We start from the raw sequence: 144,179 nt of genomic DNA on the forward strand, positions 1-144,179 counted from the left end.
CCATGTAAATCTTTGGTTGTGCTAAATTAATGCAGCATTTTTGTATATACAGACATTTTTATGTCTATGCTTTTCCAGTAGTGTGTATATAACCACAGGAGGAGGTTATTTACATCATAATATCTGAAAATAAACACTTAACCAAAGCAAATTAACTTATAAACACGACTTTAACATTTCTCTATTTTTTTTCCCCTAGCCACCCCACGGCATTTGGATTTCCCTGGCCAGGGATCAGATCTAAGATGCAGTTGCAACTGCGTGGCAAAGCTGCAGGATCCTTATTAACCCGCTGAGCCAGCTGAAGATCAAACCCGAGTCCTGGTACTGCAGAGGCGTCGCCAATCCCTCTGTGCCACAAAGGGAACTCCAACTTTAACATTTCTTAGTCAACAAGTTTCCTAGAGTTCCCTCTATGGAGGCTCGTATGTATGTGTACATTTTTTGCCCAATGTAGAACTTTACTGATATTTAATAATACTGTTTCTTAGCAAAGGTAGTGAAGTGAAATGGGCTTCAACTCATGTCAGTCAGCACCCCAACCCCCGCATTGTTCAAGGGTCTATGGTGCCTATGTACACATGCACAAACATTTATTCAAAATTGGATTTCAATAATTTTATTGTGGCGTTCACGTCGTGGCTCATCAGTTAATGAACCCGACTAGTATCCATGAGGATACAGGTTCCATCCCTGGCCTTGCTCGGTGGGTTAAGGATCCAGCATTGCCACGAGCTGTGGTGTAGGTCGCAGACGGGGTTAGGATCCTGCATTGCTGTGGCTTTGGTGTAGGCTGTGGCTACAGCTCTGACTGGATCCCTAGCCTGGGAACCTCCATATGCCTCAGGTGCAACCCTAAAAAGACAAATAATATTAATTTTATTGTGTATAACAAATGATCATAATTTTATTGTGTATATTAATAACTCACTTTTTGGTTATGTTGATTGCAAAAAAGTAAGACAATGGGACTTCTGAGGAAGGACTGCAGGAAGTTCCTAATAGGTAATTAAGCCTTCTATTTCCAGATAAATTAGTTTAAAGGCAAGGGGAGAAGAGTATGAACTGGCCTAGTATATAAGTCAGTTTCCAGGTAATGAACTCAGCTGATTAGAGCACAATGCACACACGGCTAACCCAACAGCGTGGGTTCACACTCAGGGCTGTAACCCACACAGAATGTGGAGAACTTGGTCGTGTAAGTGACTGCTATTGTTGTTAACAGGTGGAATGAGTTAGTGTTTGAGAACTAAGTGACAGGTATCATGTTAAGAACGGTTACAGTGAGAGCATGCCACCAGCTAGCTGCTTCCTCAATAAATTCAAGCTCCAAATCTTCTAAATGAAGCTACAGAGGGAAAAAAAAAAAAAAATATCCCTTGGGAGTAGTAATGCCATTTGTCACTCAGTTCCACCACTGAATTCATGGTTGAGGCCAGTGGAGAGGTAAACATTATGAAGAAAAGTAAACATTCACAGGCTATGTTATCCATACTCTGGTTGAAGCAGCCTTAAGGGAGTCACCTCATGTCAGATTATTGGGTGATCACCAAACCAAAGACCAACTCTCCCTGGAAACACCTGCATCACTTGGATTACTGATAATGACTAAAACCATAGGGCTCATGCTTGTTTATGATCTTACAAGGTTGGCAACACAAACATACCAGTTTTTGTCAACCAGATCTCACCAAATTGATACATAACCAGTGGTTCTTACAGGTGTAAAAATCCAAATCGGTTCAGTAAGTACTGACTTTTTCCTAAGAATCACTCTCTTCTTTTGCCATCTAAACTCATACTAATGGGATAGAGGTCACTGGGCTTTTAACACTGGGTTTCTAAATTCAGTCTCTCTCAGCGGAAACGCTTAAGTAAAACTCTGAAGACCACAGGTTGTCCTTTGACTATGTGGACGCTATTCCTGATTCACCCCCACGCCCTGTCACTAGTGCAGGATCCACTAATGACAACTGCTTGGTTGTGATTAATAACTGATTTGTGAACTTGAGTAGCTTGAAATTAACTGGTCCAAGTTGGTAATCAACGCTCTCACCTTTACCAACATGTTACCATAACCAGCTGAGGCTTAGTAAGTGCACCTAAGATGTGTAAGAAAATCTCACAACTTGCATACCGTATCAAATGAATGTTCTCTTCTAATTAGCAAAACTGGGCGCTTACATACTGTATTGTAACACACATAAGCTAAAGCAATGGTTCCCCAAATTCAGGTGCACCAAAGAAATCACCTCAGACCTACTAAATTATAATCTACAAGAGACAGGTTTTTTTTTTTGGGGGGGGGTTGTTTATTCTGCTGCTTTTCACCATAATTTTATTTCAGGTGTATGAATGATGAAATAGTAAATCAATATCCCTCACTTTTTTTCTATTATTGTCTTCATGCACCATACTTTATTACTCAATGAATTTATTACATTTATAGTTGTACAATGATCATCACAATCCAGTTATATAGGATTTCCATCCAAGAGTTTTTGTTTTGTTTTAAAGCTTCCCTGGGAAATTCTGGTGTGCTGTTAAGTTTCAAAGCACCAAAGCACTTGACACCTCTCTTTTAGAATAACTTTTAAAAGCTACTGCACACTTTCGCTTCTTTGAGAATGGATTGCATTATTATTATTATTATTTTGTCTTTTTTGCCTTTTCTAGGGCCGCTTCTGCGGCATATGGAGATTCCCAGGCTAGGGGTCTAATTGGAGCCGTAGCCACTGGCCTACACCACAGCCACGGCAACACCGGATCCTTAACCCACTGAGCAAGGCCAGGGATCGAACCCGCAACCTCATGGTTCCTAGTCAGATTCGTCAACCACTGCGCCACGACGGGAACTCCCTGCATTATTTTTTTAATCAGCTAAAGTCAGTTTGGTGAACATAGATGGCTTATTACAAATTTGGATAATTGTAATAATTCAATTATTACAATTATGACTGTGGCTGTGGCTGGCAGCTGCAGCTCCAATTAACCCCATAGCCTGGGAACCTCCATACGCTGCAGATGCAGCCCTAAAAAAAAAAAAAAAAATTGTACTCTTAGGAGTACTGCAAAACCCCTTTACAGGCAAACCCAAGAGGGAAATTTTTCTAAATTTTATATTATATAAACATAGTATGTATACAGACTTCCTTTCAGCATTCCCCTCCACCTCCCCCTTCATTAAGATGTAGAAGCTGCAAAAGGTTTTTGACAGTCTATTTTATAGTTACATACAAACACTGGTTACCTACTGCTAGAGCTACAAGGGAACACATCAAAGATTTTATCCTTTTCCTTATTTGATTCCATGCCCTTTTAGGTACATTATCTGTCTTTTTCTCCCTATAATTTATTCCATTTTAAGATTTTTATTTTTATTTATGATTTTTATTTTCTTCTCTATTCCATTTAAAAAAAATCTAGTGGTCTAGTGGTTATTCATTTTTTTTTTAATACAGAGGATACCATCACGTAGGAAATAAGAGATTAAGTCTACAGATATTGACATGTGACATCAGTTCTATAATCTATTACAATCACATGTACCACATACACCAATATGCACAGCTAATATTGCCAATTTGTCTTATGCAGGATCTATACAAGTTTCACAATATCAAATTCTCCATACTTTGTAAAAAAAAAAAAATCAACACAAACTTTCACCAAAATACCCAGAGAAAATCACCTTTCAGATCTAAATTCAGTTCATAAAGTCCTGTTGATTGCCAAAACAACTGGGGACACACGAACACTTATTAGGAGTACAGGTCTTGGAGTTACACAGAACTTGGGCTCAAATCCCTGCACCCCATTAACTCTAAGTGGGCTTATGAGCTTTTATATCACTAGTCTGAGTCTTCTCATGTTGTGAGGCAAGAGGGCTTTAAAATCAGCATTTAATACCATCTGGAACAACCAGCTGTTGGTTGACATTTTCCAACTTTTTATCTGGTTAAAAACCAAAGATCAAGACATTTCCAATTATAAAAGTAAAAAACATAATCCTTACACCATGAATACTGTCATATCCCCCATAATGCGGTACACATTTTAATTTATAAATTCTTTTAAAGCTTTCTTCAGAGTCCCTTAGTAACCATAGGCACATTCATCTGAGGTTTGCCGAGTGCCTACACCCACCACATGCCAGACATTGTGCTGAGGCGTTTATTCAAGAATCACAACTGCAGAAAGAATTTTAAGACTTAGAATTTTACTTTTCCCACACTGCAGAAACTGCTACTTTTATGCACTATTTGAACTGTACTTTACCCGAATATTGAAATCTGGCAAAATTACTTCCAACTCCCAACATACAGAGTTCCTTTGGCATGACTTACTGGAGGTTCAACAACTTAGACCTAATACTGAAGATCAAATCATTTAAATGGCCCATTTACACACAAAGTTGTTATTTCTAAAATCGTTAAATGAATGGGCTTTCAAGCTTTGCCAGCTGTTCATGTTCCCCTGAGTTCGCTTCATGACCAATCTCTGTATCATTACCTGTTAAATCCACTGTTATTCTTAAGTCTCCTTTTACTTCCAGCTAAATGAATGACTTGGTATAGCAAAGGCATGCAGTAAGTAAGTTTTTTAAATCTAAGATTTGAATATAAATAAAGCATCTATTCATGTTACCCACTAGAGTATGTAAGACATTCACGAAGATTCCAGAATAGTGGCTATTACCTTCCTGTTTTCCTTCCTACCAAAAAACTTGGGCAGCACGTACAAAGAAAATAAAAACCTTTTCCATTCTGGGATGCTTCATGTAGTATCTTTAACCTTAGCTTGCTATGTAACTTCAGGTACAGAGGAAAGGACACATTTATAAGCAGGAAACGACATAAATCTTTAATACGGAAAATGAACTTGGGAGCTAGACATAGGATCAAACATTAACTCCATCCAGGCTCTGCCATTTCCTAATAGTAACCTTGGGCAATGCTGGTATGATACTGATTCTCATCTCGTGGAGCCCATGTGATGACTACATGAAATTATACACATAAAGCTTCAGAATACTGTCTGGGACGTGGTAATAAGCATTTATGTTGTTACTGTTTATAACGTTTCTAGTTGTTTCTGCTTCTGGGAATGACTTACAAATATTTTGCTAACCTGAAACGTTTTTTTTTTTTTTTTTTGTCTTTTTAGGGCCGCACCTGCAGCATATGGAGGTTCCCAGGCTAGGGGTTGAACCGGAGCTATAAATGCCGGCCTTCGCCACAGCCAATGCAGGATCCACGCCGCATCTGCAACCTACACCACAGCTCATGGCAACGCTGGACCCTTAACCCACGGAGCGCAGCCAGGGATGCTAGCCGGGTTCGTTAACCATGGAGCAGCCATGAGAGGAACTCCATGTTTTAACATTCTTATCAATAGAGTACAAAATACTCACCAACTGACTGCATGCACCATATAGAATTTTGATATGTAACGGCTTTCCTCCACAGACTAAGACAGTCTAATACTATACATCATGTGAAAAATAAGGCTATAAAAATTGAGTCCTAAGTTACAGTAGGCAGGCAAAGATAAAACCCTGTAATACTTTTTTTCAACATGACTACTTAGTAAACGAAGAACAGCATTTTATCTGGATTTAACATACGAAAATTATTACTTTCCAAATTGAGGTGTAAACATTTAGAGAGGCCTGAGATGATGCCAATGTTTGTCTCCTGTAGATATTCGCATAATCTTAAGGTCAGTAGTTGCCACCTAGGCCTTTCTTGCTACGCAACATACACACTGGGGGAATGGGAAAGCAAAAGTGCTTCTCTATGACAAGATTTTTATCAAGAAAGTATACCAGCATCTCGGGGTTTGGGAGTGGTACATGTCTATGTCCACAATGCTACACAAGTGACTCTAGTAGATCCTTCAGAGAGACATGCACCCCTTACCCATCCCATTTTAGAATTCACTGACATAAAGAACCTTACAATCACAACCAGTTTATTTCGTGAGGCTGTGTGTTCCCTAATTGCAATGAATTTTCATCTTTAAATAATATAACTATGTAACAACTCAAAATAAACACTGTCCTGAATTCAAAAATGATAGCAGAGATTTACAATTTAACAGGTGAACAAAGAGTACAGCATTTTTTGCAGTTGGAAAACTACGTATCCATCCTCCTCAAAATTCAAGTAAGTCATCAAAATCTATTCACATCAACAGGATTCAACGAATAGGATGCCTTATTCTTTGAAATTAAGACATTAAAGAACTAAGAAAAACAGTATGAATGACCTCTTGCTGAAGAGAAAGAAAAGTCAAAATATATTGTTATGAGCCTTATGAGCTAAAATACTAATGCACTAAAACACATAAACGTGTTAGGTTATCCAATTTTTCAATGCATCATTTTCTGACCATTCAACTCAACTGCAATGGACTGAAATGCAACTGGCTGCATTTGCCAACTGTTCAACTGAACTGTTTCAATATTATTTATAAGCATTTAGAAGCATGTATATCAAACTTGTACTCCAAAACTGACAATTATGTCTCTAAATTCTAGATGTGATTTGTACATCCACACTTGCGACAATGACATAAATTTACCAATTTTTAGTAGTTCAAACCAGCACTTAAATTTCTACTTTAATGTCTCATTTAGATTCCAAATGAAAGTTTTACATCTTTCAGTATTTATTAACTTGACAATCTGAGTGTTCTATTTCTCAATAGTGTATAGCACTTTATTGGGAACTGAGACCAATAAAAAAAATTCTGAAACCTGAAATACTAATATTGTCCTGTATATACATGCCTTATCATTACAGAAATTCCAATTGTGTAAAAATGAGGAAGGGAAATTGTTCAGCTTTCCATGTTATGTATGACCTACTATCGCTCAAATACGGTGAAAGTATCCAGAGAATAATGTCTGTGATGGTTTTATCTGTATCTCAATTGCATCATGTAAAAATGGAAGCATGTAGAGATTAAGAGCATAAGGCTTATAATTCTACAGTACAAATGGAGACAAAATTAAATGCAGTAAGAGCATATTTGCAAGTCTTAAAGGAAAATTATAACCCAAGACGCATGGGGAAAAATATTTATGTGGAGTTTTTAATCCATATTAGAATTCAGTTGTAACTTGACCATAAATTTAAACATACCATCTTCTGAGACATACATTCTAATAAGTGTATCAACAGTATCATAGCCAACCAAGGGTCAGTTGGTTACTTGAACTTATTAGTAACATTTCATTTTTCTCTCAACAGAAATCTATAGTGGTTTGCCCCAATTACACATCTGAAACATTGTCTTACGAAAACAAAATGAAACAAAATTAAATAAGATGGAAGATTAAAAATACTCTGAAGTTAAAATAAAGTGAACTATAATCCTTGGCAGATCAATCAGGTAAAAAATATTGGTGAAAGTTGGAAGCACAGGATAACCAACATAAATCTTCAGCAGAAAGAACATCTCTGAAAACATGAAACGATGACTCTGGAGGACAACAGCTAAATATCCAAGAATCATCAGGTTTGAAAAATATTGCTTAATTACTTTCTAAAACACAGCTGTAAGAACTGAAGACCTTGTTAAAAATATTAAGGTAATCATATTTATTGCATCTTTAGAATGCATTTGGAAACAGAAAATTAAGTGTTACCCCAGCTTCACCAAAATATATATTTAAGAAAGGGGGAACCTAATATTTAGAAACAAAGTGTAGACTGTATGTGCTTTTCAAAGGGGCTGAATTAAACACAACCAGCTGCCAACTTTGTGCTCTGACATATTTGAATTAGTGAGTATGTGTATACTAAATTCATTTATTTTTGTCTACAATAAATGAAATAAAAAACACTGCCCTATACAATCCACTATTAGCAGTGAGTACAATAGCAAAAAAAAAAAAATATATTGTACAATTTATACATACTAAAATATTTTCTTTCTCTAGAGATAATGCAGAACAAAATCTAACCATTGTAAGACTTTGGGAAATCTCAACTTACAGTAGGGAGAAGTCAAATCCAGGTGTGCACTGAGCCCAAAACAAAGGTTCCTGGTCATAAGGCTATTAGATTAGTAAGTGCAAGTGGTAGAATAAAGCATGCTCAAATTTTATGCTTGGGTCTCCGTATATTTATCGAACCTTTAAATTAAACAAGACGAGCTAAAGAAATGCCTGAAGCAGAGCAAGGTAACTGGGAACTGTGTCATTTCTTTTACCATTTCTGTTACCCAACTTATACAATGCGCAAAGTGCTAAGTAAGCAACACTACAAAAACACGTTTACATGAACACTGAAGACCTGGGGAAATGAAATCCAACAATTTTATTTTAATGAGCTGTATTTTCTAAATTTCTGTTTTATTTTTTCCTGTTTTCATACAGTATTGAAAACAAAACGCAGCACATTCACATTTTCCCGAGGAACTGTAAAGATGATCTCTACAGGGATAAACGTTGCAAAGCCTGAAGCTCAATCAACTGGTGTTGAAAACTCTCAACGGGAGTAAAGGCTTGATCTGAATGGTCTAGAACAGGTACTGTAATTTAATAGAAGAGATGGTCTTCTTAATATTTAATGATTTAAAAGAACTTCCCAGTCCATGCGAAGAGTACAGTCCAATAACAAATCAAATTTCTGAACGCATTTTATGCTACATATGTGTATACTTTGCGATCCTCAGGTGTTCGTGCCAAATATTCTCTCTCAATAAGTCCTTCAATACGTTTCTTAATAACCACTGGACTTGGTAAGAATCGAGCCTTCAACTGCTGAGTTACCTAAAAGAGAAAGTTTTTTTTTTTTTTTTTTTTAAAAAAACTAATTCCTACCAGAAAATTAAAAAACAAAACCCATTTCAACAGAAACACACAAAAATTCTTATTTTTAAATAGAACTGTCATTTCAAACTTCACTAATTTGGTTATGAAAATTTAAAGTACAGAAAATTAAAAAGAATTTTATTTGAAAACGTATGCTGGAACATACCTCCTCACATCAGAATGTGAATGCTACAATGGATCAGCAGAAGAACTAGTTGGAACATACTAACTAGTACGAAGGTGCACCACCCTACAGTTAAATCATTTTGATGTTAGAATCCAATGACTTCTGGGTCAGTCTCCCAATGGACAGAATTTGGGCAGCAGCAAGAGTTTAAGAAGCACAAACTCTGGACATGACTTGCTTGGATTCAAATCCCAGCTCTCCCTCTTAACTAACTCTGGGCTTGGGAAAGTTACTTAACCTTGTGAAGTTGTGTATATTAAGTGAGTTAACAGATGTGATGCTTTAGAATAATGCCCAGTCCTTACTTAGGGGTTACTGTTGGTATTCTTTTCTCCAACAACTGTCAGGATTCTAGGTATTGCAAACATCAGTAATAAAAAAAGGCAGTAGCCAAAACCTGACTATATACACTATGCATCAGTCAGCTTTGTATGTATTTATTTAATGCTCTTAACCCTGCAAAGTAGGTTATCTCATTTTACAAACGAGGAAAAACAAACCAGCGAGGAAAACTCTATGAACAAGTAGTAAACGAAGCCAGAGGAGATGAGAATCTAAATCTTTCTGCCCTAAAGCTCATGCTTTTCCCACTAATCCATGCTGCCTCCTTGCAGATCACCCATCCAAGCATAAGCCAGCTTTTCTGTTACTCCCACTGGATCAGTTAATTCCCAAGACCACGAATTATAACTCTCGGAAATCTGAAACTTCACCACTCCACTCCCCAACTAAAATCTGTTACCCTTCTAGTATTATCACTCCAACATCAACAAATTTGTTCTCAACCCACCTGAGACCTTGACTCCTCTGACCCTTTCTACTAAGCTATTAATAACTTCCTCTGGGGAGTTCCCATTGTGGCTCAGTGGAAATAAACCCTTGATTAGAATCCATGAGGAAACGGGTTGTATCCCTGGCCTTGCTCAGTGGGTTAAGGATCCTGCGTTGCCATGAGCTTGGTATAGTTCGAAGACGCAGCTCGGTCTCCATGTGGCTGCGGCTGTGGTGTTGGCTGGCAGCTACAACTCTGATTTGACCCCTAGCCTGGGAATTTCCATACGCCACAAGGCCACAAATGTGGCCCTCCAAAAAAAAAAAGAAAAAGAAAAAGCCCAAAACAAACAAAACCCCAAAACTTCTTTTGGCCTTACCTCCTTCCTGCATATAAGATCACTTCAGGTACCCTCCCAAGAGTATCTTCAACTCCCTGATTCTTTCGATTCTATTCGCTAAACACCCATTCTACATTTACTGTATCATTCAAAAATCCACTACTCACTTTCTTGCTGAGTAAAGTTGTAGTCTTTACACCTTTTGTATAGACCTGGAGTCAACAAATTATAGCCTGCTGCCTGTCATAAATTCTTACTGGAACAGAGCCACAGATACTTGTTATCTATAGGTGCTTTCATGCTACAGTTGACCAGTAAAAAAAAGGCTGCCAATCTGGTATAGACTGATAACACAAATTTATAGTACTAAGGTCAACAAGTTCTTGAATGCCATAACCTCACATTCTGTTTTGCATAAGGAAGAGGCCATTTCAGTTTGAAATCCCTCAGACTCCCACACCTTAAAAACACACATTTATCCACCTTTCACAAGCACCATCCCTGCGCCTGCCTTGCCCTGGGTTCTCGGGAAGAGGCATATTCGGTAGCACCCCTGTTAATACATCTACCACCCACCTGTGTTCTCCATACAATCCTCTCGCCTTTCCTTTTCTGGTCTTTAGTACATTGATTATCCCCTCATCCTATTTTTTCCCTTTTGGTTTTTCAGCATTCTTTCTTTATCCTTATGAGAAAAACATAACTATCTTTCCATCAAGAAACACAAAATCCAGAGGCCCTCAACTCAACACTCAGTCCTCTGGTAATGGTCTCTGAGCCCTTGCCCACAAGGCAACACCTCAAAGGCAAAGCCACTTGGAAGTTTCACCTCCATTTACTTCTCAAGGCACTGCTATCAAATGTCCACTCTTACCAGTCCAATGAAAACTGGAAAACTAACCAGTCACCCAATCGTGAACACGTTTTAAATATGTGTTGATTTGGTTTTTTAATAATTTTTGAAATCACTGACCACTCAATCATAATCCTCTTCTGTTTCCACATAATATAAAGTCAATTTATACAAAACAAAATTCACTGCCCTGTGGGCACAGCAGCACATCACCCCTTCCTCTTCAGCTGACAGGACTAACCTCTAGCCACTCCACCCTCTCATTTCTCACCGTGAGTCAATAAATCCTGTCATTTCCCATTGTCCCCAGTGAGCCTTCTATCCTCAACCAATACTTTATCCAACCTGTATCATCTCTTTCTTCACTATTTCAATGGCTTTGCAGTGGTCCTCCCATCCTTGGCTTCCTAATTTATAATATGTATGCACTCAAAAAATGTTACTAATTTTAGAAGGTACTCTATTTTACACAAAAGTATTAAACAGCAATGAAAGTTTTTTCTTTATTCTTCATGTTCACAATAATCTATTATTATTTTCATTCCAAACATATTCATTCTTAATGTGTACACATATTTCGATTCATTGCTGTTTAACTATTAAGTAAGTGCCATGCTTTTGTGTGTTACTTGACTACGGTTTCCTAATTTTAAGATTCAATTTTACATCAGCTGAATATAGTACTTTCCTAGATTTAAACTGTTAAATTAATTTTGCCTTTTCTATATTAATCCAGTCTTGAAGTGTCCTCACCTCTGCCACTAACACATTGTGCTGCATCTTCTTTCTAGATTTCATTATCCGCACTATAGCAGCTTCTATCTCATGTTTTCTGTCGTCATCTACTTTCTGCCTTGTTTCTTTCCTTTCTGGGTCAGATTCACCTTGTTTGGCAGCAACTAAAAGAGAAATAAGGACATTTACCATGTGATTATCATGTAAATTTCAAATGTGATTGAAAAAAAGTTAATAACGAACCCAATACAATTTATTATTATCCAGGGGAAAAACTAATTTCAACCTCTGAATAAATACATATACTTATCTGTCAAAGAAAACATTCAGAAAGTGCCTAAATCAATGTTTAATAAATATTTAATTAACAATCCAATGACATAAAAATTCTTCAATTCTAAATTATTCTTTTTAAATACTAAGAGTTTAATTTCACAGAGTTATTAACACCAATTTTTATTTTTATAGTATACAACGTTTCCTTTCCTGGAGGAAAAATGGTAGCTGAATATATTCAGTGGTAAGACTATCAGTAAGTGTTTTTCATTGCTTGTGACTTCCAGAGACCAAGCAGTATTTTACCATCATGACTTCAAGTTGAACCACACCAAAAGCATCTCAAATAGGAGAAATGTGGGGACTTTAAGAGGAGAGAGCATGTAGGGCCAAGATTTAGTTAGCTAAATCAAAATTAAAAGTACCACTAGACTGTCACTTAACGAAACTCCGTAACGAGTAATTTGTTTTACCTCTCACCAATTGTTCCACAACTGTCATATATCTTAGTAATTCTTTTTATGTCACAATCTCATTTACCACTAATGCAAATGATATTCCACTCTTAAGGGGAAGTCTTACTATGCTATTCCCTATAGTCTTTAAGGTAACTGCTGAATAATTAAGTATAATTATTAACAGAAGGCCCTTTCTGTTATAACTTTGCTCTACTTGAAGTAGCAGAGAAAGAAAAGTGCTAAGTTTTTTGTTTATTTGCTCAATAGGAGACAGATGTGAGGTTTCCAGAGGTAGAAATCGGAAAATTACAAAGAACCACATGGAACACTGCTGACTGAGGCTTGGGCACACCAAAGGACAGGAGACGGCACAATTTAGACCGTTCTGGTGTGCATACCCACTCAGCTGTTTCTAACTGGAATCCCTTGGTTAATAATTCTGTTTTCAGTGTCTTCTCCCTAACTAATCAATATCTTAACACAAAAGAGTAAAATCAGATTAAAATAGTCAACTGAAAAAGAAAAATGCTTTCTTCAAATAATTCAATGTCATAAGAAGAAACAAAAAGACAGAGGCATTAGTTTAGATTAAATATAACTAAAGAGACCTTAAATCAATGTTAATGTAGAACCTGTGATTGAATCCTGGATCCAAAACATAAGCTATGACATATTTTTGAGACAACTGCAGACATGTAAATATGAGTGGAATATAGATGTCAGGAATTATTAATTTCATGGGATGTGATAAAACAATTACGTGGTAAAACCTTATTCTGAGAAAGGTATATATGCTCACGTCTTTAAGGGGGAAGTATTATGATGTTTAAAAATTAATTTAAAATGCTGTAGGAGATCTTTTTTCTTTTCTTTTGTCTTTTTAGGGCCATACCTCATACCCATGGAAATTCCCAGGCTAAGGGCTGAATTGGAGCTGTATCTGCCAACTTACACCACAGCCACAGCAACGCCATATGAAAGCTGCATCTGTGACCTACACCACAACTCACGGCAATGCCAGATCCTCAACCCACTGAGCAAGGCCAGGGATCGAATCCACATCCTCATGGGTACTAGCTGGGTTTGTTAACATTGAGCCATGACAGGAATTCCGGAAATTTTATATATAAATGAAGGGAGAGGGAGAGCAGAAGTGTTTTTCATTTGTTCTGCAGATGTGAAAACATATAAAACAATCTACGCAGTTCATCTAAGTCAAGTCACCTAAATAATGATAAACACTGAATTACAGTGTCTTTACAAATGTGAGGGCGGGAGATCACTTCCAGAGCCTAGCACAATACTCTGAGTGCACTTAAGATTAACAGCGTAACAAGGGGATCTGCTTGTCTAAGTGGCTTCTTAAGTATCTAGATGCGTCAGGAGAAAAGGGACAAAGAAGGTGAGTGGTGGTGGGGAAAGCTGCTAACTATGGAAATTACTGTAAAATACAGCAAATGTATTTCTTATCAAAGGCTGTGTGAACCTGAGTAAATGCTTTCCAATTTTTGCTTGAACTTCTACTACTGACTATAGCAGAAAGCAGCCTAAGTAGGTAAGATCAGAATCTGAATATTTTACTATGAGCCTGAGTACTTTCCTAAGAAGGCAAAAACGTACTTTGATCATTTAAGAAAACCCATATGGTCATAAAGCTTAACACCAGAAAGAAAATTTGAACTTCCACAAAATATCAGTAAGAGCCAAGATAATCTACATACCATTTCAAAACAGAAAACATTACTTTTTCTTTATAGAATTTTACAGCTAAAAAGAACTTTAAAAGGTTATCCAGTCAAATTCTTCATCATATACAACTATATTCCTATTTTAATCAGATCTAAAATACTATATACAGTTAATATCAAAAATTAAAAATCTATGAAGATCTTTTTTTAAATAATCATAGTAATATCTGACAATATATGCTGGGCATAATGGAATCTAGGATTACAAAAGTAATTATTTGTTATTTATTTAGGATAAAGCAGGTTGAGGCTAAGCAATTCAGGTACATATCACCATATATTCTTCAAATTTGGGATACCAGTTAAGTCCTGAAATTCAAAACCTCTGTCCTAAACTATACAGTCATATGTCTTGCACTAGGGAGAAAACAGATATTTTATTCCGTGACAATCAGAAACACAATTCTGTTTACTTTTAATATGCATCTGTGTCCCAAAGACATGGATCACTTTTCACGATGAGGCTAAGATACAATGATGTGGTTTGCAACCATTGGACAAAAGAAGTCAAGGCTATAAAGAAAAACTATCCTGCTTTTGAAAAGCATTAATATCCAATTAGGGTCAAGAAGAAAAATAAAAGGATATATATACAATGTACTTGAAACAATGTATTCTGGCAATCCAGTGTATATTTAATATTAAAATAATTTTTAAAATATGTTTATTAATATATAATTTAAAACAATTTTTAAATCAGAAAATTTTAGTCACTTCAAAAGCACCTTATTTTAAAATACTGTTTTATTACACAGATATATTAGCTGTAATGGATAAATTACACTGGGGAGCTTATCTAATACTAGCTTTGAAACCAGGTAGTGAACTGAATTAGTTTTAAAAATCAGCAAAGGTGAATTGCCTTTTTCCTTATACAACTTACACTGTTAAATATACAACACACAGGATGTTACCATCAAAATAGAGAGGAGGCTGTTCCAAAAACTGTTTATGGCAGGGACATCTTTAAGTTAGATAAATAATACAGGTTTTTAAGATTTTGAAACAAATATTTATCAAAACATAAAAAGTTGCATTTAAAGACCAAATTTTAAATAGGCAAATCCCCAATTTTCAGAAATCTGTAAACTGGTTTTAAAAACAGACATTGTTGATTAACCAGTTAAAAACAATTATTTTATAATTACTAATATGTTCACAAAATTTTATTTCATTTGTAGAAAACTACATGGAAGTAAATACTTGTGTACACTATGAATCACTTTTTTGGGGGGGTGGGTCTTTTTTTGTCTTTTTAGGGCCGTACCCGCAGCATATGGAGGTTCCCAGGCTAGGGGTCAAATCAGAGCTACAGCTGCCGGCCTACACCACAGCCACAGCAACTAGGGATCTGAGGCACATCTGTGACCTACACCACAGCTCACAGCACTGCTGGATCCTTAACCCACTGAGCAAGGCCAGGGATTGAACTTTTGTCCTCATGGATGCTAGTCAGATTAGCTTCCACCGAGCCACGACAGGAACTTCGCTATGAATCATTTTTAAAAATGTGTACTGTATTTGGATTTAACTGCATTTTGACAGGAATGTATATCAATAAAAGCTGCTTTATTTCTTAAACCTATGTGTCATGCAGCACAAGAAAAGTATTACTATAAAAAAAATTCAACAAATAAGAATTTTTTTAGGAAAAAGAAATATATATATATATAAATGTTTTTAGAGAAAAATATAATTCCAGATACCTGTTTGAATCTTGACTCTATGTAGTTTGGATGTGAACTGATCATTAACTGTAAATATATGGCCATTTTCTATTTCCTTTGACTTGGGTTCCTTCGTGAGAACCCGCTGTGTTGGTTTACCACAGGCGAGGGACTGCAGGGCTCTAACAAGCTCTCTTTCAGGGATATCTGTCTCTTGTTGAATTTCCTGAAATTTCATCAGATTAACATAATTAGATATTCTGAAAGATTAGATTAGTTAATTAGTAAGTTAAATTGACCAAGCAGTAGAGACATAATTCCATTAAAGAAATAATTTAAAACAAAAAATTTCCTATTATGACACTTGACTAAAATCTCACTTATTTGAACAAACTAAATAAAAAGATGGTTCAAGTTACAAAATACTGACAAGACATGTACTGTTTCAGGGATATACGGCCTAGTCTAAAAATGTCATCCAGCAGAGATTATAGGGCCCTGCTTTGATGTATTAGGTACAAATAAAGTGTTAATCAAGATCTAACTGCTAATTTTACAAATACTCTACATTCTTCCTGCCAAGTATATCCATGCAACTCTTTTGTTTAGCAACATCTTTCATAGAAAGAAGCAAAGTAAGCCTGAGCCAAGGCCTTTTATTGTCCTGTCAAATTTATGATCCAAGATGACCATACTTACACCTGTATAACCAAATTTTTAAAAATGCAAATACTTGTTAATTAATACTAAACACGAAAAGCAATACGAAATCTGTTTGTGAAGTTCAGGTGATAATTTTTGCTACATGTTATGGTGTGATTAAAACGTAATACTAAAAAAACAGTTCAGGAAAAAATAAATGTGTAACTTAAATTCACTATTTCCCTTTTATGTCAATGGGACAGTAAGAGATTTGTACATGTACACGATTTAGTCCCTTCACATCCAAGGACTGTATGGGCCAGCAAGTCTTCACATTAGGATATATCACTTTGATTCACTGTAGAAAGCTTTCTTCTCAAAAGCAGCTGAGGAAGGGTGGGCAAAACGATGGTCATATTCAGAGTATGAAGCTGATCTGAAGAGAGTCAGTCTCCCTTTCACGAATCTCTGAGCAACAATTTAGGCTTTTTGTAAGGGCTGTCAGGTAAGTGAGGATTGAAGAAATGTGAATTTTAGCATTTGTTTCAAATGATCTTGGTATTTCTACATACTTTTAGACATAAAAATGTTAATCCTAGCTAATTAAATATGTGCCATTAATAATTAGAATGTTGATTGTAATCATCATATACATATTAAGTGACTTATTTACAATTATTTCACCAAAGCCAAAGAACTGGAAATACCTTCTGTGGTATTTTACAACTACACATCCTTCCTAGAGGAAGCTACAGATCTTCCTCAAATTATGATGGGGGTTCTACGTTCTAATGAACCCACAGTTAGTTGAAAACGCATTTAATACACTAAACCTACTGAACATCATACCTTAGCCTGGCCTACCTTAAACGTGCCCAGAACACTTACATTAGCCTACAGTTGGGCACTCATCTAACACAAAGCCTATTTTATGAGTGCTGAATATCTCTTGTAATTACTCAATACTGAACTGAATGTAAAAAGCAGAACTATTTTCTGAGTACAGAATGGTTCTAAGTGTATCAGCTGTTTACTCTTGTGATCACCTAGCTAGCTGGGAGCTGCAGCTTGCTGATGTTAGCCTCCGAGAAGGTCCAAATTCAAAGTATGGTCTCTACCAAATGCGTATTGCTTCACACCACTGTAAAACCAAAAGTCAAAGTACCAGAAATCAGGGACTATCTGTACCGCAATCCAATATGCACCTTTCTATGCCTTTAAAAAATACATTACTGTTGAGCCATGATAGGGACTCCTGTAGAAAACTTTTTCAAAGAAACTCTCCTCAAAAAAGAGTAATTTCTGGAGTTCCCATAATGGCTCAGCGGTTAACAAACCCAACTTCTTCCATGAGGATGCGGGTTTGATCCCTGGTCTCTCTCAGTGGGTTAAGGATTTGGCGTTGTCGTGAGCTGTGGTGTAGGTCGCAGATGTGGCTCTGATGCCGCACTGCTGTGGCGTAGACCGGCAGCTACAGCTCCGACTAGACCCCTAGCCTGGGAACCTCCACATGACGCGGGTGCAGCCCTAAAAAGACAAAAACAACAACAACAACAAAGTAATTTCTCAGTTGATTACATTTGACAATCGTGCTGTCTACAAATTTTATCAACTCCTGATTTTTATAAATTTCACTTCTTTTTCTTGTCTAGTTCGTTAATTAAGACCTGCAGAATGAGGCCGAGTGGTAGTAACAAAGGCCGACATCCTAACTTGTTCCTAAGCCTTATCAGGAAGGTGTCTAATATTTTACTACTATTGCTTGCTTAGGTCTCTCATCAGATATACCCTTTATGCCACTAAGGACATTTCATTCTATTCTTAGGTAGCTAAGAGTCTGCCATCTGGAAATAAGAAATGTGGACTGACTTTTCGTACATCTGTAGAAACCATGGTTTTTCTCCTTGAAATGTTGTCTGCCAATAGAGCACATGCTCTATTAATTACGGTACTATTATAAAATCTCAATAACTGTTAACAAATTCCTTCTCTGTATCCTAGGAATAAACCCTATTTGGACAGGATGATTTATTATTTCAATATACTTGCTAATAGTATTTTAAGATTTGTGCATTTATTCTGAATAACTGACAGAACTTTTTCTCTTTTGTATTTTCCTTGTTCAGTTTTAGTAATAAGGTTATGCCAGTCTCAGATATTTCCCAAGAACAATTAGTGTAATTTGCTTTCTCAGTTCAAAGTTCCCTGTACAGCCTTCATTTTTAATTTGCTAATTGTGTTATTCAAATCTTATTCTTGTTTTTTAATGGAAGTATCACTGATTTACAATCATGTGTTAATTTCTGCTGTACGACAAAGTGATTCAGTTATTAACATATATACGTTTTAAAAATATTCTTTCTCATTATGATTTATCACAGGACACCGAATATAGTTCTCTACGCTATAGAGCGGGTTCTTGTTGGTTATCCCTTCCATGTATTACAGCTTACAGACGCTAACCCTCCCACTCCATCCCTTCCCCTGGACCCCTCCCACTGGCAACGACAAGTCTGCTCTATATGTACGTGAGTCTGTTTCTGTTTGGTAAATAGATTCACTTGTGCCATATTTTAGATTCCATAATAAGTGATATCATATGGTATTTGTCTTTTTCCTGCTGTATCTTCCCCTTCTTTATTGTCTAGTCAGTACACTTGTGAGGGATTTCTATAATTGCAGAATTGTCTATTTCTCCTTGGACTTTCAACCATTTTCCTTTATATATTGTTGTCACATTAGTCAATGAAATAACAATTGTTACTGTTCAATCATTTCATTTAAATTCTACAGTCTGACATTAATTTTACTTTGGTCTACAATTAGCTTTTATTTATTTATTTTTCTATTTTCTAGGGCCGCTCCCACGGCAAATGGAGGTTCCCAGGCTAGGGGTCTAATCAGAGCTGTATCCAGAGCCACAGCAGCACGGCATCCGAGCCACGTCTGCGACCTACACCACAGCTCACGGCAATGCTGATTCTTAACCAAATCAGCAAGGTCAGGGACTGAACCCACAACCTCAATGTTCCTAATCGGATTCGTTAACCACTGCACCACGACTCTTACAATTAGCTTTTATATCTCACTTATTTTCAGAAATTTTTAAAAAGTCTAACAATGAACACTCAGAAAAATATATATTAATACTGATATTTTTTCAAAAATTACATTAGATTACTAAAATCCAAGCTCTAGACTACCATTACATATAGCTCCTACATATAGTTCCTTATATTAACTGTTCTAAATCATGATACAGACTTTATTAAATATATATGGGGGGAATAAAGCCCTAGCAACCAACTATAGATTAAATGTGATACTACAATAAATGCCACCTTTTATAAGCAGTTTCCAAGATGGCCTGCAATGATTCTGGTAGGTTTTAAACTTGTGTGGACCCCTCACTATATCAGGGATGACTTGGGTGACCAACAAAATAACAGAAGTAACAATACATGACTTCCTGGCTGGGTCATAAAGGCAATGCAGGTTCTGCCTGGGTCTCCTGGATTGTTTGCTCTAGGGAAAGTTAGCCACCAGGATGCAAAAACAGTCATGTAAGCCCAGGTGGAGGGAAACTAGGACCTTTCACCAATGGCCAAAATAAACTTGCAGCCACATGGAAGAAGGTGCATATCAATAGTGAGTTCCAGCCCCAGACAAATGTTAGATGACTGAAGCCCCACCTCACACCTTAATATAGCCTCATGAGAGAGTCCAAACCAGAACCATCCAACCAACGCCTCTTGAATCCCTAACCCACAAAACCCACAAAAGATAACAAATTGTTAGTGGTCATTATAAAATACAAAGTTTCGAGATTTGTTATGCAGTATTAAATAACAAATATACCATCTTACTGAATTCACAAAGAAAGAATATTCAAAGATTAGAGACCAGCTTCTTTTAACAATTATCATAGTTAAATACTTTCAATGGTCTCCTCTAATTTGTGGAGCTTTCTGTAAAGCTATCTGATAAAACTTATGTAGCAGACTACGGGCACATGGTGTAAGTAAGGACAAACAACATTTCCTATGACTTTTTCTTTCTTTTTTAAAATTTTATTTATTTATTTTGTCTTTTGTCCTTTTAGGGCTGCACTGGTGGCACATGGAGGTTCCCAGGCTAGGGGTCTAATCGGAGCTGTTGCCACCGGCCTACGCCAGAGCCACAGCAATGCCAGATCCAAGCGGAGTCTGCAACCTACACCACAGCTCACGGCAACGCCAGATCCATAACCCACTGAGCAAGGTCAGGGATTGAACCCGCAACCTCATGCTTCCTAGTCGGATTCGTTTCCACTGCGCCACGACAGGAACTCCTCCTGTGCCTTTTTCATCACGCCTGGGATAGATGCAAGAAGCCAGAAGGCTTTGGAGTCACAGGAATGGCATTTTACATATGCTCAGGCTCCTGGTTTGTGACTTAGCTAAAATTTAAAATACTGGATGAATTTTCTACTTAATTTTACCTTCTACCTAATTACTGTTCATTAGCCTCACTGATACCAAGCCAACTGGGAAGGAGAAAAGCAAGCATGAACCACTAAAATTATTACTGGCAATTCCAGTAATGGCTTATGAAAATAAATGTATGTTTTTATTATTTTTGACAACTCTTATAAACTAGGACTCTGAATATCTATTCTAACATTCATCAAGTAGCTTATGTTGTCTAAAATACATCATCCATGACAGCAGAAGAGCTAAACATCTAAGCTATTAAGAGATAATTCAATTCCTCCTGTTTGAAAAGGCTTACTACAATGTTTAAGGTACTCAATATCAATAGCTGCTTAACCAATATTCTTAGGACTCAATCACACAGAACTTGTGCTTGAAAAGTTATTCCTTAGGTAAAACTCATCTGGAAATTTTGTTTGTTTTTTTGTTTTGCTATTTCTTGGGCCACTCTCGCGGCACATGGAGGTTCCTAGGCTAGGGGTCAAATCAGAGCTGTAGCCGCCGGCCTACGCCAGAGCCACAGCAACACGGGATCCGAGCTGCATCTGCAACTTACACCACAGCTCATGGCAATGCTGGATCCTTAACCCACTGAGCAAGGCCAGGGATCGAACCCTCAACCTCATGGTCCCTAGTCAGATTCGTTAACCACTGCACCACGACGGGAACTCCCTTCATCTGGAAATTTTATAAGAGCAAAATCTTTCAACTTAGTCACTGACCTAAAACACTTAGGTTTCAAAGCATTTCCTTGAAGTATATTACCTAAAAACAGTCATCGCTTTATATTTATCACCACATAAAAAGAATATGAAGATGAGTACTGAAACAGACCTAGAATCTATCTCTTCATTTCAAACTTAAATTTATTTCTTCCTATGTTCACCTATACCGGAAAAGTGACTTTTAAATAAGCGTAAGTATGGCAGTAATTCTAAAGCTTTTTAAAAGTCATTCTTTAATTTAAACTTAGCAAAAAAAAAAAAACCAAAAAAACAAAACCACATGATCTTCATTTCCATTCCCACCTGCTCATAAAAAAGATGGATACAAAGTAAAGTAACAGCACCCAAGTAGTATAAAAAGTGAAGTGAACACCACCAAAGTAGTATAAAATTGGCATAAGGATAGACACAGAAGTCAATGAAACAGATCAGAGAATGAAAGAACAGACCCACATCTATATGTTCAACTGATTTTTTTTTTTTTTTTTAAATAAAGGGGTCAATACCTCGGGGTATTCAAAGGGAAAAGAACAGTCCTTTTGACAAATGAATACCTATGTGTGGGGAGAAAGTAATTCTTAATCTTTACCCATACAAAAGACTTAACTGAAAGTGATCACAGATAAGACCTAAATGCAAAAGCTAAAACTATAAATCAGAATAAAACGTAGAAGAAAAATTTTGCAACCTTGGGATAGCAAATAATTTCTTAAATAGGATATCAAAAGTATGAGCCATAAAAGTAAAAAAGCAGCCACTGGACTTTGTCAATATCAAAAAGTTAATTAAGCTCTTCAAAAGATAACATTAAGAAAATGAAAAGGTCATTGATAGACTATAAGAAAATATTCACAGCACAGAGATTTGACAAAGGATTTGCCTCCAGAATTTATAAAGAACTTCTAAAAACCTGATACAGAACAAAGAACTCACCAAACAAGACATGTATGTGGCATACGAACACATGAAAAAAATGATTATTAGCAGTCAAGGAAAGAAATTAAAGCCAAAAATGTATATAGATATACTTACACACCAGCTAAAACTTAAAAGACTGACTACTAAATTTTGGAGAGGATTTGGGGCAACTAGAACTCTCCTACACTTATGGCAGGCATGTAAAATATAAAATCACTTTAGGATGCAGTTTAGCATATTTTTTAAAAAGTTAAACATAACGTAACAGTCAAAACCTGATAACAACCCAAAATGCTTATGAAGAGGTGAATGGATATACAAAAGGTATAATAGAATACCATTCAGCAACAAAAAGGATTAACTATTGAAACTACGCACTCAACATGGGTGAATCTAAAAGAACCTGGACAAAAGTGATTACATATTAAGTGCTTCCATTTACATAAAATTTATACAAAATTCTAGAAAGGCAAAACTAACCTGCAGTGATACAAAACAAGGAAGTAGTGGAGTTAATACTCTATACCTTGTTTTTAGTCACGTAATGTCTGTTATACAGGTGCATATCTGTTAAAACTCATCAAATCGTGCACTTGGGGTATTTTTTATTATGCAAAATTTATATTTCAATAAAGTTGATTTAAAAAACCAAGTAAGCAATTCCTATTGCGGCTCAATAGCAACGAACCCCACCAGTATCCATGAGGACGCGGGTTCCATCCCTGGCATCACTCAGTAGGTTAAGGATCCAGCTCAAGTGCCGTGAGCTGCAGTGTAGGTCACAGATGCGACTCAGATCTGGCATTGCTGTGGCTATGGTGCGGGCTGATCCCATGTCCTGGGAACTTCCAAATGCCATGGGTGTGGTCCTAAAAATGATAACCCACCCCCTGCCCACCAAAAAAACCCCGCCAAATAAAATGTGACCTAATAAGTGTATGACATTCATATAGTTCCACAGCCCAATTTTATGGTGTGTATTTTTCTCTAATGATACCTGAAATCTTACTACTCAAATCCTCCTCCTTCTCCTCAAAAATAACTCTAAAGGCTACTCAAGCAAGATTCAAGTAACAAGTGAGAATTAAAAACAATACAGTAGGTTAAAATTCAAATAAGTAACCCATACCTCAAATGTATATTTTTCTCTATTATTGAAGAGCATTAATATGGTCATCTGGAAAGTGGATACTTGCAATATATGCTTCCGCGTATTAGAGCCAGTTACTTGTGCCCCTCCAACACCAACTTCAGAGCCATCTTCCTGTTTAATTTTTTAAATATAAAAACAGAAAAAGATATAATTACTTCCTGGTGGCTTTAACAGTAGGTTTGAGAAATAAAGCTCTGTAATGTCCAAACACCTGCCCCTTCACCAAAATGACATAACTTATTCCTATATAAAAAGGAAATGTTATTTAAAAAGTATACATACACAGAAATACACAAAGTCTTTATTTAGGACTATCCCATTAAGAACATTTTAATATATTTGAGCAAGTAATGAATCAGTAAGTCCTTATATTTACAGCTAAAATTATGTTAATAGTACATAATGGGATAATAATGGACTTATAAGATATCACTGCCATTATATCATTACCAAAAGCAGTAGGGTTAGGTTTCTTTATGCGTGGTCTCATCATGGCAAGGAATCAAAATAGCACAGAGGAAGAAAAAAAACTCTGCCATCCTAAAGCCTGTTCCTGCTCTATGATTTAAAAGTACAAAGTAGAAATTTAAGTCCCCAATATAACATATAAATTATGTTTTTTAAACCTACTGCTCTGTTTGTAAAACTTCAAAAGATAACATGATTACTCAAGGGAAAAAAAAATCTCTCCTTTATAACAGAAATAAGCAAGCACTAATTAAAAGCTGAATTCTTTAGTATTCTTGATCTTCCTACTTTCAGTTAAAATATATAAAAGTGTCAAATACTATTCAAAGAAATAAAATGTAAGGAATGTTTCCCATTTCAATTTAATATAAAAATTAGAATCTGTATTCAGGTATTTTTAACAATATTTTAAAAAAGCTTTGGTGTTATAGTAACTTATATTAAAGTTGTAAGATTTTAATTAAAATAGTGAATGAAATTATTATTTGCTACCTAGATGACAGGTGTTTTCAAGTTTTCTTAAGAAGCTTTTCAGGAGTTCCCGTCGTGGCACAGTGGTTAACGAATCCAGCTAGGAACCATGAGGTTGTGGATTTGATCCCTGGCTTTGCTCAGTGGGTTAAGGATCTGGTATTGCTGTGAGCTGTGGTGTGGGTCGCAGATGCGGCTCGGATCCTGCGTTGCTGTGTGGCTCTGGTGTAGGCCGGTGGCTACAGCTCCAATTAGACCCCTAGCCTGGGAACCTCCATATGCCGCAGGAGAGGCTCAAGAAAAGGCAAAAAAAAAAAAAAGAAGCTTTTTATTATTTTGCCCTTTTAAGGTAAATGACCCTGATTTGATTTACACCAAGTAATAGGAAAGTACATCATTACCCTAAACCTTACAATTTTATATATAAGAAAGTAATTACCTTTTCTCCATGGTTACACCCTTAGCATATGGAAGTTCCTGTATGGGAAGTGAATCCAAGCTGCAGCTGTGACCTATGCCTCAGCAACAGTGGGCCCACTGCACTGGGCTGAGGATTGTCCTGAACTGCTGCAGTCGGATTCTTGGACACTAAAAATATACTTTTTTTTTTTTTTTTTTTTTTTTTAAGGGCTGTACCCATGGCATATGGAAGTTCCCAGGCTAGGGGCTGAATCAGGGCTGCAGCTGCCAGCCTATACCACAGCAGCGCCAGATCCAAGCCATGTCTGCTACCTGTATCACAGCTCATGGCAACGCTGGATCCTTAATCCACCAAGCAGGGCCAGGAATTGAACCCGCATCCTCATGGATACTAGTTGGGTTTGTTACTGCTGAGTCACACAGGAACTCCTGCAGTTGGATTCTTAATCCACTGTGCCACAGCAGGAACTCCAGTAATTACTTTTTAAAATGAAGACAATTCACTAGTATATTGCTAATTTTTAAATAATCACTTTAGTAATATTTTATCTATCTCACAAATCAAGTGTTAACTTCTCACTTTTGGTTTACTGGGAATAAGGATAATAGGAGACTGAGAATTTTGAAAAGGGACTCATTCATGGCCTTGTATTTCCTTAAATCAACTTGCACTTTATTATTTTATGCAATACTATCTTAAGACTAAACTTATAAATAATACATGTAATTATATTATTTATTCCTTAAGGAATGTTACTGGTATTGTCTTCATACTGCTAAATCAAGTTAGCAACTGAAGGAAAAGAGGTAAATAAATTAAAGCTAAAGTCCCCCTCTTTCCTGAAACAGGTAGGGAAATAAGAGAAAGAAATAATTTATCCAATGAACAAAACACAAATCAGTTTTACAGGCTAATTTTAAGTTACTTAATAAAAATATGTTCAAACTATTAATATTTACCTTTTTAACTGGTCCATAAAAGGTGGCATTGAGATCCGCAGAACCCATATGATGCTGGAGTGTAAGCTGTCGACCACTGTGTTTGGCTAAGTAAAACCTTCAGCAAATCAAACCAGGTTTTAGGGATCACATGGTTTATAAACACGAAATTATAAACTACCAACCATTAATAAATATATATGTAAGGGAGACTTTAAAAGCTAAAGGAAACCTTAGGAATCAAGTTCAGTTCCAATTTGTTAACAGAAAAGGAACCATAATTAAGGGAGTGGGGAGAAAAGGATAGGCCCAAGAAACTCAGCTAGATAGTAAATGGTAATGGCAGCACACTGAATAACTTCTATTGGTACATTTGTTTGCCCCTTGCTGCTGCTCAACCAATGCTGTTCATAACATCACCTTTCTCCACAGCTAACTCAAGCAATTCACACTTTAGCGGCAAACATCAACAATACAAAATATATTCCTAACCATGCACTACTGCTGAAGAGTTTACACAGTGCGTCCTTACATATTAGAAGCATTAAGGATAATTTCTCCTTTTGAACATGAGATAAAAAAAGGAGAATATTCCGAAGTTCCCGTTGTGGCTCAGCAGAAACGAATCTGACTAGCATCCATGAGGACACAAGTTTCATCCCTGGCTTCGCTCAGTGGGTTAAGGATCCGACATTGCTGTGAGCTGTGATGTAGGTTGTAGATGTGGCTCAGATCCCACGAAGCTGTGGCTGTGGCAGAGGCCAGCAGCTACTACAGCTCTGATTCGACCCTAGCCTGGGAACCTCCATATACCACAGGTGTGGCCCTAAAAAGACACCCAGCGCCCCCCCAAAAAGATTAAAAAAATGGAGAATATTCATCTTTAACCAGGGACACTACTAATGCTCAAACTTACCTCAATTCTAAACACTTACTTAAAAATACAAAGTTTGATCTACATTTACCTTCTGAATATCTCAAAAGCATGTCTTGGTGCTGGCGGGATGTTGCACTTTGGTGTGGCTGACTGAGTGGGCCAATATCCTGTTGTGAGCACCCGGACTGTGAGATCAACCCCACCTAAAGATACCTGTGTAAAAGAGAAGAAGATGTTCCCCCCAATTAGCTGGGATATGTTATCTCTTCCATGTTCATACAGGTACTACGTTAGAGTTACCAAAGTATTCATCTCCATGTCCAGTATCTAGCAAATAAAACATGCCTTCTTAAAAGTTAAATCCATCCAATGCTTTTAGAAAATTAACTATCCTGGCAAATATTTATAATTGTTGCTTAAGATGTTGACCTTACAATACTAATCAAAGTTCTTAGCATATGAATAAAGTCTTACTGGTGTCATTGAAAAGTGCGAAGTTTTGGTTAAGATTTCTTCAGACAAAAAAACCATCAAAGGGCCACGTCAGCATAATTTTAGAGAAAATCTTGGGATAATACCCTTCTCAGCTTTTAAATATTTTTATCATCTTAACACAGAAACAACATATTTCTAACATCCCATTCACTTTTTTTTTTTTAATCTTTTTAGGGCTGCACCCATGGCATATGGAGGTTCCCAGGCTAGGGGTCAATTCAGAGCTGTTGCTGCCGGCCTTTGCCAGAGCCACACCACCACCAGATCCAAGCCGCGTCTGTGACCTACACCACAGCTCATGGCAACGCCGGATCCTTCACCCACTGAGCCACACCAGGGAGCAAACCCGAAACCTCACGGTTCCTATAGTCGGATTCGTTTCCACTGCGCCACGACAGGAAATCCCCATTCACATTTCAACATTAACTTTCATATTTTCACACATAGCTCATATTCAAACAGCCTTTGCATAGGAAACTAAGATCCAGTTCTACACAGTGGGGGACCTATAAACATTTGTATAAAGGCTGACTACCTCTACAAAATATATGACAGCATTACCATCACAGTTAAATATTTTTTATTTTTAAACAAAATATATTTTTTAGAAAACAATAAAGAGACTTTCTTAAGGAGAAATTCTTAAGGGGAAACATTAACTTTATTATTAATATTCATGGCTCATTCTCAACCATTATTTTAGATTTATCTAACCTGCATGATTTCGCAATATAAATTTTAAAAGAGAAGAATGAGTGGTATTCCACACTCAGATTTCTTCATAAAAAGTGGCTAAACGATTACTCCATTTTAGAGAAACTGAAACTAGAAAACACAGATGACAAAAGAGATGATCAAGTAGACTCTTAGATGATGAATGGAGGACAGCTGAGAACTGAACATTTTCAAATGGGGAAGGAGGTCACAACTTCCTTCAATCCTCCCAGGAATAAAGTCTTTTTTCTCTTTCTCCATATCCCCACACATCTTGCTCCCTAATCTTCAAGCCTCTCCCCAAAATGTTAGTTTTTAAGGAGGCCTTCCTGACCACTCTTCCCTATTAGAGATTTCCTCTGTATTTCCTATCATCAGCTAAGGTGCTATGGGATTACTTCTCTTGTTATCATCTGTCTCCAGATTAGAAAGTAAAGCTCCATCATGGCAGAGATTTTTGTCTAGTCTCTGCTGTATACCTAGTGCCTAGCTTGGCACAAAAAAATAGTTGTTTAAGTTAGAAAAAGAAAGGCGTTCTTGTGGTGCAGTGGATTAAGAACCTGACTGCAGTGGCTTGGGTCACTGTGGAGGCGTGGGTTAGATCCTCCGCCCAGGGCAGTGGGGTAAAGAATCCGGTGTTGCTACAGCTGCAGCTTGGATTCAATCCCTGGCCTTCAAACTTCCATATGCTGCTAGTGAGGCCCTTTGGGAAAAAAAAAAAAAAAAGAACGAACCTCTAGGAACTGGTTTGGACCTTTTTTTCCTAGCTATCTTAGTAGTATTTTTAAGCCATTCGGCTTATATTCAAAGTTAGCACATGACAGGAACAAGTACACAGAGACAGAGGTACCAGAAAAATCTGTTCACATATGATATGATTTGCTGATATAAGTAAATGGAAATACGATAGTAAGGTGGTTTTCCTGCCCCTATTCACCTTAAAACAAAGTAAAGCACAGGAAAAAAATGGACAAATACTTAAATTTCCTTCAGCATAATAAATATATATTGCTTAAATAAAATATACCACAAGTATTGAGAATTTTAAGAATGAACTTGTTATTTAACTTCTAAAAGGAAATAAAAGAGCCACTCTTAGTATATTTCAACAGGCAAAGTTACAAAGAACTTCCCTCGGATTGGTGATTTTTAAAAGGGCTCAAAGATTTCAGAAGGCTCAAGATTTTTTTTTTAAGGGCTGCACCTGCAGGCATATGGGTCCCAGGCTAGGGGCCAAATCAGCTGAAGCTGCTGGCCTATGCCAATACTACAGCAACAAGGAAGCCAAGCCACATCTGCAACCTACACCGCATAACATGGCAATGGCAGATCCTTAACCCATTGAGTGGGGCCAGGGACTGAACCCTTGTCCTCGTGGATACTAGTCAGGTTCATTACCGTTGAGCCACAATGGGAACACCTCAAGATTTGTCTCATTTGTTCTTATTTTCATAATATCTTTCAAATTAAGATTAATGCTTAGGAGACTTAAAGCTTAAGATCCTTCATGTAAGCAAGTACAAAATAGCCATAACTGCATGCAAATAATGGCCTTACAAAGCAGAAGCTGCAACTGGATTAGCAGATATATAACTTTGAGTATCCTGATTAAGTACTCTACTTATGGGCTTAACAAATTATGAAATAAATATTCCACAAAGTACAGGATATATCTGAACAATCAAAATGAGAGAATGGAAAACCCACAAATTTTATAAGAACAAAAGCAAACAGACTCTGATTATCATGCTGAACAATCATCCCCTCTTTTAAAAATAAAATGAGTGCAATAGAGTGGTCAAGAGTAAAGATGGCAATTTTCTTATTCAAAGGCTCTCAACAATCACAGCTACGGTAAATAGACACAAAAAATAGTAAGGGAACATTCCTTTAGATGGTTTCGACAGACCATTCATTTATTCAGACCAAGTTACCTCCCTCTAGTCCTCAATATGTGTGACATTAGTGGAAGAAAAAAACAGAAAAAACCATGTATCCTATGAAAATATGATTTCATCAATGCATTAGACAGAATGAAGTACAAATCCCTAAACAATCTAAAAAAGAAAAACATCCAGGGTAATCATGTTATTCAGTTCCCATCCATTTAAATTTCTATTTATCACAGACATATTATCTTTCCTGTTCTCAGCCCTTTCCACTGTAAACATGTGAGGCAAATCATACAACTATTTACAATAGAGAGGGAACGGAAGTCCCTCTGAGCACAAACTGAATGCCCTCAATATGTATAAATGTTCATTTCTACAGAATTATTTTTTCACATATTGTTTCTGATGAGAGTGCAGGACCAGTACAAGTAATGATTTTATATTTAAATATCAATAGAAAGACCTCCCAGTTTTGTTTTTTGGTTTTTTTTTTTTTAAATGGTTGTGATGTCCTAATTATAACGTTGTACATGGTTACTTCAGAGAAAAAAACTAAAGAAAAAATACAGCATTCTCTAAGCTTAAGTTGAAAAACAGTTTAAAAAAAAAAAAGAAGAGAAAAGGGCAAATTCTGAACTTCATTAAACCCACTGAATTGTCACAAAAACTCCACTGGACTTCAAAGCCAGATAAGTTGTAGCTAACTGCCTTCTAGGAGTCACAACACAAAACCACATTTATATCACACTAGCATCAGCCTTTTTTACTCAGTTCACCCCCAGTCAATGAGGCCCATTTATTCTGATTTTTCAGATGAGAATAAGAATACTGAGGTACAGGAAGGTCAGGTAACAATTCTAAGACAGCACGATCCTGGGGTAGGAGTAAAGTAAGAATATTAAAACTCAGTAAGCTTGCCTAAGCCTGGTATTTTCCCCACAATCTGTAATGGTTCTAACAGCAGAATCACCCTATTTATTAAATTTTAAACACATGCCTTCAAGTAGGGAGATAAACTAAGTTTTAGAGGAATAAAAAAAATATTTTAAGATTAACTGTTAGAAAAAAAGGTTATATGAGGGAAATAATTTTTAAAGCACTTATAGACAATACCTATACTATCACTGATGACATTTAAAGAAATGACACCAGCAATTCAGTTACCTGATACATGGATGAAAATGCCCATTATAAAAGACTTTACATAAACATATTTCCATAAATAAGTAGAAACAAATGAAGAATCCTACCCCAGTTGCCTGTAGATGCTGCCTGAACTCATCCATAGTTGTGTTTGAGATGCTCATATCCCTAAACATTCCTTCCAGTTTTGATGTGAATTGACATCCACATTCAGTCTGTGGAGAAAAACAAATAGACACAAATAAATGATGGATTTTCCTATGAGAAAATGTACAAAGAAACTCTTCCACATTATTGCCATCATTTCTAAATCTTTTCAGTAGTTGTGCTATGTCTGTGGGTACCAACTTAAGTGTGGTTAAGAATAATTCAAGGATTTTTTTTTTTTGGTCTTTTTGTCTCTTTAGGGCCGCACCCACAGCACATGGAGGTTCCCAGGCGAGGGGTCCAATTGGAGCTGTAGCCACCGGCTGACACCACAGATCCGAGCTGCGTCTGCCTCCCATACCACAGCTCATGTCCAGACCGATCCTTGACCCACTGAGTGAAGTCAGGGATCGAAGCCACAACCTCATGGTTACTAGCTGGATTCGTTTCTGCTGTGCAATGTGAAATCCATTTTTTTTGTTTCTTGGAGATTTTAAATCAAATACATATTTCCCAGCCACATATTATTCAATCACATGATAAACACTAAGTACACGCAGTCCATCTTACATATTCCTTACCTTTAATTTAGAAATCATATTTTTTTCAGAGTCATCAGAAACACTTTTATTTGTGAGAAGTCTCCTTGCCAAGTGTTGTTTATAATAACGTTCAAATACATCTTTTTCTTGCATAAACCTAAAAAGGACCATTGCCTTATCCAATATTGTTTCTACTTCTTGTTCTGTTAGCTGAAAAATCAATCAAAAGACGATTTAACAATTAAACAATTTTAGTTTACAAAAACAGCATCATAGTTCATTAACTGATAAACATAAATATCTGGGTGAGGTATGTCAGGAGGGACCTAGTGTGAGAAAGTGCCTCCTACTTCATAGAGCTTGACTCTCACACTCTGTCCAGCGCAGCATCTATCAAGGGCTGGAATGGAGTGCACTCCTCAGTGGGCTACACTGAAATGGAGGCGGGAAGTGATACATGGATGCATTAAAGGATGACTGAGAAGAGATGAAATGCCATTTTAAACACACAAAAAGAATCTTAAAATGCCTTGACATAACATCTAGGCAAAAACTTATACGGCCAAGATATATGAATTCATATAGGCTCATTCAAAATCTATATTTTGCAAACATAAGGGAGATAACTTGTTATAATTCCAGAAGTAAAAAGACCTCTTGCCCCCAATTTTTAAAATAAGGTGGCAGGTTGTAGTAAGCTTATATTAAAAATTATGGTATGGGGGATGTGGGGATACACTGAGGGTTTGGGATGGACATGCTCTAAAATTTGGTTGCGATGATTGTTGTACACCCTATAAATGTAATAAAATTCATTAAGTAATAAAAATAAAATAATAGAAATTATGGTAGACTACTCAGATGTGTCTTTTCTACTCAGTATCTCTGTGAGCTTTCTCTTGCTTGTTACAGCTACCTATAAAACCTGTGGCTGTGTGTTGCTCTTCCCTTTTGCTGCATAAATTCCAAGATGAATCAAAAAGATCAATTTATGAGTGATCACAATCTGCTTATTTTCATTTTCTGTGCTGTAGTTAGCTTCCAAGGTCCTAGATATATTATAAAGGCTTGAGACTGAGCTTCAGTACATGTTTCCAGCCTATGTGCTGATACTTATTCTAGTCTACGCCTTCAGATTCTTGGCTCCCAAGGATTGTCTGATACACACCACCAGAACCAGATGACGGCAAGCAAGATTCTAGGTGCCACGGACAGTTGTTTTCTAGCTCCTTATTATCTCTAGCATATCTAACTTCAGCGTCTGCAGATATGGCTGTGTAGTTGGTTTTGATGCCAATTACACATTAAGTGAAATGTCAAAGTACCTTTGAGCATTTCAAAAACTTGAAGCAATCCTTTCAAATATCACAGTGCATATTTAAGCACAGCAAAGGATTATGTTTAATTTTATAGCTACGGTATTTCAAAGTTTTCAATTTTACTTCCTAATTTTATATATTTACAAATACAATTTAATATATTTTCAAATGCATTAATACTTACCCCTTTGACTCCCTTTTTCAGCTTATCATCAATAAATAATGAGAGGTATTCAGGGGACCTAGAGTTGAGGTTGAGAAAATACTCAAAGTCACCCGCGATAGTTTGTTTAAAGAGCCGGTCGTTATTGAACGATTCCTGGAGGAAGCGATCAAACCTACTCTTCAGATCCAATAAGCCCTTCCAAATAAAAATAAAGAAATTTAGGATACATTATAATATTTTTTCTATAAACAATACACTACACGTGTAACTAGAAGTTTATCTTCAACTTTGCTGGTGATAAATACATGCATTAAGTGCTAAACTTACAGATTCTATACTGTTATTTTCCCCCTCCCTCTCTGCTTTTTAGGGCTGCACCCGAGGAACATGGAAGTTCACAGGCTAGGGGTCGAATCAGAGCTACAGCTGCTGGCCTACACCACAGCCACAGCTACGCGGGATCTGAGCCGCACGTGCGATCTACATCACAAGCTCACTGCAGCACCAGATCCCTGACCAACTGAGCGACGCCAGGATCAAACCCACATCCTCATGGATACTAGCTGGATTCGTTTCCACTGCGCCATGACAGGAACTCCCTCTATATCGTTATTTTCAAGCCTGCATCTAAGCCTGTATTTAAAATGTCAGTGGTAAGAGAAGTATTCTCACTTCCATTTAAAGAGGAACCAAAGATCCTTCTCACTGTTTCTCCCCACCTTCCACTACCTTGACTGAATGGGCGAGTCTAACAAAACTAGTTTTAAAAACACACAAAGGGACCTGATTATTCATATTAAAACATGAAAAACAGAATTGGTTGAAAACAAAGTATTCTGAAACAAAAAGTACTTCACTAAAACAGTTAATTTTTGTTCTAACACATTAAGGTACATGAAGAACACTAAAAGCATACAAAAAAGAACTTTCATTCTTGAGACTATTTAAAGGTCTTCATCAGGCAAGCTAATAAAAGAAAAGACATCAGCTGAATTTGGCTCCCTAAATGTACATGCTTTACGAAATTCTAAAACATTTAGGATAGTTACACATGTTAATTTGCCATGGAACAATAAAGCCAGAACTATGTACTACATAGCTCTTAAAAGGGACCTTTTAAACACTTGCCAAAATTACTTTATGATAAAGAGCATCTTCTATACTTACTTACCTGGATATAGTCAACGGGATTCTTTCCTTCTCCTTCTTCAGAAACAAGGGCTTTACCTTGTTCCCTCAAATAGGAACTCATACACTCACACATCGTTTTCAAACCATTTGGCACACGACTAAATAACTTGTACATGCAAGCAAGGTCTGCAATCAGAGCAAACACATAAATTTGACTATATTAAAGATTAAGAAAAAAATTCACATCTCTGTTCATGCTGATCTGTGACGCTTAAAAGATATTTCTAAAAACAAAAAAATTCTCCATTACAACCATTTGCTGACCACATAGAAAATTACTAAAAAATCTCCTAGGCAGAATTTTAAAAAAAGGAAAAAAAAAGCTAGTTAATGGTTATTATTGCAACTTATAAAAAATAAAGCTTAAAGATATTTCAAAGGCATCAATAAAACACTGCAACAAATTTTAGTTTACATGAAGAGAAGATGTCCAAACAGCGTAATAAACAAAATCACAAAAAAACGAAAACTGTGAAGTTTTCAGTTTCTACATAATTCTATACAATTCTAATCTAGAATCTACTAATACTACAAAACAACTATCAAAATGATAACCTTAATTGTGGTGTAACTGGTAGTCAATGTAATAAGGAAATTTAAACAGACATTTTCAGCATGTCTATCTCATAAGTTCAAATGACAACAAACAAAATTAAATACGCTAGGATTTATTTCATTACCTATCATGGTAAAATTCATGTGTACTTACAGCACAAATTCCTATTCTTTACTGTTTTCCTCAGAGTAATCCCTACTATTTCCCAGGTGATGACCTAAGCCAATATCTGTATTTTAAAATTTGGTTTACCTCACTACATTGTTTTAGAATGAAAACTCTGGACTCTGGCCACTTTTTGCAAGATTAAAATGTGGTGTTAAGATACTGCTTTTCAATATGTCTAGTGTTTCTTTGAAATAAGAAGTTACTGAGAGACTATAGCGTCAAAACTTTACAATGATACAGTTTAAACTTGTGATCCCTATGGTCTCCGCTGCAACCAATTTTGCCATCGTGGCCAGAAAGAAGTCTCAAATACATAAATGAATGGGCATGGCTGTGCTCCAATAAAACTTGGTTTACTGGCACTGAAATCTAAAATTTATATAATTTTCATGTGCAATGAAATACTATTCTTTTGATTTTTTTTTTTTAACCAAACTGGTGGTAGGTCAGATTTGGCAGACAAGCTATAATTTACCTATGCTAGTCTATATTTATAAGAGCAATTTAAATCCTAAAACTAAAGTTGCATGTATTTTAAAAATACTTGGATCCAAGTTTTACAAAAAGGGCTTCAGAATTTGTTTCAGTGACTTTTAAAGGAATATTTTATTTAAAAATGTTTTCAATAATATATGTCCAAAATAATCTGCGCACTACAAATCTTATAGTTTCTCATGTTTGCTACAAATCACAATTTAGTTTCCTATGTTAAGAACAAATATTATAAATGCCACAGGAATTTATGGACATACAATAAACTTGGCATATCAAATACTTCTGGCAAAAGAGTTCCCAACTTGTCTACTTTGTTTCTATGTCGTTACGATTTTGCTTAATTATATGTTGTACATTTAACTGTATGTAAATTAATAAAATTTCACTGTATGTAATTCACTGTATATAAATGTATGATGTTGTGGAGAATGTAAAAGAGAAAATGAAAAATACGTGGCATTTAAAAATTAAATACCATTATTTCTGTGCATACTTAATAAACAATAAAATGATACCATTTGAACTTATTAACTTAATTTCATAGTGCTTTTTGAATTTAATAATCAATCCAACTCGTCCTCCATTCATGATGGGAAAAAACCTGTTTTTCACTTTCTGATTGTGAGACATGTGGCTTCATAATTGTGAAGTTGTGCCTCTGACATATTCCTGACATACTGCTCAAGAGCAGGGCCAAGCATAATTAAGATATTCTGCAATTTTCTAGTGGAAAGCCAGAAAAACTGGAGCCAGGATTTTAAAATTTAATTTGGAATCACAGAAAGCAGCTAATTGTGGGGAACATTAAGTACAAAACAGAGAACTGTGGCAAGTAGCTATTCTGCTACCCCTCTTTTACAAACATATTAAGCACTTGCCATGTGTTAGGTATACTTAATGCTTTTTTTTTTTCCCCCTGTCTTTTTGCTTTTTCTAGGGCCACTCCCACAGCATATGGAGATTCCCAGGCTAGGGGTCCAATCGGAACCGTAGCCACCAGCCTACGACAGAGCCACAGAAACTCGGGATCCGAGCCGCGTCTGCAACCTACACCACAGCTCACGGCAACGCCAGATCTTCAACCCACTGAGCAAGGCCAGGGATGGAACATGCAACCTCATGGTTCCTAGTCAGATTCGTTAACCACTGCGCCACGAAGGGAATTCCCTTAATGCCTTTAATACAAATATCCATGCAGGTAAGGACCAGAGAGCTGTGGGAATTAACAGTCTAAACTCCCTAGCATAATACAAAGTATAGGAATAGGTGAGGAGCTCATTGGCCTCACTGATAATATTACACTTATCTTCTGGGTTAAGAAATACACAAAGTGGACTTCCCGTCGTGGCGCAGTGGTTAACGACCCTGACTAGGAACCATGAGGTTGCAGGTTCGATCCCTGGCCTTGCTCAGAGGGTTAAGGATTCTGCATTGTTGAGAGCTGTGGTGTAGGTCGCAGACACGGCTCGGATCCCGTGTTGCTGTGGCTGTGGCGTAGGCCAGAAGCTACAGCTCTGGTTGGACCCCTAACCTGGGAACCCCCAAATGCTGAAGGAAGCAGCCCTAGAAAGGGCAAAAAAAAGACAAAAAAAAAGGAAGAAAGAAAACACAAAGTGAGGAGATTTACGATGAAAGTAAAAAAAGCCACTCAATCCACTAGGAGTATCTAAAATCTTTATTAACGAGTGTAAATCTTTACTGTAACCTATCAAAGTAACAACAGTGATAAATGATACATACCACAACGTCTTGGAAACTGTCATTCATAATCTACAACAAGAAACAAAAATACCAAGAACCTGGTAAAAACTATAAGGATTTAATAATTTTTCAAGTGCTAACACTTACCTTCTGTCTTCCCATTTTTCAACATGTGTACTAGTCCAGAATTCTCCATTTCTACTATAGTTTTCATGTGCTTGGAAATGAGTTCCCTCTCAACCACCTTTACAATTGGCTCTTCAGTTGATTTGTCAAGGCAGTGCATCACCCGTTCTATTTCTTCATTAATTCTAGCTTCTACTTTCTTTATATATACCGAAGCACTGTTTTCTGCTAAAAATTTCTGGCTTTCCATCTGCAAATAAGAAGCATAATTTAAAAAAAAAAAATCGTGGAAGCAAAATGTGCTTCTGCTTTTAACTGGGTTTCTACAGTGTTTCTCATGAACAAACTAGATATCCCAAGTACTGTTAACAGTTTATATTCATATAGCATTACTTACATAAGACTAAATTAATGCATTATCCTTAGGGAGTGTTTTTCAAACTTTGTCAGTGTATTCCAAATAGTGGGAAAAGTAAGCACATGCCAGTGAAGGTGAAAAGTACAGAATGAAGCATATGACCCCAAGTGGGAGTGGGAAATTCTTCTTTATTTGTTTCATTGTAAAATTATGCCTAAAGATTCATCATATTTATCATACAGTTTTGCTGGCATACTGCTAGTTACTAAAGTCCTGCTGCCACCCCACTCCCACTCTCAAAGGAATATATATGAAGTTTGAGAAATAGAGATAAGTATTAACCCTGTCTGCTAAAACCAGCCTTACAGAAGTTCCAGTAAATTATAAATATTAATCCAATTGATTTTAACATGGGAGTAAAAGTAACAAATATATCTAAGAATTATATAAGAGAAGATGTGTTAATATATATAATGTACGATATTTAGTAATACTTCCCATTCTCTTAATAAAAAGTAGTTGAAAATAAGTTTCTCAGAAGAGATATTAACACACCAATCTTGGTAAGATCATTACTCCACTCACTACTAAAAATTACGCTTATATAGATATACACACATGTATACATACATCACAGCAACACATTTTGGAATTAACCTTCTACTGTTATTTCTATACTGAAATGAAAGAAATTAAAACAAATGCAAATATCAAAATGTTGTTATAAATATCTAGAACTAGTTGCTATGTTATTATAAAAATAATAATTCATAAAACATGGTCTAGGCTCACCAGTAGAGACCACAAAAATCTTCCCAATAGCTTTTTACCAATTAAAGAAAGGGGGAGGGGAGTCCATTCTTTGTTTCTTTATTGTTAAATGACACCCAAATTCACTGAGTTTGACTTTTAAATACATCCATGGCGCTTATGAATCACCTACTGAGAGGTTTAACTTTCCAGTTATTTTTTTTTTAAGTTTATTATTAAAGTAAAACTTTAGTATTCAACCAAGTCTACTTCAGCAACACTACAAAGCTCCTATTAGAAACTGCTAAACAGCTGATGCTCTCAGGAAGAGTGCCTGATTATCATGACCTCATTATCAAAACGGCCTTATCATTTGTCATGGTACTCAGTCACCGTTATTATCATTTCACTACAAATTAGTATTAGTTTAGCTTCACTTTTGGCAATTTAGTTGGTCTGAAGTTATATATACTGCTGCAAATTTTGATCAACTGTACTTACTGAACTATAATTTCCTAATCAACAGCTTTTTAGGACATATATGTGTACTATGGGATCATGCATATATCTATATTTAGTTTACCAGTAACTTATATTATCAAAAGCCTGAAGAGTGAGACTTTGTTGGTAATGTAGTGCCTGTGAATTTACATAAAATAATTAGTAACATATAAATATAATACAATTTAAGGTTATTTCGAAGTTTATATGTTTCATACACTAAAAAAAAAAACAAAAAAAAAACACAAAAAACCACATGTATAAGTCCAAACTCTTCATTTTGTTTTCAGTAAGTTTCTTCATTGGAATGTGAGCAATGTTGAGGTAGCTGTGCTAAAGGAAGTAAGTTGCACCCTCTTCCCCAAAGGGGCTCAGTACAAAAAGGTCAAAATGTTCAAACTAGTAACTACATTCAATAATTTAAAGAACATCTTAAAAGAGCATTTATTTATATCTTCACTGATTACCTGAAAAAACTCTGCAGACATTTCCAAAAAAGGAGCCTCAAAATCTTCTTCATAGACTGATCGTCCTTCGAGACCTAAAATCATTAACATCTGGCAAGCATTTCTTATTGCGCCTCTGTCAAAAGAAGTTAGATCACTTGATAATAAAAACATATTAAAAATTCATGTAAAAAATGCAACAGTAGTAGCTATAAAGACTTTGAGAACTTTTTTTTAACCAAAGTGACCAATCTTCTATAAGCAATTAATTTATAATATAAAGATTTAGAGTAATTTTAATTGGAAGGCATATTTTGACTATAGAGCTATTTATCTCAAGTAGTTCTCATGCTGCTAACTTAGAATTTTATATAAAAGAAGTTTAGAATGTCTAAATATTTCTGTGTATTTAAAAACACAGACAGAATTAAAAGGCTATTTATGAAGAAGTAGGAAGGATGGAGTTCCCATCGTGGTGCAGCAGAAACAAATCTGACTAGGAACCATGAGGTTGCAGGTTCGATCCCTGGCATGGCTCAGTGGGTTAAGGATCCGGCATTGCCGTGAGCTGTGGTGTAGGTCGCAGATGTGGCTCGGATCTGGCATTGCTGTGGCTGTGGTGTAGGCTGGCAGCTGTAGCTCTGATGAGACCCCGTAGCCTGGGAACCTCCATATGCCTCAGGTGTGACCCTAAAAAGACAAAAGACAAAAAAAAAAAGAAGTAGGGAAGAGAGAGGTTATAGTGCTTAATATGGGTACAACATACAGTTACTCTAAGCAATATAATTTTTTTTGTACCAAATGGCTTTTGGGCAATCCTGACCATGTACCAAAGCTGAAATAAAAAGAACTGGACAAATCTTCATCTAATAGCTGCTATGAATACAAAGAAGCAGAGAAAGCAGTCTTGCATATTTCAAGCCACTCTGGTTGCAAAGTCACAAAAATGGCAAGGCAACAATGTTAGGAGAGGGTGAGGAGAATATCACAACACAAGGGGTACAACCGTTCTTAGTCATTTTAGACTATGCTGTTTTCCTTCAAATATGTTCAGAGTAAATGCCAGCCAAAAGCCCTTAAGGAAGAACTCAAAGAAACAAAAATGCTATCGAGTCACCAAAAAAAAAAAAAAAAGTGATGGCTGATTTGTTTTTTGAAAGTATATTAAGCAAAAGCTTAGAATGGTTTCTAAAAATAAATGTGTACTTTTAAGTTAAAATCTACCTAACTTTGTTAATTGTGATATAAGGTTTTTGAAGATTTCCGTAGTGTGCTGGACAAACTTTAATTTATTTTTTGGTTTGTTGTCTCCAGGCTGTATCTGTGGCATATGGAAGTTCCTGGGCTAAGGGTCAAATCAGAGTTGCAGCTGCTGGCCTACACCATGGCCACAGCAACACCAGATCCAACCTACATCTGTGACTTATGCCACAGCCTGCAGGAATACTGGATCCTTAACCCACTGAGTTGGGCCAGGGAACAAACGCACATTCTCACGGAGACCAGGTCAGGTTCTTAGCCCACTAAGCCACAACAGGAAGTCCCTAGTTTATTTTAATAAAATTATGACAATGAATCAGTTCTCAAGATACAACCACTAAAAACCAAAACCCAAAGAGTAAAAAGATTATTATACCGGTCTACAACTTCTCCTTTCCGCTCTCTTGCAATCATGTCCAATAGCGTTTGTCGTAGGTGATCCCTAATACACCCATAACGTACAACTTGATCTCGAAAAATAATTAATCCCAAATTGTAGACATTCTCCACATTATTTTGTTGTACATATACACGGTCCTGCAGTTAAAGCAAAATCATAATATAAACATGAGTACAACTCTTAGGAACATAAAAATAATCACTTTGAGTTACAATAATAAAGAAAATTATTCAGGTAAGAAACACTTCAAGCAACATGGAATCTTCTAGTACCTCCCAGGTTATATAAATGACGTAAGTCTTTAAAATTTACAATTGTTACTGAAGCAAACAAGGGCTACAGGTGGTCACCTGCTTACCCTAACAAAAGGGGAGGAAAAAAGCAAGCACCCCATCCAGGGAGAGGCAAGTCAGCTTAAAGCAGAAGAGAAAGGCAGACAGCGAGGCAGGCAAGTCTTCCTTTCTCCCCAACGCCATACCATGCCCAAATACAGTTCTGACTTTCTTAAATATTGTACTCGAAGATTATATTCTTTAAGTAAAATTGAGAGCAGAATATAATACAGATGCATGCAACTAAGCTGGCTACTAACCTGTACATTTTAAAAGTCTCTCATGTTTATAATAGAGCAGCATTACATATTCTGTAATTAAAACATCCTCAGCTACTGTTATTTACTGGGAGTCATCTTACTTTCAAGTTCTCACCAACATGATTATAGGTTTGTCATTGGTGATCCCTACAATACCCATAACATATAACTTTATAGAGCACAGATAATCCACTTTGTAGAGTACAGATAATTGAGAATTACTGACTATAAGTCCTACTTTGTGCAGCGTTTTAAAATCTGTATTTATACCAAAATACATTGAAATAAAACTACTGTTTTTAATTCACAGAAGAACTGGTACCAGAATTCCTTTCTATCCTTAACCAAGATCTCTCTGGGCTTTGGTGGGTCTGTGAACTTCCCCAAAATTTAAATTATTGCATGTTTGTTTGCACATAAGTACTTTGAACATAGACCATAGCTTTCACTAGACTCTTAAAGGCATTTGTAAAGCAAAACCAAATAAAACCCACAGTAAAATGTGATCTCTGAACTTTTAAAGGAATACTGTAACTACAAGTAACACCAAAAAAGATACAAGGTGAACAGCAAGTTCTACTACAGTAGCATAAAATGGTACTGATCAAACTTCTGACCAGTTTTTACTAAATTCTCCATGAGTAGCACTGTCATCATAGACATTATTCCTCCAAACTTCTTTTACTCATCTTACACAATGGTACACACCTAATGGCTACAAGGAAAGCTGCTTCCGTTAGCATCTCTGGTGCTTTCTATATCCTGCAGCAAATTTTTCAAATCCCAACAGCAACTTTATTTAAGTTCAAAATTTTCATGACTTCTCCAATAAATTCTTAAACTTCACACTTCTTTCCTCAAGATCTTAAATTCTGAGTTTTGCCCCAAACGCATCTATCCTTTTTAATGGCTCTAACTGTTTTAAATATACTAAAGCTACTCTTGACTCTCATGACCTTCAGGCCTAACACTTCCCCCCACCCCACCATCTTGATTCTGCCTTATTTTTTAGCATAAAACAAAAAGAATTCAATAAAAATTGTTATGAGTCTAATAATTTATAAAGCAGTGAGAGTTTTTATTATGAAAATAATCTCTCCAAGGAGTTCCCTTCGTGGCTCTGTGGTTAACGAACCCAACTACGAATCATGACGATGTGGGTTCGATCCCTGGCCTCGCTCAGTGGGTTAAGGACCTGGCATTGCTGTTGAGCTCTGGTGTAGGTTACAGATGCAGCTTGGATCCCGCATTGCTGTGGCTGTGGCATAGGCTGGCAAGTGCAGCTCTGATTTGACCCCTAGCCTGGGAACTTCCATGTGCCATGAGTGCAGCCCTGGAAAGCAAAAAAAAAAAAGAAGAAGAAGAAAATAATCATTCCAATTATTGCGTAAATTATTTACACATCTGATTTTTACAGTTCTGAATATAAATTTCTGTGGTACAGACAGGTACTATTAACAGAATCACTCTTAACCAATGCCATCAAAATCGGCAACTAGTTGGTTAAAGTGGCAAAAGAGGAAAACTGTTAAAACATATACAAACACACACATATACACACCTCTGCACCTAAAATACTTTAATTTAAAACATATAAGCATTCATGGAGATAAAGACTTTTTTCTTTGAACACGAGTCCTGTGATGAGAGTTCAACATTTCATGCATCAAAAATTGTCCAGCACTTCTACTTTGTTTCATTATGACGGATCATGACCAGGACAAACTGTGAAGCAATCTAAATGTAAAAGCCTTCTAGATTGTTTACAGTATTTACTCTAGTCTTTTAAATTACAAATCACCCACTATTTCGTGATTTGCCTTTGTCAAGTCTTTCCAAAACATTCAATCTAGCTTGCCAAAGAACAAAATGTACTGTTTTTCACACTATTTTATTTACACAACATGAAGTTATGTAATAACAAGGTGTACAACTCACATAAACAGGCTTGAAAACAAACACATCTGATTCTCTGTAAGCAAAGCTCAACTTACAGGAGCAAAATAAAGATATACTGAAAAGCAGTGGAATAGCTTTGAGACAACTTTGTATCAGGCTGTTTCACAGCAAGAATTTGAAAAGTACTGGTATCGCTCACAGGTACTGTTAAGTTTCGATTAACATGCTGACATCCAGCACGTCTTGTAGTGGGATTTATAACATTATACATACATGATACATGATATTAACAAGTTTATCATATGCCTACTAAGATACTAACTTCTTTCTTAAGAAACCAAATGTTCGGAGTTCCCGTTGTGGCTCAGTGGAAATGAACCCAACTAGTATCTATGAGGATGAGGGTTTGATTGCTGGCCCTGCTCAATGGGTTAAGGATCCAGAGTTGCTGTGGCTATGGCGTAGGCCAGTAGCTACAGCTCCTACTCAACCCCTAGCCTAGGAACTTCCATTTGCCACATGCACAGCCCTGAAAAGCAAAAAAAAAAAAAAAAAAAGGAAGAAATAAAAGAAAAGAAACCAAATATTCTTAATTTAGGCTAAGAGAAATGTCAAAAAATTAGGTTAGACTGTATTGTTTTTGGTAAAGGCATCTACCTTCAAGAATTACAGAACAAAAGACACAAGCAATGTAAATTTCAGAGTGTTGAAGTGTGGTGGTGCCCCTCTTCCGGCTTTATTGCAGTATAATTTATATGCCATAAAATTCACTCATTTTAAAGAGCATGATTCAATAATTTACAGTAAATTTCTATATTGTGTAATCCCTGCCACAATCCCTCCACAGTATATATTTCCATCAATCAATCGAAAAAAAAAAAAAGATCCCCTGAGTCCGTCTGCAGTCAATCCTCACTTCCAGCATGTCTGCTTTCTTTTTTCTATTAATTTCCTTTCCTGGACATTTCAAGTGGAATCATATAACATTAACCTTTTGTGTCTGATTTTTCACTAAGTGTAAAGTTGTTAGTTAATGTTGTTATTAATGTAACATATATTAGTAATATCAATCCTTTTCAGTGCTGAATAGTATTCCATTGTATGGATATGCCACAGCTAGTTTATTTATCAACTGGTAGATATTTAGGGCTGTTTCCAGTCTACTATGAGTAATACTGCTATGAACATTTGGGCACAATCTTTTTGTTGGACGTAGGCTTTCATTTTTCTTGGATGTATTTCTAGTTGAAGTATTGGGCCATATGGAAATCATCAAATTGTTTTCTAAAGTAGATGTGTCAGTTATGGCAAATTTTTGAATATAAAAATACTGGATGTGAAGTTAGGAATTCTTTGTGTGACTGGTGGTGTGACCCTGAGTAAGCCATTTTTCTACTCTGGTCCTGGGTAACAAAAAGAGCTGGCAATATGGTCTCTGAAACTCTAATAATTTCCTTTGAAAGCTTGACCCTTTGACTAAAAATTAACATATATCAAGGATCAAGATACATTTCACTATTACTGCTTCTATTACTATTACTGTTATTAGTCTCCCCTGGTGTCTGGGTTCCTCTCTCCTCAATTCTAAACACAGTGATGCTATCACTATGGAAGTAGATGAGTCTGTAACTATATGGCCTATAATATCTGCTATTTTAAGCCCTATGGCAAAAAGGCAGAAAGGGAGCCAGGTGCAGCTGATGAGTTTTTCGGGTATATTGCATTTGGTTGGTGGGGGAGGGTGGTGAGGAATGAAAATGCTTCAGAGTAAAGGAAGCCAGGTCTGAACAAAGCATAGAAAATTTACATCCATGGAGGATGACTGGGAACAAGGGAAATACAGTTGCTATAGTCTAAGAGCTTAACCCTTGTCTTTTAATGTGAGACTGCCAAGGTATTTATAATGATTATAATTAAATGACACAGTATTAAGAAAGGCTGTTAACCATGAAATTTGATTATAGATACCAGAGAGCTAATAAAGAAAAGAAGACAAAACCCACACTCTCTAGTGTGGCTACTTGATTTAGTAATACCAAAGAGTCACTTATAATAAATGTTTGGTATATATGATTAATTATCATCAAGCAAAAAAAAAGCTATAGATGTATACACCTGGGTGTTTATGTGTTCATATATTAAACAGTAATGCAGGCACACATTCACAATAAACTTGTGATATGCACATGAAATATATTAAAATATTAGCTGAACAAACATGCTAAACCTTCTGTTTATTGCTTGTTAGCCCTCTCAGAAGGAATTCAGCCTGTGGGTACACAACAGCATTTTCATAATAGATTCTAACAGAAATTTCTCTTTGTTAAAAGTGGCTTATTTTATCTAATATCAATTTAGTTCTAGCCATTTAAATTACTGTAGGACTTTTTATTCTGTGTATGTTTCTATGTGGGTATTTAATTCGACCCCCAAATGTAGTCTGTATGGGTCCAACATTAGTCATTTATCTATTGAAGAGAGCTCAGCAGAGATAGTAGTTACCTCTCTTTGCCTTTTGAAAGCCAAAATACAGGCATTTTAAGTATGAAATGATCTGAAAAATTCATCTGAAAGCCTACTGTCTGAATCAAACATTAGACTTACTAAAGAGATATGAGTTTCATCACAGATATAAACTACACTTAAAATCTCTATTTATGGTTCTCTCTCAGGAGCTGCCATTCCTACACTAAGCAAACATAGAGTGGACAAGAACCTTTACAAACCAGATGGACCAGGGGGTGAGAGGGCAGAACCAATGATAGGACCATCACGCCATCCCTATTTTCACAGAGCTGGGAAGAAGTCAGACTACTTCTGCATCTGACTTCATCTATACTTTAAGCACTTTCCCCTTTAAAACAACACACACCTCCAAGCTATTACACTTGTTTCCACTTGCAGTCTTGAAAGAAGAGTTTTTGTAAGACCAACTTTCCTCCCCAAAACAACTATTAAAGCTGATGACTTTTAAAAGCACCACCTATTTAAAGCATCAACTAGGATAGGTAGGTCTATAGGAGATGAGGTAGAGATGGATTCCTTTCTTCCTCTGTGCTAAGGAAAAGGAACTTTCACCAGCTGATGCCGAGTAAAACTTCTTCTGCAAATGGCTACTCATGACTGAGGGCTCTTCACATGCCCAGTAGACAAGAGGACATCCAGCCTACACGTGCTCAGCCTACAAGGCCACAGATATTACTACTCTCAGCATCTGAGGGCAAAGAGGGAAAATATTTGCCCTATCTTCTTAACTGACACCTTCACCAAGACACCCCATCCACCAAGATACCTACGTATTTAAGTGCATATACGAGATTAAACTCAGCCTGCAAAAGTAATTCTTAGAGGTGTCAAGACACATTATGCAAAAATATGTATCTTATGAAAGCTAAACCTGTACAAAGTCAAGGAATGACTTTCTAGTAGGTTAAACAGCTTCGTTACTCAGGGAGTGATATTTAAATCAAAATAAAATAACAACAAAAATTGATAATGAAGTTCAAAAAATAACAACTCTTACTAGTTTTAAACCCACAGGAATGGTTCAGGAAAGTTGGTTTACCAAGCAAGCTATTAAGTATATTAATCAAACAAATTAATTCTTACTTTAGTTTCTTGTCCTCCCAGGAAGAAGCCCTACAACTATTTTCATTTTTTTAAATAGGAAAAAAAAAAAAGAATGTAAACAAGGTTAAAAGTCTTTATAAACATTAAATATCCCGCTCATAAAAGAGATAAATCCCCCAAAATTAAACTCATTAAAAAAAAGAATTCTGTAACTCTGTCTTTTAGAACATGTTTAAAGCTGCTTTTCCAAGCTTAATCACTAGGCAATCGTCTATTAACAAGCAATCAATTTAGGTGTTTTCAAACAGGGTTCATTTTCAAACCATGAAATACATACAAGATGGCCAAACACAATAAAGATAAAAAAGACAATTAAAAGAAAAACCAACAAACAGAAAACAACAAAACGTTTCTACTCCAGAGTGAGAGTAGGGGAAAAAGAAAAAAAAAGCCTAATCACCTCAAAGTTTAAAGAACTGTCCCAATATTTTCCAGAATGCTAGTGCCCAACTACACTGCTGAAAACGCATCTGTAAGATATGAAATAGAAAAGGGCACATATTAACACTTCTGGATTTAACAATATTACTGGTAAAGTGAGTGGAAAAGCACAGAATATGCTGTCCAAAAACATGGCTTGAAAACTTAACTCCACAACTAAAGCTCAAAGTCACAGTTTCCACCACTATAAAATGGGCCTCAAATTTCTCTCCTGGGGCTAAGATAACTTTTAAAAAAGCACAGTTGTAAGAAATTCCATTTTAAAATAATTTCAGGAGTTCCCGTCGTGGCACAGTGGTTAACGAATCCGACTAGGAACCATGCGGTTGCGGGTTTGGTCCCTGCCCTTGCTCAGTGGGTTAACGATCCGGCGTTGCCGTGAGCTGTGGTGTAGGTTGCAGACACGGCTCGGATCCTGCGTTGCTGTGGCTCTGGCGTAGGCCGGTGGCTACAGCTCCGATTAGACCCCTAGCCTGGGAACCTCCATATGCTGCAGGAGCGGCCCAAGAAATAGCAAAAAGACAAAAATAAAATAAAATAAAATAAAAAATAAATAAAATAATTTCAATTTATTTTAAGAATCGTATCTTAACATCCGACAAATCAAAACCCTAGTTGTGTTTCTTTAAACCTATGTAAATTATATCAAATCATAAAAGAAAATCACCGTTCCCCATTCCAAAATTTAAACAATGTAATGGTGGGGGAAAAACTAATACTAACATATAGTCCCTTTTAGACCCGTAAGAGTTCTAATTATAAGAATCTAAGACTTTTGGAAAAGAAGACCTATATTAGAGAGGTGACAGGATTCAGTGGTTAAGAGCACCGATTTAAGAGCCAGACGGATTGTTTCAATTCTACTGCTGCTGTTTACTTGATGTGACCTTAAACATCTGTGCCTGTTTCTTCATCTGTAAAATAACATCTACTTCAACATGCTATTGCACATACTCCCATTTTTAGTCTTAAAAGAACAGCTTTTTTAAAGACCAACTCCCCTGGCAAGAACTAGACAAACAAGATGAAACAAAAAAGCCACTACCTCATAGCAATCAAGATCGCTACGAAAGAAAGGAAAAGAGAGAGAGGGAGAGAGAGAGGGAGGGAGGAAGGAAGGAAACGAAAGAAGGGCAGGGGAAGGGAAGGGGAAAGGGAAGGGAAAGGAAAAGAACAAGTGTTGGCGAGAATATGGAGAAACTGGAACTCTTGAGTATTGCTGGTGGGAATGTAAAATGGTGCAGCTGCTATGGAAAATAATATGGTAGTTACTCCAAAATTAAAAACAGAATTACCATATGATCTAGCAATTCCACCATCTGGGTTTATACTCAAGAGTCAAAAGAAGTGTCTTAAGGAAGTATCTGTACAACCCAGGTTCACAGCAGCGTTACTCAAAACAGCCAGGGTGGGAACAATCCAAGTGACCACTGACCGGTGAATGGGTAAGATAATGCGGAATATTCTCACAACTGAGTATTATTCAGCCTTAAAAAGAAAGGGTATTTTTTAAATTGATGTAACATGATATATAAGTTTCATGTGTTTATAACATGCTAACACTACAATTTGCTCACTACCAAAAGTTTAGTTTCTGTCACCACAGAGCTGCCTCCCTTTACCCATCCACTGGCCTTTCCCTCTGGCGACCACTAATCTATTAAGGAAGGGAATTTGGACTCATGCTACACTGTGGATGAACTCTGTGTTGCAAAAGGACAAATACCTTACGACTACGTTTATATGACATAGCTAGAGTAGTCAGATTCACACAGACTCAAAGTACAACAGTAGTAGTGACCTGGTCTGAGAGAGAGATGGGGGAATGGGGACTTACCGTTTGATGGGTATCAGGTTTTAGTATTTCTAGATGAAAACTGTGGAGCTGAATGAAGATCATGGCTGTACAAGATGAATGTACTTAATATCAAACTGTACACTTTAAAATGATTAAGATAATAAGTGCTATGTGTATTTTACAACAATTAAAACAAACACTGTTTAAAAGCATCAAGAGCAACAAAAGCAACCTGGACTCGTGGGGCCAGGATTCTGGAGAGAAAAGCCAAGTGTACTGGAAGGAGCCCTACGTTTGCTTTCACTTGTTCTCTCAGGTCATTTCTTGTATTTGGAGGACTGGAAACAAGAGGTCAAGCAGAAAGTCACAGGTGGGCTGGCTATCAAGCAGTTAAGACTATGAGGCAAAGGGGTGAAGAGAAATGCAAAGAAGAACCAGAAATTCTGCAAGCAATTTTCACCAAGATATTCACTGACATATCAGCTAAGCATGGGAGGGACACTGAAACACAAAACTGAAAGCGGCAGTCGCAGGCTAAAGAGCTCAACAGAGACTGCTGGCAGATTTGCAGTGGAGAGGAGAAAAAAGTTGGGATGTGAAGAACAAACTGGTAAACAACTCAGACTTTCAGCTGAGACCCCAAAGGGGTATTTCCTGTGAGTAAAAATATGTCCTAGAAATAAAGACAAACTAAAAACAGACCAAGCTTAACACAGTCTAAAGTCAGCTTCGACTAAATCATGGTGATCTGCCCATACTGTGCCTGCCTACCAAAAGAAAATTACATTTCTTTGAAGGAAAATATCATCACTCAGGGCCTCCACAATTTCTTTTTTTTTTTTTTGTCTTTTGTCTTTTTGTTGTTGTTGTTGTTGCTATTTCTTGGGCCGCTCCCGCGGCATATGGAGGTTCCCAGGCTAGGGGTTGAATTGGAGCTGTAGCCACCGGCCTACACCAGAGCCACAGCAACACGGGATCCGAGCCGCGTGTGAAACCTACACCACCGCTCACGGCAACGCCGGATCATTAACCCACTGAGCAAGGGCAGGGACTGAACCCGCAACCTCATGGTTCCTAGTCGGATTCGTTAACCACTGCGCCACGACGGGAACTCCACAATTTCTAATACACAATACTGGAAAAATTACTAGGCCTGTTCCCCATCAAAACAAAACACCCCGGGACAAATGTCTGAAAACCAAGAGGAAAAAAAAAAAAAACCAGAAAGTCAAAGTATTCTAAGATTCATACTATCCAAAAATGGTTTTAAAAAAAAAAAAAAAAAAAAAACCTAGGAGTTCCTGTCAGGCTCAGCAGAAACGAATCTAACTAATATCCATGAGGACGCAAGTTTGATCCCCAGCCTCACTCAGTGGGGATCAAACTGGGGATCCTCACTCAGTTAAGGATCTGGCATTGACGCGAGCAGTGGTGCAGGTCACAGACATAGCTTGGATCTGATGTTGCTGTGGCTGTGGTGTAGGCCAGTGGCTGCAGCTGTGATTTGACCCCTAGCCTGGGAACCTCCATGTGCCACAGGCGCAGCCCTAAAAAGACAAACAAAACAAAACCAAAAAACTAATATAAAGTACATTATAAGTTAAGGATCCATGTTGTACTCTCTAAGGTAATCCCTAAAATAATGATAAAAGCATACATAAATAACAGCTAACAGGAGGAAGGGGATAGGATAATAAAACATACTTGAGTCACCTAAAGAAGGAAAGAAAGCTGGAAAAATCCACAAAGGACAGGGAAAAAAGCACAAGGGACAGCAAATATAAACTCAAATGTTTCAACAATTATATTAAATGGAAAGGAACAATTATATTAAATGGAAAGGACATCGATGCTTCAATTTTAAAACAAAGATTATCAGATGGGATTAAAAAGGGTATTACTACATGGTTCTTACAACTAACTCCTCTTAAATATAAGGACACAGAAAAGGTGGAAAGGAAAGACTGGGATAAAGTTTGCCATTAAAAATTAACTGTAAGAAAGCTCATATATGAATACTAGACAAAGAAGTCTTTAAGTAAGAGGTACTACTAGAGATAAAGAAGGATATTTCACATAAATATGAATTTATAATGGCTTTCATAAAAAGTCAATAGGAAGAGAGAACCTTAAATTTATACTCACTTTCTAACAAGCCTCAAAATACACAAACTAAAAGGAGAGATAAATCCCAAATCATATCTTAAGATTTTAATATTTCTCAGTAGTTGACAGGACAAGCAGACAAAATAAATTTAGTAAAGATCTGAACCTGATTAGTAAATCTGATCAACTGATACAACACTTTTTCCAATAATTGCAAATTGAAAAACTGAAATTAACTGAAATCGAAAACTTCTTTTCAAAGACACCGTTAAAAGGCAAGCCTAGAATGGAAGACAGTATTTTACAATACATGTATTATTTGAAAAAGAACTTTTATTCAGAAGATAAAAAGAACTCCCACAAATTACTAAAAAATCAAATCCCAGAAAATCCACACGGTGGGGGGGGGGGGGGCCGCAAAAAAAAAAAAGACATGTAGTTTTATGTTTATATCAACAAAAGTGTTGGAGTTCCCGTCGTGGCTCAGTGGTTAACGAATCTGATTAGGAATCAGGAGGTTGTGGGTTCTATCCCTGGCCTCGCTCAGTGGGTTAAGGATCCGGTGTTGCCATGAGCTATGGTGTAGGTTTCAGATGTGGCTCAGATCCCGCGTTCCTGTGGCTATGGTGTAGACTAGCAGCTACAGCTCCGATTAGACCCCTGGCCTGGGAACCTCCATATGCCGTGGGTGTGGCCCTAAAAGACAAAAACAAATAAAGGGTGGGTTTTTTTTTTGCTTATTTGTTTTTTTTTTTTATCTTTTTAGGGCCACACCTGCAGCATATGAAAGTTCCTAGGCCAGGGGTCAAATCTGAGCTGCAGCTGCTGGCCTACACCAAAGCTCTTGGCAATGCCAGATCCTTAACCCACTGAATGGGGCCAGGAATCAAACCTGCATCCGCATGGATACCAGCTGGGTTCATTACTGCTTAGATACAACAAGTACTCCCAACGAAAGTGTTTTTGTTTTTGTTTTTTTTTTAAATTAGAAGACGACTTTCAAATTAGTGTAAGGGTAGTGTGCTATCAAGTGGTTAGAATAACTGCTATGGTATCTAATATTTTTATCAAGTTTCTAAAAATTCCAATAAAGATGGTTTTAAGTAATTTCTGATGACAGTTATCTAAAGTCTTAGAAAGTTACTTCTTCAATGAGAATTTTATCAGATTCAAAATAAAAAATGAGAAAAGAAGCAATACTAAAGACTTCTAATAGGCTTTGATAGCTTACACTTGGATCACTGATAAAGCCACTGTTCTTAAAGTGATGTCTACATCATAAAACTGCCTAATGATAGTAGAAACTGGAAAAGGGAACCCAGTTGTTTAGAACAGTGTTTGATGCATAATACACACTCATTGTTGAATGAATGAATTTATCCTCATAAGCACAAAGGAAAATTAATGTTCACTCAACTCTGGGTAAATTATCATAAATTCTGTACATAATTCTCTTGCACTGAGGTGGTACAGCAAAGTGGTGAAGACCATGGACCTTTGAATCAAAAAAAGACTTGGATTCATCTCATTACTCATTAATGTAGTAACTGTGTGATCCTGGCAGGTTAGTTAATTTCTCTGTTCTTAGCTCCTAATACAACCTGCTTGTTCATTTGCAAAATGGGGAGTTACATACTCACCTGGAAGGTCAGGTATTTAAAACATTTAGCACAGGAATACAGCCATATAATAAATGATATCTGCTGTTACACATTCAGTAAACTATTTTTACTGTTTCAGAGAAATGAAAAAATTTAAATAAAAAGCGAACATACTGCTTTCCCAAAATAACAACAATGCAAAGATATCATGAGGGTTAAATGGACTAACACACTTAAGGTGCTTAAAACAGTGCCTGGCACACCATAAGAGCTATGAAAGTGTTATCTGCTGTAAAGTAGACTCAGTCAACCAAAGCTCTATCGACCCACTTTAAAAGTTATTAAAGAAACTGTCACCAACTTGACATTAATCTGCTCACACCTCCTGTTTTATCCTTCATTACCATTCCCCAGATACCACAGGAAGCAGCTCACTTTCAGTTTTTAAATGGTATAAATGGTATGTTAATAAAAGATGTTTATGGTTCTATTAACTTGTTGGAAATGAACTGAAATGGAAGGTAAGGAAGAAATTCTAATTATCAAGCACAATGCTTCTAACCTTTACAGTATTTATGATGTTGCCCTGATTTTATTTTACATAAAGGCCTAGTACTTGGCTTTTGACCTAACCATAGAAAGATGCCAAGGGTAGTATTCTGTCAGTCAGAAATGCAAAAACGAGAACACATAGGGGGAATGTGTCTTGCAAAGATCCTTCTTGCTAAGGCAGTCAATAAAAACACTGAAGAAATGTGAAGCTTAACAGCCCAAAAGCCACTGGATCCTATTTTCTTCTAAGAAAGTACCAAGAAGACTCTTAAGCAACCTATCTGCCTATCTATGCTCTTCCAGAATACAGCTGTTTTCAAACTTCTCTAATGTGCAATATAGAATACAGTAAAGAAGTATTTTTTTGGACCAAAAAGCAGCAAAATCTAGAAGAGAAAATACAGGCTCAAATTCTGCCATCCCCATGTTCTCATCCTATCCTTCTGAACTCCAAGGACATACAAATCCTTGGTAGCTTCAGCAAACAGCTTACATTATTTTTCTGAACTCTGCTCCTTAACATCTACTACTTTTGGTAACTGCAGCAATCATAAGTATGACCAATCTGACCCACTCCTTACACAGGCTGCAATTTTCATCTCCCATCTCACAAGATTCCCCTTCATCCACATACTAATATCAAACCTTGGATTTCACCATTAGAAGACATCGAATCTCTCTGGTACTAAAGAGCCTCTTTTCCTCCTACCTCTCCTTTGTTACAGTTCAACTGCTCCTCACTATAACTGGACCTACAGGTCTACTGATCCCTAACACCTAATACTTCTGTTTCTTGGGAATCTGTGATTCAACTGCCTGCTTACTAAACAGATGAGATTTCACGATGAACAATTTAACAATGCTACTGTTTCAGAATTCTTCCCCATACCCAACCCAATAAAGCAAATGCGGATTTCCCTTTTATTTTGAACACTCTTCTCTGAGATTGCTAAGCCTAGAAAAAGTACACATGCTGCTTGCTGACTGCCTCCACTACACAAATTTGTGCCAACTCACCTAAATTATCCCCTCACAACTACAGATGATATACTTATTTATAGATAGTTGACGCCAGCACAGGGGATATTTCAAACTTTCCCCTCGTGTTAGTTTCTTATTGCCGCTGAACAAATCACCACAAGTTTAGTCCCTTCTTTATTCTCTAATAGTTCTAGAGTTCAGAAGACTGGAGCCAGTTTCACTAGGCTAAATTCAAGGTGTTGGCAGGGCTGGTTCTTTCTGGAGGTTCTGAGGAGGGAATACCCTTCCTTGTCTTTTTCAGCTTCTAGTGGTATCTATATTTCCTGGCTATAACCCCTTTTCATCTTCAAAGTGTATCAATTCAGTCTTTGCCTCTGTCATTATTTGTCTTCTCTTACTCAGACCCTCCTGCAACCCTCTTATAAGGACCCTGTAGGTTCGGTGGGCCTGCCAGGATAACCTAAGACAATCTCACCTCAAGATCCTTAACCTAATCACATCTGCGAAGTTTCTTTTGTCATATACAGTAATAACTCTCAGGTTCCAGAGATCAGTCATGGGCGTATGTGGGGGTCTACTGCTCAAGTCGACGACATTCCTCAACACCTCACATGCCTCTGTCACCCACTACTGATGGTCTCATCTTCTAGTTTAGCAAGGAGACCAAGAGCATCAGACCAGTTTCTCAGCTTTTCTCCTCTTCCCAAAGTAAACTGAATGCTAATACACTTGTGGGTTATTGTGGTAATTAAAGCTATTGTATAACCTGTAACAAATTTTCAACATAAAAAATTCAGATCTTTCCCCAATCATTAAACTTTTAAACAATTCAAATGAAAAGGAAACTTATACCAAGTAGCCCCAAAGCAATCTTCTAAGTTTTAACATGTTAACTTTTTGTGAAGAATGAATGAAAAATAAACAAATAAGGCAATGGCTTCAGGGGCAAAACAGGTAAGGCAAGTCTCAAATGTTAGAAAGGGGTACAGTGGCAGAAACTGAAGCTCATGTTCTATCTAGAGACATGCACACTTTTCTTTCTGGAACACTGAGCCTGCCAACAGCAAAGTATGTGGGGCAAATTCTGACCAATGGCTGCCTCCACGTAACCCATGATTCCATTTTCACTTTCCCATGGTACTATAAACTGAAGCTCATGCAGGGCAGTTCAGACAGACACCTCCCTGTTAAGAGCAGAAGTCAGCCAGCTGAGTAGGTGGTAGGTGGGTCGACAGTGAAGCATCTTCTCTTCTCCCTCTCTGAGTCCGAGTAAAATTCCAACAGTTAGAGCCAGTACTCACAGGAAGAAGAAATCTGTCTAGAAACCCGTATGTCTCAGGCATATGTCTTATCTAGCAGGTAAAGTAATCTGATAAGTCTGGAATGAGGGTAAAAATCTTCACAGAAAATAATGTCAGTGGGAACGTTTTTTGATTTCTAGAAAACTAAAAGCATTTATCTATCTAGACTAAAGTACTGGTTACACAGGTGCATACACGTGTCAAAAATAATTTTAGACACTTTAGTTATACACTTTCAATGTACATAAATTTTACTTTAATTTTCTTTTTCCTTTTTTTTTCTTTTTAGGGTTGCACCTACGGCATATGGAAGTTCCCAGCCTCGGGGTCAAATCGGAGCTGCAGCTGCCAGCCTACACCGCAGCTTGCAGCAATGCTGGATCCTTTAACCCACAGAATGAGGCCAGGGCTTGAAGCCACATCTTAACCCACTGAGCCACGATGGGAACTCCTTACCTTAATTTTAAAAAGCACTTATTTAATTAATCCCAGAATACTACAAATAAAAAGGTAAAACAGAATGAAGGATAAAAGAATTCTACTTATGGAATGTGAAGATACCTTATCAAAACTTTAATTTCTTTCTGAATTTGAAACTGCATATTTTTAAATAAGCATTTTGAAAAAAAGCATGATTTAATTCAAAGGTATATGTAAGTGCTTAGTTTGTTCAGGGAACTGTTCTAGGTGCTGGAGAAACACAGTGACAAAGACACTAGCTCCTCCCCCTTCCAATAAAATCCAGTCTAGTAAACAATGCACCGAAACATTTGTTAGTAACAATAAATGCTACAAAGGAAGTAGTACTGGGTACAATGACAGCAGCTGTGGCCAATGGGCAGTACACAGCACAGGTCAGGGAAGTTTACCGGAAAGATAAGATAAAACTTAAAGGAGAAGTAGGAACAAATCACATAAAGGAAGGAAACATTTCCAGAGAATATGTGTGAAGATTCCAAGATGAGAGAGAAGGATTTCAGCAGGGCAGTAACATGTTCATATACTTTGATGTAATAATGCTACAAGCAATATGAAAAAGAGGATGGAGGGGAGCACAGTGAGTTATATGATAAGTTACTGAGAATGAAGGTGCTTTGGCTGCAGGTGGTAGATCTGCAAACAGAGAAAACTGTAGATTCTAGAAATACATGATGCTAGGAGAGGGAGAAAAAACTGACAAGAATAATTCCCAGGTCTCCATCATGATCAAAAAGAATGACACTGATTATGAACTCATTTGGAAATGCCAAGTTTGAAGTACCTCTCAGCCAATGAAGGGAGCCATCAACTAGACAAATTCTGAATCTCAGAGAATGAGGCTGGAGACATAATATGGGAATCGTCTGCACAGAGGCAGTACCTAGAGCTAAGGTAAGCATATAACATGTATTGTGAAAATGACATTTTGGACTAAGTCCCAAGAATGCCTGTCTTTAGGGGTCAGAGGAGAAAGAAGAGTGCTGAGAAGAAACAGAAAAGTAGGAGGCAAACCAAGGGACTGCTGGTCACAGAAATTAAGGACCCAACATGTTTGAAAAAGGAGAGTAGGCAACTGTGCCAATGCTGCTGGAAAAGTCAAGGAGGATGAGGATTAGCAGGGAGCTTTGCCTTCAGAGATACGTATGCAGACAGGGTGACCCAAGTATCAGGAAGACTGAATAGAAGAGTTGAGGTAGAAGCATGACTGAAACATATTTAAAGTGAATAAAAGGTAAGAAAAAAGAAACAGCAAGTGTTGACATTTCCTATGACATATTTAGCTGTGAATGGCAGTGAGAGACCCTGGAAGGGAGTGCAGGGGTCCAACAGAAAATTTGGTGGAATTTTATTTTGAGTAAGTGAGTGGCCTGGGTGTGTCTAAGCCTGACGAATGCAGAGCCTGAAAGTAATTCAGGTTTTTGACAAAGAAGAAAAGAGATGTGATCCTTACACAAGTGAAGAACAGGCCTTTGTTCGGAGAGGAGACACTGTCCTCCATTAAAATAGGTGGGGAAAAGAGCAACTCAAAAGGGGAGGATATGTAGATCAAATTGTAGATGCAGAGACAAGAAATGAATAAAGCTTCCACCTGATGCTTTCTCTTTCTTTCTGAGGGGTAGAAGACAAGACTGTTTACTCAGAGTAAGGGAACCAGCAGCACAGCTGGAGGTTGAAAGAGAAATGATTGTTTCAAAGTGATGAAATAAGCTGACCAGAAAAAGAGTGAGACTGCTGGGCAGTGTGGGGGGTGGGCTGGAGGTTTGTGACAATGGACAAACAGTGTCACTGAGCTACCCTGTGAGAGGGTTTCACATGAAGTTTCTACCAGCAGAAGCCCAGGAAAGGGAAACTGCTGGGTTTACCTAGGGTTATGGTCCTTCCAGATGGGTTTGACAAAAAGATGAAGGGAAATACTAATACTAGTTAATTTTTACCGAGCATATTACCATGGTTCAGACCCTAGAAGTGCTTTACATGAAAGCTACCTTTAAGCCTCTTCTCATGCCTATTCTACACAAGTGGCACAATATTATTTTCATTTTATAAATGAGGAAGCTGAGGAATGAACTCAATTATTAGGTTCTTGACTATTGGTCATGTAACAGCCAGGGTTCAAAGTCTGAGATTTCACCTGCCCATCAACCAACATTTTTGGGGGAGAGGAAGGCTGAAATAAAACAAATTTTAAAAAGAGTATAAGAGTAAGCATATATGCAATTTAAAAATACTCACTTTATCAACAGAGTAATGAAACATGAAATTACAAGTGATTTTTCTATCTCAGTGTTTGTTTTGGAACTTAAAGACTCAACAAATCCAGAACTTAATGAGAACACTAAGCTAACTTATTTCTCGTTTAAATTCCAGACATTATGTTTTCACATGCTGTCTCATTCACCTCAAAATGTCAACATGAGATAAATCAGTATCCTGAAGAGGAAAACGAGGCTTAGAAAGGCTAATCTGTTAACAAACCTTTTACCAACCTCCTGAAAAATAAAGTAGTGTCTCCCTGACCACTTGCCCTACAAAACCTGAAGTAATAGGTCTGACTGAATTCACTCAGTAGAACAAAAACATTAGAGCTGTTTGCTCTCTCTGGATATTCTTTTCACACACTGCTTTATTCCATCAACTAAAAAAAAAAAAAAAAAAAAACTAGGATATGCTCTCACCACAACTAATAATCAAAAATAAAGAAACTGAAAATAAAAACTCAAAAAGCAGAGAGTAAAATCTTAGAAGGAAACTATTACGTCCAATTCCCACATGTCAACACTGAAGTAACAAGTTATTGGGCTTGATGATTTTGCAGACACAAAATTAAGTTTGATGAATTTTAATAATCATACAAAAGTTAAAAAAAAAAAACAACCTGATAGTTTAATCTCTTTGAAAGCTATTAAACAGCATAGCTCAAGTCAGTATTTTCCAAATTGTCTTGAACAAGATATTTTTCTTGACTGATAAAAACAAAAAACAGTAATAATAGGTGAAAAATGGAATACATACACATATAACAAAGATTTACTATCAGGGAAGATTTACTATCAGGAGAAATAGATGGCAGCTATTAGAGTATAATTATTACAAAAACATTTGTATTAGTATGACAACCCCTGTAACTGAGGATAGACGACATTAGGGTTTAAAACCTTGCAAGAGAATATTCACCCTTCATCTTCCATGTCGTCACTCAACCACCCTTACTGTTAATATGGTTCCGTTTTGCATTCTAATCACTGTGTATGAACAACTAAGATTTTACTCATATAAGTTAAGGTTGGACTTTGCAAAGGAAATAATATTTTTTTTAAAAAAGGCATCTTTCCACACTGAGTTGTAACCGTCTAACTAAATCTGACAGAAAAAAGACTTTGTGTTTTGAGATGCTTAACTTCTTAAAACAACAACGAAGCTGTACTTACCATATACATTAATATGTCTCTAATCATCACCATAGCTGTCTGATGATCATTCCAAGCTTGATTTAGCGTTTGAAGAAAGTTGTTATTCAATGAATTTAGTACATCTTCTCGCACCTATTAACAGAAGAGTTCATTACAGTTTGTTTACACACATGCGCACGCAAGCATACGTACACATGCACATATCTGTTCAACAAGATAATGAAGTGGAATCTTCGATTTTAAATCAAAGAAACATGTCATAGGTCATGTTTTAAGCTGCATTTTAAGCTGTAAAGTAAGCACCTATGTACGGATAACTAACAAGTGTGTTTCATATAGTCCAGACCTGACTCTTGATCTCCAGAATCATAAAGCAGCCTCCTGGGCATTTCTTAATCCTTTCATGACTTAACCTCACTGTCAGCATAAAATCATAAATACTTATAAAAGAACTACAAGGCTCCACAGAACTGGCCTCAGGCTACTGCTCCAATTAAACTTCCTATACACTTCCCTTCCTCTATCTTTGAAGAACGATTGAAAACCAATTTTGGAGTCAAACTACCTGTGAATCAAAATCCCTGGTCCCTGACTAGCCATGTGACCTTGGGTAAATTATTTAATCCCTGTGCTTCAGTCTCCTTATATCTGAAATAGTATCCACTTTGTAGGATTGTTTTAAGGATTGAATTAACACCGGTAACATTTGTAGAACAGTGCCTGGCACTCAGTAAACACTCAATGAGTATATTAATACACTCCAGCTACCATGGAGCTACATCCAACAAACGTGCTCTGCCATCTCTTCTGCCTTGATTCACATAGCTCACTCCAGACTCCCCTCTGCTCAAGCTGCACCCCCACAAAGAGATCTTCCCTGACTACCCTGACTCAAACAACAACCTCTACCTCTACTCTTTCACCCCACACTTTATTCTTCCTCACAGTACTCACCACTACCTAATTTCTAGTATACTGCATATTTATCTTTATTATTTCTCCTACTAAAACATAAGCTCCACTGCAGCAGGGATTCTGTCTTTCCCACATGTACCTCTCACATGTAGAACAGTATAAAAGACCCTTTATTTCATCCCCAGCCTCCAATACCATGATCCACCTCCAACAAGTAATTTCTTTCAGGGTATCTGCCTTTACACTTAAAAGTTCCTTTCAGTCTGAAATGCGTTCCTAATGCAATCCTGGTAATTCAGGAATTCCTTTCCCTTGCCCACAAGCATACTGCCACCTTCTTGAATAAGAGGTTACTGGCTACTACTTCTTCCTGATATGCTATCAGTCCAATGGAAAGATTATTTGACTAGGAAACAGAAACTAGACTGTGGTTCTAACTTTGTCATAAAGAAGTAGCATGTTTGTCCTCTAAGTTCCTACAACACTTTGGAACTATACCGCCAAGCTATCCAGTTATTCAAATTAAACCAATCCTCCATGGTCTAGCTCAACTCTCGATAACTCCAGCCTACATAGACATCTATCTCTTAACATTCTTTACTACAGATAATCTGCAGTAGTGGTTAAACTTTTTCAGGTTGGGGAGAATATGAAGTCATGGTGCTTTTTGAGAAAAAATTATTTAATATGTGTTGAGATATACAGACATCTATAAACTTGAATTATAAACACATTTAAATAAAACATCATTACATATTAGAATTAGAATAAACAAGTGGCTGGAAGTGCCAAAGATGAAAAGAAAATACATATAACACATCATTCACAACACACGAGAGTAAGCTGAAATTGAGAAAACTATACCTAATTTATTTTTTTATCTATAGAGAAAAAGAAGTCAGTAAGAGATTTTAATGATGAGACAATGTATCTATTCTACTGAACCTACAGTATGAAAACCATTAGCCTACACTACATAATTTTAAATTGTATTATAATCTTTTGTTCGCAAGACTAAGCTCCTTAACTTCAAATACATCACCCAGAAATTACCCCATAAATATGCTGACTACGTCAAAAGTGAAAAACATCCGTGTTGGTTAGTTGACAATACTCTGTTAAACAAACACTTTCATGCAAAGTGATAATATCATTTAATCATGACAAAACTGGAGAAACTGTACCATGTAACAAAAATCATGTATTCCAAACATCAGAATATCTAGAAATTATGTGCAAAAGCTTAAGTGAACTTCTACGTTATAAAATCAAGTTATATGTTATAAAATCAAGTTATATGTTAACTGTACTAAAGTCACTGTGATTTTAGAACATAAAAATGTGGCTGGTGTATTTGTTAGATGAATAAAGTATTGACCAATGAAAATTTAAAAAGTTATAAGGCATATTTTCTAAAATCATTGATTTATACACTAAAATAGAATATATCGACAAGTACTTATGTTATATCTATACTTATACATGCTTTCCAACAAAATAAAAATGTGATCAACTAGCACAATGTATCATACATAATAAAACCGCTTTATGTACATCATACTTCAAAAAATTATCCTGACAAATCAGTAGCAGTGAATTTTACCTAACAGAAAACAGCTGCTAATAAGAGTTAATTCTATTATATTTATTTTTGAAGGATTATGCATATACACACAGACATGACTAAAAGATGTAAAATAAAGGCCCTTAGGTACACTTGCAGCAACTGCCTCTTAATTACTCAGATCACTCTATGAGCAAAAAATTGTTCCTCTAAAACTGCCCTGGAAAAATATCTTTGTACTCTGATACATGAAAAGTGAATGCACATTTGTTCAAACACATACAACAAAATGGTAGGTATGAGACGAAAATTCAATCTTTATGAAGATTAAAACAGGTTTTTCGAAAGAAGCTAAGTTGACATCTAAGTTCAAACACATACAACAAAATGGTAGGTATGAGACGAAAATTCAATCTTTATGAAGATTAAAACAGGTTTTTCGAAAGAAGCTAAGTTGACATCTAAAGGAAAATACACATTAAGTGAAAAAAGATTTAATATTCATTTTACAAACTATTAACAATACAGAAACCTAAGAATAAAGTGGGGCTGTATGTAATGTTACTAATTTCACCGTTAGTTTTTGTATCAGCAAAGGCAAAGGGGAGGAACCCTATGTAGAGGCTGTACCAGAACCAAAGGGATCTGCAGACCAAGTATGAGCAGTATCATTACTTAAGAAAATTTACATGAAGATCACACAAATAAAGAGTTGGAATTTGAAGGATGAGATGATGAACACATAACAAAACTATGGAAGTTGAGAGCAGGATGGACCAGCTGTGACAAAGTGGCTAAATAAAGTAGTTGAAAACTGATTCCTATGCATGGCATCTAGCATGGACAGTACTTGAAACAGTAGATCACAAACCTGGCAAAGAATTAGAATCATATGGAGACCCACAGATTTCAATCAAGAGAATGAGAAGATTAAGATACAGACTGGGAGAAAATATTTATAAAAGACACACATATCTGACAAAGGACTGTTATCCAAAATACATAAAGAATTCATAAAAGTCAACAATAAGACAAGAAATAACCCAATTTTAAAAGCAAACCCTCACCAAAAGGATATCCAGATGGCAGATAAGCATATAAAGACATTCCACATCTGACTGGTAAGGAATCACAACTTAAATTAACAATGTAATACCACTACACATTTATAAGAATAGCCAAAATCCAAAACAATGGCAATACCAAATGCACAGGCACTCTCAATCACTGCTGGTAGCAATGTAAAAATGATACAGCCACTTTGGAAGACTAGCAGTTTCTAACAAACCTAGTCATACTTACTATATGACCTAGCAAATTATGCTCCTTGGTATAAATACCAAAGGTGTTGACAACTATGTCCACATAAAACCCCACACACTGACGTTTGCAGCAGCTTTATTCATAATTGCCAAAACCTTGGAAGCAACCAAGATATCCTTAAGTAGGTGAATAAATAAACTGTGGGATATCCAGACAATGGAGTATCATTCAGAACTAGAAAGAAATGAGATATCAAGCTATGAAAAGACATGGAGGACCCTTAAGTACACATTACAAAGTGAAAGAAGACAATCTGAAAAGGCTACAGATCCTATTATTCCAACCATGCAACATTTTGGAAAAGGCAAAACTAAAGAGTTTGTATAAAAAAAAAAAATTAGTGATTGCCAAGAGTTAAGAGTGTTAGGAGAGTGGAACAGGCAGAGCACAGAGGATTTTTCAGGGCAGTGAAAATATGGTATGGTACTATAATGGTATTTCATTACACATCTGTCAAAACCCATAGAACAAACACTAAAAATGACCCTAATGTGAACTATGGACTTGGGTGATAATGATATGTCAATGTAGGTTCATTATTATGACAAATGCACCACTCTGGTATGGGATGGTTATGGGGGGGGGAGGCTGTACTTGTGTTAGGGGGCATATGAGAAATCTCCATACCTTCTCAATTTTGCTGTGTATCTAAAACTGCTCTAAATAATGAAGTCTATTAAAAAAAAATTGGGGGGCCCCACACAAGATCTAATAAAGAGAATCTGAGTGTTTTTCTTTCTAAAGCTACCCAGGTGATTCTGATACAACAGCCAGGATTAGGAAACCACTGACTAAAGAGCCACACTAGCCATTTCTTTTCCTTTCCCTTGCAGAAGTTCTTCAATATGATTATGTTTTTATGTGGCTATAATAATAATACTGATGCAGTTCTAAGTCCTGGTTTTTTAAGCCATCACTCAACATTCAACATTAACGTTTACTTTAGGAGAAAAATTTCCAGTTACATAATTTCATTTCTAAAAATAATTCAAAGAAAAGGGGTATTTTAGAAAGAATCTAAGAAGAAAACATGACCTGAGATTTAAGCAATTTCCAACCTAACACCAAACACAATATCTATATAAGAAAAAATAACAAACTGGACCCTTTATCAAAAATTAAAACATTCTGTTCTGCAGGTACTGTTAAAACAATAAAAAGACAAACTACAGACTGGAGAAAATATCAAAAGACTTGTACTCAGAATAAAAACAAAAACCGAAACAACGATCCCTCAAAAACTCTTTGTACACAATATTCAGTTAACTCTATTCATAATCACAAGAAACTGTATGCAACCCAAATATCTTTCAACAAGTAAATACGTAAATGGATAAGCAAACTGCTGTACACTGAGACAACAGAATTATCACTCAGCAATAAAAAGGAACAAACTATTGACACATACAACAGATCCAATCAATCACAAAATAATTGTGTTGAATTGAAGAAGCTAGTCTCAAAGAGTACAAGCTATATGATTTCATTTATGTGATATTCTTGAGAAAACAAAACTACAATGACAGAGAGTAGATCAGCGGTTGCCAGGTATAAGGGGGGTGGAAGAAGGGTTGTGTGACAAAGAGAAAGTAAGTTTTCTGGGGTGAAGGATGTACTATATTGACTGTGACATCAAACACATGAGTCTACACATGGGCTAAATTTATAAGACTGTACGTGAAAATAAAAGGCTAATTTTATTGTATATTGATTTTTTTAAACTTGTAGCAATTATGATTCTCAAGTTGGGTCCTGTTTTATTATTATTATATTAAAGGTAAGCTATGATGCCACAATCGTTATTCATAAAAGCAACTTAAATACCAAACAATGAAGAATTGTTCATTATTTTCAGTGTATCATCCTTACAGAGCCTCTGCAATCACTCAACTGGCATACTATATTCTCCATTTTTGCTGACTACAGCTTTCCCTGTCCTTTACATTACATCCTTAGCAAAGACTGATGTGGATTACTAAATCAAAAGAAAACCTTTATTTTCCAATGTTGTAATAACAACTGTTCACTGATAAATTAATGTCCAAGTTGCAAAAAATACATCCTCATACCAGTCAAATTACTGGCAAAGGGAAGAGGTAGATGGAAAGGGAATGACAGGAGAGCCAGCACGCATGAGCATGACAAGGAAGTGGACCTTGAGGCAGCAGCTCTTGGCTGGTTGGAGAGTTAAAGGATTTTAATAAACTACATAGAATCCCGCCCACCTTCTAACACACATACTTTTTTATTATAGTTGATTTACAATGTTCTGTCAATTTCTGCCGTATAGCTAAAGTGACCCAGTCTTACATATATATATACACATACATTCTTTCTTCTCACATTATCCTCCATCATGTTCCATCACAATGTGACTACAGTTTCCTGTGCTATACAGCAGCACATACATTTATTTTAATCATCAATTAAAAATTTTAACCCTCTAAATTTAAATGGCTACAGTACTGTCCCAGGCAGCTAATCCTAATTAAATATCTAGGTAAAAACAAAGAAATTTATCAGCTAAAACTAATTATAAGTTTTAATTCTAAGTTCACTGAAACCAAAACTGCACCATATAATTATGATGCTATAGACTTCTTAAAAAGTCTTAATACTCAGGATAGTATTTAATTGCTATAGGTCAAGCTCTGAAAATACAGGTATTTGTATTTAGCATTACTTTGCACTGAAATACACATCATGTATTAAAAACATAAATGAGGCAGGAATAATATGGTGTTCATGCTAATAAAAGAATATTTAGAAGTATCACAGAGATACTATATGTTTAAGAGGTGGTGGACTTCTTAGAATCTGTAGTATTTTAATGCTCATCCAGGAGCTAAATATATCAAACTACTATTGCATACAGTTACCCAGGGCAGCTACTCATTAGGACTTGGTTTAACCAAGTTACTTAACCTATAAGGTCTGCAGCTCCTCCTTCTATAACTTGACTGGGGTGATTAGATCCACGGCAATCATGCAATGCTCCACTAACATTCTTTAGTCCTTAGGGTGGGCTCCAATTCTCCTGATTAAATATGGTTTAGATTGGTTTTGTATGATTTTAAAAAGAGGGGTTTTCTACTGTTTTAAAATAGAGGCATACCTTGAAGATACTGTGGGTTCAGTCCAAACCACTGCAACGAAGCAAATAATTGCAATAAAAACGAGTCACATGAATTTTTTTGGCTTCCCAGAGCACATCAAAGTTATAAACATTTACATTGTACTGCAGTCTATCAAGTGTGCAAACAGCATTATGTCTAAATAAACAATGTGCATATCTTAACTTAAAAATATCTAAGATGCAACCAACATCTGAACCTTTAGCAAGTCAACTTTTTGCTGGTGGAAAATCTTGCTTAGATGTGCTGGCTGCTGACGCATCAGGGTAGTGGCCACTGAAGGCTGAATGGCTGTGGGGAATTTCTTCAAATAAGATGACAATGAAGTTTACTCCATCAGTTGACTCTTTTTTTGAGAACAATTTCTGTAGCTTGCAATGCTGTTTCACAGCATTTTACCAACACAACTTCTTTCAAAAGAGGGGTCGGCCCTTTCAAAAATGCTGCTACTTTATCAACTACGTTTATGTAATATTCTAAATCCTTTGTCGCCATTTCAACAACTTTCATAGCATCTTCATGAGGAGTAGCATCCATCCTCAGAAACCACTTTCTTTGCTCATGCAGAAGAACCAACTCCTCATCCATTAATGCTGTATTTAGAGATTAGCAATTCAGTCACATCTTCAGGCTCCACTTCTAATTCTAGTTCTTCTGCTACTTCCACCACATCTGAGTTACTTCTTTCACCTTTTGAGCCCCTCAAAGTCATCCATGAAGGTTGGAATCAACCTTTTCCAAACTACTGTTAATACTGTTATTTTGATTTCTTTCCACAAAAAAATCACATATCTTGCTAATGATATCTAGAACAGTGAATCCTTTAGGAGGGTTTCAACTGACCTTGCCCAGATCCATCAGAAAAATCACTGCCTATGGCAGTTACAGTCTTATGAAGTATAATAAGACTTGAAAGTTGGAATTACTCCTTGATCCACGAGCTGCAGAATGGATGTTGTGTTAGCAAGCACGAAAACACGAATCTTCTGCACATCTCCATCAGAACTCCTAGATGACCAGGTGCATTATAAAAGAGCAATATTTGAAAGGAAGTCTTTTTTTCCTGAGCAGTAGGGCTCAAGAGTAGGTTTAAAATATTCAGTAAAGCAGGTGGCAGACAGATATGCTGACGTCTATGCTATGTTGGGTTCCACTAATAGAGCACAGGAAGAGTAGGTTCAGCAAAACCTTAAGGGCCCTAGGATTTTCAGAATGGTAAATGAGCACTGGCTTCAACTTAAAGTTACCAGCATTAGACCTTAACAAGAGAGTCAGCCTATTCTTTGAAACTTTGAAGGCTGGTCACTAACTTCTCCTCTCTAGCTATGGAAGTCCTAGATAGCATCTTCTTGAAAAAGAAAGCTGTTTTGTCTACACTAAAAAAATTGCTGTTTACTATGGCTACCTTCATCAATTAGCTAGATTTTCTGGGTTACCTGATATAGTTTCTACATCAGCACTTGCTGTTCCACCTTACCCCTTTATGGAAAGAGGTTCTTTCCTTAAACCTCTGAACCAACCTCTGCTAGCTTCGAACTTTCTTCCTACAGCTTCCTCACCTCTCTCAGCCTTCAAAAATTGAAGAGAGTTAGGGCCTTGCTTGGGATTAGTCTGTGGTTTACGGGAATGCTGTTCCTTGTTTGATCTCTGATCCAGACCACCCAAACATTCCTCATCAGCAATAAGGCTACTTTATTTCCTCACCATTCATGTGTTTACAGGAGAAGCACTTTTAATTTCCTTTAAGAACTTTTCCTTTGCATCCACAACTTACCTAAGTAGTTTAAGAGGTCTAGTGTTCAGCCTATTTCAACTTTCAACATGTCTTCCTCACCAAAGCTTAGTCATTTCTAGCTTCTGATTTAAAGTGAGAGGTGTGCCATTCTCTCTTTCCCTTGAATACATAAGAGGCTACTTAATTGCGTATTAATTGGCCTAATTTCAATATTCTTATGTTTCAGAGGAAAGGGAAGCACTAGCCGGTGGAGCCATTAGAACACACACAATATTTATGAAATTCAGTCTTTTTTAGGCACAGTTTGTGGCCCCCAAAACAATTACAATAGCAGCATAAAAAAAAATCACCGATCACAGATCATAACAAAGACAATAATTAAAAAGTCTGATGAGTTCCCTGGCTTATCCCAGTGGTTAAGGATACGGTGTTTTTACTGTTGTGGCTTGGGTTCAATCCCTGGCACAGGAACTTACGAATGCCACAAGAAAAAAGAAGAAAACAAAAAGTTTGAAATACTATGAGAATTACCAAACTGCTACTGACACGTGAAGTTAACAAATGCTGTTGAAAAAAATGGCACCTGACAGATTTGCTCAACAGAGGAGTGCCACAAACCTTCAATTTGTTTATAAAAAAGAAAAAAAAAAAGGCAGTATCTGTAAAGTGCAGTAAAAGCACAAGAAACAAGGTGTGCCTGTATCTGAGAGAGCCACTGAATACCTACCAAATTCCTTTCTTGGTTCCAAATTCTAAAACACACTGCTTGTTTCACCTGATGAAACCAGAGTACTTACCTAAACATGCAACATTTACCATGATTAAAAATAGCATTTAAGTTCCCACTTACAACATTTGAGTTTTCCAGGGCCCTGCATATGTAATTTGAAGGCTTGTCACTTCACAAATTTTACTAGTTATAGAAATGTTACCTTCCCAAGGAATGTCATTAAAGAATTATTCCTGAAGATCTCAAAATATCTTTCACTGCATCATACCAAAGTAATGTGCTATAAACCTATCAATAAAAGTGGCTTACTACGTAAGTGAATCTCAACAGGAGCCAAGCCATGGACTGTAAAGGATATCTCTCCTAATCTGACACATATCCTTTGAAAAAAGCTCCACAGCTCTTCCTCTTATGCTGAGGATTCTTGTTTTAAAAGATTATATGGTGAATAATGGCAGCACAGGAATATAAACGCTGAAAAGGCCATTTGCCTGATTCAAATCACAGACCCAACGTTTAGTAGATGTGTGACCTTCAGCAATTTAATTTCTTTGTGTATTCATTTTTGTGAAATACGAATAGTTTATTGGTTTTTATAAAGCAGGAATAGTACCTACTTGAAGTAGCTGTTGTGTGGATAAAATGAGTTAATGTATAAAAAATACTTAGTGAGTGCCTAGCCTATAGTAAATGCTATATAAGCACTTGCTTCCTGTATTACATATTCAAAATATTGTTCATCTATGTATCTGAATCTTGTTACTCAAATGACATATACAAAGCAGAACTCATGGTCAATATCATCATCATCTGCGAACTTGCCCACTGAACCAAGCTGCATTTCGACAAGATGCTCAGAAAATTCTTAACTATCTTAGATTTTCTGAAACAAGCAACATAAAACACATATACATATACATGTTCACATATTTTATGTAGTATTTTTTTTTAATCTTTTATCTTTTTAGGGCCATGCTCGCTCGCAGCATATGGAGGTTCCCAGGCTAGGGGTCGAACTGGAGCTGTAGCCTCCAGCCTATGCCACAGCTCACAGCAATCCTGGATCTGAGCCATGTCTGCAACCTACACCACAGCTTAGGGCAACACTGGCTGGATCCTTAACCCACTGAGCGAGGCCAGGGATCAAACATGCATCCTCATGGATACTAGTCAGATTCGTTTCTGCTGAGCCATGACAGGAACTCCCTATGCAGTATTTTCTAAACTCTCAATTCCCACTTGATTTCCTTTCCTCTAAAGAAAAGAAATTTCTCCCTAACTAGATGAAATTCTTATCTCATACTTTGAGGAGTTTGTAATGGGGCTAGCCTCCATATAAATTTGGTGAATAGATGTTGCTATCTCATAATACATACAAGAACCTTAAGATTTTTCTATTTCAAAGCAAGTTTCTACTAAGGTTAGAAGAATTAATCTTAACTTTTGTAGATACTGCAAACTTTCCAAGAATGCCCTTATGACAAGAGACACCTAAATGAAATATACTGCCCTCTTGATTTTCTAGATTCTCTCATTATCTTCACTAATTTTTACAATAAAGGTGACCACCCTGATCAAAGGAATCATACCAGCATCATTAGCAAAACTTAAGATAGCTACTGCAGGGAAAACATTTTTCTTGACTGCTGATATAAGATTCTTCTGTTAGTATGTTTTACTAATGGGTAAACAATAATATAAATTTAAGCATCTCATAAAGAGCACACAAGAGTTGTTATTTCAAAATAAAATTGATCTGTAGTGGCAATATTCCCCATTCACTCTTTCAGTGTCCAAAATGAAGCTCTTAATTCAAAAGGATACATAAAATCTTTCCCTCAAGTGACAATTCAAATATTTAATGATTACTTCCAACATGCAAAGGAGGACACTAGGCACCATGGGGGATACAAAATGCATTCAGTCACTTTACTGAATTATAAGGGAGGGGAGAAATGAAGAGCCTAGTATTAGCATTCACATGATCTCAACACAAAGTAGGATTCAATGAATAGTACTAAGTCATGAGGTTCAAAGCAGGGGCACATGATAGCAATTAGGACATTTACATAGTTTCATAAAGAAAACTTGCTACATGTTAAATAAAAAACACCTAAATTTGAGATTAAAAAAAACATTCTTAAATATTCTTTTTAATTAAAAAAAATCTTGGAAAATAAGGATTTGAGAACAAAGCAGTGTCATTAAAAATGGTAGCTTTTTCTCTGATGGCTGGAAAGGAAAACAAAATGAAAAGAACAGTATACCACAATATGACTATCATTTGTAAAGTACTCCATTCTCCATGGTTAAGACAATGAGATACACATTAAAAGCCATTATAGCATCAGTACCACAGTTAAATTCTGAACAGCAGGGACACTGATAAACAGTAAAACATATACAAAGCAAAGCATGGCCATATGGCAATTAGTCTTCTTATGCTCCTGAGTACAATGGAGGGAAAAACCAGTTCCACAAGATCCCACAATCTGATACCCAGCAGACGGACAGACTTTAGCTAGGCTCAAGAAATCAGAGGTTCACAGCCCCAAAATTACACTGTGCTTTTTAAAAATGGTGATACTCTGTTTAAAGCAGTTAGATTCAGTAATTAACTTGGAGAGGTAGAAGTATTACCCCACATAGAGAAGGCAAAACACATCTCTGCAGTTTGTGGATATAAACCATAAATGGATTCCATTTGGCTGCTAGTATTATTTTTAGAGATTCATTTCAACAGGCAATTACTGACTGCCACCTATATGAAGAGCAGGAGATACAAAGATGAATGAGTAGAGCCTAGATTTTTCATTGATTCATTTAATAAATATTGAAAGAACATCACTAGAAAATACAACAGAAAACAAAATAGAGCTCAAAGGGCACCTACTTCACAATGCTTATAGTCTATTCCACAACTGAAGTAGGAATAGCTGGTATTTAATACAGGTAAACTTGCCATCACTCTCCACTTGGCTCTTTCCCAACATCATTTCTTTTCCAATCCTTTCAAAGCAGAAGGTACTCAATTTCCTATGCCCCTCATATTCTATGGTTGCTATCTTTCTCATTCTCTACTAACCCCTGTCTCCACTCAATCTCCAATAATCTCTTCCTCTTTGGGGATTATTCTATTTATACTCAAGTCACTCTTCCAAATGATATTCCTTAAGGGTTTGTACACCTTGCTGAGTGAGAGCCTTCCTCTTCTTTCTCTTGTCATCATCACTCTAAGCAACTCCAATATTCGATGTAACAGGTTCTCAGTTTCTTCCAACAATTTTAATTTAGAAAAAAAGACGGCAGAAGAACGAAAGCTAAGTAGCAATGAAGCACTGAAAGTGGCACTCCTTTTACTCCATCTTTTCTAGTTCAGTCTCTTCGAAGATTAAACCGAACAGTGCCTACCACCCACAGAATAAAAGTCAAATCCCCTACAATGTTTTTCAAAACCCAGTCCAACTAACTTTATCATTCTCATTTCCTACAAAGGCATGTGAAGTCCTTTATATTCCACGTAAACTTAGACTGATTCACTGGACTATGCTCATACCTACTTGCCATTTTCACTCAGGCCATGTTCCCTACTAAGACTATCTTCTGCCCTTGTTTACATAATGAGTCTTTTATAATCCTTTAACGCTCATCAAAAATGACCTCCTCTTTCTACCTTGCCCTCAAAACTTCAGGAAAAATGATTCTGCTTCAAATTGATTACCTCACTAACACTGGGATTTTCTTGCTGACAGGCATGGTTTCTTAAATTATTTTTTGGTAGATTAAGACATAGGAGAGACTTAGTATCTGTGGGCCTCTGAACCCAATCTGTTTTAGCTAGTGAAAATCATATTCCCTAGTGTTTCTATTGATGGCCTTCGTAATTCACTGCAGTCACTGTATTTGTATTTTGTACACAGATGTCATTTAAAAAAAATATTTCTCTACATTAATTCACATTTGCCTAGAAAGAAAGGAAAAAGCATTAACAAAAGCTTTATTATAAAAGCTAAATTGGGAGTTCTCTGGTAGCTCAGCAGATTAAGGATCCAACATTGTCACCGCTGTGGTGTGGGTTCAACCTCTGACCCAGGAACCACATGCCATGGGTTTGGGGGGGGGAAAAAAGTCTGTTTAAGTAACTGGCCTACAACTCACCATAAAATTACCAACTTCATTCCCACATGTAATTAGTACCATTACATAAACATCTAAATTCACCTATGAATACATGTAATATTTTAAACTCCGTTCTTCCCATTCTCCCTCTAAAAATGGGGATAAATATCAACATATTGAACAAGCAGTTCACAGAGAAACATTATTTTCAGCAAATGAGACCCTACATACAAAATATAAGCAGAAGGGTATTATTCTATAAAAAGACTTTACCAAAAAGATTCACCAAGAAAGTCACTTAAAAATTGAAACTATTCCCTTTAAGGCTTCATTTTTTTTTTCTACCTGTGAAACAAAGGGCTTAGAATTGATCAGGACTATAAGGCACAGATTCAAGTATCTAAGTCCAAAATATAAGTTCCAGAAAGCTTAGAATCTTTGCTAAAATGCAAATGCTTATTAATCCAGTGCCTGTCACGTAACAGGTCCAATAAGCAGTATTCTAAACTAATGAAAAGTGAGGAGGATGAAGCTACTCTTATCTTGCCTTCCTCAAATTCAGTCAAAGTAGATACTGTTTGAAGAAGATAGAAAGATAGAAAGCTTTGAAAACCATTGGAATAAATATTCTTTTTTGCAATAAGAAATTGTTTCTAGTAGAGTTAAAAAGTCAAAATCTTTTTTATTCAGCTCTTTTTCTAAGAGTAGGACAAATTTCCAAAGTACAAGAATTTGAAGCTGACATATTATTTGGTTATTACTACAGAGCAATCATTTGAAAGAAAAGGGGGAAATTAAGCACAAGGCAAATCTAAGAAACCTGTTAAGTATCACGCAAAATTGGAATAAAGTTCTTACCACTTTAAAACTGAAGAAAACTTCTCTCCTGACTAGGAGAAATGATTAAAAACGAAAATACTTTTATTTTAAACACGTATTATGACACCAAAAGACAATGGTAAACTGCAAAACTTGTGATTTTTTTCTTAAGTGTTAATAACCCTAAGTTATCATGAAACATAATCACATAATTTTAATGTTCATTCAGGCTAACAAAACCAATCCCAATCTCATTTTATACATTAATAATCTGAAGTCCAGAAAAAGCTAATAATTTCTTGAGGATAGTGGCAGAATTAGGCCCAAAGCCCAATTCTATCCAGCACTTTTGCCACTGCATCTATTTCTGTTATTAAACTTCAATTATTACTGCTACTTTCATCTTGAAATTGAAGTACCAACAAACTCTGTTTCCATGTAAAAATTATTCCTTTGAATTCTTCTTCAATGTGAAAAGATAGGTCCTGGCTGTCAATACCATAGCACTCAAAGGTTCACTTTAGTGGAAAATAATTTTGCTTTAAAAAAATATCATCAACTAGGCAGTTTAGCTAACTGCTAAAAGCACAGTGAACAAAAACGAAACAAAACAAAAAAAAACGGACCATGTGGTGATGCTTTCAGAACTTTTAAAAAGGGATATACAGAAGTGAGATTGAAGAGAGTTACTCTGATACCCCAGAACCTTAAACCATTCTCTTATCTTCCAGTTGGAAGGTTCAATGTAGAAACAGGCAGTGTTGACTTCCATGCAAACTATACTTCTGCACATTACATCAGTAACATTCCTAAATCCCATATGGTAGAATAAATGGTGACTTCCTACATCAGGGGACAAACATTTTGGGCTACTGTATGATGGTCCTGTCAGTTGACACATTTCCTCTGACAGTGTCCCCTTCAGACAGCAGTACTGCATTTGGATGATTTTTAAAGTGTCTTATAAAGTAAGAATAAACAGAATATAAGATTAATGGAAAACACAAAAAAATGAAAGCAGAGATAATAGCAGAGGTTCAAAAAAATTAATTCAATTGAAATAAAGATATCAATCATTAGATATGCTAATACTGACACATTTCCTAATCAGAAATTGACTAGTTTAAGGTGGTCAAATGAGAATTTGTGAAAGAAATGCTGGTGATATCTGTTAAGAGAAATAAAAGTTTAGCATATACGCCTTTAAATTCGTTAGCATAATCAACTTGAATGTATGTCTTCTGGAATATAATATAGGGAAATGCCTGTATTTTGAAATGACAGATAATCTTAGATACGGAACCACTTTAAAAGACTTAGAATATGCTGCTCTTATAGTCACCATGGAGTTATTGTTCACATGACTTCAATTTCTACCTAACCATATTTCAGCATCCAAAAATCGGCCACTTGAACACTGACCTCACACTCTGCCCTTCTTCCCTCCTCTCACTTTTGGATGAGCCAATTCTCAACCAAAGTACATAACTACAGATGTTTTTTCTGCATCTGTGCCCAAGCTGCAAAGCACTGCTTCAACAACAACAACAACAACAACAACAAGATAAATCACATGTTCAGGCCAACTCCTACTGAGCTATCTTTTTCCTCACTTGTCAGTTCCTTAGTATATTCCCCACAGGAGCCACTCCTAGTCTTTTCATCTCATTTTTCAGAAGATGCACTGCTTAATCATTAAAGCCACGCTAGTTTTAGAACTAAAGAATCTCAAAGATATTACTGCCAACTGCTTTAATTATAAATAAAACAAGAACTAATATTTAAAAAACTATAGCTTTACAAACACCGAGCCAATTCAATTTACCTGAAGCTCCACATACATTCTCAATTTCAGCATATTTGCTGCATCTTGATCCTTTCATTCTGACTCAAACATCAGATTTATAGAAAAGTTAAAGACTCAGCCTGAAGCCACATTGCTTGAATACTGTTCCAGCCAGGCCACTTACTAGCTAGGTGCATCTGGACAAATCACCCATTCTATGTGCCTATGTTTCTTCACTTTTAAAATAGAGGGAATAGTAGTATCTGGCTCATTGGGTTGTGACCGTTAAATTAATACATCTAAAGCACTAGAAGTGGACTTAGCACACAGTAAGTACTAAATATTATCATGCCCTATAGAACGTCCGTCAAAAGAACCTGCCCCTCTTCTACCTTTATTTCCCTATTGTTCAATTCCATACTCTCTCCACTTCCAGAAATTTAGTTGCTCCAATCTTCTCCCCTTCAACAGCTTTAAACAAAACTCCCCTATTGTACTTTACTTCTTTCTTTGGATGCCAAGCTTGTTAAATTAGTCTTCATTTCCCAAACCTACTTACCATAGTTTGCTTTCGAAGATTCATCCCTTGGCTCTGGGATTTTCATTCTCTGAACTCCAACAGAGAATTCCTCAGTACATGCTACCAAATGTCAAATCTTGATTTCCAGATCTTGAGTTCCTGCCCAGGCTCGAAACCCATATATCTTCAAACACATCATATTTCTACTTGGATATCTTATTATGATCTCACACTCAAGTTTCCTATGTCAAATGGTTTTTAAGGTGCCTTCTAACTATAAAAACTTCCAATATAATCCAAAACAGAATGTGTCATCCCTTCTACCCATTCCAAATTAGTTTTCCACTGTAAAGTTCACAATAATGCTACTGGTGGCGCCGTAATTCTCCCTCCCAGTAACCAAACTCTGTCTAATCTTACTTCGGAATTTCTGACATCATCCATCCATTTCTAGCCTATCACCTTACAGTTTTTCCAGGCTTTCTCCTACTTCAAACACACATCCCCCCAATTCCACATTTATATCATTCTCATCTTAATCTTCTTAAAATACTGTGTCGCATTATCATCCAGTTAAAAAACTCCAATAAACCTCCAATGTTAAGTCCAAATTCCTTAGCTTGGCATCCAAGTTCTTCTCCAATCTGTTCCCAAACCAACTTTGCAACACTCCACTCTACTAATCCCTATCAAGTATTGTACATCTCAAACTCTACTCACCACCCAAGTTTATTTCTATAATAAACATGTCATGTCTGCCATCCTGGAACACCTTCCACATTGTTCACTTATATTCCAAATTTTTCATGGCTCAGTTTAATTTCATCCTTTCCCATAAAATCTTACAGCCCAGGGTATTCTCTCCCCATTTGAAATTTCTAAGCCATTTACTGCCTATACTACTCATTTGCCATTTAGTTACATAATGCCTCATACCATTATCTGTTATGTAAATGTGTGTATCACCTCTCACATTAGAATAAAAGCAAAAACAAACCTAAGAAGAGGCAGTATCTACTATATTTTCTGAGAAAGTTGTACAAAGTAGGCACTTAACAAAAAACTGCTGAATGCATAAAGAGCACAATCACCTTGCTTCATGAGATCCTACCTGCTCATGTAATCCCACTTAAGAGAAAAGAACTGTATAAAGAAGAGTAGAAATAGAAAGTGACTTTTTTTTTTTTTTACCATCATTGTAATAATGATTCATGCAAGAATCATCAATGGATGCTAAAACCATCACATGAAAGTTTCTTGGGGAACAGGATATTTACACAGTCTCAAAATATATCTGAACAAATTACTTATGAATTACAAAGGGAAAATAGGTACCTTTACAGTGGAGAAATCTGGCGGACACCAAGTGATCAAAGTTAACATCACCAATAATGGGATAAACTGACATCATGTGCCTCCTGATGTGATGCACTGAGGACACAACATCACTTATGTATTATTCCTGCCAAAAATGCATAACCTGAAACTAGTCATGAGGAAACAATCAGACAAACCAAAAACTGAGGGACAATCTACAAAACAACTGACCTATACTCTTCAAAAATGTCAATGTGCTGAAAGACAAAGAAAGGCTGAGGAATTGAGTGTGTGATCCTGGACTGGATCCTGGATCAGAAAACAAACTGCTATAAAGGACGTCACTGCCACACAGGATAACTGGTGAATTTGAATGTGGACCGTATTAGGTAACAGTTCTGTATTAATATTAAACTGCCTGATTTTGAACATTGTTCTTTGGTTAAGTAAGAGAATTTCCTTGTTCTTAGGAGAAACATTCCAAAGGATCTAAGGGTAAACGAATCTAAAACTTAATTCTCTAACTGTTTAGCAATAATATTAAAGTACCAATAGAAAGATCGGCTAAAATGTAGCAAAGTGTTACCAACTGGTAAATCTACAATATAAGAGATCATTGTACTACTGATGCAACTTTTCCTTTTTTGAAATAAAATTAAAAAAAAAAACAAACAAACCCTAATACCACACAAAAACTTTGAGAAGTTTTTATTTATCTGTGGTATTTTACATTTTATCTGACACTCTTAAAGCAAGACATACTTGCAGTGGAAGAGTCTGCTTTATAAAAACATTTGTTCTAAAAAAACACATACATGTTTTTGGAACCAAAGAACCATTTTATAATGTTAACAGTCCAACACTAATTTATCTTTAAAAAAAAATTTCACATTCATTGTAGTAAAACTCAGTTAAAATGAATAAAGTCAACTTGGTGAATAAAGTCTTAGACAATACTTTCAAAACAATGTAGTCTTATTATTTTCAAATATACAGAGAGAGAAATAAAATGGGCTAAAATAAGTATTTTAAAGAAAAACTAATGATCTGTAATTAACATTTTAATAAGCAAGTATTTATAAACTAAAAGTTGCTTCCAAAATTACATTTATCATACATCACAAATTTTACCTTTCTTCAATTATCAAAAATTCTGGTCTAGCTGATTTTAAGTCAGGCTTTATTAGATAGCTACTAATTGATTATTTCTACAGAGGCTTCCTGGAACCTTCAAAAATAATTCTTCTAGATTCAATATAGTTAGCAATAGTCCTTTAAAGTTGGATACCTTATTTATGAGATGTTCGGTAACAACTTCTCTTAGTCCAGTGTAGAGCTTTTCTCCATGTTTATGCAAAACCATTGTATATGCATTTCTATAGAGCTCCTCAAAACTAAGACCACTGTTATTCTTACGCTGGATTTCTTGAATTGCATTTTTCAGAAGGTCCCAAATGCTGTTTACATATTTTTCATCCATGGTCATCTGTAATATCCAAGAGAGAGAAAGAGAAAAAAAAAAAAAAAAAAACCAATGGTTGAAAATCTTTCTGTATTTATCCATAGAGTAAATATTTTATTATATGGCTATGATTATAAATCTGCATGACTTAAAAGGATGTTAACAATCTATTTTAACAGAAATAAAGGGATACATTTAAAAATAGTTTTTAGAGCTAATAGAAGCAATCTTTAAAAAATCCTTTTAAGACTCCCCTCCTTTATCTGCAGCACAACCCTCCTCTTTAAATAATATCATAATTCCTGATATGAATGCTTACTTTAGCCAAAAGTATACGACACTTTTCTCTAAGTTTACTTAGTAGAATATAAGCTCAGAGAAATACTGAGACAGAAAGGGCTGCCTGATGAAAAGATAAACTGGGGACATGAACATTATTTTCCTCTTCTGAAGATCTGCAGAGCTCCTTAGCAAAGTCAAGATCAGAGGAAGATCTGTAATTAAAAAGCAAAACAAACAAACAAAATCTAATACAACCATTCTCATCTTCCTGCTTTCCCAGCTTAGATTCCACAGTCTGTCATTTATAAGTACCCTGTGCAAAGCCATAAATCACTTTTCCTTCCTCCAAAATACTTGCCATTCTAAACTCCAACTGCCCACCTATGCCTCACATGCACCCATAAAGCTGAAGGTAAAAGAAGAATAACATACATACAACCATACTCAATTCATTTCAGTTAAATTCATAACCACTAACCACAAGTGGTCCCTTTGCACAACCACACAATCCTACTTCTCTAGTCTGACTCTACCTTCTCAGATGACTTTAACCATCTCCATCCTCACTCTAGGCTAATGACTTGCTTTCTGATCCACTAAGAAAACAGAAATAGCCTAAAGAGATACTGCACAAACCATGGCCATATCCACTAATCTGAGTGTATACCTATATAATCTACTAGTTCGTATTCTTGAAGTGCCAAGTTCTTATACTCAAAGTAGAGCAGAAGGACCAGAAACATAGACATTATCCAGAGACTTCTTAGATATGCAGAATTTCAGGCCCCACCCCAGACCTACAGAACCATATCTGCCTTTTAACAAGAACCCCAAGTGATAGCTACACAAAATGAAGATTAACAAGTACTCAGCTATTCAAGGACCTTGCTTTTGCAATATCCCTTCCCAGCAACATCAAAATTTTCCTCTCTGCTAGGTAATTTCCATCTGCATTAAAATCTTGTTTCCCATCATAAAACCATACGAATACTCACACCCCCACATACTTCTCTAGCACCACCTAATTTCTTGCTTTTTCATGTACAGTGAAATCACGGGGCTGGGGAGAAGATTTCTATATTCCCTGTCTCCAAGTCACATTTCCCCCACTGTATCTTGAATCTACTCCAATAAGGCTTTCATCTCAATCATTTCATGGAAACTACTTGAGAAGGTCACCAGTGACTTCCACACTGCTAAATCTAACAAAGTCTCAATTCTCATCTTACTTGACCTCTCTGGTAGCAATTAAAAGAGCTGATCATTCCTACTTTTTTTTTTTTTTTTGTCTTTGTAGGGCAGCACCCACAGCATACAGACGTTGCCAGCCAGGGGTCAAATCGGAGCTGTAGCCACCAGGCAACACCCCAGCTACAGCAACACCAGATTCGAGCCGTGTATGCTACCTCATCACAGCTCACGGCAACACCAGATCCTTAACCCACTGAGTGAGGTCAGGGATCCAACCCGTGTCCTCATGTGTACTAGTCGGGTTGGTTAACCACTGGACCACAATGGGAACTCCTCATTCCTGCTCTTGATACAGATTCCTTACTGGCCTTCCTATTACCTTGCTTTTATTTTTCAGTCTGCTTACTGATTCTTATCAAAACTTCCAATCTCTTATTCATCCACACTCAGTTTTTAGGTGAAGCTAACTCATCTAAACTCATTGCTTTAAGTTAACCTCAAAATTTATACATCCTGTTTGGCCCTATTCCCTTAGTACCAAAGTCCTATATTCAGCTACCTACTGAATATTTCTACTGCAAAGTCTATTAAACATCTCAAGTAAGTCTATAATAGAAAGCCTAATCTTTTCCCCTAAGTTGGCTTCTTTTACAGTCTTCTCCAACTGAGCAGATACCCACTCCATCCTTCGGTTGCTAAGGCCAAAAAGTTTTGTCATCCGTCCCCTTTAGTCTCTCACCTCACTTTTAATCACCAGGAGATCTGTTGTCTCTACCTTCAAACGCACCTAGAACATAACTCCTCATTTCTTCCACTGCTACTAGCCTAGACCAAACCAACATGATCTCTCAGATTACTACAAAGCCTCCGTCTGGAACGCGTTCCTCCTATCAACTTATCAACCTCAAAACTCTGCTCAAATATCACCTTAAAATGAAGCTTTACCTGCCTACTCTTTTTAAAGTAGCTGCGTCCTCCTACTAGTGACCCTCAAATTCCAACCTCATATTCTTTATTTCTTTTCCTGACCTCTCTCCTCCCAGTCTAATGTCAGCTCCATGAAGGCAGGGATTTTCTTCACTGCTGATTAACCTCAGCCACTAAAATAATATTCAGCATACACTTATGCTGAATATTATTCAGCAAGCACTTATACTTGATTGATTTTTCTACTCATCTCTAACTAGGCAGCCCTTTTAATGCCATACAAAACCTTCAAGTTCTGTGTTCACAACCAGGGAAACAGCACCAATTACTCATCAGATTCATCTGAACTGAAATAGAAAAGCCTCTGCAAACAGGGAAGAAGCTTTTAGAGGTGACAGATATATTTACTGCATAGGTTATTACAATGGGTTCACAAGTGAATACTTACCTCCAAACTCATCAAGTTGCATACATTAAATATGTACAGGTTTTCATTATGCCAGTCATACCTTAATAAAGTGGTTTAAAAAAAAATTCTCTCCAAGTCCCGTCCAATGAGTATAAACGTGAAAAGAGGAAGAAGCAGGTAGGCAAAATAGGTCAGTCATCTAAGCAAGAAAATAACAGCTCATCTCCCAATCAAAAGGATTCTTAAGCAGATGACTCAAATTGAGTCTTATTATTCTAATCTTTTCTGGAGAGCTTTAAAAAGAACTCTTCAGAAAACAACTTCTTTTCTGTTACTCAAACCTTATTTAAATTCAGGTCTATTAGAGACTTCTCTGAAATGGCCTTAAGAGAATTTACCCTTCCTTACACATAAACTACTATTTATTTTTAAAACAAGATATTCTAATACACAGGATGCCATCCGTACAAAATATAAATAAGACATGGCTATTTACCATTTTTCACAAATAAAGACCACAATCAATGTGATCATGATGGCTTCAAATAGTTCACGTAGTGCAATGAAGTTTTAGTCTGTTGACAGAATATGTAGAGGTTATAATAAAACAGCCTAAGACACCATCCCTGATGTTACATAATGAACGTATAAAGCAGAATGTTCAACACAATTTCAAAGAAAAAGCAAAATTAATGTGGACTAAAAACTCCAGAGAAACCATACTGCTAATAGTTGAGCAAAACTTTAAATGATCTTTTCAGGCTATGTAACATAAGATCCCACAAAAGCTAGAAAAAAATACAAAAAGGTCTCTATTCAACATGAATTGCAAAATTTGCTATTAGAAACTAAAATATTTTAAAAATATAAACTAAAAGGCTTCAAATATTGTATAAATACTCTTACATTACAATAACTGAATCATTTCTCACATATATAAATCAAGGGTTACTCTGTACATGGTATTTTCCTCAGTATATCTGTGCTTTACAGACAGAAATGAAGACAAAGGACAACAATGTTTCTTCTGGTGATTGCTCAAGGATAAAAATGTCCCAGCAAAGGAGAAGAAAACAGACCTAGAGAGATTAAATGGGAATTGGGAATCAGAACTCTGATCCTCAAATCTAGTCCAAATCGCTGGACTCAACTCCCAGTCCACCATGTTAAGTAATATTAAGTGTAATAACTGATAATCTAGGTAAACGCAGTATGGTGTATTAGTACAGAACACAGAATTTGTTCTGACAACAAAAGCCTGGATTTGCATCATGGCTTTTCTAAATTCACAAGCCATATAACCGTGGGCAAAATACTTAACCCTTCTAAACCTGTATTCCCTCACTTGTAAAGTGGGCTTAACAATAGTATCAATCTCAAAGGACTATCATGAAGATTAAAAGCACATGTCAGAAGAATTTAAACCAGCCTAGGGCACAGTGGCCATCCCTCCATATCCACAAAACCCACAGAATCCTCAGGTTTGGTATCTGTACAGGGTCCTTTAGCCCATCCCACATAGATACCAAAGGACTACTGTATAATCCCTCACATGTCAATTAATGATGATATAATATCTTGAATTCTCATCTACAGGCATCAAATGTCAGGGGAAAAAGTTTTTCAAGCTTCGCAAACAGCTAAAATACAAGTACCTTAACAGCACAACTATGCCAAATGGAAGTCAGTAAATATAACTTTCTTTCAGAAACAATATTCTCTACTTCGTATCTCCTATTCCTCCAGTGTCATTTAAATCATTTTAATCCCCAGAGCTCTGTCCTTGGTTCTTTTCACTCTATACTGGGTCCCCAGGCAGTCCCATTTATTATCACAGGTACAACTACTATGCACACTTCTAGGGTTGTAAAATTCATAAGGCTCTAGATTGGCAAGGGATTCTGGAGCCTCCTAAAACTGCACATAAAATTTCGCAAATATAATGTGTGCACTTCTTTTCTGGGTGGTGGGTGACTAGCTCTTATCAAATTTCCCAAGAAGTCTGGTCCACATTCCAAAGAAGATAAATTACTGGCCTACACATTAATTGCTCCCAAATCTATATTGCCAGTCCAGAAGTTCCTCCAAAGCCTAAACTATTGTATTCAACTACCTCCTGGACATGCCCAATCAAGTGGTGCAGACACAGATCAAATTTATAATGTCCAAAATTTCTAGTAAACTCACTCTCTATACCCACCCAAATCTTTTTTCTGTATTGTTTAATTCAGTAGTGGCAACACAAACCACTTAGTTATACAAGGTAGAAGCATAAGCCTTAACTTTTCTTCTAACCTCTCTCTCACCCCCTTCTCATCCAATCATCAAATGCTACCAACACCCAGCCAAAGATATTTCTTAAGTATGTTCTCATTCTTCCAACACGGTTGCTCTAAACTGTCAATTAGATCTCTGCAACGGCCTTCCAGCCACCATGAACTCTAATAACCTCTTGGAGCCTATCTTCCTCAAAATCATCATTAAAATAAACATGTAAGCATCATGCCCCTGTTCAAAACCTAGCTCTCATTAACAAAGAGGCAGAGGGTGCTATAAAAGGGAACATAATTTCATGATCTAGCCTATGCCTACTTCTCTGATTTCATCTTTCACTTACCACTATTCATCTTAAATTCACTCCCTGGCAACATTAAACCAATGGTTATTCCTGCACACTGTCATGCCTCCCCTCCACAAAATACCCTCTCCTATCTTTTTTGTACCTCCCTCTTCTGCCTCTTCTTTATTTGATTCATTACATAGCTTCTGAATACAGCTCAAGTGTCACAGCATCCAAAGCAAAAATCCTTCCCCGACCTCCTCAAGCAAAGCTAATGATGCCTCCTCAGCTCTTTCAGAATACTCAGGTTATATCCATCACTACACTATCATACTGCTCCATAATTACGTGTTTGTGAATCTTTTTCTTCCACTAGACCATGAGATACTTAAAGGGACTGTGAATTTTTCTTCAACCTCACTTAGAGGGCAATAAAAAAAATGTCTAGGAAATGTTGTTTTACCTATGTCGCACCAATGGAATTTTGAAAACAGGAACATTTGAATTCCCAGGCACAATAATAAGAAACATATTTTAATGTGCTTATATAACAATGTAACTTTAAAATAATATCTTTTTCAAATAAAAATAAAGTATATAACATAAGCAGAAGACTCAAATTTCATTTATCAAGTAGTATTTTCAGATTTTCCCATTCACCTAACTAAGTGCTTCAGAAGACTGCTTTATCATTAACTTATTAATATATGTTAACTAGGAAGAAAATGAGATAGAAAAGGCTCTTCAGGAGAAGAGCCATGAACTACAATCTTTCCCTAAATCAAACAAGTCCAAAAGCAATACACCCAAGGAAACCACACTTCAAGGGCAGATTCCTACATAACATGCTTTGGTCTTGGCATCAACAGAATCAGTAAACAACAGTAGCAAAGTAATTACGTCACTGATGAACTTTAATTTCTCACCCATCCTTGATAGAGAACACGTTAACTGTCAATGGAAGTTAAAAGGACTAAATGATAAACTAATGTCATCAATATGTTAAGCATAAAAACATCAATCTATTATACTTCTACTCAGAGTCATTTAAATGCCCTACCTAATACTATGCATGTTTTTAAAAGAGTAATACAATTCTTTTAAAGTCATATTCCAAATTATTTGAGCAGGATTTTAATCCCATTAAAGAAACCAACTTAGGTTGCAATAATTGCAAACAACTCAGGAAAGGATTCGGTAACAATGCTTCATCAAAACAGTAAAGTGATAAAAATCACACACATATATGTATACATTTAATGGTTGCTAATTATTAGATTTATACTGCATCATTCCCCAATCTGCTCAAGTTACAAAGAGTTCAGCAAAGTAAATTCAGTCTAGCAAGAAAAGAGTCAAAAGCTCTTTTTTAAAGGAAGGTTAAAACAATATTCTTAAATGCCCATGGCTTAGTGAGACGTTTTAGAAACCAAATCAGGACTTTATTTTTTGCTTTTTAGAGACACACCCACAGCATATGGAGGTTCCCAGGCTACAGCTGCCAACCTATGCCACAGCCACAGCCACACCAGATCCAAGCCGCACCTGTGACCTACACCACAGCTTGCCCCAAGCCGGATCCTTAACTCACTGAGCGAGGCCGGTGATTGAACCCGCAACCTCATGATTCCCAGTCAGATTCACTTCTGCTGTGCCACAATGGGAACTCTCCAGGACTTTATTTTTTAGAAGTGACCTTAACCCCCCTTTACCTATCCCCATTCCAGGATTATAATTTCCTCATTAATAAGTATCAATAACAAAAATAACACTAACAATCCTTATTTTCTTTTAAAAAATCTCTGTTCTTTCATCTACATTACTTTAAAAGACATAAAAACAAAGCCTTCCAAATGCCCCATTTAAAAGGATGTCAGTCTATTATATACTTACACATCTTGAAAGCTCTGTAGTTACTAAGAGTTGGAGAACTACAGCATGAGCTAATTAAAACTAAAATGAAGAGAACTGTATTCTTCACATCGACTACATACAAAGGACAAGAAGTCTTTAGTCCCCTGTGAATAATTTTCTATAAGAAATTTAGAACACGGTGGGTGGGGGAAAAGGGTGAGAATTTGAAATTCCAGGCAATTCAGAATGACACAGCTAAAAAAAAATAAACAAACAAGGAAAAATGCTTGATCTTAATTTTGAGCTTCAGCCTCAAAAAAGTTGCTTTGGTACAAGTATCTGAGGAACGGCAATACTCTAGACAAATATAACTAAACCATAAATTATATTAGGAAGCTCCCTCCCAGATTATAAGCACCTCAGACTAATTTAAAGTCTCTCTTACTTTGTTATCCTTCACAACATGTGGCACGATGCTTAGATGATCTGAATGCAATCCGGTTACAGGTGATAATGATGATCAATCTTACTTGATACCAATGGATATGCAATGACTTATGACATCTGCAGTAACCCCATTTATCCATCGGTTAATCTTTAACCATCCTCAACCATCAAAAATATACCCAAAGATCCAAGCTTTGAGGAAAACAGCCCAGTGGGACACATTAAGACTTTGGACAAGTTATTTAACTTCCAACTTCACTTTCTTCATCTGCTTATAAGAGGAGAAATGGAAGATGATGTATTATGTGGAAATAAAGTTTGTGAAAGCATCTGACACACAATACTTGCTCAATAAGTTTCTTTCTTTGCTACATAAAGCAGACATACAGTCTTACCTAACGATTTAAGTCTGAATGTAAAGTTAAAACACTGATGTTGGTTAACTGGTTTCCCTTTGATTAAAAGTGGAGATCACATGGGAATGGAACTGTGCTTCCAAAAGTAATGACTGACTTTTAGAAAGGAAAGAAAAAGATTACCAACTAGAAAAGCACAGTAACCTGGGACAGTGCCATGAAATCACAAACTTAAGTCTGACCTACATTCGACTGGCCTCCAATATCACTAAATTATAGAACACAGTAACATTTATAATGAGAAAGTCAAATTATCAATAGAAGGTGCAATTACTATAATCCACATTGCAGTTCTCAACATGAGTAGGCTGTTCAAAAATCAATCTGAAAATGTAGAACAATTTCTCTCAAACACATATGGTCAAGCTTTCAGATTAGCCTATTAAAGTGCAGTTAAATCACTTAGAGTCCTAACAGTATTCTTTCAACTACATCTGAGTGATTTCTGCATATGTGAAAAGAATGTATATGTAACATTTTATAGTCTGATGATGACAATTTAAAAAAAATGCAGTTTTAAGTATTCTCACTGAGTCAAGAAGTTTGCCACTGTCCTACTGCTGCTGTTTTCACTGATAAAGAGATGTTACTGGGCACCCAGAAACACCTTTTACACAGAGAATATTCATCTTGACTAGAACCCTTCAAATTCATAGAGACCCTCCCTATTAAGAAAATTTTTATCTATAAGATCAACACTTTAAAATAAGAACATTTTGTATTTCCCATGTACCATTAAATCACGAACATTATAATAAAGGGTCACGTGTATAAAACAGCTCTTTAAACATGCATCTGGAAAACAAAAATAATAAAAAAGAATCATATATTTGGTATCTCAAAGTAGCAGTATGCTACAGACAAAAAACACTTCATATCCAAGCATGTGTTTGAGTTCCTTATTTCTACCCTACAATCTTCTACTTTCTTCTTTTTAGCTGAGGTAGCTAAGGTTTTGTTTTTTCTTGTAAATGGGTACTCCCAGTTTTCCTAACACTACGCAAGTGTGTAAAGCTGTATAAATTAGTTTACATCAGAATCAGCTACACACAATCCAAAGGAAAAGCAAAAAAACCATGTGAAACTATCAATTGCCACAATTAGGTGTATCTCTGAATAAACCTATTAATCAAATGGGATATGGCAGCAAAGGGCTTATCACATAAAATTATTATAAAAATCTGGTATCAAATCTCAAAATTCCTCTAAAACTACCAACTTACATGTAGAGAAAGTATGTAAGACTATAGCTAACTTTCCCACTGCTTCATATTAGGATTTAGCCACCACCACTGAACTACACCATTTTTATTCTAAAGAAATTCTAAGGCTGAAAAAAATAGGTGACCATTTGCAACACTACACAAAATGTTTTAGGGGACAGAAGAACACACCAGCATTCAGTTCCTCGGCTGAAATTTTCAGAGCTGAAATGAGCAGAAGAAAACCTCAAATTAAACCCTCTTCATTTTGAAGAAACTGAAGCTAAGCAGCTTATCCAAGATCACTCAGCTAGTTAGAGCAAGGAAGAAATCCACATGAGCTAAGTACCAGGTCAATTCAAATCACGTGAGTGATACAAGGGACTCACTCTACAAATGAATAGGCTAACATTAACACTGAATTATTAAGGCTACATGCTTATTTCAGTTTGGTTTAGAGAAAAGAGCTTTTAATAGAAATAAGTCTTTTGGTCATGGTTCTGCCATAAATTCAAGTCATGAATATCCTTTGGGCAAATCACCCTCTCCAGTTCTTTGTGCCCCCATCTATGAAATAAGATTAGAACAAATTCTCTCTAAAGTCCTTTGTAGTTTTTAAAAATTAAAATTTAAAAACAAACAGGAGCAAATAAATTACTTGTTTATTTGGCTAATGCTAACTTTCACCAAAATAATATACTTCTTTCATGTCTTATTTGCATATACCATGAGGAAAAGTGAATTACTTTAAAGTATCTGATCTGTTACTTCAAAATTCATTTCACTGTTTAACCTACTACTTCTTGGTATATTCTGAAAGACACAAAAAATTAAAGATTAAATTATTTAAACATATTAAGTTCAAGGAATCACTTTTTTCTAAACATATATTTAAGATAAATTTATTTTACCTTTTATTTTTTGCATTACTCAATGAATTTTATTACATTTATGGTTGTACAACGATTATCACAACCAAATTTTACAGCATTTCCACCCCAAATCTTCAGTGCATCCCCCACCCCCCCAACTTGTCTCATTTGGAAAGCATAAGTTTTTCAAAGTCTTCTGTTCTGCAAAGTTCATTGTGTTTTTTAGATTCCACAAATTTCTAATAACTGAAAAAAATTTTAAAAACATATACTATCAGATTTTAACATAAAAAAGTGTTAACTCAAAAATAATGTTTTTATTATAGGTTATGACTTTGATTGCTTTATTCAAGTCAATATACACTAGGACCCCATTAAGCAATTTATATACTTAAATTTTACTTCGATTCATTCAAAGTTTTTATATCTTTTTTTTTTTTTTGTCTTTGCCATTTCTTGGGCGGCTCCCGCGGCATATGGAGGTTCCCAGGCTAGGGGTCAAATCAGAGCTGTAGCCGCCAGCCTATGCCAGAGCCACAGCAACGCGGGATCCGAGCCGCGGCTGCAACCTACTCCACAGCTCAGGGCAACGCCGGATCGTTAACCCACTGAGCAAAGGCAGGGACCAAACCCACAACCTCATGGTTCCTAGTCGGATTCATTAACCACTGCGCCACGACGGGAACTCCCAAAGTTTTTATATCTTGTATTCTCTTATGAGATGTGCATAGATGTTGAACCTAGTGAGGCTTGAGCTTGCAAAAGCTCCTTCCAAGGCCTGGAAAATTATTTTGAACCCACTTCACACAGAGAGTACTGCACACTGTATAAGCTTCAGGGACCCTGGATCCACTCCTGGGTAATAATTTAAACATCAAGTTTAGAATTAATTTTCTGCTATATCCCTTTTATGAAAGTAAATATTGCAGAATCTAGCAAAATCTTAACAGAATATAATTAAGGCACTGTGGTGTAATGGGGAGAACATGAATTTTTGCGACAAATATACCTGGGATCTGAATTCCAGCTCTGCCCTTTCCTAGGTATATATGTAATATATGAACTTTACTATCTCTCTGAGCCCCAGGATAGATTTAATACAGAGGTAAAAACATCTAGAGACTGTTGTGAGGATTTGAGATAATTATGATTCAAAGAGCATAAAACAGAGCCTAACACAATGTAGATATTCAATAAATAGTAGTTACTAATCCAATAAAGCAACTTATACTATTAATAAAAGGGGAGAATTTTTCATGATTACTTTCAAGAGGATAGGGCAAATAGAAGAGGCTAAGTGTCGCTCAGTTAAGAGCTGCTTTAGATAAGAATGACCTAAAATCAGTATGTTAAAAATCAGCATGTTAAAGCATTACTCTTAGCTTGCTTTTATAGAAAAGCATCTCCAAGGAATCTTGTATTTTCCTAAAGTAGGTAAAAGAGATCTCTTTGAAGTCTTTATTCATTAACTTGGTTGTAACTTTTCTAATTGGAAGAGCAAATTCTGGCCCATTCCTTTCTCAATGATTATTAAATAAATGGAAATAAAATTAAGAAATTTTAATTATACTTTCAACTTTAAAAGTGACTTAAAAGAAAACAAAGAAGAAATGTTTTTTAGCAGTAAAAACTTGGAATAGGGGTGAAAGCACCTACAGGATCAGTTCTCAATTTCGTATTAACCGTATCAAGTTGGGAAAGTAGGACTCTGCAACTTTTAAAAGTCTGGATTAATGACAGCAATTTTACAAAACTACTACGAAGTACCACCTTACACCAGCCAGAATGGCCATTATCAAAATGTCCACAAACAATAAATGCTGGAGAGGGTGTGGAGAAAAGGGAACCCTCTTACACTGTTGGTGGGAATGTAAATTGGTACAACTACTATGGAAAACAGTATGGAGGTTCCTCAAAAAACTAACAATAGAATTACCATATGATCCAGAAATCCCACTCCTGGGCATTTATCCAGAGAAAATCATGACTCGAAAAGATACATGCACTCCAATGTTCATTGCAGCACCATATACATTAGCCAAAACATGGAAGCAAGCTCAATGTCCATCATCCGGGTAATGGATAAAGATGTGGTGTGTATATATATATATATATATATATATATACACACAATGGAATATTATTCAGTCACAAAGAACAACAAAATAATGCCATGTGCAACAACATAGACGGATCTGGAAATTATCATACCAAGTGAAGTTAGACAGTGAGAGACAATCATATACTATCACTTACCTATGGAATCTATAAAAAGGTACAAATGAATTCATTTGCAAAACAGAAACAGACTCACAGTCTTTGAAAGCAATGGTTAGAGAACTTTTTTAAATGAAATCTTCTATACAAAGAGCAAAGAACAAACTGTTCTAAATACAGGGAGATTTTTGAAGATACCTACTCTACTCTTCCTAGGCCTCCTGGGTCCTGGAGATCCTATAACAGATTGACACTAACTGTCCTACATGAAACATTATTACTTTTAGTTGAAAATACTAACTTTATGATTAGAAAATTATTTTAACTGTCTCAGTGATGCCACTGTTTATTAGCAAGCTCTTTCAGACGTAATTTCTTTTAATCCTCACAATTAACCTATGAGAAAGACCACTACAGTTTCTATTTTATTTATTTCTTTATTTTTTTTTGTCTTTTTGCTATTTCTTTGGGCCGCTCCCACGGCATATGGAGGTTCCCAGGCTAGGGGTCGAATCAGAGCTGTAGCCGCCGGCCTACGCCAGAGCCACAGCAATGCGGGATCCGAGCCGCGTCTGCAACCTACACCACAGCTCATGGCAACGCCGGATCGTTAACCCGCTGAGCAAGGGCAGGGACCGAACCCGCAACCTCATGGTTCCTAGTCGGATTCGTTAACCACTGCGCCACGACGGGAACTCCGTACAGTTTCTATTTTAAAGATGAGAAACAGAAGCTCCCCTCCTGGCTCAGGAGAAATGAACCTGACTCGCATCCATGAAGACACAGGTTTGATCCTTGGCCTCGCTCAGTGGATTAAGGATCCGGTGTTGCCATGAGCTGTGGTGTAGGTCACATATGTGGCTTGGAACTGGTGTTGCTGTGGCTGTAGTATAGGCTGTCAGCTACAGCTATTCCTCCCCTAGCCTGGCAACTTCATATGCTGCAACTGTGGTCCTAAAAAGACCAAAAAAAAAAAAAAAGAGAGAAGCAAACTAAAGAATCTGTCAGTTCATTCATTCAACATGCTGCATACCACGGCACCACACTGACAAAGATAATACAAAAACATCTGCTGCCTCCTCTGAAGAAAGTGATGTTCTAATAAAAGAGATACTATTATTTGAAGATTCTGGCTATGAAGGAAGATGGCTTGGTAGTTACCATGGCAGGGAACACAGAAAAAGGAATATCATCCTTCTCTGAGACCCAAGGGAAGGAGCTGAGAATAAGTAAAGATACAGATTAAAGAATATGACTGAAAGGGAAGAAAGCTGAAGAAACTTACACAAGATAACATTAGTAGTTAAATTTAGAGAGATAAAAGAATTCTCAATAAAGAGCTTAAGGACAGTGATTAAAGTTTGAAAAAGCTCATTCAGGAAAGGGAGAGGGAGCTTGCTAGGGACACACAAAAATTGCCCAGAGGCACTGAGTATCCAGCTAGGTTAGAGAGTCTTCCAATCTTCTCCAGGAGTATGTAAGTCTAAAGGCAGATGAGTGGAGTAGTTCAAGACGGTTTTTGCTGATATTTCTGGCATAGCTCTGGGGAGGTAGTAGGAAAGAAAGGTCAACTAGTAACAATAACTACAGCTAGCAAGAATGAAAGGGTCTTCTTAAGACCCAAGAGCCTATTAATGTGAGAAGGAAACAAGCAACAAGTAGGACAACACAATTAATAACAGCTTGCACTTATTTATAGTGTTTACTATGTGCTAGATGCTATTCTAAGAGCTTATTTACATGTATTAACTCTATCCTTGTAACCACCTTAGGAGGTAGGCACTATTGTTTTCTCCTTTTTACAAAAGAGGAAACAGCAGAAGTAATTTAGGTCCTATAACTAATAAATGAAGGAGCTAGGACAGAATGGAATACTGACATTTAAGGTTTCTTTTCTCTTTTCTTTTTAGGGCTGCATATGAAAGTTCCCAGGCTAGGGGTCAAATTGGAACTGTAGCTGCTGGCCTATGCTACAGGCACAGCAACACTAGATCTGAGCGACATCTGTGACCTACACCAGATCCTTAACCCACTGAGTGAGACCAGAAATCAAAACTGCATCCTCACGGATACTAGTCAGATTCTTAATCCACTGAGCCACATGGGAACTCGTGAAATCTCAGTTGCTAAAGTAGCAGGATGACAAGCTCCTAAACAGAGTGAAGAACACCATATTATAGAAGAGGCCAGATCTGTTTGATCATCATTGTATATTCAGTATCAGACCCCTAGTAGGAACACACAATAAGTATATTTTAAAATAAATGAATGACCCTGCCCACATGCACTGAATAAAGTAATGATTTAAACTAGAGAAACATCTGTGAAGGAGGTATTAAAGTCTTGAATGACTGAGGGGGCATGTGTAAGAAGTTAGGAGGTGATCACAACCTAACCACTTGCTACTACAAGAAGCAGCTCACAAGTACAGTTCACAAAGGTCCAAGCTACAAAAGAGGATGATGGATGTGGCAATTATCAGCATCTGAGCCCAAAGATTCAAGGATTATAAGGGAAATAGATACCTCAATTCAGAGGATAAGCCTGTATCCTCAGGGCAAAGCCAAATTTTAGAAGAAAAGAAAGAATTCTCAGAACAGGCTATGATACAGGTGGCCAATCTGCAATAGGGATCACCAGGTGTAGTTCATAGTCTGGGAGGAAGGAGTCGCAGTGGAGGGAGAGTAATGTAGAATACAGCTAGTGAACAAAAGGCCAGACCAGAGATTAAGTCTTGGGACATGCAATACAAGATTACTGCCAATGCATATTATCTTTACTTTCAAGTCACTGTTTCAGGAGACTAGGATAATTTTAAGGAAAGTGCCACAAGATCATTCATGACCTATAATTGACGACTGCACTTAAAATTTGAAGAGTTCAAACATTTCTGAGTACTTGCATAGATGTACCTAAGTAATCAATTACTATGGTTTGGCTTAAAGGACTAGTTTCTCATTTAATCAATCATTCATGAACCACCCACACTGTGCCTAACTATGCAAACCTAAGTACTTTGTGGTTCAAAAGGGAGTCTGGTACAAGATTTGGGCAGGGACCACAACCTAGTTCATGAGCGAAACAAAAAAAGGGGGTAGATGAAAGAGAAGACAAGAAATAAGGAAAGCAATGTATTTTTGGATAAACAATGTAATATTAGAATGTATACACCAAATGAGTGCTTACTCTTTCAATAAAGTTACCCCAGAAAAGTAACTTTACTCTGATGATTATGTGAGATGCATTACTGGAACTTCTTTTTGGATTCTACCTCCATCCCCAGTGGCATTCTTTTGAAGGGCCCCAGTGGTGCCAAACCTATATCCTTTGAGACTGATTTCTTAGTATGGTTCACAAATTGACTCTGTAAGCTTTTCAAAACATGTAATAAGCTTTTCCAAAAATGTAAGCACCAAAAAATGACAGCACCATGAAAATAAGTGTGTAGTATCAATAAAACTACTTGCAAAAATACAACTCAAGGAGTTCCCGTCACGGCTCAGTGGAAACGAATCTGACTAGCATCCATGAGGACTGAGGACGTTGGTTCGATCCCTAGACTTGCTCAGTGGGTTAGGGATCTGGTGTTGCCATGAGCTGTGGTGTAGGTTGCAGAGGCAGCTCAGATCTGGCATTGCTGTGACTGTGGCATAGGCCAGCGGCTATAGTTCCAATTAGACCTCTAGCCTGGGAATCTCTGCATGCCGCAGGTGCAGCCCTAAAAATACCAAACAAATAAATTTAATTTTAACATTAAAATTGTGGCATAATCATGGCTAAATGTTGGTATAATAGTTAACTGTGCAAGATACTGTTCTAATGCTTTTTTTTAATCTCTTAACAACCCTATAAGGTAGATCCTACATTTTCAATTTACAGAGGTGAAAACTGAGGCTAGAAGTAATTAAGTAACTTGCTAAGGACAACACAACTAGAAAGAGATGGAGCTGACATTCAAACTCTGGCAGTCCAGAGCCCACACTCCTAGCTATCATGCTCTCAGTCTCTTTACTTCTTAGTCATACTTCTAAAATATATGTTAAGTAATATAAAATTAAATGAAAATTCCCTACAGACTACCCATAGTTTTATTTTTACAAGTAGGCAAAGAATTGCAAATTAAAGCATTAAAGTACTATTTTTGCACCTACGAAATTAAAGATATAATATGTAAGCTAAGACACCGCTACATGGTAGAAGTAAAACTGATACAAGCTTGAAAGGTGTTAATTAATTCGTACAGCATTCACTTTAGAGCCAGAAGGCCTGGGTTAGAAAGAACCCTAGTTCTGCCACTTACAAGTAAAGTGACCTTAAGCAAATTACTTAACCTCTCAAGGCTTCTTTTGTAAAGCAGATGATAAATAGTAGTATTCTACAGAGTTGTGCAAATTAAATGTTTACACATGCAAAGCAGAAAGAACAATGTATGTCACATGAAAAGCATTAAGTCTTACTATTATTATTCCTACCTTTCTGGTGGGCAATTTGGTAATATATATTACGTTAAGCCCAGTAATTCCATAATTATGGATGGGCTCAAATATTTATGTGCCTAAGTAGTCACAGTTACATTCTTTACAATATATAAAATATAGATTCACTAGAATCCATCAAAATCCCTGGCAGTAGGGAAATGTGTGAGTCAACTGAGGTACTGCAGAGTATTACAGTCATTAAATACAATGTTTTTGATATATTTAATATGGAAATATATATACAATAAGATACCATATTTTTTAAAAGACAGCAAATAAAAAGATCATACCTCAATTTTACTATATGTGTAAAAAACTAAAAGAAAACATATCGAAATGTTAATACTGCTTATTTCCAAGTGGTAGGGTTACAGGTGATTTCTATTTCCTCATTTATAAGTTTGGGTATTTATTAATCATGAATATGCATCACTTTTATAATTAGAAAAGCTACTAAAATGAATTTAGCTTGACAGGATACGACTGTATAGTTTTTCACAATACACGGACACTAACTAATTCCTGTTTTATCTCAGTGATTTCCTACTAGCAGCACCTTTACTTTCCTGCTGACTTCACAATAAACTACTTTCAAACTTCCATTATTTAAAACTACAAATCATTCAATAACCATTATAAAAATCCAGCAAAACTGTTAGACACCCATATAATAAAAACGTCAGCAAAAAAATCTCTAACGTCTCCTACTTTATAACACAAAAGAAAAACATACTACTTCTTCTAGTCTTAATTATATAACTTTGTTGAAATAGAGAAATGCTGTTATTACTTAGCTACATTTAATGAATGAATGATATACAAATGAAATTTTGTTTTGAATGAATGGAGTGACCTTTTGAGTGGTGGATTATTTAAAAGGCCAATTTCTCATACTATGTTCTATTCTACTAAAATTGTTTCAAATTCAGTAACTTTGGTACTAATAATTTTCTTGACTCCTCAGAACTACTTTCTAGGGAGATAATGCAAAATATACACTTTATAGAGAACTACTTTATCCTCTTATTTTTAACTTCTTAAAAGCCTGAAAGGTACTAACAGCTACAACACAGTTGGCTATCCTAAAGCCATTAAACTGAAAAAGATCAGACTAAGTGAAAGTAACACTTTAACGAATGTTATCTTACTCCACAACATCTTTATAAGAAAATATTAGAATATGAAAAATAAATTTATAGTTACTTTGCCACTCAGTAATTTGCAAAACTATTATTCAGTCTTCCTGTATGTAGAGTCCAGGTAGTTCTAGGCAGCAATTACTTTTCCTTAGAGAAACCTATTATGAAAATCAAAGCTGTTCCCCCAAATCTAGCAAATATTACTGCAGGTAAGAAAAACATTAACTGTACCCATCTGTCATTAAATTCTCGTGCTCCTAAGGTTTTTTTGTTTGTTTGTTTTGTTTTTTTGGGTTTTTGTTTTGTTTTGTTTTTGCTTTTTAAGGCCGCACTTGCAGCATATGGAAGTTCCCAGGCTCAGGGTCAAATCGGAGCTGCAGCTGCCAGCTTATGCCACAGCCACAGCAACACCAGATCTGAGCCTCATTTGCAACCTATACCGTGGCTCGCCAGATTTTTAACCCACTGAACAAGTGAGGCCAGGGATCAAACCCGCATCCTCATGGAAACCAGTGGGACTCTTAACCCACTGAACCGCAATGGGAACTCCCTGCTCCTAAGTATTTAAGTACAGGATAAATGATGTTAAAATTCATCTTTTTCAGAGTTCTGCTGTGGCAGAGTGGGTTAAGGATCCAGCATTGTCACTGCAGTGGACTGGGTCACTGCTGCGGCAGGGTTCAATCTCTGGCCCAGGAACTTCCACATTCTGCAGGTGCAGCCAAAAAAAGAAATTCATCTCTTTCTAATGTCAGTCATTTTGTTGGTTCCATCTAACAATAACTTCTATCTACATCATTAACTGTCCACATCACACAAGTAGGTAGTGCTCTGTGAAGTTCATCTAGAATTAAGGAGTGGATATGACAACCAGAAATTCATTACCATGATTTAGCATGCTTCTACAAAGCAATAACTGAGCCAATTTCTCTTGAAATCTAACAAAAAGGTCCACTTAAAATGCAAACTATGTATAGAATTGCAGTATGGGATAAGTTTTACTCTTGTGAACAATGATGAAGACACACTTAACACAATGAAGGCCACTTTCAGATGGCACTCTTAAAAAGTTATTTTCAAAATGTCTCCTAAACTGTGAAGGCTAAGCCAAGAAAGGCAAATCAGAGGCCAGTATTTCCATTCAACCATTATTCCCTCCAATCAAATCAAGTTTTTCAAGCCCATGTGGACCAACACTGGATGGTACAGATGGTGAGGCATGGCTTTTCAAAGATAAAGACAAATGTTCACCTGACAGCAACTAGTCCTACACAGAGGAACAAAAGCTCAGAGGGAGACACAGGCAACAGCAAGGAAAGAAGAGCAGGAACTTCTTGGGGCAGCATCCTTTGGTCCAAGTCCACATAGTTTCCAGAGGTTTCACAATTACAGCCTCCTTCCTTAAGAAAGCTCTGCAGCCTTTGCTGTTACTTTGGGTACCAAGATCAAAAAGATGTGAAATGACATATATTTTGTTCACCACAGAAAAGTTTACAAACTGTAAAAACTATTTCCTCAATCATCAATCTGCAAAATACAGAAAGTTTCTCTTTTCCCATATTAAAAAAGAACAAATTTCTCCTGAAATCTTACAAAAAAGGTCCACTTAAAATGCAAATTATGTATAGAATTGTGGTATGGCATAACTTTTTCTCTCGTGAACAACGATAAAGGCACACTTAACAATGCACTAAAAAGAGACTGACTTTACTGATGGGACTATAGCTAGAGTAGGTTTATACGTTTATCAAATATCCTGCACCTTCACTTAAAATTTTGCAATGAAAACAAAACAATCCAAAAATATATTTTTATACTTTTTACACATCAACTTCAAATAACAGACTCTGAAAGAGCACTTGAGACCTTGGGCTAAACTCAACTGTAATTTCCCTTAAGGTAGCCATCACCAATGGTAATATAAAATACAATAGCTTTAAGAATATACATGTGAATATACATAAACAATACTATTTATGGAATAAGACGCATTTACTACTTCTGACTAGCAATCCATGCAGACTATGGTTATGTAAAAGACTGCTAACCTGGAAGAAAAGAAAAATTCTGAAGGTCTGTAAGAGCTAAAACTTTTACCAAATAAATCACTGAAATACCACACCACGACGGTATGTACCTATCTTTAACGAAGGTTCAAAGAACTATGACTTTAAAATTTATATATTAAAAAATATAATGATTCTTTTCATTGGGACTACTTACAAGTGATGTTAATAGTTATGAAATAAAAAAAAGCTATTGGGCTTTAAAAGTTAGCAGATACTAAGTACTGAATATCAATCACTAGCTACTTACAAACTTCATTTAAAGATTTCAGAAAAACTTAGAGGGCAACAAGTTATAGACAAAAAGGGTCCAAATTAGCTCATGACCATAATGCGCCTTAAGAAAATCAGTTTCAAGACTATGAGGTAACCTGTCACAAAGTTATGACACCCTTCGCCTAAAGGAATAATAAAATTCTCTCCCACCCCTTCCTCCCAATGATACAAGATCCAGAAAGGAGAGACCCATACTTATTTATCCCAAACCCTGCACAGCGCGCCTGGCACACAGTCCTCAGTATTTGTTGAATGAATGAAGGAGTGGAAAAACAAACAGAAACAGACAAACCAAGTGATCAAAGAGTTGACTACACACAGATAAATGGTTAATCAGAATATTAACATATATGAGTTGATGTCAAATGTGAGCTATTTCTCCTAATCTTAATTAGGAGAACTCAGACTTCAAGAATAGCAAACTTTTCCTAAAAGACTTGTATAAAATTATTTTAAATGCTGAATAATTCTAGATTCTGCTAAAGATGTTCAGAACTGATTTAGTAGGAAAACTAGTATCACTCACAAATTCATAAACCCAGTTCATTGTTCCATTATAAGGGAAAACACGCTAATGAATTTCATTAGTGCTCTTCTGTCAACATTTCTCATTTTCGTTGTAGTTTCTCATATTCACTTAGGAAAAAAACCTTCAAAAAAATCAAAATCCCTTTAACCACCATCAAAAAATTTAATTCTCCTTAAGTATATCCTCCCTTTATTTACATAAAGCTGGAAGTCTCTTCACACTGACATCAATATTTACATTATTACAATTTCAGAATTCTGCGTCAGGTGCATTTTTTTTTTCTTTTAAATCTAAAGAATTTTCAGAGAGGTCCTCACCCTCCCTGGGTCAATTTCTTACCAAACTAGGACATTTATATGAATAAATCTTTCCCCATTGCAAACTACACTTTAGAAAAAAGCATGCTTTGAAAAGTTAAGTACAAACCCTCTCTTTCCCCCCTCACAGGATATAATGTGTTTGTGATTCTACCACAGGAAACCCAACATCTTTCTCTAGTTTCACTGTTTTAAAATCTTCTGCTCAACTGCTAGCTTGTCTATCTTGACGTGTATCTGTTACTGTAGCGACATGAGCAAGTATGTCCAGTTTCTCTGTTCCAACTGCACATTTTAATTGCTTGCCATTGGCTATCTGAATCAGATACGACATCCAAAGTTATACCCTATATACTAAACACCGCAAGCGTATGACTCAACGTAATGCTAAAAAAGAAAAAGTTTCTAAACAGAATACGTTTGCTGTCACTAAAACCTAAAGCAAAGCAACTCGGAGTGATGACTACTCATTCTTTTGGGCTTCCACGGCCAAGAAATGGAGAACCAATTGTCCAATTTGATTTCTCTTGTCTCCTCTTGAGTGGCAAGGCAATTCCTGCACAAGTTTGTAAAATGCTTTGGAAGCTTGTGGATGAAAGACGTTATAAACACACCCGATGTTATTAGTACATTACTATGGAGCATTACGTGGAAAGGCTGTCACTGCGTCGGGGGTAGGTTGAAGGCACAGCCCTTCCTGAAGAGGGGAGGAAAAGGAGAGGACAGCCCCCTTCACCATCCGAAACGTTTGGCTGGCCATCTTTTAGGTTGGGTTATTTTTTAAACCTCAGCGAAACCCCACGTGAAAAGTTACACACACGCCCCATACGAGGAGGACTTCCACAGTCCTCATCCCTGCAGGGCCGGGGGTCCCGGGAACCGAGGAGCGGAATGCTAGGGGTTGGGCCTACACCCCAGGAACGTGGACGGGGGTGCTGGGACCGGCGAAGGGGCCCCAGCCGCAGCCGACGCCCGCGGGGCCCCAGGAGGCGCAGCTCCGGGGTGGGGGCGCGGCGCCGGACAGGGGCGCGGGGCGCGGGGAACGGCCCGGGAGGCTGCCGCGCTGGAGCCCCGCGCAGCCCGGTTGCCTGGAAGGCTCGCGCCCCGCGGCCGGCGGCGTGGGGGAGGGGAGGCCGGGCCTGCGGCCTGTTGGGGGAGTTCAGCCCGGGCCTCGCGTGCGGCTTTCGGCCGGGCCCCCGGCCCCGGGGTCCCAGGCGGCGAGAAGCGACTCACCGGAAAGGCCCGGATCCGCATCTTGGTGTCCTTCCGGCTGCCCGTGCCTTTGCTCAGATTCGACATGGTGCTCGTCCCCTCCCCGGCGGCGGCTTCGGGTCGCACTCCGAGGCGCCGGTGTCACATTTAAGGCGGGCGGGCAGGCGAGGGGCGACGCTGGGGGCGGCGGCGGCGGCGGCCCCCGGGCTGGGCTGGGGAGCTGGCCGGCCCCTGGGCGGCCGCGGCGGGGGCGGCGGCGGCTCGGGCTCCGGCGGCTCGGGCTCGGCTGGGGGACTGCGCTGGCGGGGCGGCTCCGCGGGGTCCTCCTCTCGACCGGCTCGGCTCCCTTTATCGCGCTCCTCCGCGATGGCGGCGGCGGCGGCGACGGACAAACATCTCACTGCGCAGGCCGAACGTCCTCCTCCTCCTCCTTCTCCTCCTCCGCCTCAGCGAGACGAGATCCGGCCCAGAGGGTGGAGGGGGGAGGAGGGAGGGAGGAGAGCCGGAGAGTGGAGAGATTGGGGGAAGGGGGGGTGGGAGGACGGGAGGGGGAAGCGGGCGGCCGCGGCGGGGACGCTCAGATCTCGCGAGAAGAGGGCGAGCGCGCTGCCCTGGGTGGGGCGGGGCGAAGCCTGGAAGCGGGAGGGGGCAACGGGAGGGGAAGAGAGGAATAGGGAGTTGGGGAAGTGGGAGGGGCCAGCGGGGCGGGGAGGTGGGAAAGGGGCGGGACCGAGGGCGGGAGGAGTAAGCTGACTTTTTGAAAGGGGAGCGTTGGAGACCGGATCCTGGGCGGAGGTGACTGCTGATTGGTGGAGTGCGGAGCCGGTGGGGGTCCTGTTCACGTGGACGGAGTGGGCGGGGGAAGTTCCGAGAGCCGGAGCAGGACTGTAGTAGGCTGGGGTTCCGCTGGGCTGGGCCCGGCGGCACTGCGATGGGCTGCGGTGGGCCGGGCCTGGCCGGGCCGAGCTAGGGCGGGCGGCGGGTAGTCTCGGGGAGGAGTGTGGGGTGCTAGCTGGATAACCACGTCCTAGAACTGGTTCCTGTGTTTTTCTAGGGCAGGTGTACTAGGGATGGGTACTTGAGCAGAAGCCAGAAAGTTGAAAGAATAGTTGTGTAGGAGTTACCTTGCAGTGGCAGAAATCAGGGTCCTGTATGCCTAACAAGGTATTCGGATTGGATATGCACACCCCAGCTGTCAGGATTGAGAAGTGGAGATTTTAATCCAGATTTTCCTTAAACTGCAGAAGTTCTTGATTCACTGATATTTTCTGAGGGACCCAGGACTTATTAGTGTCAATATTTCTTTTTCTTTACCGTTGAAGTAAAATGACAACTCCCTTAATGGAGTGCACTATTTTGGTAAATGGTGTTAAATAGAAGATAGGATGATAGAAACCTATCTTTAATCTGACAAATCATTTTTATCATTATGAGAGTGCCAAAATTTTGAAAGCCAAAATTTTTTGTCTTTGATTCCAGTTTGCTGATAATTTGGGGCAAAACTTTTTGGCATTGTGGTCAAAAAGTTTAGTTTGATTTATCAGTTTTCCTTTGCATTTATTACGAATTTTATTTCCTAACTTAACTCTTTGCTCAGTGGTACTTAACTCTTTGTGGTATTTGAATTTCTGACTCTGCAGAGGAATGTGTGAATGCCCACTAAAGTTTGTGATCTCACGTTAAATAAGAACTTATTACTGAGATGGGTATCTACATTTGGAAGCTGCAGTATTAATACTTTCAAATTTATTTTTAATGCCTTTTTAAACAGCTGGAGTTCAGTACTTTTGTAGTATTTGGAAGCTGGGGTTTTTTATACTTAAAAAAAAAAAGTGAGCTGAAATATACCTTTTGATTGTTCACTATAAGGTTGAATTTGCCCTAATTACTTTGATCCTGATCTCTAGATTTAGTTATCAGAAAGTATTGTGCTTTACCCCCTTCTTAGTTGAAATGCCCCCATTGGAAACATAATATTTTCTTGTTTTGTCTTCTGGTATTGCTAATAAAACAGAGCTTAAGAAACAAGGATGTTGCTTAAAGCAATATCTATGTAAATACTGAAGCTAAAAATAGGTCAAGAATTTTGTCCATAAGGTAAGATTGGGAGGGGCTCTGATTTAAAGGTAAGATACTGTGAGTCTTGGGTAGGAGTTTATAATCTCTATGCTGATTGAACCTGCATTTCCATAATCACTAAACTGTATTAACAACCAATGTTTTGTGTTGGTCATAGTGCTCTATGGCCACTTTATCTGTAATATAAGAATATATGCTCCAGGGCCATCTCTGCCACTTTTTTTTTTTTTTTTTAATGTATATGTCTTTTGGAGCAAGGATTGAACTATTTGTGTCTGGAGTTTCTCATCTGTAAAATGGGGATGGAAATAATACTTCCCCTGAGTTCCTCTTGTGGCTCAGTGAAAGCAAATCCAACTAGGAACTATGAGGTTGCAGGTTCGATCCCTGGCCTCACTCAGTGGGTTAAGGATCCAGCATTGCTGTGAGCTGTGGTGTAGGTTTCCGATGCAGCTTGAATCTGGTGTTGCTGAGGCGTAGGCCGGCAACTGTAGCTCCGATTAGACTCCTAGCATGGGAATATCCATATGTCGTGGGTGAGGACCTAAAAAAAAGCAAAATAAATAAATAAATAAATAAAAAACTAATAAAAATAATAATACTTCCTCCTTCGGCTACTCTGAAATATATTTTTAAAAGCCCTGAGAGCAGTGCACAGAGTAGCCACTTCAAACTTCTTGGCTGTATTATCATGAGTAATTAAGATCCAGATTACACTATCTTCTCTATTCAATATGTGGTTTTCTTTAAAAATGCTGTGTACATGTATAAAATGATCTTATTTTGAATCTAAAGTGGACTCCCACACTTGGATTTCACCAACCAGTAAAGTACTTTTCAAAATCAGTTCACATTTGGCGAGTAGGGGCATTAAGAAGGAATAACTAACTGAGAGTATAGACTAAATTCAAAGATTCATTGTCTTATTTCTTCTTTTAAGTATTTTAACTGCAGAAATGGTGGAAGGTCAATCTTTGAATAAAGATCCCATTCTTTAAACTGATTAGTGTAGCCTCATAAAGAACAATGCTTGAGCTGATTTTTCTCCTTTCATTGTGCAATTGAAAAAGCACTGTGGGCCAGTATTTAGCAGCCCCCTGCATCAAGGCATATTTCCATGTAATTGTGAAGCATATAATCACCTTTCAGTTTATTTGTTTTATGAACCCAGATTTTCATATTTTGGTTTTGCTTAAGCAAAATTTAGCTGCATTTAAAAGAATCACTATCAACTGTCTTCCGTTAGGCTTTTAAACCACAAAGACCCAGAAAAAACTCAACATGAATTTGTATGCCACTGCTGTAAAAAATTATGCTGCTCATATATTTGATCATTTATTTATTCATTTAAGAAATATTTATTTAATAGCTGCTATAGGTCAGGCACTAAGGTGAATAAGACAGATGAGACCTGCCATCACAGAATATGTAGTCCTCCCCCCCCGCCGCTTTCAGAATTTGGAAACCACAGATCCAACTTGGATTTGGCAACGTTTTATACATTGCAATCCAGAAATCAGAGCTTTTCCTACCTGGGAAACCAGCGTCCTGCCTATGAAATACTTTCTAAAGCAGCAGTAGACCATTCTTCTATGTCCAGTGGTATTCCCTGACTTGCAAATAGCAAATGAACTTTCAGGATATTCGTTTTTCTGCCAAATGCCCTCTGATCTAGCAGAGACAGCAGTGTTGGAATAGGAACTCACTAGATGTTACATGCCTGCCAGTTGGTATTCCTACTTATGCTGACCAGGTCCTGACACAGGAGAACAGCGGCCCCGTTCCCATTTATTCGTTTGGAGCATGTGCAATCAGAGAAACTGGGAGGTTGAGTGAACCAGTCCCTTTTTTACATCCCAGTCTAGAAATAAGCAGTATGGGTTGTGAGAAGCCAGTGAAAGGCAATAGCTTCTTCTTGGCCATGAACTTCTAGGTGTCCAGGATACCAAACCACATTAGTCACTGTATCATACCTGCTGATTTGATTGTGCAGGTATTGCTTATTAAAACAACTGACAGCCTACCAGTGCATTTACAAAGTTCTGATCAATGTCTTTGAAAGAAGACTGTGTTAGGGAAAGGTGCATGTTTTTCAAATTGAAAGGGGAAGATTTGTGGGTATTATCAATTCCTCGAAAATAAGGGCTAGGTTGTCTACGTTCCCTTGTCTCCTCCAGGCATCTAGTAAGTATTGTGGCTGTTACATTTGTACATATTTAGAGTAGTAGCATTCATGTGTGCTTCATAGGATGACATAGGAGTATCTGATAGAGAACATAAATCACAGATAATTACGTATATAAAAGCTATAGATCTTCATGCATCTTCTCTACTTTGCCCTCACCATTTTCTTTATAAATATACACATCATCAAGAAGCATATATTATCTGCATGCATGAGACAAGTTACATATTGAATTAAAGGAAATCTTAAATGCCTGTTATATCATAAAAAACCATCTCAGGGAAATATGAGGGGAATAACTTAGGGGGTTAGGATTGACATATATACACTACTATATATAAAATAAATGATAAGAAGGATCTACCATACAACACAGGGAAATCTACTCCATACCTGTAATAACCTGTATGGGAAAAGAAGCTGTGTATGTATGTATATATAATTATCTTTGCTGTGCTCCTAGAACTAACACAACTTTGTAAGTCAACTATATTCCAACAAAATTTATTTTTTAAAAAAACCTCAATCTTTCATCACATTGTCATGCTGAACAAAATCATCTCACTGGCAGCTCCGGAAATCTTCTAGTTGGCCTGGACAGTGTTCTGTTTATTCCTAATTTATCCAGTAAATTAATATTTTGGAAATAAAAGTATCTATGTATACAACCAACTAACCTAATTTAACAGCATACATATTCTCAATTAAAAATTAGAAGCATTGCATTCGTGTAATTTTATTTTGAAGAAAAATGATTTCCTCTTACTGATAACAGTAACTGTATCAGGAAACCTCCAGGGGACAATTATGAATATGTATTACTTTCATTCGTGACAAGTAAAGTGCATGTTGAAATTTATAACTTATCAGCTCTGTCTTTGTGAGGTAAGTTAATCTTGGAGATGAGACAAAGCATGGTTCCAGAGAGATGCAAGTAAATAGTCTAAATTTTATGCTGGATGTAATAATTCTGTGGATTATAAATATAACAGTCAACAAATATAATAAAATAGTATCTTTAAACTTCTTCACTAAGCTGTTTGTCTTTACTTCACAGTAAAACTGTATTCTTTATTCTCACATCTTCAGCTAGTAAAAATCAAAATCTTAATAAAGTAGAGGAGTGCTGGTAGAGATGAAGAATAACCTTTAAGAGATTAACAGATTTTTGTTTGTTTGTTTTTAAACTATATGCAATTATATTTGTCAACAACAGTTCAGTAAAGCTGGAAAAAAGAGAAAGGGACAGTAACATCACAACAACAAAAAAAGGACAGAGACTAACAAATTTTTTAGAAAATTGTTGGGGCCAGTTCTTAGCCTCAAATCGATATAATCAGTGAATTCCTAGCAATAAGTTCATCTGAAGTTATTCCTGTCTGAATCTTCTAGTTCTTAAGTGGCTGTCTGTTGGGCAGAAGACCCATTGAATGGGTGGTTCTAAGAAAGGAGCAACATAGACACCTGGTTAAAATGAAACCATCAACTTTATATCTAACTCAGTTAAAAACCTTATAAAGATTTTTCATTCATAAGACCTTTAGATATGGTACTTCTCTGCCACTAGAATCCTTGTTGAGAAGTGTATTTCTGCATGAATTTTCATCTTTTGGAAAAAGTTGCTTTGGATGCTTGAATTGTTAAGGCGGTTTCACATTATTTTATCAATTACTATTTCTGTGTTTGTCCTCGTTTTTTTTTTTGGGGGGGTGGGTTGATTCCTATTAGCACCCTGATTTTTTATTTTAAAGGATTTACCCATTGGATATGGTCTTGGTGGGTAGTGGTGTCCACTTCCTATCATGATAGCCAAAGGGGCCTGATCCTCCCTCTCCATTCCTTAGCTCAGCCTACGGATGTATCATGTAGACTTGGCCAATCTGACTTTCTTCTAGAAACTCTTGAATAGGTGGCTGAAGGACACAGAGACAGTTGGAGGGCAGTGCCAGTGAGTAGCCTGGGCTCCTCCCACTGAGTGACTGTAGTTGTCATTCCTGCTCCTCAGCTTTCCACAGGTCCTCGGGTTCCTGCCTGTTCCCCAGCCCTGATCCTCCCACCTCCCCTCATGTCTGTGACTCCCAGCATGCCTTCCCCCAATTCCATCTTTGCTTAAAATAGTCAAAGTTTGTTTCCGCTGTGTATCAGTCAGGGTCCTGGCAGGAAACAGATGGCCCACTCAAACAGGGAAATTGAGGCCAGTTTAATTCAGAGACTATTTACAGAAGTGTGGGCAAAGCTAGGGAGTGATCAAAGGATGATGAAGCATCTCAGGACCAGCAACAGCAGGGAGCCTTGCACCACTTCTAGCCTGGAAAGGCTAAGAGGAAAAGTGGTCACCAGAAGCTGGAGAGAGAATTCTCTCTGTAGCTATGGAATAGGGTTGCCAGACAAGCTGAGGGCTTGGGAAAAGACCCAGCTACTGACTCAATGGAGAGGTAGCCCGGAGACAAAATACCCCAGCCAGGGTCTTCTCCTTCCCTTGGACTTCTGGCTGGTGCCACCCATTGGATAAGGCTACTTGGAAACTGGAATGTGAGGAAGCACATTGGTGGAGTCCATAAAGGTCAGCCTTCCAACACAGAGCAGAATGGAGAAGGGTGGAGATTAGATCTTAAGAGCACACAGGGGGCGTTCCCATTGTGGCTCAGCAGAAACCAATCTGACTAGCATCCCTGGATGCAGGTTCGATCCCTGGCCTCATTCAGTGGATTAAGGATCTGGCATTGCCATGAGCTGTGGTGTAGGTCGGCAGACTTGGCTCAAATCTGGCATTGCTGTGGCTGTGGCATAGGGCGGCAGCTGTAGCTCCGATTCAACACCTAGCCTGGGAATTTCCATATGTCGCTGGTGCGGCCTAAAAAGACAAAAAAAAAGGGGGGGGGTGAACAAGGAATATCAGTGTAGAGTGCTTGAGAACAAGACTTTTGACTGATAAAAAGGGAAATATACACTCATATCCATTTTTTAAAGCCCCCTCTTAGAGTTGTCAAGTCTGTGCACTCTGTAAGGAGGTGCCTTGCTGAGGAGGTCAACAGAGGCTGATATCCAAGACACATGCTCTTGCAAGTGCTGTCATTACCTGAAGGAAGGAGCACCTGTTTCCTTGAAGAGGCATGCCAACCGCCTTCTAAGCTATGGGCAGGATGGTGGGCAGGACCCTTTGGTCGTTTCTAATTTGCATTAAAACCATCATATAGATGAGCAGCAGCTGTGCATTGCCAATACACTAATATTTTATTGTTATTTTTATTTTATTTTTTGGCCACACCTATGGCAGGCAGAAGTTCCCTGGGTCAAGGATCGAACCTGTGCTATAAGCAGGGACAACACTGGATTCTTAACCCATTGAGCCACCAGGGAATTTCTACCAATACATTAATATTGTAAACCATGAAATAGTATAGCACCGAGGTTAAGCATGCCAGCTATGGACTCAGACTACATGGATTCATTTTTCTGTTTGTTTTTGCTTCTTAGGGCTGAACCAGCTGCATATGAAAGATCCCAGGCTAGGGGTCAGATCAGAGCTACAGCTGACAGCCTATGCCACAGCCACAGGAACGTGGAATCTGAGCCGCATCTATGACCTACACCGCAGCTCACAGCAATGCCGGATCCCCTACCCACTGGGCGAGGTCAGGGATCGAACCTGTATCTTCATGGATACTAGTCGGGTTCATTACTACTGAGCCACAACAGGAACTCCCAGACCACATGGATTCTAATCTGAGTTTACCATGTATCAGGTGAGCCCCATTTATTCTTATTGGTGAAATTAGGTTAATAATAATGCCAACTTCACAAGGCTAGTGTAAGGATTAAATGAAACAATGGAGATAAAGTATTTAGCATGACACCTGACATGCACTTTGAACTCAAAGAATATTAACAATTGTTTTATGGTTCATTTCTAGTACCATTATTGACCTACATTCTGGCGGCCGCCACCACATCCTATTTGCTTGATCTATTCCCAGATAACCAGTCCCATCATCCCTTACACGAGTGGCTCCCTGTCTTCCGTATCTGGTACCTGTACTTCCGTCCTCTCAGTCGCATCACTTTCCAACCAGCACTCATTTTCCCTGCAACTTTCACTTCGCTGGGCCTGTTTCCTAGTGGCCTCTTAACTGTGGAGGACGCTTCCAAGTCATCTGCCCTCTCAGGGAGACGCAGGAGCAACAAGTCTCCCAAAAACAACCGAAAAGAAGAAACAATGGTGGGGCTCTGCTTTGACTTTCAAGCCATTTCAAAAATCTTCGACAAATTTTAAATTGTCAAGATAGCCTCTCTGTAGTTTAAAATTCAGTTTCAATACAATTCTAGGAAAACTTTAAATCTATTATGCTTATTTAATTAATTAATTTATTTATTTTTTGGTCACACCCACAACATAGGGAGATTCCCAGGCTAGGTGTTGAATCTGAGCTGTAGCTGCTGGCCCGCACCACAGCCATAGCAACACGGGATCCAGGCCACCTCTGCCACCTACACCACAGGTCACAGCAACACCAGATCCTTAATACACTGAGCGAGCTCAGGGATCGAACCTGTGTCCTCATGGATACTAGTCAGATTTGTTTCCACTGAACCATGACGGGAGCTCCTATATTCTTTTTTTTTGGTGTTATTTCCCATCACGGTCTGCTTTAGGAGATTGGGTATAGTTCCCTGTGTTATACAGTAGGACCTCATTGCTTATTCATTCTAAATGTAATAGTTAGCATCTACTAGCCCCAAGCTCCCAGTCCATCCCACTCCCTCCCCCCTATTAAGCTTATTTTAAGGTTAAAGGATGGACTATGAAAAATAAACACACAAAGCAGTGTAACCTGACTGTCCCATCTCATGATCTGTCTTATATTGCGTTCTTTCTTTCCAAAACATACAAATGATAAACTTTGGGTTTGTACATTATATATGCTGCAATTTGTCATCATTTGCACTTCTGCAATCTTCTCTTCACTGCCATGTCACTTTTGTCATGTACAAGAGGGCAGCAAGGCTGGACCTTACATCATTACAACAAACTGACAGGTTATGAATCTTATGTTAGCATTAGGTACATGGCAAATTAAATTCATCCCTAAGATTTTGATTGAAAGTATGATAATATTATTATCTGTATATTTCTTATGTCTGTTGATAAGAAGTCAGTTCTTTCTCCATAATTATATCCAGACTTTTAGAAGTAAAAGAAATGGTCCATATGGCTCTAGTTTGATAAACCTATTTACCATCTATTTTTGGTGAATTTACACATCTACCATCTAACATCGCACTAACCAGTATGGCAACAAGTGACCATGGGTAGAGATGGAGAAAAATTACAGGTGGATTGATTATAAGCAATAGCACTTTTTAAAACAAGCCAGCAGGTTGTACTTTATATAAATAACTGGCATGTTGTCTGAACTCAAAGAATTTTAGCAGTTATCAAATTATTATATCAAAGCAGTAGAACAATTAAGATTTCCTATAAACATAAGTGCACCTGAATCAACTAAATTATTTTTGTTGCATGTATCAGAAAACCAAAGTGAATTTGGCATCTGCCACAATCAAATCTATTATCTCGTATATAAGAAGTTGAGTTTTTTTGTTTTTGTTTTTGTTTTTTTGTCTTTTTAGGGCTGCACCTGAGGCATATGGAAGTTCTCCAGCTAGGATTCGAATTGGAACTGCAGCTGCTGGCCTACACCATGGCCACAGCAACACCAGACCCAAGACATGTCTTTGACCTACACCACAGCTCATGCTAACACTGGATCCTTAACCCACTGAACCAGGCCAGGGATCGAACCTGTGTGCTCATGGATACTTGTTGGGTCACAATGGCATTCCCAAGAAGTTCAGAGTTAATATGGGTTCTAGGCATGGCACATCATTACTCCAGACCAGCTTTATCACAGTCTTCCTGGTCCTGGCCTTGGGCTGACAGGGTATTGACTGAAGTCACTATTTGTATCACAGACACAAAAAAGTCCAGACTAGAGAAAGACAAGAGATTGTCTCTTTCTTATGGCTCTGTGGGATGAACTAGGATACTGTTCCCAGAAGCAATCCCATAAAACTCTCTCTGGGCTTATTGGCCCCAACTAGATTACCCATCTATTTTAATTCAGTTCATAGCAAGGGAAGTGAGCCTATTTTATACTAATCATTGGGGTAGGATAGATTTTGGAAGTCAACAAGCTACCACACAGTTATCTCTATTTGAAGAGATATCACATGGAGATTAATAAGTTTGAAGGAGAGGAAAGTGTGTGTGCGCGCGCATGTGTGTGGACCCACAGAAAGGTGCAGCTTGTTTCTAAAAGATACTCTGGACATGTGCATTTATACAGACACCTGCACGCTTCTCTCTGGGGTCCCAGGCTTCACTCTCAGAGGTGCCAGGGAAATTTTCTTCTCTGCTCCCTGCTTGCACAGGTTCTGTATCTCAGGAGAGCCACAGGAAAATGAGGAAAAGGTGGTTGACCGCACAGAGCAACTTGACAAGGGATGAAGAGGCTTCTTTACCTTCTGCAATGCCCCCCTCTAAAAACCAAACAGGGCGAGCCACATGCACAAAAGCACCAAATTAGCCATCAGCTTAGGCGGGCAAGACAGTTAGCTATGGGATATGGGTTAGAGGTCCCGTGCTGTCTCTCCAAACCTCGTAGCACTCCACTCTGAGCCCCCAAACCATCAGCTCCATTATTGGATAAGGCATGTCTAAAGTTTTTTCAAAAGTAAATCCTTGGGGGGAGAAGCCACCACCCCCTTAGCATTAATTATTACATCATAGATACTAAGTGGACCTGGAAACAAGGTCCACTAGCTGGGCAGGATCATGAAAAAGGAAAAAATAAGTTTATCATTTTTCTTAGATTCTCTATAAGACAAACATGTCTATGTAAAACATACGGGAAAATAATGCAACAGTGAGATTCAAGCGTATGCCCTACTGGAGTCAGTATATGAGGAAGAAACCAGGAGTTGAGACTCTCAAGAGAGGGACCCATGCGGCTTTCTGGGAACTCCTCTTTTCCTGGCGTGGCTCCTGGGGAGAGTCCTGGAATTCTGTTCTTCACTCCACTTCCTGATCAGAGATTGGCTCCCCTCCATATTACCATGGAAATTAATCAAGACACCTCCAAGAATGAAGTGTGACCTTGGATTCGTTTTAGACCCTCCTAAGGGAGTGGGTAGGTATGTGAGAACTTTGTGTTGCGATACTTAGCCTAGAAATGTTTGTACTAGGTTGATGCCAAACTGTTTATTAATTATTCTGGAACCCTTCTTGCTCTTGATCCTGTCTCTACTCCTTAGTATCAAAGTTGTATGTGTCTCCAAAAGATGTAAAGAGCTGGTATAACAAGAAACCTTTACTTTGGGTATAGATGTTAGTATTTTATATTTAGGTTAGATCGATTCTTAATCTGTTCTTTTACATTCACAAACTTTCTAAAAGTAAGAAAATATCTGATCTTTATAATTTATGAATCACTATATGCTACATATAATGCTGTACACCAATTATACTTCAATAAATAAGTAAATAAAAAATATCTAAAGTACAGTTTGCAGGTGTTCTTAGTTGGGTACACTACTGCAAAGGAAAGGAGGCTACCAGTGATTAAACATCTACCACATGTCTTTCATGCCTCAACTTTTCTCACTTCATTTTTAAAGCAAGCCTGCATATTTGGTATTACTAGCATCATCATGAAGAGCTCTGGGTTCAAGCCCAGGCACTGTACTCATTAGCTGAATGACTTGGGTGCTCCTATAGAAGGAGGATGTGTAACAATACCTACCTTGTGAGATTGTTATGAGAATTAAATGAGTTAAGGAAACGCCAGTGCCCTTGGGTCAGCACCTTGCAAATTATAAGCACTTGGTAAATCTGTTGTTGTTTTATTTTATTTTTTCTTATTTTACAAATCAGAAAATCATGTCTCAAAGAGGTTAAGTAACTTGTCATACTGAGAAAGGTTAAGTCATTTGCCTCAAGTCAGTCACTACATCACTAAGTTATGAAAGAGGGATTCAAATGCTTTTGTCTAATTTTAGAGTCATCCAATTCTAGAGTCTGCACGTCTCACAGGTATGTCATTTTTCTGCTGAATCATCTATTTCACATATTCTTCCATACAGGGTAATGGGCAAGTTGAGAATAAAAATGGTTTTTTTTGGTACCTTATTGAGTGCTCTTCTCTTGGAGGGTAGTAAGCAAATGTTGCTGAATGACTAACAGATGGAAAGTCTTTGCCTAAGACCCTGGAACTACAGTTGGCCCTCTGTATCCAGGGGGTTCCCCATCTGGGGATTCAAGCAACTGAGTGTTGGAAATATTTGGAAAAAAATTACAGAAACTTCCAAAAAGCAAAACTTAAATTTGCCACACACTGGCAACAATTTGCACAGCATTTACATTGTATTAAGTATCATAAGTAATCTACAGGTGACAAAGTTTGCCAGAGGATGTGCATAGGTTATATGCAAATAAACACTTTGACATTTTACATAAAGGACTTTAGCATCCATGGATTTTTCTATCCATGTTGGGTCTGGGGCCAGTCCCCTGCAGACACAGAGGGATACTCTATACTTTGTTGCCATTTTGAGTGATGGCCTGAAAATGTAATAATACTCTATCCATTTTATCAAAATCTTTACTTAGGAAGACCATCTATATGTGCCTTAAGATAAATTGGCTAGGAAAAATTGAATTTTGCCAGATACGTTCTTCTCACATGTTAGAGAAAGGAACTTGTTTCAACAGAGGTTTTGGAGCTAAATGAATTTCTTTAGTTCACCGGAACATGTAGATATATATGAGGGACTCAGCTACGATTAATTGTTGTTTTTTTCCAGTGGAACTTTTTTTCTATCCAAGGTATACTTTGTACATCAAATCTATTATGAGAGATGGGAAGAGAGTAGGTGTGAATTATAAAACATGCTGAGCAGGTGCTCTTTAGGGGATAATTTTGTTGAAATCCTTTTTCTTAGCATACACCCAATAAAACTCAAGATTGTCATTTCTCTTCCTTCAGTAGAGGATCTATTCAGGCATCTTTCCCTTAGTGTTGTACATGGGAACTACTGAGTTTAAATGCTTTGAAATTGTGGAATCAAAAGTTGAAGAACCAAAAGGAAACCCTCCTACACTGTTGGTGGAAATGTAAGTTGATACAACCACTATGGAAAATAAAATGGAGGTTCTGCAGAAAACTAAATCTAGAACTACGCTATGATCCAACAATCCTATTCCTGGGCATATATCCAGACAAAAAAATAATTCAAAAAGATACATGCAACCCAATATTCATTGCAGCACTATTAATAATAGTCAAGACATGAAAACAACCTAAAAGTCCATCAAGAGATGAATGAACGAAGCGCATATATGCAATGGAATACTATTCAGCCATAAAAATGGCATTCACAGCAACATCGATACATCTTGAGACTCTCATACTAAGTGAAGTAAGTCAGAAATAGAAAGACAAACACCAGATGATATCACTTATACGTGTGGAATCTAAAATATGGCACAAATGTACCTATATGCAAAACAGAAACAGACTCACAGACATTGAGAACAGACTTGGGGTTGCCAAGGGGCAGAGGGAAGAAATGGAATGGACTGGGAGTTGGGGTTTAGTAGATGCAAACTATTACATTGATTGATTGATTGATTGATTGATTGATTGATTGTCTTTTCTATGGCCGCACTCTCAGCATATGGAGATTCCCAGGCTAGGGGTCTAATTGGACCTGCAGCTGCCAGTCTACACCACAGCCGCAGCCATGTGGAATCTGAGCCATGTCTGCGACCTACACCACAGCTCACAGCAATGCCAGATCCTTAACCCACTGAGTGAGGCCAGGGATTGAACTGGCAACCCCATGGTTCCTAGTCAGAGTAATTTCCACTGTGCCACAATGGGAACTCCAGACTATTACATTGAGAATGGACAAGCAGAAGTTCCCGTCGTGGCTCAGTGGAAACGAATCTGACCAGCATCCATGAGGATGCAGTTTCTATCCCTGGCCTTGCTCAGTGGGTTAAGTATCCAGAATTGCTGTGAACTGTGGTATAGATTACAAACACAGCTTGGACCTGGCATTGCTGTGGCTGTAGCGTAGGCTGGCAGCTACAGCTCCAATTCGACCCCCAGCCTGGGAACCTCCATATGCCACTGGTGTGGCCCTAAAAAAAAGACAAAAAAAAAAATAGAATGGATAAGTAATGAGGTTCTGCTATATAGCATGGGGAACTATATCCAATCTCTTGGGATAGAACAGGATAGAAGATAGTATGAGATAAAGAATGTATATATAACTATGTCACTTTGCTATACAGTAGAAATTGGTCCTATGTTGTAAATCAACTATATTTTAATAAAAAGTAAAAAAAATTTGGAGAACAAGAATGTGACGATTGTCATTGACCTGCAGTATTCATTTTATTTTTATTTTTGAAGTCTTCTTATTACACATAAATAAGTCTTTATTTTTGAAGTCTTCTTATTACATATTTATAGACTTACTTTTATTCTTTTTGAAAAATTGAGATAAAATTGACACAGCATTCTATTTGTTTCTGTTGTACAACACGATGACAATATATGTATACATTGTGAAATGGTCATCACAATAAGTCTGGTTAACATCCATCACCACACATAGTTACAAATGTTTTTCATGTGCTGGACTTTTTTTATTATAGTTTACAAATGGACACACAAATGGATTTGGATATATGACACCAAGATCAAATTGAACATGGCCAAGTAACTGACCTATAAGGTAAGATTTCCCTTTGGCACAATGATTTTAAAGGCATTGCAGTGCATTATGTTACAAGTTACAGCAAATATAATTGGTGATTTCATTTTGAATATTTAATTCATCAGAGAGCCAATTTAAAATATTTATTTCACCCTAGAATACAAAAATATATGCATAGTTTCTCGTATGTAAAGTTTTACCCCAAATTGGGAAAAAAAGCCCCCAAACAATGTCTGGACTCTATTTAACAATAAGCAGGCTGATATGTTTAGGAGAGAAGCATATTCATATTTTCCACTGAATTTCAAATACATCAAAACAGAAGGCTTCCTGGGTGGATATAGGAGTGGGTAAAACAGATATGTGATGACACACATCTAGACAAATGTTAATTGTAGGATCTAGGTGGTGGGTAGATAGATATTCACAGCCTAGGTCTTTCAACTTTACAGTAGTTTTGAAATTTTTCAATAAAGTGATTAAATTACTTAGAGTCAGACTTAATTGAAGAGTCCAGGATGCACATATATTATAGAAGTCTCACAGTAAGTGAATTTGATGCATGAAAATGTAGACTGAATGGTCACGATTGCAACTTATTGAGTGCTTAGTGTGTGCCAGGCACTGAACAGAGTGCTTAATAAGTGTTATCTAATTTAATGTAATACTCTCAAGTATTGTTTGAGCATATATAAAATCTTTATTTCGCAAATTAGGAAAAGGTGTAAGAAGAGTTATATAACTTGCAGGAAGGTGTGTATCCAGTAAGTGACACAGCTGAGAGTCAAACCACATCAGTCTGCTTCTATGCTAACATATTAATCACTGCACTCCAGGAAAGGGAAATCTGAATTGGAGATATTTAGAGATTATCAAGTTTGTTGTTCCCACCCCTTGTTACAAATGAGACAAAGGGGCGGCAACACTAGAATCCCAGAATTTGTACTCTTTGGCCAAGGCTTTTGCCACTAGTCATAATGTCTCTCTAAGCGCAGTTGTTTTACAAAATGATACACTATAGGATTCCTTTAAGTAACACATTTCCATAATGCACTGCAACCATAATTTGATATAGTAGAACTTGATTTATATACTTTTTTCAGGTATCATATATGTCATCAACAATGGCACTCTGATGCTATAAACAGTATGTCCAAAAATGTAACATTAGCTTGAGCTTTGAATGCACCGAAATTGTGGCACATTTCCCTGATGGGAAAAATGCATGAAATTCTGAAATAAATATGTATTGCATCCATTTGAGTGAAAATGCTATAATTCTGATAATTAGAGAGTTTTTTCATAGATCAAGTCCAAACTCATGAATTTCTGGGACTTTTTTTTTTTTTTAAAGCGGTGATTGATTTACACAGTGCAAATCACCTTAAAAATGAACATGGAAAAGGGAAATTGAGCAGAGAACGTATTTATGCCTTTTCCTCCATTTCCATCCTTCCCTTCACGCTAGCTTGTGTCTTTAGTTCCGCTCCCAAAATTCTGACATAGGAGCATGGCAGCATTGAAGAAATGTATAAAACCTCTAAATTGTTTAGGTTTTAAATTCTGAGCAGTTGTCTGTCTACTCTAGTACTATTGGTCAAATGTTTGGTGGCTTTGGGGTAAGAAGTTCTAGGTTTGACTTTAGGATCCACCACTTGCTAGATGAGTATAGAAAAGCTCTTTATCTTCTGAGTCATTTTTCCATCAGCTATAAAGTACTTAACTGACAAGATTATTGTGGGCATCAGAGGAAAATGTGTTTATGCTTTGAAAACAAAATAACAAAAACATAAAAACTAAGAACAATGCAATAATTTTGAAAATTTACCATTTTCTTGATTTTGCCATTTTTTTGTGAGGCATAATTATGTTTCTGTCATGTGATGAAATTAGGAATGTCTTTTTTGATTTCAGAACATAGAATACAATTCTTCAGAGAGCTCTTGCATATCTGCACACCTCTCGAGTGAGGCATGGATTGCTTTTATTAAAGACTATCTTTGTTGTTGTTGTTGTTTTCTTTTTTTAGGGGCACACCTGTGGCATATGAAGTTCCCAGTCTAGAGGTCTAATCAGAGCTGCAGGTGGTGGCCTATACAACAGCCTCAGCAAATAGGGATTTGAGCTGCATCTGCAACCTATGCTTTAGCTTGGGGCAATGCTGGATCCTTAACCCATTGAGCAAGGCCAGGGATCGAACCCCTGTCCTTATGGACACTTTAACCTGCTGAGCCACAACAGGAACTCCATATTACAGATTATCTTTTAAAGACTTTTGGATAGCTAACATCCAAAATGTTTTGCATTTTCTTGCAAAACAAAGAAAATGTCTCTCTGAAGCCAAAAGCAAGCATGTTTATTGTCCTGTATAAAAGGCTTGGGTTCCCTAACCTCAGGGTTTCTCTTCCCTAACACAGTCTACTGCATGTGCAGTTATCCACCTGGGCTTGTCAGTGCTGCCCTTTGGGAAGTGGGCCTTGGGGAGCTGGGCCAAATGAAGATTCTTTGGCTACTGCCATTGCTGTGTGTCCTCTATAGAGTCTTTTGTCTCTGACCCAGGAATCTCACGTCTTCCTCCAACCATGAAACTGTGGCAGGCTAATTTGTTTATTGGCAAGAAAAGTAAAACTGCAGACCCTTCGCAGTTCCTGATAAGAAGTTGGAATATAAAATGGAGACAAAAATTCTTCCTCTTATCATGACTTGAGATAATTTTCACAAAATGTTTATCATCAGAGAATGGGCAGTATATTGTAGGCATTAAACACTTAGACTCTGTGGCCAGACTGCTTGGGTTCCAATCCTGTCTAGAGTTCTTTTTAGTAGGAACAAACTCTAAGAATAATGAAATGAGAGAAAACAGTTGATGGGGGCATAATCCCTGAAATCATTGGTAAGTATTAAGGAAATGAGAAAGGGGAGGGAAGAGTTCCTGCTGTTGCATGGTGGGTTAAGAACCTGACATTGTGTCTGTGAGGATACAAATCTCTAGCCTCACTCAGTGAGTTAAAGATCATGCATTGCTGCAAGCTACAGCCTAGGTCACAGATGCAGCTTGGATCTGGCATTTTTGTGGTGTAGGACTGCAGCTGCAGCTGCAATTCAACCCCTAGCCTGGGAACTTCCATATGGTGCAGGTGCACCCTTAAAAGAAAGCAGGGGGAGGAAAGACAACCAATTAATGATGAATTTTCAAGTAAGTTATAATCATGGAACTGTGGGTAACAAAAGTTTAATCCCGCTTGGGAACTCTTAGCAGGCAATATAGAACACGTGCATCTGACTTATCCTGTCTGAAAGGTGAGGAACCTGAGATATTTTATACCAAATCCCATCCATCACTGATCTAGCACTCTTGGGAGGAGATTGGGTCAGATTTTAGTTCTGGATTTTCTGGCCTGTTTTTCTACAGAATAAAGTGCCCACAGCAGGCCCTAGCAGTTAGAATTAAGGCCTGGGTGTGCACTGCATTGTTAAGACCAAGGGAATATTGTTGGCACATACATAGCCTTTGTTACAGACATCATTTATCAGTATATTCTTAGGAAGTCACTCGACTTGAAGCCCTGGTTTCCTCCTCTCTAAAATGGGAATAGGAGTTCCCATTGTGGTTCAGTGGTTATGAACCTGATTTGTATCCATGAGTATTCGGATTCAAGCCTTGGCATCATTCAGTGGGTTAAGGATCTGGTGTGGCCAGGAGCTGTGGAGTATGACAGTGGCTACAGCTCTGATTCGACTCCTCCCTGGGAACCTCCGTATGCCATGGGTGTGGCCCTAAAAAGACAAAAGACAAATAAAATAAAGATAAAGGGAATAGTAAGAGCTCCAACCACATAAGGTTTATATAGGTTTAAAAATTCAGTCGTGTAAAATACTTAAAGTAAGCCACAGCATTTTGTAAGCACTTAGTAAGTGTTGGCTATTGTTATAGAAAAAGATGACATTTATTGATTGATTAATATTTCATCTATATCATTCTCTGACATTCTGGAGGTGGACTTATAATTTCCAGACATCAGAAAGTCTTATTTTAGTAAATTCCTGAGCTGGATGCTTATAGATTAAAGGTATATTTATATTTGCCATTTGTCAAGGGCCAACACTGGCTGCCTCATGGGAAGAACCAAGAAAGATGTGTTTAAAACTTATTATTCCTATTTAAATTTCCTTAGAGAATTTATGGGGCTAAGCACTTCTGAACTCTTTAATTTAAAGATTTACTGCTTTGTCAGAGAAACTAATTAAATCTTATTTGAAGTGTCAGTAACACAGCGGCTTTAAACTCAATTTTCTATTCTTCTATTATGGGAATGAGAATATAAAAGAGAAGTGTATTTTAAACTCAATTTTCTAGCATTATGTATCATTTATGTCAGACTCCTGCGAATTGGCATCATAGCAACTATGGAATTCACCAAAACAAAACACTCAAGAATTTTAGTAAGCCTACTTAACTTCTGATTAAGGTAAAACTCTGCTATTAAGCTAAACACACGAGTAGGAAATTACAGTTTATCAAGGAAAAGACGTATTTACGGGAACCAGCTCTTTAAAAGTCTATAGATTCACCTATTTTCTATTCTAATAAAATCCCCTAACTATATATACTTCCTTTTATTCTCCCCAAGCAGTCTTCTTGGCTTGCTCTGCTCTGACTTAATCTCTTATTTAAATAACTCAGTCATATAAATGTGTATATATATATTTGTATTATATGTATACATACATCTTTATATTGAGACACATATGTTCTTATATTGAGTCTTTATATTAAGGAAATTGTCTCAAGAATTTCTCCCCAAATCCTTTTTTATTTTTTGCACTTGCTAGTTTAGGTATTATTTTCTTTGTCTATAAATCTGCGAATATCTTAATGCAACATATATGGGCACAGATGTGAATATGAAAAAAATTAAGAAAATTAAAATGTTTCTATAATTATCTTTTCAGTATTTAGACTGAAAGAAAATTAGCCATAATTTTTCACATTAGAATTTTAACAATTTTAGTAAGATAAGGTTTTCGGGGTGTTTTTTTTGCTTTTTAGGTCCACACCCATGGCATATGGAGGTTCCCAGGCCAGGGGTCAAATTGGAGCTGTAGCCACCGGCCTCTGCCACAGCCACAGCAACTCGGGATCTGAGCCGTGTCTGCAACCTACACCACAGCTCACAGCAATGCTGGATCCTTAACCCCCTGAGTGAGGCCAGGGATCAAACCTGCAACCTCATGGTTCTTAGTCGGATTCATTTCCACTGTGCCACAGTGGAAACTCCAGATGAGATTTTTTTTTAGCTACATTTTTTTTCTTTTTCCACATTTAAATGTCTTCCTTTTGAATTCTATTGAATGGCAGTTGTTTTTATTTTAAACTTAGAAAAACCCCTAAACTTTCTTTTCTTCCGTGAGTCAACTTAAAAAAAAATTTTTTTGATGTCTTACTGCCCTATAAAACTGTTCTAAGTCAGAAGTAGGATAAATTTTCCTATAAATTTAATTCATATATATTATGACATTATTTCTGCTTCTTGACATTTTCTAGCCATTTTCTTCCTCACTCACAATCAGTTTAATAAGATATATTGCTATAGATGAGATGAATGAAATGTTTTTATCTTAACAGACCTTTAGGAAGGAAAAATTAATGAAATTCATGATTTAACCTAGGCTTTTATAAGGAAAGCATAACATAAGTCAAGTTTAAAAATAAGTTAAAATTGTATTACAGATTTATGGATGTTAAGAAGTTATTTTAAATGCTTTAAATAGTCCTTTAGTGCATATATGTAATTACAAAAGTCATGTATCTTAGTAATAACTGATTGAATTATCTCTTTGCTACATTTACTTAAATTTTTAAAATTCTTCTGAATTCTTCTGAAATGTAGACATCAATTCAAATCCTCTGAAAACCCATTCCAATTCTTACCTTCTCTTTGAATTCCTTCTAGGACTTTAAACTCCATTTAAAAAAATTCAACATTTGTTCCTTTACTTATTAATGTAATGGTACTTACTGAACGCTTACTCCATGGTAAGCTCCCGGAGTACCATGGTAACATGGCATGCCTCCTGGTTAAGGAGACAATGTAGTAATCACATAATGCCACCAAAATAGCCCATAAGAGACAACGATGATAGGTGCCATGTACAAAATCAGGCACCATGAGAGCATAGTTTAGGGAGACCCGACCCAGCTTGGGAAATAGAAGACTTCCTTGAAGAAGAGACATTTGAATTGAGATCTGAGGGATGTGGAGGAGTCAGACATAAAATAGTGGTTCAGGCTACAATGGCATCTGTAACCTGAGACAACATATGGGATTCTGTATCCAGATTTCAAAGTTAAAATAAGCAGCACGTTATAATTAATGACCGCAACCCCTCTAGTTTTATTGGAGACATGCACTGCAACTATCTGGATCTTAAGTTTTTCTTTTATTAATACAACAGATTATAATGTCAGCTCCATTTCTGAGAAAATTGCTCTAAGCTTCGAATGAACTAGGGTATGAGAAAGTGTTGTTTTTTCCACATAATAAGAGCTTTGCACAGATCCCATTTATTATTGCTGTGATCTTTGTTATTTTTTATTTTCACATAGCAAGTGGGAAAAAAACAAACAAAAACCCATGCTTTAGAGAAAGGGTTATTTTGTTCTCTATAATGAAAATATCTAGGAGTTCTTGTCCAATTGTTTATTAGCAAATAATTTTTACTAAGTGGTTCCCTGATAAAGCTGTCTCCTAGACTCAGACTAAAGGAAAACAGATCTTATTCTTCCCTAACAGAATCCCTATAGCAAAGATGCAGTCAACATAGACAACATAACACCAAAAGTAAAAGTGAATTCATTGTTCATTCAGTCAATGTTTAGCTCTAAGGACACTAGGAAAAACCAGACAGGAAGAAGCGATCCCTGTCTTCATAGAGCTAATAATCTAGCTCTAGATGTCAAGTGCTATGAACCTGCGTAAGATGTGTGTTTAATTTTAGGAAACACACATCTGGAAAGAACATGAGCTAAAAACTACTGTCTGTGATAGATATTACAGGATCAATGATTCTCTCAAGACTTATGTGTAGTCCTCAAAGCCATCCGCAAGTTGTAGAAGATACCTAAGCTGTTTGCTTGGCTGCTTCCCACTTCCTGGCAAAGTACTCCTTCTGGAATTTGTCTTTCTCCAAGCTGAGAGGGGAGATCCAGCTAGCAGAAGTATACTCACCTCATCGCCACCTCGTGAGAAGGTAAGAAAATCCCCCTGAGGAATAGGCTAGGCTTCTTGGGAGGTATGTCATTATGCCAGTGGAGATGGTAGTCCCAGGTCGATGCATGCGCCGAGTGGAGGGCATCTCCTGGCAGACCTATAAGCCCACTGGGCTCTGAGTAAGCTTTGCTAGAGAGAAAAAGGCAAAGTGTGTATCCTCAACAAGTCAGCTTACAGCCGGCCCCGCTCAGCATCCTAAAAAATGCCGCAGGAAATGTTAGCTCATTTCTAGAAGATCATCCACTAACTGAGTCGAGTTCAAAAGAACCTCAGGGACTTAGGCATCTCCTACCAACTTGAAGGTCATAGCCTCAAAGCAGAGCTATGAAAATTGGACCCTTCAAAGAACCACCATTGTCAAAGCTCAAGTTCCATCAGAAAAATAAAGGTGGCAAAAAGTGTGTTTGTTGACCCTCCTGTCCCCTCTTTCCTCACTATCTCCCACCTCCTTTCCCTCCATGATGGCCAGGATCCTTGCGCATTACTGGCTGTCCAGACTCTGCAGGACCCTTGGACCCCATTTTTTTTTTTCTAAGTGGAAGATGATAATCTGGAAAATCCATTTTTTTTTGTCTTTTTACCATTTCTTGGGCCGCTCTCACGACATATGGAGGTTCCCAGGCTAGGGGTCGAATCAGAGCTGTAGCCACTGGCCAACACCAGAGCCACAGCAATGCCAGATCCGAGCCGCGTCTGCAACCTACACCACAGCTCACGCAATGCCGGATCCTTAACCCACTAAGCAAGGGCAGGGATCGAACCCGCAACCTCATGGTTCTTGGTCAGATTCGTTAACCACCGCGCCACGACGGGAACTCCTGGGAAAGCCATTTCTGATACATTTTTAAAGGTGATAATGAATTTAGGACAGTATCTGGCATAGAAATGTTTCCTGAGAATATAAAGACATCCGGTAATCTCTCTAGGTCATATATACATGTTCTAAGGGGCTACTTGGAAACATTTCCTAAATTCCAGAGAATAGCATTAAAATTGAAAAGTTCCAGCCTCTAGGAAAGTTATACTTGGGGGTACCTTATCCATGTACTAATTTTGTACTCTTTCATAATTTCTGCATATGGTTTAATGAGCTTGGCCCCCTGGGCTAATTCTAATGTTCTCTGAATATGCATGGAACGCAAGGTACTCTGTTGGAAATTCAAGCCTTGTCAATGAGGTTGACCATTTCTGGGCATTGGTACAATCCCCAGAAGTAAAGATTAGTTGCATGTTTTCATTAGTGGTGACATGAGTTAAATAGTGTACCCCCAAATTAAATGTATCATCTTGTCAACACAGAGTTTTTACAAAAAGCCTCAGAGTAAATATAATCTTTTAAGAGTAAAATGTGGGAATGTTGACAGCTGCCAAGCTCACGTAGCCTTTACCCATTTTACACACTGAACAAACACGTCAGTCAATTCGTCTGACCTGCCCATGTCCCTTCCCTGAGAACCTTTTCCCACTGCTTCTAGTGAATGGGCAGCAAGCCATTTGACCCCAGCCTCCTGCCCCCCGCTGATTGGAACAGGGATGAAAGAGACAGAGGGAGAAAGCAAGAGAAGAGTAAAGTCAGTAGGTATTGAGAGAAAGACCAGTGAGCCTGTGGATCCTGTGAGAGAAAAGAAAGAGAAAGAGCATGCATCTTGATTCCAGAGAGCTTTCCAGTTCCCCTTTTTCTGATTCTGTGGATGGCCCAGATAATACCTGCTACTTCAATCCTATGAGATAATCTGTGTAACAGAGAAGCTGGTTTCCATTGCAACCCTATCCGGAGAAATAGAATGAAAGCCACATATGCAATTTAAAATATTCTAGTAGCCTTGGTAAAAAAGCAAAAAGAAACGGGAAGGATTCATTTTAATAATATATTTAATTTAACCCAATTATCCACAATTTTGCTGTTTCATTATGTGGTCGCTCTAAAAATGATCAATGAGATATTTACATCCTTATTTTCATGCTAAGTCATCAAAGTCTGGTGTGTGCTTTATGCTTACAACACCTTTCAATTTGGATGAACCACATTCCAAGGGCCCAATAGCCACATGTGGCTAATGGCTATCATATTGGGTAGCAAGAATGGAGCAATCACTGGGAAGCAGCTATGCTATCAGGGACTTCATTTCCCAGTGACCCTGTATGAGGAAGGGCTAAGTGACCGGGCATTGCCAAAAGCTTGGGAATGGAACTTATGCGTGACACTTCTAAACCAAGGTGGTTAAGAAGCAGGTGTGGCTTCTTCACGCTCTCTGTTCACTTTCATCAGCTTTATGCAAATGAACATGCAGCCTGTTAGAGACGACACAAGATGGAAGGAGCAAGTCTTTGAATCATCTGTTTGAAGAAAGCTTGCCATTAATCAAAAGTATTTGCTTTAGATGCTACATAAACAAGAAACTTTTTGTCTGAACAGCTATAAATTTAGGGGGGTTATTTGTTTAGCTATTACCCTACTTTATCTAATATGATCATATTTTTCTGCACTAGGGCTAAATGCTTTTGCTATTTCTTGCAGCAAGTATTACTCTAACATATAAGCCCAAGTACCTAGATCCACACATGCAGCCTAGTGCAGGCACAATAGCTAATTACCTTTGGGTTTTGCAGATGAGTAATAATACATCTGTATGTATTTTACCCAGGGCATGTTTAGGCTGCAGATTTTATCTGGAAAAATACAGTTCAAAAATAAATCAAGAGGGGAGTTCCTGTCATGGCGCAGCAGAAATGAATCCAACTAGGAACCGTGAGGTTGCAGGTTTGATCCCTGGCCACACTCAGTGGGTTAAGGATCCAGCATTGCCGTGAGCTGTGGTGTAGGTCACAGATGCGGCTTGGATCTGGCGTTGTTGTGGCTGTGGTGTAGGCCGGCAACTACAGCTCGGATTAGAGCTCTAGCCTGGGAACCTCCATATGCGGAGGGAGCAGCCCTGAATAGACAAAAAGGCAAAAAAATAAAAAATGAAAATAAATAAATAAATCAAGAGGATAATATGAAAAAACTATAAAACTCAGATGAAAACATGGGACAAAAGTGTCATGACACTGGATTTGGCAATGATTTCTTGGGTATGACAGTAAAGGCAGATGCAATATAAGAGAAAATGGACAGACTGGACTTTATGAGAATAAAAACTTTTGTGCATCAAAAGATATTATTAACAGATTAAAATGCAATCCACAGAATGGGAGAGAATACTGCAAATCTTATATAAGGGATTAATATACAGAATATATAGAGAATTCCTGAAACTCAACAAGGAAAAAACCAAAAAAAATTTCATTTCAAAAGTAGGCAAAGCACTTTAAATATATATTTTTCCAAGGGAGATATACAGATAACCACAGATATACAGATAAGCTCACAGAAAGATGCTCAACATCACTAACTATGTAATGCAAATCAAAACATGAGATACCACCTCACACCCATTAAGATGGCTACTATTAAAAAAAAAAAAAAAGAGGGAGTTCCCGTCGTGGCGCAGTGGTTAACGAATCCGACTAGGAACCATGAGGTTGCAGGTTCGATCCCTGGCCTTGCTCAGTGGGTTAATGATCTGGCGTTGCTGTGGATGTGGCGTAGGCCAACAGCTACAGCTCCGATTAGACCCCTAGCCTAGGAACCTCCATATGCCATGGGAGTGGCCCTAGAAAAGGCGAAAAGACAAAAAAAAAAAAAGAGAGAGAATGGCAAGTGTTGAGAATGTGGAGAAATTGGAACACTTATGCACATTTGGAAGGAGTGTAAAATAATACATCACTGTGGGATACAATATGGCAGTACCTTATACAATCTGAAAAATAGATTTACGAATGACCTAGCAATTCTATTTCCATGTATGTACCCAAAAGAATATAAAGAAGGGTTTTGAAGACATATTTATACAACCATATTCATAGAGGCATTATTCACAGTAAGCTAAAATGTGGAAACAACCCAAATATCTGTTGATGGATGAGTGGAAAAGCAAAATATGTAAATAATACACAATAGAATATTATTTAGCCTTAAAAAAGAATGGAATTGTGGCACATCCTACAACATGGCTGAACCTCGAGAGTATTATGCTAAGTGCAATAAGCCGGTCACTACAGATGTATGATTCCACTTATAGGAGTGCTTAGAGTAGTAGACAGAAAGAAAGGTTGATTGCCAAGGGTTGGAGAGAGGGGGAAATGAGGAGTTGCTATTTAATGGGTACAGAGTTTCGAAAGTTCTAGTGATGTTTGGTGGTGATAGTTGCAAAACAACACAAATGTACTTAATACTACTGAACCGTACACTTAAAAATTGTTAAATTTAAATTCTATATTATGTGTATTTTACCATTATAAAAAAGTTTCACTAAAAAGTCTTATTTAAAAAACTCAAGAGGAATTCCTGCTGTGGCTCACTGCCTTAAGAACATGACATAGTGTTTGTGAGGATGGGGGTTCAATCCTTGGCCTTGCTCAGTGAGTTAAGGATCTGGCATTGCCACAAGCTGTGGGCATAGGTCCCAGATGCAGCTCAGATCTGGCATTGCTGTGGCTGTGACATACGCTGGCAGCTATACCACTGATTCAACCCCTAGCCTGGGAACCTCTATATGCCACAGGTATGGCCCTAAGAAGGAAAAAAAAAAATCAAAAGATGAATATGATAAAAGTCCTTAGAATCCCGAGGGGGTTGACGAATAAACACAGAATTCATCACTGCTAAGAATTTTTCCAAATTCAAAATATAGTCAAAATGAGGAAGGAATAGTTAGATAATGGCATAATTATTTAAGCAGATTTTTTTTTTTATTGTGCAAACATCATTATGACAAGGTACTAAAGACTTTGAAGGCACTGTGTTAGGTACTGTGATAACCCTACAAGAAATATATCTATATTTTTATGGAGGGAAATTCTAAAGCATACGGCTGTTAAATAACCGGTTCAAGGTCATTTGCCCAGTACTCTAGTTTCTTAACTCCAGCATTATTCATATTTTGGCTGGATGATTCTTTGTTGGGGGGCTGTCCTGTGCATTGTAGTGTGCTTATCAGCATCTCTGGGCTCTACCCCCTAGATACAAGTAGTGCTCCTTCTCCTTTAGGCTGTGATAACAGATATTGCCAAAGGCCAAATCCAGTCCCCCTTCCTGGGAACCGCTGACAATACCAAGAGGATACTAAGATTGAGGAGGTCTGACAGAAAGAACCCTTGCCTTGGAGCTCCCATCCACGGTGCAGCAGAAACGAATCTGACTAGGAACCATGAGGTTTCAGGTTTGATCCCTGGCCTTGCTCAGTGGGTTAAGGATCCAGCATCTCTGTGACCTGTGGTGTAGGTCGCAGATGTGGCTCAGATCTGGCATTGCTGTGGCTGAGGCATAGGCCAGAAGCTGTAGCTCCGATTAGACCTCTAGCCTGGAAAACTCTATATGCCATGGGTGCCACCCTAAAAAGGAAAAAAAAAAAAAAAAAAAAGAAAGAAACTTTGCCTTAGAGCTGGACTTTCAGAAAACAACTGATTGGGATCAACTTAGGAAAATCTCATATTACCAAATTATCAAACCAAGGGCAAAGGTGGGAGTTCTGTCCTAGAAACAAGCTCAAGTCTGACTGCATCAGTTTCCATCACGGTAGTTGCTAGGTGTTTAAGCTAGAGCATCTCCAGTTTCCTTATATTATAAAGCACTATCTATCCTAGGGCTTAGGGTGGGGGAGTTAAGCCTCTAGGAGAGGGTAGAGTGACTAGAAAGTAGTGAGAATAGAGAGGCAGGCAGCTCATCACAAGGCAAGAATCACTTCAGTTGAGACAATTTAAAAAAGTATTATGGAAGAGTTGTCATCTGAGTGGGAGTATTTCTTTTTTAAAGGCAAAATTCGAGAGTTTCTGTTGTGGCTCAGTGGTAACGAACCTGACTATTATCCACAAGGATGCAGGTTTGATCCCTGGCCTTGCTCAACGGATTAAGGAGCCGGTGTAGCTGCAAGCTGCCCTGTAAGTTGCAGATGCAGATCGAATCTGGCAATGCCATGGCTGTGGCATGGGCCAGCAGCTGCAGCTCTGATTTGACCCCTAGCCTGGGAACTTCCATATGCTGCAGGGGCAGCCCTTAAAAAAATAAATAAATAAAAGGTGAAATTCAATTATGTTGTAAGGGATGTAAATGCACTCAGATTAATTCCAATGGAAAGGAAGGTTTATTTTTAGAGAATGGAGCTCTCACATAAATGAGATACAGCTGGGGATGGAGCTGCACCCTGGGGAACTGCCAAAGACCAAAGTTGCTTTTTCTTTTAGTGGCCGTATAATTCTTCTTCTGTACATAATTTTGCAAGCATGCTCGCTTCTGTTTGGCCAACAAACTTGTTTTGCTTGCTTGGTGTCTGATCCTCTGTAACTTTTTCCTGCTCATGACTTTGTGTTGCCACGGGACTAACACAAGAATAGACCCTAGATGAGTTCTCCATAACTTTCTATGTTGAATTGACTCTGTGTTTACTCTAGACTCTGAGGAGAAGAACCTGATTGGTCCAGTATGGGTCAGCTACGCACCTAACATGATCTTCCCAGCTGAGAGTAGGAGAGGGAACACATGATAAAAATCATGGTCACCGTCACCCCTTCCTTTAGCAGCCCTAGTGGAACAGAGTGGGTGGTGGTCAGTGGCAGGTGGAAAGAAAGGGAGTTAGGAAAGGCATATTTCCAAAAACCTATTTAAAGTGTGTGTAGAATATGGAAGATGAAGTGGCATGAATAAAGATACAGAACAAAGGTATTTTGTGTAGTCAAATTTGTATAAATTTTCTAGATTAATTAAACTCTGAAGTTCAAGGATCATAAAATAGTCTGGATTTGTTGTTGCCCATGTTTTGTGTAGGGAACAATTAGGTAAGAAGGCTGGACACATAAGATGGTATCAGATTGTCAAGAGCATAAATTAGAACATTAGGAGGTAATTGGAGGCATTTAGACTTTCCAAGATGTCTGTAAGCTTGGGAACACACCATGGAGGAAAGCTGCCATGTTTTTTCTAGAAAATATTCTTCGGTTCCTGGGTAAGCCCTAGGCTCCAGATGACTCTTGGCAGGTTAATTTGGTTTTACAGAGTAGGAGTGTCGAGAGGGAAATCAAGCCATGAAACAGTAATCTAGGTATATTGCAACCGGAATCTTGAGTCTGCTTAGAAAACTCTTGAGAAGGACAGACGGATAGCTCCATTCTTGTAGAATAAAGTTAACAGATCACTAGACACAACTGCAGTAAAAAAGCAAGCCAAGGAGCCAAAAGTCTTTCTACTGCAACTAGAAACAACAACTAATATTTGTCAAGCTTCTTCTATGGGTCCCACTTCACGTTAAGCAATGCTGTGAATGGAGCGGGGTAAGTGAATGAGGGTTTTATTCACTATGTAGTAAATAGACATTACCTTTCTCTTTCAGGATCTAGTACTGCTGAATTGCAGGGCCTTTGACGTCTACACCAAGGGCTGTCTCCTCTAGCATTTTCTTGCTAGTCCTGCAACAGTTATCAGAGTCTCCCTGGTAACTGTTTAACAAACTAGAACCTAACTGGGTCAGAACTTTACGGAGCCCAGATTACACAGCTCTGAGTTTGAGGATCAAATAGACAGTTCCATGAACAAAGCTAAAGTTGGCTTGGATCCTATATTTTTGGACTTAGAGTCCACATTAGAATATCAAAAGGGCTTTGTAAACTACATGTCTCTATAGAGCATAACAATCTACTCTAGGATTTAATAAGCCTGCTTCTTGCTTCAAATTTAATGCTAATGATAAACTGAAAAAGATTTCTAGTGACAGATAATTAGTGATAATGGTGATTACCGGCCTTTATATAGTCTTTCGCCCAAACAGATGGTAAAGAGCTTAAGAAAATAAATGCTCTAAGGCATAATTTCTTCCCCTTCTTAAATAAAAGTTCCTCTAGGGTCACCGATAGTTTGTGTTTAACACACTGTATTATGTTACCCATACTAAATAACAATTTCGAGGCAATTCAGTTAGTGTGTTAATTTGCTTAGCAATTAGCTTCAAATGGATTTCTACCCTGAATACAAAATGCATGACTGCATGCATGCCTTATTTATTTTCTTTTTCACTTATTTAACTTTTATAAAAAGCCTTTGTGGTTACTATCAGGTGGATGGACTACCAGGTGGCAGGGGACCCAGGCCACTTAGCAGGTCTCTCCAGGTGCTGGAGGGTTGAGGGAGAAGGCAGAAGAGGATTGTGGTTGAGGGCACAGGACAGGCAACATAGAGCGGAGTTCCATGGCATGTGGCACAAAGAATGTCACTCTCTTTCCTGGAGCCTCAACTTATTCATATGTAAAATATAGTTAATAAATCTATTAGATTTATTAAAATACAGTTAATAAATATCTTAGATTGTGTATACTATCTATCTAATTATCATTCTTGTCATTGGCACTCAGTGCCTGGAATATGGGATTTACCTGGTTATTTTTTTAGGGAAGGGGGGAAAAGATAGGGAAATGGGATATTAGAGGGAAGACAGCATTGAAGGGAGAGACTGAAGATAGGAAACAAAGGAGATCCAATCTTTAGATGTTTCTTCAGGAGGTTAATCCCCTCGCCTTGGAAAGGGAGACATGACATCTTAGCCACAGTGAGGTTTAGTTTTTAATTTTTAAATTTTTGGCCATGCCTGCAGCATATGGAAGTTCCTGGGCCAGGGAGTGAACCCATACCACAGCAGTAACCAGAGCCACAGCAGTGACAATGCTGGATCCTTAACCCGCTAAACAACCCGGGAACTCCCACAGTGAGGTTTAAAGGAATTGAGCATGTGGATTAGGGCTACGGTGGTCTAGCCCAGTCTCTCTCCTATACTCCCTATTCCATCAGCCACCTGGTGGGAGAGACCTGCTTCAGGGGCCATCTGGGGCCACAGAGCTATTGCAAATGTCAGCGGCAGCCAAGTGTGAGACACCTGGGGGCTTTGGTGAGTTTGTGTCTTACCTAAAGTCTTTTCAATTCAAGTTTTCAAAAGAAAATTGTCCTCCGTACCAAAGAGTTCTGCATGTCTTTGTTTTTTATTTGCAAACTTCAGCTTAACTCTTCAAGGAGTCCACTTTAAGGTCACGTCTGCCAAAGGCACTTGAGGCAGCATCTATGAAAGGGAGAGGCACGGCTCTCTTTCCCCTCTCTAGTTATTCTCTAGTCACGTAGAGCCCTCCTGATGGGCTTCTCAGGTCCAGAAGAGTCATTCTGCCGATAGTGAGTGCCTCAGAGGGACAGAGAGAAAAAGTCTACCCTGTGGGTCACATAATGACACAGTTTTATTGGGAAGTACACAGTGAGTGTTGACTTGGAACTGCAGAGAAAATAATGAATGCCAGGAAATAAAGAGCCAGCAAAAGCAGAACATTTATGAGACATGGATGAAAGGTGGTATGTTGCCCCGAGTTGGAGTCTAGGATTCTAAAATAACAGACTCCTCCAAGGCATACATTTCTTATTTGTAAAACAGGACCATTCCCATTCCCTCATGAAGATGTAAGTGCCAAATAAAGCCATGTGTAGAGGAAATATTGCTATGTTACAATCTCCACTGTCCATTTATTTGCATATGTCGTCACTGTCTGCATGTTTCCATTGGGCTTTATTACCAAATCACTCATTTTCTGAAAGCTTACGTTCAGCGCTTCATTTCTCTCTCAAGAAATTGCCGATTTCCCAGATATTTTCTTATTCTTTGGCTTCCCTCATAAGTGATAAGATAAACTCCTTTTGATAATATCCTTATGTTCCTCCAGTCCAACACTGGGAGTGTTTCCACAGTCTGAGATTTTATTAAAAACCCTCCTTTGTCAATTGTAATTGAATGGACCAAAGACAATTCCCAGTCCTGGCACATCTGCCCCAATGGCTACTTGCTGGTATTTTTATCTACAACTCACCTGCAAAAATGCATGTATCATTCGTTGTGGTTGCAGTTATACGCTACAGCTGGAGGGATGTGTGTTGTAAATCAACCTCTTCTCATGGTCTAGCTCCATTTACTTATCAGCAAACCTTTATATACAATTCATGCTATGCCCATATATACCAGATGAAAGGAAAGAGTATGCACTAGCTGCTATTTTATATGGCAAAATTGAGTTTCATTTAAGAATATGTAAAACAAATAAGAAAAAAAGCCCAGATAGATTTCTTAGTAATATTTGTAGTAAAATTGTAGAGTGTTTTTCTAAACTATTTTTCTAGCCCTATCACACTTTTCTGTCGGGTAGGGCCACTTGTATGAGTTGGGAAATAATGTGATCTGGGTCTCTCAGCTTCTCTGGGATCATGTTGCCTTGAGTCTGGTATGTATTAGAGTTCTCCAAAGAAAGAGCACAATTGTATGTGTGTATGTGTATGTATACATACACACACATATGTGGGTGCTGACAAATCCGAAGATCTACAGGGTGAATAGCAAGATGGAGACTCAGGATGGACCATAAGTTTCGCATCTGTGGATCCGGAGGGCCAACTGAACTCATTCCATTTTATATAAAGGACCTGAATGTCTGAGAATTTCGCTACATGTGGGGGCTCCTGGAACCAGTCCCCCAAAGATACCAAGGGACAACTGTAATTTCCTCCCTTCTTTTATCACAGTCTTTGTTTCAAAATCTATTTGGTCTTACATAAGTACTGTACTGCTGCTCCAGCTTGGTATGGGAAATTTTCATTTCCATTGCATGAAATACCTTTCTCCGTCCTCTTCCAAATAAGTTCTCTGCCCCATTCTCTCTCTCCTCCTTCCAGGACCCTGACAATGTGAATGTTGGTATGCTTAATGTGGTTCCAGAAGTGCCTTAAACTATCCTCATTTAGAAAAAGATTTTTTTTCTTTTTTCTGTTCAAGTGGTGATTTGCACTACCCTGTCTTCCAGATTGCTATTCCATTATTCTGTTTCAGCTAATCTGTTGATTCCTTCCAGTGTACTTTTATTTCAGTTATTGCATTCTTTAGCTTCGTTTGATTTTTCTTTCTATTTCCTAACTCTTTCTTGATATTTTCACTGTATATATTGATTCTTCTTCAAGTTCTGTGAGCATCTTTATGAGACTTACCTTGAACTCTTTATCCAGTAGATTTCCTATGTCCTCTTTATTTAGTTCTTTTTTCTGAGGTTTTGTTTTGTTCTTTCATTTGGAGCATATTCTTCTTTCATCTTATTTTTCCCAATGTCTGTGTTTATTTCTATGTGTTAGGTAGGTTGGTTATATTTCCCTATCATCACACTCCTTTCTGGTCACCAGAGCTGTATGCTCTAGGGGAGCCCCTATTTGGACTGGATGCATTCTTCTGTGGCTGTGGGGTTGACTAGTGTGGGCATGCTGCTGGGTGGGGCTGGAGTCTGGGCATGGTTGGCTGAGAGGCTAGGCCTCCTGAGGTGGTTACAGACCTGCTGCAAGATGGGATAGGCATTTGGTGTGAGGCCCTGAGGACACAGGGCTGTTGCTAGCCTACTAGTGGGTAGCTCCAGGTCCCTAAGTGTCCATCTGTGTGTTGCCAAGGCCTGGATGTTGGTGCCAGCCTGGTGGAGTCCAGGCTGGGTCCCAGTGCTAATAGGCTAGAGGGAGTACTCCAAAATGGTGTCTGCCACTGCTAGTGTTTTTGTGCTAGAATGGCTTCCTCCCGTGTCTCTGTCCTCAGGGCAATGCACGTGACTTCTGTCTCTCCAGAAGGCTCTCCTAGATCAGCAAGTGAGTCTGACTCAGGCTTCCCTCAAATGACCGCCTCTGTGCTTGGACCAGAGCATGTGAGATTTTGTGTGCTCCCTTTAAGGGTAGAGTCCCTGTTTCCTACAGCCTACCAGCTCTTCCGAACATAAACCCTACTGGTTTTCAGACATCTGAGGTCTCATCTTCCCAGAGCAGGAGCCCACTGTGGGGCTTGGATTCCTCGCTCCTTGTGGGGACCCCACAATTGTGATACTCCTCCCATTTGTGAGTTACTGGCCCCAGGGTGTGGGTCCTGCCTATCTCATGTTTCTGCCCCTCCTTCCTGTCTTGTTGTGATTCCTTCTTTATGTCTTTAGTTGTGGAAATTCTTTCTGCTAGGCTTCAGGTTTTTTTCCCCATTAATAGTGGTTCTATAAATAGTTGTAATTTTGCGTGTGTCTATGGGAGGAGGTGAATTCAGATTCGTTTGACTCCGCCATTTTAGTCACATCCTCTTTTATGACAGCTTCATTGCAGAAAAGTCAGAAAACATAGATGAAACAAAAAGGTTACAATAACCCACCAGCCACCTACTCAGAGACAGCCACAGCTCTTCACTTCCTCTTCTTTTCATGTTTATACACTGAAAGCAGTGAAAACGAGAGTGTTTTAGGTATGCTGCTTTTTCATTTGTTTTCAGTTTTGTGTCCATACTTACATTCTTAAGGGAATTATTTTTAAAAATTCTTTTCTGTATTTATTGTTCCATGCTAATCCCTTAGGGTGGTGAAAAGTAGTTAGTACAGTAGCAAATTAATTCTCTGTGGAACTCATGTAGTGATTTTAACGAATATATTTTTTGGTGTGCTGTGGATTCCCTCTCTGTTCTTACAAAATGACCAAACTAAATAAAATGATATTCCATTTTTTAAAAAAATAATTTGTGGATAGGAAATAAATATTATGCCACCTTTGGATGATAATATTATATAATTTTAACATTTTATTTTTGATCATTTATCTTCTACTGACATATTTTGAAACTTGGTATTTAGAGTTTCTAAGAACTAAGAACAATTCTTCAAAACTAAGGTAAATGATGAGAACGTGTTGAACTTTGGTGGCAGGAAGACAAGAGCTGTTGGTCAAATTGTGTTGCATATTCATGTTTCGCCCACAGACATACACTTTTTCACCCAGGTGAAATTTTTGGCTCAAAATAAGCACGACGGGCAACTTTGAGTAAAAAGTGACACCACAATACATCCAGCCTGGGGGGGGCACTTCTTTTTTTTTTTTTCTTTTTGTCTTTTTGCTATTTCTTGGGCCGCTCCCACGGCACATGGAGATTCCCAGGCTCGAGGTCTAATCAGAGATGTAGCCACCGGCCTACGCCAGAGCCACAGCAACGCCGGATCCGAGCCGCGGCTGCAACCTACACCGAAGCTCACGGCAACGCAGGATCCTTAACCCACTGAGCAAGGCCAGGGACTGAACCCGCAACCTCATGGTTCCTAGTCGGATTCGTTAACCACTGCACCACGACGGGAACTCCGGCACTTCTTCTTATGCAGTCGTGCTGATGAACTCCAACCCTTTTCTCCACTCCCTTCTTTTAAGGACCACTTACCTTCTGTTATTGTCCAGAAGCCTGATGAAGCAGCTCTAAGTACTTTAGAGAAAGATTTTGAAGGGTGGGAGTGGGGAGGAACTGTAGCATATTCTTGGGGAAGGACCCCCAATGGAAATAGACTCCTAAATAGTTAAATATTTGTAGATTGTATTTTTATTGTGTAATTTATAAAATTTAGATGAGTTCATGAACCACAAACTTACCCTTTTAAAATATACTACTCCGTGGTTTCTAGTATATTCAGAGTGGTGCAGCTGTCACCAGGACCTAATGTCAAATCATTTTGTTCTCAACAGCAGTGATTTCTTAGTCCCCTTTGCCCCCAGCCCTGCAACCACTTATCTACACTCTGTCTTTGTGGATTTGCCTACTTTGAACCTTTCGTATAAATGGAATCACAAAAATGTGGCTTTTTATATCTGGCTCCTGTCACTTAGTTTCATGTTTTCAAGTTCATCCATCCACGTTGTAATACATATCAGGACAGGTAGTCCTTGACTTATGATGGTTCAACTGACAAGTTTTCCACTTTACGGTGGCGCAAAAGCCTTTACCCTTTCAATAGAAACCACATTTTGAATGTTGAGTTTTGATCTTTCTCTGAGTTAGGGGTATCATGCTCATTATGCTGGGTTGTGGCAATAGTCACAGTAGCCAGTCAGCCCCACAATCATGAAGGTCAACAACTGATCCACTTAGAACCATTGCATTTTTCACTTTCAATATAGTATTCAATAAATTACAAGAGGTATTCAACATTTTATTTATAAAACAGGCTTTGCGTTAGGTGACTTTACCCAGTTGTAGGCTAAGGTAAATATTCTGAGGCATGTTTCAAGTGGGCTGGGTTAAGCTATAATGTTTGGTAGGTTAGGTGCATTAAATGCATTTTATGGTATTTTCAGTTTACCATGGCTTTATCAGGACGTAACCCCATTGTAAGTCAAGGAAGATCTGTACTACACTCCTTTTTATAGCTGAATAATATTCCATTGCATGACTATACTTCATGTTGTTTATGCACACATCAGTGGTTGGGCATTTGAATTAGTTATTTCTACTTTTTGGCTGTTATGAATAATGCCTGCTATATACATTCATACATAAGTTTTTGTTTGTTTATCATATTTTAGTGTTTATGATATACTTTTAGACCTGATTTGGGTCTCACAAACACTATGTGGGATAAGGCAAGTCTTGTTATTCCCACTTTCCAGGTAGGGAAACAGGCTCTCAGCGATAATTGCATAGTGTGTGCTAACGTCAGCACTCAAATCCAGTTCTGTTTTTAAGAATAGCTTAAGGAATGTCAAAAGCAGCACATTGTTTTCAAAGGAATACGAGATTTGTTGTTTATTTTTAGTTTTGTGAGGAAATGCTTTTATTTACCCACGCCTATTGGAAAAGCAATGGCTTACTTTACAGATTGTAGAAGAAAATGTTTCCATAGCAAGTGGTCAAAATTTCTTAAAATGGAATTGAAACAGAATTATACTCAGACAGTTGTATAGGTACAGGCAGTTTTGTTCTTTGTTGATTCTCAATTTTACTTTCAAGGAAAATGTGAAGACAGATTGTAGCTGTTTGCAGTTCTGATGGTTCACAGAAAGAAACAGCTCCAGATTATTTTTCTCCTAATTATCATGCATCTTATCTTGGAGACATGTTTATGACTAGATTTAAATCTCAACACAGTCTATTAATATTTCAGCTTTGGCATCAGGCACATAAAATAGTATTATTCATGCAAACCTTGCCAAGAGCATCTATGAGACAAAACTTGAACAAATTAATATAGTCCTTTTTTGATCATTTGAGTCATTATATATAAAAGTTTTGCAAGGGACTTTGGAAACAGTTTTAATTCAAACTCCTCACCTCATGCATGTGTTCTCATCCATGAATTGAATCCCTCTTCACCATCTGGCTTCTTATGGTCAAAAGCAGCAGCCCTAATAATAAAGAACAGAAGCTTAAAAGCAAACAAGAAAGTTCTGTTCAACTTTTCTTTGCTTGGAATATTTTCCCCCACACTCTACTCCCTATAAACTCTGACTTGCTCTTGCTTTTTTTCTCTGACTTTCTGGGGTTAACTCCTCTCACCTTGTATCATTTTCCATTCTTCATTTACCACACTGTATTGAAAATTATTTGTTTGTTTATTTATTATTATTATTTTTTCTTTTAAGGCTGCACCTGGGGCATATGGAAGTTTCAAGCTAGGGGTCGAATTGGAGCTGCAGCTGCTGGCCTACACCACAGCCACAGCTATGTGGGATCTGAGCCACATCTGTGACCTATGCCGCACCATGCAGCAACTTGGGATCCTTAACCCACTGAGTCAGGCCAGGGATTGAACCTGCATCCTCATGGATACTAGTTGGGTTCTTAACCCACTGAGCCACAATAGGAACTCCTGAAATTATTTGTTTAAATTACTGTGTTCTCTTTCAGAAAATGTGTGTCTTGAGAGTTATGTATTTTCTTCTCTTCAGAATCCAGTAGAATTCCTAGTTTAGTCATGCAATGAAGATTTGTTAAATAGGTTGACTTTTTAATAGGATCTCGAGAACTCCATGTTTTGACTTTGCAAAGTGATTGTGAAATCACTATTTGCCTTCCCATCAACTAACACTTGATGCTCTCATATCTAGAAGGACTTAAACTGGACCTTCAAGTATCTTGCACATTGTTCCTGCAGTTAATGAAGTCTGTACAAAGTGGAGGTCAAGCCAGACAAAAGTAGATTCAAAAATAATATTTAGAAAGACTACTCATACATATGTATATAATCAGTTGGGTATCAATGTGCGGGATATGTAAAAAGGATTAGCTATATTGGGATTAGGTCATGGTATTCTATGGGGATTGGGTCATGTTATTCAGTCAATTTCGCAAGAATCAATCCATCCTTCTTTCAACATGAAATTATCAAGCAATTATTTTGAAGGTGGAGCCCAAAAGACTTCCTGACTGGATGTGGGTGTAAGAAATGAAAGAGTCAAGGATGTCCTTAATATTTTTGACCTGGGCCATGGGAACGATGGCGTTGCCATCAGCTGAGATAGAGGGTGGGGGATGATCCATTGTGAAGCGGGTTTGTAGGGCATGACCAGGAGTAGGTCCTGTGCTCTAAGTAGGCACTTGGGATACTTCAGTGACCAAACCAAGCAAACGTCCCAGCATTACCTTCTCATGGAAGATGGGGGACAGAAATGTGATACCTAAGAAAATTACATAGATGTTAGAAGGATGAGAGCTAGGAGAAAGCATAGAGCAGGGTACAGGGATCAAGAATGCTGGGGTGGGTTGGGGGCTTATCTGGAAAAGAGTGTTTCAGGCAAAGAAAATAGTTCAAATGTTCTAGGAGAGGCAGTACTTGTAATTCCTTCTGGGAGCATCAGAGAAGTGAAGAATGTGTGAAACAGTGAATCCGGGAGAGCAGAAGAGAACTGATGGGCCAAGGGGCCAGATCCTGTAGGGCCTGGTAGGCAGTTATGAGGGCTTAGGGTATTACTCCAGTTCAAACAGGGACTCTTTGATAGGTTTCCAGCTGAGCAGTAGGATGATCTCACCTATGTATTTAAGGGATTGCTATGACTGCTGGCTTGAGATTAGACCCCAAGAAGGTGGAATAGACTCAGGTAGAAGCAGGGAGACTTTTAAAGATGCTATTGCAGTAATCCAGGTGAGGGGTGATAGTGGGTCACAGGGGTAGTGAGAAGAATTTGGATTCGAGACAGTATTTTGAGAGTAGAGCCAACAGATTTTCCTACAGATTGAACATGGGGTGTGATGGAAAAGGGATCCAGGATGTCTTCAAGACTTTGACTTGAATAACTGGAAGGATGGTGTTGCCATCATTCAACCGGGAAATTTGTAGTGGAGTTTTGTGGAGGAAGATGAGTTGTTTTGTGCATCTTGGCCTTGAGATACTTATTAGACATCTGGGTAATACAAGGGCTCTGGGAGAAAAGAGGTCCATCAGCTGAGAGACTGCAGGGGAAATAGCATCCTCAGGGGAGAGCCAAGTTATAGTTAGAGAAAGAAAAAGAAGAGAATGGCCAGAAACAGCTTTTGGATAGAGGTATTATAAAGGATGGACTGGGAATTGCAGAGAGCAGAGTGGGAAAGGTTCCAAGAATTTGAGGGAATAGAAGCTGGGACTGAGCAAGGAATACGCAGAGTTTCGTGGGAATTAGAGTGAGGAAGATTCCAGATGACCTGAGAACCTGGGCCTTATTAGGGTGATTGATGTGTACATATGGTGCATAATGAGATTTGCCCTGGGGGATTTAAGGCCCCGGTGGCTAGGCCTTGGATGGTAGGGGCTGAGCAAAGTGGAATATCTGGGCTCCCTTTGGACCCTGTTGGAGGTGAGGAAGTCAGAGCAAGATACTTCCCTTTGACCTCTACTGAAGATCTTTTGGGGGAAGATGGAATTTGCTCCAAGCGACTGCCCTCTATTGACTCTTCTGTTTACATCTGGTAGAAAGCTTGGGGGTATTTCAGACCCTTTTACACTTGGCTAAGCGATGTGCACAGGAAGAAATCAGGTGCGTGTTGCCCTTAAACTATATGTGATTATTATGTTAAGATTGAAATAATAGTTTCATCATAGTCTAAAATAACAATAATCTGGAGTTCCTGTCGTGGCTCAGTGGTTAATGAATCCAACTAGGAACCATGAGGTTGCGTGTTCGATTCGTGGTCTCGCTCAGTGGGTTAGGTATCTGATGTTGCTGTGAGCTGTGGTGTAGGTCACAGACGGGTCTCGGATCTTGCGTGGCTGTGGCTGTGTTGTAGGCCAGCAGCTGTAGCTCCGATTCAACCCCTAGCGTGGGAACCTCCATGTGCCATGGGTGCGGCCCTAAAAAGACAAAAAAAATAATAATAATAAATAAATAAAAAAAATAAAATAACAATAATCTAAGATAATAAAAGAGTCTGTGTCAGAGGAATTCCCCAAAGAGGGCCCTTTGTCAGTGATGCTTTTCAGGATGGCAGTGTTTTTACAAGAATATATTTTTATAAAATTATTTATGTATTTATTTATAGTTATGTACGTATGTATGTATGTATTCTTTTTAGGGCCACAGTTGCGGCATGTGGAATTTCCCTGGGCTAGGGGTTGAATCAGAACTGCAGCTGTAGGCCTATGCCATAGCCACAGCCATGGCAACACCAGATCCAAGCTACATCTGCGACCTAGGCCACAGCTTGAAAAACTTGTGGAACTTTAACCCACTGAGCAAGGCCAGAGATGGAACTTGCTTCCTCAGGGATACTAGTCGGGTTCTTAACCCGCTGAGCCACAGTGGGAACTCCAAGAATGTTATTTTTAAAGGTACTAACCTGAAAGTCAGAAAACTCGAGTTCAGGGTCCACTTTTTAATTTTGTAATCATGAGTTTTCTTGCTTTTGTATATTCACTTTTCATGTATTTTAATATTGATATAATGAAACCTACCTCAGACAATTGAAAAATGAAACGTAGGGAGTTCCTGTTGTGACCCAGTGGAAACGAACCTGACTAGTATCCATGAGGTTGCGGGTTCGATCTCTGGCCTTGCTCAGTGGGTCAAGGATCCGGTGTGGCCGTGAGCTATGGTGTAGGTCGCAGATGTGGTTCAGATCCCATGTTGCTGTGGCTGTGGTGTAAGCTGGCAGCTGTAGCTACGATTCCAACCCTCACCTGGGAGCTTCCATGTGCCACACCTATGGCCCTAAAAAGCAAACAGAAAAGAGAAAAAAGAAAAAAGAAATGTAGTAATGCATGCTAAAAAGAGTTTGAAACAAACAAAAATTATCATAAAAATACAAAGTGGTGTTAATATCATGAGAAATGTTCAATGTTTTTTCTGTATCTTTCACCCATAAACACTACGGGAGCCTCAAAGCACACTTTAAAATACTTAGCAAACCTATAATGCAAAAAATAAAAATCATTAAAAACGTAAAATAAAATACTTAGCAAACCATCCAGCAGTAGCTAGAGGAAAGAGCAATGATACTTTGAAAATGGCAATCTCTCCTCGGATTTAGAAATATGATAGGGAAAAAGAAAAAAATAATATTCTAAGTAGAATTGTCATCATTTCCTGTATTTAGCAACATAGAATACAAAAATGAGTAACATTTTAATATTTTTATCTACATGAAAGTTGACATTGAAATATTTTCTTTTCTGAGGAAAACTGTAAACACGATAGGATTTTATCCTTCATGTATTTCAATTAAACACTTTGGAAAAACTTTTTAAAGTTTTAAAAATTTTGACTTTTGTTTGCTCCATTGCACATACTGGCTCTAATCTCATAATGAATGTTTCATGGTAGAATTTGGTTGTTAAAGACCACCTGTAGTCACCCTTCCAAATGGATGGTAGGTGGGTTGTTGAAGGTCCCATTGCCTGTGACTTCCTCAGCTCTGTACCCCTCCACAGATCAATTCCGCCTTCAGGCTGGTACTGAACTTGTACGGCAGTTCCAGACACAGAATCCATGAACAGAATCATCGAGGAACACAAAAAGAGCTTCCAAAATTTCCTTCTGAAGAGCGTTTTTTTTCCCCTTCCTCCCTCCCTTTCTCCCTCCCTCCATCCCTCCCTTCTTTC

At 37.7% G+C, this 144,179-nt stretch overlaps 2 protein-coding genes across 5 annotated transcripts; one reads left to right on the plus strand and one right to left on the minus strand.

Moving 5' to 3' along the window:
* Positions 1–8,308: 8,308 nt before the first annotated feature.
* On the minus strand, positions 8,309–102,432 carry CUL3 (cullin 3). Of its 4 annotated transcripts, none has more exons than XM_047773640.1 (16): positions 101,946–102,432; positions 79,357–79,554; positions 60,125–60,238; positions 41,292–41,452; positions 39,677–39,791; positions 37,622–37,850; positions 34,535–34,680; positions 33,382–33,558; positions 31,918–32,088; positions 31,297–31,404; positions 27,034–27,158; positions 26,090–26,186; positions 23,747–23,881; positions 15,900–16,086; positions 11,730–11,875; positions 8,309–8,782 (listed from the first exon to the last, which is right to left on the minus strand). In XM_047773640.1, the coding sequence occupies exons 1-16, from the start codon at positions 102,009–102,011 to the stop codon at positions 8,651–8,653; spliced, it is 2,307 nt and encodes a 768-aa protein (XP_047629596.1). In that variant the 5' UTR covers positions 102,012–102,432; the 3' UTR covers positions 8,309–8,650. The 4 variants fall into 4 exon arrangements, with proteins under 4 accessions (XP_047629596.1, XP_047629597.1, XP_047629600.1 ...); XM_047773641.1 differs by lacking the exon at positions 101,946–102,432 and adding an exon at positions 82,836–82,857; XM_047773644.1 differs by lacking the exon at positions 101,946–102,432 and adding an exon at positions 78,087–78,182 and having other exon boundaries at positions 79,357–79,480.
* On the plus strand, positions 102,010–102,598 carry LOC125121998 (ubiquitin-binding protein Rv1468c-like). Its single transcript, XM_047770262.1, has 2 exons — positions 102,010–102,018; positions 102,077–102,598. The coding sequence occupies exons 1-2, from the start codon at positions 102,010–102,012 to the stop codon at positions 102,596–102,598; spliced, it is 531 nt and encodes a 176-aa protein (XP_047626218.1).
* The last annotated feature ends 41,581 nt before the right edge of the window (positions 102,599–144,179 follow it).

This window comes from Phacochoerus africanus, chromosome 3, assembly GCF_016906955.1.
Source record: "Phacochoerus africanus isolate WHEZ1 chromosome 3, ROS_Pafr_v1, whole genome shotgun sequence".
Classification (NCBI taxonomy): domain Eukaryota; kingdom Metazoa; phylum Chordata; class Mammalia; order Artiodactyla; family Suidae; genus Phacochoerus; species Phacochoerus africanus.

What these genes read in the sequence shown, in the direction of transcription:
- CUL3 (XM_047773640.1), bottom strand. Translation starts at nt 102,011, where the DNA reads ATGTCGAATCTGAGCAAAGGCACGGGCAGCCGGAAGGACACCAAGATG. An exon ending in TGTCTGCAGAGTTTTTTCAG is followed by an intron (nt 37,851 to 39,676) that starts GTAATCAGTGAA and finishes TCTTATTTGCAG; the next exon opens with ATGGAAAGCCAGAAATTTTT. An exon ending in ATCCCGTTGACTATATCCAG is followed by an intron (nt 33,559 to 34,534) that starts GTAAGTAAGTAT and finishes TTTATTTGGAAG; the next exon opens with GGCTTATTGGATCTGAAGAG.